At 40.3% G+C, this 117,311-nt stretch overlaps 1 protein-coding gene across 1 annotated transcript; it reads right to left on the bottom strand.

Annotated features, from left to right (window-relative positions):
- Window positions 1-7,618: 7,618 nt before the first annotated feature.
- On the bottom strand, window positions 7,619-81,643 carry hcn1 (hyperpolarization activated cyclic nucleotide-gated potassium channel 1). Its single transcript, XM_085358355.1, has 8 exons — window positions 81,288-81,643; window positions 70,100-70,523; window positions 44,280-44,441; window positions 32,914-33,132; window positions 27,736-27,882; window positions 23,384-23,624; window positions 17,039-17,203; window positions 7,619-8,697 (listed from the first exon to the last, which is right to left on the bottom strand). The coding sequence occupies exons 1-8, from the start codon at window positions 81,641-81,643 to the stop codon at window positions 7,619-7,621; spliced, it is 2,793 nt and encodes a 930-aa protein (XP_085214481.1).
- Window positions 81,644-117,311: the final 35,668 nt, after the last annotated feature.

Consider the following 117,311-nt stretch of genomic DNA (forward strand, 5'->3'; position numbering starts at 1 on the left):
ACGAGTAGCCCGATCGCGGCGGCGAGGGTGGGTGGTCGATCTGTGGTGGGACAGCTGACGATAGCTCCTCCTCGGTGATAAGCCAGGGCTTCCAACGGAGCTCGTCCTCCCGATATGCCCGTAACACCTGCTGCCGCTCCTCTTCACCGAAGTCGCTGGCCTCTGGCATCTCCGTGCGCCACGTAGTGTAGACAGGCGGTGGCGAAGATGTAGAAGCCGATGAGAAGCGAACAGGCGGCGTAACGGTGGTGAGCCCCATGGTCCCAATCCTGACCGTTTCCGGTTCTTTCTGGGACAGCTGCCCCGGGCGGATGCCCACGGCGGACACAAGAAAGTCCTGGATGTGGGGGCGCAGCGCGCCGAATAGCCACGGGAGCCCGGACACCATCCGCTGAAGACGGACGGCTACGGTCTCCCGGTATTCGCCTCTAGGCAGCGTCGCCCATTCCTCACAGTGGTATTCCACCGTGTAGACCAAGTCTTCCTGGAGGTCCGCGGAGGGGTTGTGAGCTGCTGGGTCCAGTTCGTGGTCGCGTTCTTCTGTCATGGTCGCTGTGTGGCAGGCAGGATGAGGACCCAAAATGCAAACTCACGGACTCAGGGGATAAACTCAAAATGCAGCTTTATTGCTGACAGGTGACAAACGAAAGCAGTGATACCAAAGCAATACAAAACTAAACTACACTGGGAAAAGCTAATTGTAACATATACCAGAAGACACGGGGAGAACCACACACAGCATGAGGGCGAACGCGACGCCGAACAGAGGGAGACGCAGACAGAAATACACAGAGGGTTAACGAGGAAAGTGGGAACACACGGGGAACACAGCTGACACAGATAACCATAACGAGACAGGGCGGGGTGAACATAACACTGACGGGAGACGGGCAGAGTCAAACAGGAAGTACAGAGGTTCAGACAGGAGGAGAGAGAGCACGGGGAAAACACAGACATAACGGGCTGGGGAAACATGGAATAAAACATAAGGAGAGACGAGGGCTCACAGATACACAGAGGGGCACACAGGGGGTAAAAGCCACGAAGGGAAAACACTTAGGGAACAACACAACAGGGCAACTCAGGAAACATGGCCTAAATAGGGAACAAAATACAAACATACAAGAAAACTAAGAATACTGGGCCAACATGGCCCAGGACCATGACACATACCTGGTAGTCTTTGTGTAATAACCTTGAATCAGGGCTGAAAAATGCAAAATAGAATAAAATAATAAAATAGCTGTTTCTATCTAGGTCCATGTAAACAAGCTACTAAAACAATCTTTAAGAAGAGTGATAATTAGCTGGAAATGTATGATTGTTTCTGTGTAATAACCTAGAATCAGAATTTGAGGTCAAACCTGGACACCGGGACAGCAGAGTGGTGAGTCCAGTTCCTCAGTTTTGCTGGAGAATATGGCACCAAATTGGTCCCGTAATATTATGCAGGTCATGTAGTTTTGCTGCACAACTACTTTAAATTCATGGTTATAAATAATAAGAAGAAAAAAAATAAAAGCAATTACAATTAAAATAAAGCGACCATCTGGTGTGTGTGTGTGTGTAATCTGTAGCTAAATAGCAGATGCAAACAGAGACAAAACAGCAGCAGGGCAGCACTTGCATTCCAATCGTGTCCACTGTTTTGGCTCCCAGGAAGCTTTCATCCAGCAGTCCAGAACACTGTGCATCTAATCAGTGCTTGCACAAATACTGAGTAAACACAAACATACACACAGACATACACGGGCTGACTGAGCGAAATGAGCCCCGCTCAGAACACAGGAGAAATATCAGATGTGAAAGAAAGGGTAGACCACAGGACAGCGATGACCGTTCTGCGGTGACTTTGAACCGCTCTTCACCGGCGCTGTCCCCTCTTTTTTGTTTGTTTATTCTGACTTCTGTGAAGGCATGCTCAGCATTCGCCTGGATGGCAAAAACACATATTTGACCTTTGCATGGCGGCATGCGCAAACATAGCAATCAGAATGTCAACATAAGAAGACACAGCATGGCCATACTTAAACAAACATGTACTGAGATGCTGACTAGCTCCACAGTTTGTACTTGACAGGTACGTAAGTTGAGACTAGCGACATCATACAGAGTCAAAGCTGACATTTCTTAACTTCGTTCCCATAAATATTGGGTCACTTTGTTTTTTTTTAGTCATGTGTACTTCGGGAATCAGAGGGTCATTTTGCAGTGAATTGTGGAAAATGATGGGGTCATTGTCATTGTTTTTAAAATTTCCAGCAGCGTACTCCAAACTGCTCCAAACTCCAAACCATCATCATTGTAGCTGTTATGAGCGTCTACTCCGATAGATGTGATGCAGACAGCATACAAAGTAATCTAAAAAGCATCTCTAAATGACCCCAAGCATTATGCAGCTCCTTTGCATTATATTCTGTATGAAAACAGGACAGCACTGGTTGAGCTTAATATCTGTCGGGGACTCAGTCAGGCTGTTCGCTACAGCACTCTGTGCTTCATGCTGTTGTGCCCTTGGTAGAGTTTAATAATGTAGTTTAACTGACATGGCCGTGGACTCGCTTGCTATTGGTTAAACCAAAGACTTTGATATTTAATTCCCCTGTAAATAAATTCAATCAAGTCACGGTCATACCAAGGTTAAGGCACATGTTCTCCCCGTGTAATGCTGAAACTACGGGCATCTGTCATTTATATGGATGTCACTCGCCCTGTTGTGTTTCCTTCTCTTCCCCCTTCTCCTCCTCAGGGGTGGGATTAAGCAGCTCGTGTCATTCATGAATCCTTCTGAGCAACTCCTCAAATCCCATGCCGCTTTCAAAACACAACAATGCTGAGACCAGTGTTTGCAGATAGGAGATTCAGAGCATGACCTGTGAGTAAGTGATGAGGGGCACGCCATACCATCAACTAGTCAGTCCCTGGTTTGATGCCTGACTTATTTGCACCCTTCATGTTAATCTTCCTGCTTTGTGCTGCAGCTAACCTATAAGGCAAATAAATAAATAAGAAAATTGTTATGGAATTTGGTCCTCATATTGAGTCTGATGTAAATAGGACACGTGTTGTTGTCATGGGTGTAGTCTTCTTATTTCTTAATTGAAAAGTCATGTCATGTTATTTGGCCCACGGTGTGGTTCGGAGAGTGCGCACTTGTTTGTCTCTTTGTGTTTGACAGTGACAACAACTCGGCTCCCATAATCATAAGTTTATACCACCTGTTCTTGGATAGTGCCCCAGGTATTGTTCTGTTTACACATTTGTCCACAGTGACAGCACGAGCTATTTAAACATGCATACTGACAATGACTGACTTCAGCAGCAGTGGTGGTCTGGGAGATTACATGAGAAGCGCCTTCAGGGAGCTGTCGTGATTTGGAACTAAACAAATCAGCTCAATTAAACTTGTGTGTGGGACTGTTGTAGACGGCGGCCAAACAAGCTAAACTCAATTCTGCTCAATTAGAATTGTATCTTTTGTAAGTTTATTGATGTGATCCTCCATAGAAGACCCAGTTTTTCATGCAACCCCTTGGTAAAAACTCACTGCACATCCCCTGTTACCGTGACCCTGAACTGGATAAGTGGAAGTAAGTCGACGAATGGATAGGTTATTGCTCTAAAACAGAGAAAAATAATTCATTAAATACCAGGATCACTGCAGATTAGCTTTTGTTTGTTCTACTAGATATACTACAGTTTTAATAAAATGTTATTTAGCCTGCATTAAACACTTTACAGACACATGCTGCATCTCCTTATTCCTGCTCTGTCCAGTCTGCTGCTGTAATAATGTGGAACTAATAAATCCCATCTTACATGAGCATGTATTTAGTAACTCTTCCCCTATGAATAGATACTGAGAAATCTACCTTTGTATTATGATTAGATGACCAGTAGTTTTATTTGTTGGTAATGACACAAAATGTGTTGACAGAAATGTATTCCCTGATGCTCTCAGAGCCTCTCCATCACTGCTTCATCCCTTCTGAATATTTCTCCATTTTCCACATTATCTAACACTTGTTAAAACCTGCGAATGGGCAAAAGCTCAATCGCTGTGAAAACACAACGACACGCACTCAGTTTAAATGACAATATGTTGTTTATTTTCTATATTTTCAAGGTTTATTATTTACAAACAAAATAAACAAAAAAAAAATCAAAAAGATTTTTTGACAAACACTGTTTGTCTGCATATTCTTGTAAGAAAGTTTACATTTATCTTTCTTTCGTCCGTATTAAGTAACCGACTGACAGTTCTTTTTACTCGAAGCCTTGGATTACATGAATGAGCTGAACAGTGATCATGTGAGTGGGGTTTAAGAGGACCGAGCAGCTCACCGTCGCTCCCGCCCCTCCTTCCACTACGCATATCATCAGTAAACATATGAAACCTGTGGTCGTCAAAACCAAATCAAAGATTTGGCTCGTCCTCTCTGGGCATTGTCAGTTCTTTTTGCATCTCTTGTTTTTTTTCTTCTCCAAACCAACAAAACAAGAAACAAAAATATACAAATATATGTGCTGGTTTGTTGAGAGTCTCTATACTGCTAATATGTAAGCTCATTAGTTTGTGTTATACATCACCATTAATGCCCATTCCAGTATGTTAGTTGCGATTGGTATAGTGAAAAAAAAGCACATAGTTGGGAAGCTCTCCCTCCAAAGGCAAGTATCAAAAACAGCACAAACCAACAGTGCCGCTGTCCATCTCGACTGTGAACTAGTTCCTATACACTATGGCGTATTCACGATTAAGCGCTCTTCGTTGTAAATAGAACATCTCCACCCAAATACCCGGAGATATTGCTCCCTCACTGCGACATCTAACCTAGCTGAAAGAATCTACATGTTGTTATTAGTAAGTCAGAAAGTGCAATTCAAAACAAAGACAATGACTTAAAATGTTTTGCTTTGGCCAGTTTCCTTCCACGCGTCGATATTCAACCCAAACGTCAGTGGTTAGCTACAAAGAAAGGTATAAAGGTGCTCAAATTTGTACAATGTCTCACTGGTGTCACTGCAAGTCTAAAGATTGCACTTCTTCTCTATTTATTTTTTTTTTAAACTGTACATAAACCTCACTGAATATCTATATAGCTTGACTTAGAATGTTAGAAACACCTGCCTCTAAAAGTTCGTACCGGAAGTAAAGATACCAATTGGATAAACGGAGACATTTGGCCATCTTCATTGCTTACTCCTTTCTCGTCTAAAAACACTGAGACATAGAACACAGAGTATAGTAAGGATGATTGCGTAGTAGTGTGCAGAAGTGCCCCGGACCACACCCCACCCCGTCCCACCCACCCCAATATGCACCAAGCTCACACTCATAACAAAGGATGGAACATGGCTATAGTTTAGGCACAAATACTTTAGAATGTCCATGTGAAAAGTCAATGCTTCTGTTCACACACAGATAACATCTAGGCAGACAGACAATGAACAAAAACATAATCTAACATTACATTTAACGTCAACATTTTTGAGATAGTATCTTTTTAAGTATTTGTGACAGCGCATGCTTTCGTGATGGGGTTGACTGTATTGGTACACTATCGGCACAACCTGTAGTGAAGAGCCATCTTTTAACATGGTTGCTGTGAGGGCTTAGTCACTTTAACCTGATGGGACACGGGTGCCATGGTGACTCTGACTCTGAGTAGAAATTCTGCATGGCCGAGACGTTTGATCAAGAAGACCGCATAAGCACGGCCGTCTTCTATAAGCAGGAAAACGACTGGTCGTCCTGAGATTTCGTGTAGATTTAAATATTCAAAATATTCCCTTTGACAGATATTAAAATATTGCTTGCTCGACCTTGCGTCCATGCCTCAAAGTCCTGGTCAGTTTAGAGTAGCTAAGCCCACATAATGGATTTACATGAGACAGAAACCTTAATGCAAACCAGCATTTCGTTTTTTCTGTCACTAACAGCGGTTTATAAACAGCTTTCAGTGTAAATGTCCTCCTGCACAACTGAGTGACTGAATACTTGATGTCTTGAAACTAAAACATAGGTACTAGAAATGTTGTGCTTCAACTGATATGACAGCAGTACAGTACAAATGTACACCAGGAGCTGGTTAGCTCAAAATCTAAATTGTGGTTTATATATAAAAGAAAAGGAAATATAATGGGTAAAAAAGGAAAAAGAAAGTCTAATTTTCACACCTAAGCCATACATGTTCATACCAGCTGTGTGGTAAATAATCCCTGGCAGTACTTTGGAGTTACGTTATAGAAAAGAAGCATTTGCTTTTAATAGGATGACACTGAAACGAAGTTGTGTATTGTAGGTAAATACTGTATACTGTATGTCCACTCGATGTTAAATCAGAAACTACGCTAGGACTAAGGGTAGTATACAGAGAGACAGAAAGAGAGAAGATAAGATTTATAAATGTCCTTCAATCAAGTAGTGCTAGCTATTGCATTAAGGTTTGTTTATCTCTCATAAATGATATCCAGGTTCCTGATAGAAGTAAGACATTGTTATGATAGAGAATGCACCACACAGTATCTGTAAATACTAGATCTACAAAACTATTTACAGGACACATATAGTTAATTTTTATGTCACAGTCTATTGCATAATGGTGATAATCTTTAGTTTATAAATACTATAAATATACACAGAAGTTTTAAGCAACATTAAGTAACATCTCAGCCATCAGAAATCAGAAATAGAAAACAATAACATCCATCCATATCTGTGCACACACTTCATTTTCCTCCAAAATAAACAAAGAAAGCAGCATTTCTAATATCTATTCCCTTTGGACCCATAACACTGCCATGGTTTGTGTGTGTGTGCGCCTCTGTGGGGATGTAGTGGTTTATCAGACTGTATTTTTCATCGCAGACAGCAACGGAATAGTTACAGTATTGTTATTTTGTTCTTAGGTGAGTTTCCAGGAAAATGGTTTGAGACCGATTGTGTGCTTGTTAAGATTATTGGTCGGCATTATTTGCATTTATTCTTCCACAGTGGTGCTAAAGCTGCTTAATAGGAGAAGATAAGTTTGCTCTTCTTTTAGTAGAAAATGAAAAAGTCATTGTGAGAGTCCACAATGCAAACAAGTTTTTAAAAAAAATCAAGAGCAAAAACAAACAAAAAAATTCAATGAAAAATAAAAAAACTTAATTTATATATATCTATATATATCTATAGATATAGATATATAATTTTTTACATTTCTCAGAAAGGAAGACTCATGTTTATACTACAGATTGAAATTGCCATTGCCAATGTTGTTGGTGTTTTTTTTGACATGGTCCCATGCACACAAACACACACATCCCCGTGCACACACGTGCACACACGCTTTCACATCTATATATACATATCTATATATGTATATATAGATATGATCAAAGAAAGGGCGTGTATCTGTATAATATACATTCTTAAGTTTAGGGAGACAAAATTGTCTAAAATATAATACATGGGTTATATATACAGCATTTCTATGAGGTTACTTTAGAAGAAAATTGGAGAGAAAGAAAACAATGCCAAAGTTCCTCATTTTGACCTCTTTTGTTCTAGCTCCATTAAAAATGATTTGAAACATATTTCTGTTTAAAAAAAGAGAGGGAGGGTAAAATGGGATCATAAATTTGATGCAAAACGCATTTTGTCTTGCTCAGTTTCTGTACTGCTGAGCACTGAATCTCTTCTAGATCCGGGAGAATCCCTGTGCTGGGTTGAGGATGAGGACGCTGCTGCCACTGCTGCTGCAGCTGCCGCTGCTGCAGCTGAGCGCACGGGAGGCAAGGCTCCTGACGACATCTGGCGGAATAAATTGACCCGCTGGGGCACAGTGGTGCGGATGCCACTCTGTAGATTCATTCCCTGGATCACCGCTGCTGTGGGTGGCACGATGGAGGCCAGGGAGTCTCCTGAGGTGGGATGCACTCTGGGCCCCAGAGATGTGTCATGTGGTAGTGATGGTTGGGAGGCTGATAAGTGTCGGATGTCTCGACTCAAGCTGCCTGATTGTAGAGCCTGCGTGCTCTTGTGGATGTCCCCCCGCTGAGGTGAAGGGACCTGCTGCTGCTGAGGTGACGCCTGCTGCTGCTGTTGCTGCGCTGCAGAGGATGTGGCTGCAGTTGGCGCAGCAGGCTGCTGAGCAAGCTGTTGCGTAGACAGAGATGGCTGGGGAATGGGTTGCTGGATAAGGGACAGCTGGGAGGCTGTGGGGGAGCCATACTGGAAGCTCCGGTTAGCCAAAGGGGTCTGCACAGGCGGGCTACACATGGCAGCTGTGAAGGAGCAGGGAGACATGATTGTGCCTTGCTGTAGTGGGGTCTGTGACAAATTTAGGGTGCCACTTTGAGTTTGGTAAAGCCCCTGTGCTGCAGCAGCAGCAACGGCAGCGGCTGGCATCATGCGGGCAGCGGAGGCATTAGCAATAGCTGAAGCGCTGTAGGTCAGGGGTACAGAGGACTGCTGCAGCTGAGTGGTGCCAAAAGCAGTGGAGAAGGGCGGCTGGGCTGGTGAGTTAATAATGGAATTTCCTGACATTGGTGTTGAGTTCATCCCGGTTACCGACTGCTTGCGGTCCACCATCATTACCATCTCCCTGTCCTGACGGATAATCTGCTTCAGCAGCTCGTTCTCCTGTGTGTTGAAAACCCCGGCGTTCAGATCCTTCTGGAACTTCTGCAGCAGCAACGAGTTCTTCTTCCCTGTTGGGGTGCAGTCAGGACACGTGAATACACACAGCCACGGTAAACTTTGGATAAACTATACTGCACCACAGGAATAAACAGGATACGGGTCAGTAAAGACGCAGCTTGTGGGTTTTAATCACACATTAGCTTCTTCCTTTGATCAAGGCCAATTCTTTAACAGAGGCATTTCACTGTATTCATTCCACATTCATTCATAAATGGGCTACTTTTAACCACACAAACTGCATCTTTACACATTCACTAAAGGCTGTTACAGTGAATAAACCTTTGAAAGACATTAAATGGAAATGACTGTGGGAAATATACAGTTTGAAGGGGTGAAGGACACGTAAGGAGACAAAGATTACTGAAAGTGTGACTTGATAGCACAGACTGTGAAGTGGCAGTGAAACACAGAAGAATACTGATGAGTTGTACCCACACATGACATGACTGATTTTAGATATTTTAGAAGAAAAGGGTCTAAGGCTTAATTTAAAGCCACGGTCTAGCTACATGGTCACATTGACATCAAAGCCATAACACATCACAAGGGCATTCTGCGTAACATCTATAGTGTGGAAACAAAGTCAAATAAGAAGAGAATATATCTTATTTTATACATTATGTATCATATACATAATGTATAAAATCTAACTTAATATTAATCATCTAACCACACAATGAATGGGATTCTCTTCAAGTTATATTTTATATTGACTAGTGCAAAGCAGTTTGTCTGCATATTTAAACAAAACACAGTATTCCTTTAATACTGTAAACAAACTGCTTTTAAAAAGTACTCCACTCATATGCACTATAAAGGGCATTTTGAGCCCACATGAAAGTCTTTCCTAGCATGTCACAGGTCTTGAACCGTAATAATAAAAGGCTTGGCAGATGGCTTTTTAAACACCAGCCACTTTTGTGGCTTTGGGAGTTTGAGTAAAAAGAAGAAGCTGTTGTAAATGGGCATATAAAGACATCTTCAAACGAGCCTGTCTTAGAAGGAATTGCCAAATCTAAAGACCTAATAAACATATTTACTTTGAGTGATAGTGTCCAAACGTCTTCATGGGAAGTGTTTCCTGTCATTACTACTGATCGTGTATTGACAAGCAGCAACGCATTGCCGGTAAAGAAGACAAAGTGGACTTTTAGTGTGCTCAGGGCTTTAGCCACAGTCAATCAATCATTCAGCCCTGTCCTTGACTGGCAGAAGATTTTTCCACTGAGTTCACCATTTGGCAGCATATGCTGGATGGCTTTCACCTCTCAAGGCTGCTGGTAAGTCATGCATTCAACTATAAGACAGGACTTTTGCTGCTGTAGCAGCTGAAAATAGATTGCTGTAATATTTTAATGCATTTTTCTCAGGATAAAGCCCTCAGTTTGATGTTTTTCTCCTCGACTGCAGCAATCTCTACAGGGTCGGGTAGCTAAAACAAGCACCACACACTAATTATAAGACTATCGTTAACTTACACGTCTGTTTTCATTGCATATTTAAAGGTGACAGGATTAAACTCTGTAGATTGGAAGGACAACACATGTTCATTGTTTGGTGTGCTTGTCACTCTGACAGAAACATCTGAACACACCAACAAGTTAGAGACAGGGGCAATAACTGGGTTTCAGGGAAACAGGGATTCTTCTGTATACCTCTGAAAAGAAAAGTATCTCATTATCAGTGTTTTGTGCACAGTTAAATAGAGTTAAAGTCAGGCAAACTTAGTTTACTGTACAGTATGTTTACTGCATATTGATACTATACAAGCTAAAAGCACTTACTTTCATTTTATTATATCTGTCATACAGACAGTTTCAAAAAATGCCAATATAGCATTTTGAGCTACACATATGCAGCAACATTTAGGTTATTTTGTTAGAAACAAATGATTTCCGTTCATTACGTGGGGAGCTGTTATTTTCCATGGTGCATCATGGCTACAGCACGTGAAATTCCCATACATTCATATATTTGCTTTACAGTTGATCCTATTGAATAATACAATTTGTAGGTATGCAGAATGATGAAAATTTTAACAATAAACATTTGTTGTGAGCTAACTTGGTTCAGCTGCCCAGACCAGGCTGAATCTACATTGCATCAATAGTTCGTTCAGCTTATATATTATTTACACTCTTTATTTGTACCTAAATAACTTTATTTACTTCATGTTGCACATTTACAGAATTACTGTCTCGCTTTGATCACAGAATTAAACTTACCCCAAAAAACAAATACATTGAGAGGATTGAGAGGCAGACATATTGTATAAGCTCGGCAAAACCTGACATATTGTGTATATTTTCCACTAATACTTTCCGGGCTAATAAATACAACTTGGTAGGAATCCATTTCTCCCTTTCTGTTTCAGCAAGGCACTTTGGGCATATTACTACTAGAACAGTAGCCCATTTCTAAACTTGAATAGAAAGGCTTTGGAAACAATATGCTTTAAAAAAAAATAAAAAGTAAAAGTAAAAACCACTCAGCTTTGACAAAATTAAAATAAATAATAGTAAAAATATCAGATAAGTCCCCAATTCCCACTATTTACATTCAATACACTAAACATAAAACAGCTTGATAGCCAACAAACATCAACCAATAAAAAACAAAACACAGAACACAATATAATGTTTACAGACATCATATATAATAGACAATGAAGACTGTATTAAAAAATGCATATCTTTGAAAGATAACTCCAGATGCATTCATGTTTTTACAGATAGATATCTATGTGTGAAAAAATTACTGTGTTGAGTCAATCTACAGGGAACTCATTCACTTGATGTACTTCCTGTAATGCCATTACACTGAAACCAAGAGGGCACACATGAGATAGTCCTCAATGAACAGCTAAACAGTTAGCTTCAGCTAACAGTTACAAAAATGACTTACATATGCTAGAAAAGCCTTTATTTTAGTTTTGGAAATATGGAATTTATTATATGTCACAATTGAAATAAGAAAAAATACAGATTTTGCTGTACCAGTTCACTTTTTTTTCTCTTTACTAATTATAATTTGTTTTGTTATATCTATAAGAAACCAAATTTTGCCTATAAAATGTTAAATAATAAAATGTGCATACTACAAACTATATATTCTAGCAGACTTTGGTGGTCAGCAGGAGCTCAAATATCAAATGACAAAAGCTAAGAAAGGGTCTACAGCTAACATTCTATGAATTTTATGTTAGTGGGATTTGGCCTTTTACAGCGACTGAAAACTAGTATAAAATTTATTGTCTTATACCCGGTCTTTTAGCCTGACGTCATTAGCCGTTTCCAGGTCCAAACTCCGCTTTAGGTCCCAAAGTCAAAGGAACACCGTGGCATCACTGAGAGTTAAAAACTGTCTAAATTCTTTTATCTGAAATAAAATGATCAGTGTGGCTGCTCTACCAGGTGTAACAATTAAGTTTAACATCCAGACATCCATGAAAACAGAATTTATGACATTTAATGGAGTTAGAAGTTAGCGGGAAGTTAGCTCGCTAGTTTCCACGTAAACATAATATACTATGTTTTGACTGAGGGATTTCTGAAAAATTCAAATGTACAGCTCTGCTATCACTTCCGAAATAAATGAAGACATGAAACTAAATATTACTGATGTTTGTGGGGTTACTGAAGTTGGGCTAGCTGGTATATAATGATGTGCTATGTGATGGCTAGCTGCACAGCTGTGGTTAGCATAATATAAACATATTAGCACAATGAAGCTGGAGAATGGAGAACAACTGAGATAACTGACCCACAATACAAGGTTAGTGATTAATTTACTGCTGCATGGGCAGGTTTTAAAAAGCGAGCTTTAAAATGAACAGTGATAATAAAAACCAAGAGGCCGGCAGTGATCACTGCCTTTTTTAGGGGCTTGTTCAGATTAAAGAGAACAAGATACAAAGCATCAAAACATGTTAAAAACACAACAGCCTTAATAAACGCAGAGTAGTCTGGACCCGGAAACAGGGTTCACACGTCATCACTTAAAGACCGGATAGACATTTCAAGTGTTTACAAAAGTTGATGACATGTTTTGTGGGCGGAGCCCAAGTGGTGGCAAGAAGTGGCAGCTGTTGTTAGCATTGTCACTAGTTAAGCTAATTTTTTACGCTAGGATATAAATCTTTCTCCAGTTATTTTAATCATTTGCCAAGCCAGAGGCAGGGGAATGCAGAATTCCTGCAGAAAATGTGGACCAACAAATCCAATACCAACATACAGACAGAAACTGCAGTTGCAAGATTAGTATTCATTATTTTTCGGTACAAGTGCAAGGCTCATTGTAAATTTTGGTTGGTGTTACTAGCTACCACCCGGATGTATTTAAAAATGTCATGCATAACTTTAAGGTTATACACAAATGGATTGCATTACTATGTTATATTACATACTTATATTTACAGGCCTGAATATTGGTCAAAGAAGACTGTAAAGTGGCTTAATGGATTTACAACAGGACCATTGTGGACTATTTCGCAGCTGCCCTCTGTGAAAAAGAAACGTCTTTGATTTTAGAAAGTAACATGTTTTAAAGTTTAAGCCAAAAGATAACACTGACTTTCTTATGATCAGTGTCAGTTTTGAAAATTATTAAAAACCCACATACTTCAAGCCAGACAATCAGAAACAAATCTTTTCTGTCGATGATATATGAATAAATAATGAAATGGGATCTCGGCATGTAACAAAGATTGTATGTGCCATTGCATTAGTAAAGGTTTTACTAATCGGCAGACATGATTTCATTTGTGAATACACTTTGAACGAAGCATTCAAAGATTTATTAAAAATGTCTGAGCTGAGTTAATAATCCAGTTGATTATTCTGCGAAAAATCTGTTGCAAATCAAAGATGACATGTAACGCTGAATATGATATCTTTTGTTTCCTTGATTGTCTTATTTACTGACATTGACATGATGCGTTTCATCAAAAGGTTTTCAGCTTTAGTGTGGGTGAATTGAGTTATGTGTCACTGATGCTGGAGTTAAACAGTCAATGTGACTTTGAGTAAAAGTTCTTGGAGGATGAATTTGAGACTGGATCCATTTAGCAAGCTTTAATAGGTCAGTTTGCTCCTGTTCGAATACTGGAATTGGAATAAAGTGTTTACCTGTTGCCTACTCGTCGGCCAGGACACTCTTGAAAACGAGATGAGCTCGTCTCAAGACGGACTCCTGGTCAAATAATTTTTAGATAGATAAAAGATAATGTCAAATGTACAACACGTTATTGGTTTCAAAGCATGGTTACTTCTTTTTCTTTCCTTTTTAGAGCAAGACAGGCATGTAACCAAATGCAGTTCAGATATAGAAACGATACAACCAGCACAGATCATGACAAAGTGTCTTCCCTCGTATGAGACAAAACCCCCTTCATGGCTAGTCTGAAAGGATGGATCGAATCTATATCACTCTGAGAGGTGTCAGTCAGAGTGGTTAACTTTGAGTTTCCAACATTTAGTTATTGGTAGTTATTATAAAAAGGGCAAATGTAAATTAGGCCTTATTGAGGTCAAAGGGCACTCAGTATGTCGTGAAAGCCTCAGCAATGCAAAATTAACACATTTTATCAAAGAAGACTGTAAGACTTTTGAAAAAATATGGTAGTCAAAATAACACAACTTTGTCTCCTGCAAATTATGCTCATATACAACTGAATCACAATTGGTTATTAGTGCTTTATTGCAGGGAGCAGGGTAATGTAAAGTCTTTCTGTTGAGGGCTGACTGGATAGAAATACAGCCCCTTGTCTGATGCAAAATCCATAAACATAACATTACCTAAAGTGCTCAAGATAACACACAACCCCCTAACTAACACCATACCTCAAAGGCTGCTCAGCAACCATCCTCACATTTCAGTCTCTGTTCTGTTCTCCACTGTTGCTTTTATTTACAGAGCTAACATTCTTGTCGTATTAATTTTTTTTCATAAAGCAGCTTGTGTTTATGTACACTGGGTAATTTCTCTTTTTCTTAATCAAACTGAATACCTAGAATCGCGTAATTCTATTGGTATTGGTGCCAGCTACTAAATTTCTGGTACTGTGATATCCATAGTATGGGGGTGCAGTGCTTTCAAGTTCACAGTCACATCTACGTCTTGCTTGTGATCTCTAAGTTTAACTAACTACAAATGGAAAAAAACAAAATGCTAAACTCAAAACTTCAAAACGATAGTCGATCTTCTTTTTGACACACGTGTGTTGTGTGTTTTGTCAGGAATTTTAGAATAATCCAGTCATCAGTCAACATTACCCCCTCTGCCCACCCACCAGCTTATAGTTGAATATGAACATAATTCTGAGGAGCACGTGCCATGACGATGAGATACATCACTTGTTGGAGTTTGATTGATTTCAACACTACGGGATTCCAATTTTGAGTCAACATTTGGGTTACAAAGCAATTTGCAATTATTAATGTGCCTGTCTCAGGCAAAACTAAACCACAGATAGAAAGACATGACAAGGAAAAAACAGCAATATCTGACAGAAATGTAGTTACTGCAAAACTAACATGAGACAGCACAGGAAAACTGTGAAGTTGCAAATTCAAGAATTTTTATTTAGTTACTTTTCCCCCCTGTTTTTAGGTGAAACTGTTTCCACGTTAAACAAATCACTAACAACATTACGGCCTCTTTTAGTAATCAATCCACAGACATAAAAAAATTGGACAAGACAAGAAGGTGGCTTTATTAGTAGAGCCAGTAGAGATACAGAGTGAGAGGATTTGGCTTTTTTTTGTTTTTTTTGCATATGTGGTACAATAAAAGCAAAGAAGCAGTGTTGCTTCAAAAAGGTAAAACATTTAACCGTCTTCATATGGGGAACATCGCCCAGGTTTTTTTTGACAAATAGGCTGCACCTGATTAATTAACTTAATAAACCACCTTCTTTTCAGAGCAGTCATTTAGACACACCATAGTATTCAAATACAGGTGTTTCTAGTGACATTAATTAGGGTTCTGTGGTATTTATGTGCAAGCCTTAATTATAGTGATGAGAAACACCTGTGTTTACCTACTGCGTAACGTCAAAATGGCTGCGTTGAAAAAAGGTGTATGGTGCCCTGATTAAATCTGTGGGCAAACCTAGCACATGCTGGAAAAGCTCTAAATGCATTGTGTTTTTAAAGAAAATAGAATTGTACTCTTCAGAGATATTACTGTCTAGATATCATGTCGTTTCTAGCTTGATAATCCTAGAGCATTATATAAGGAGTAAGAACATTCCTGCTAGGCTTTAGAGACTTTACAGTGCAGTAAAATTGAAATTCTTCTACCTAGATAGACATTGGATAACAAGATCACTACATTAATTCAGATATTCTTAGAGTAACTAATGAGATTACCCAGCCCAGCGGTTGGATCAGACTACATAGATACCACATCGTATAAAAAGTATAGTAAAATAATCTGCAGTATATTCGTTAAATATCTTTCCTGCTCCACTGTGACACAAGTGGAAAGTAATGTAACAGTGTGCCTAACTTATACATGAAGCATGCTGAGTTATTACTTTCAAGTCATTCATAATGGAATCTTATAGAAAATGTTAGAGCAGACGTAAGAACTTAACGAAGTTGGAGAATGTGCGACATTAGGATCAGTGCAACCAATTACTGCCCTGTTTGCGTTACATACATGTGCCCCTTTTTTTAACAAGACTCTGTGTCTGAATTGTGATCACGTATTGAACTATCATCTGTCATGATTGAATTTCTCTTGAAACATTTCTCTACTAGACAGTAAAAATAATGTGATGACTGAATTAAGCTACACAAGGTCCTCGACTGGACCCGGTGAATGTGGGGGCTCTCTTGTTACCTGACCCAGCTCTTTGTTTCTTTTTATGGGGATTTTGAGAACTCTAACATGGGGCGGGGTGCTGCTCATACCCAGGAGTGCAGATGAGTGGAAAGAGGGCCAGACACACATGCATGTGAGGTTAGCTTCGATCCACTCGCTGACATCCAGTGGGGGGGTCAACACCAAACCAACGAGGGGGCGACCTGACTCCCTCCCGGACAGCGACATGCACTGCCTTCCAGTTAATCCAACCACAAAACGCTACTTTGTTTCTTTAGAAGGATTAATGCTGGTAACATCAAAATTTTCTTTAATATGTAATATTTTTTTTAAGGTAAAGAAAGAGACACGAGAAAAAAAGAAATCAATAGAGAGCATACAGGTCATGCAGCACAAGATGGCAGACACAATGCTTTTATGAGGAAAGAAGGCAAACAAATACTGATAAAGACAAGACAACAAGGCACTATGACAGGCAAGAGATCCAAACAATCAGAGAGAAATGAGGCTCGTAGGTCTTACCAATGCGGTCCAATCGGTCAATGGCGACCGTTTCAAAAGCGCGTCGCATCATTGGGTACTCTTCTAGCACCTCATTGAAATGGTCAACAGAGAGGGAGAAGAGTCGACAATAGGTGTCTGCACGCACACTCGCCGTTCGTCTGCCCTTGGTGAGCAGACAGATCTCTATAGGGCAGGTAAAGGAAAACAAAGAGGACACATGATGAAACTGTAACAGGAGTGAAATGTACAGGAAGGAATCATCCTAGTAATTACAGTACATACAGTATTCTCATATAAATGAGCCTTGAGTACAAAAGGTACAGGAGAAGAAGCTAATGTGAATGCAAATAGAATGTGAAGCCCATCAGCAGTGCTGTCACTTGCATTACGCTAAGATAATTCATCATGCTGCGGAGATATAATAGTGCAATAATATGATGCAGTACCAAGCTTTATTAAGAAAAAACAGGGCGGGCTCAATGCACCGCGTTAAGAGGACGAGACCGAAATATTTCTTACTGACATGACAAGATGTGACTAGAACAGAAGAATTCATCAGCATTGGATCATAATTAACTTTGCAGTCTTCTTCACATTAGATAACACAGCATGCTTGTCTTTATGTGTGAAATTAAACACAAGAGTACCATATACACTAAAATTACTCAGATCATCATTATTAATAGTAATTACATTTTATTATTAGCAGTAGTATACTGTAGCTATAGCATTTTTCTTGTTTTGTGTTCTTGTCATCAGTGTGGAAAGAGTACTTATACACCCATATTTTATTTACAGTTAACACGGACAACAAATGCACTACATTTTTAGTCTTTTGTGAAAAAATATGAGCTCATTTCATCTCGGGAGAAGAAACAGATCCAGACACACTGTTGTCTTTCCTGGGCCAAAACTGAGGCGAAGTGTAAAACTGTTCTGTGATCAGATGAAGTGAAATTTGAAATACTTTTTTTGAAAAGATGGATGCCACATCCTCTGAACTTAAGAGGAGAGGGAGCTTGTTATTAGCACACATCTTTGTTGATACAGAGGTCCATTAGTGCCTATGAAATTGGGTATATGGACATCTGAGAAGGCACTGTGAATGCTCAAAGGTGCAGCTGAGGTCAGAGTGTACAGGTTCGTATCATGGGCATGAATGTCGTGCTGGGGCTTCTATTTATTTCTTTTTCCCAGGTAGCTTGATTGTACTGCATACGTCTTTAATGCTTTGAAATACAAGAACAGATTTTCTCTAATTATTAGTGGGTCAAAAGTACACAGTACAGGGTATTTGGTTAAATTTCCATTTGGAAGTAGGAAGTCAACCCGATGCTTTTGGTACCCACCAGGAAGCTTACAGTGCTTAACAGTGTATATGACTGTAAAATCTGACATATACAGTGTCTGAGCTCATCCAGAAGTTGAATGTGAACAATCCTTCCCTTAATTTTCTTTCCCTGAATCTTTAACACCGCTGAACCCACACCCACATTTGTCCAGTCCACTGCACGACTTCCATCTTCATTAAATCGTTAAATGTTAACTTGTTATGGTGTGATCTTTCTGGGCTCTGCCAGGAGCTGTCATGAAAATAGAGCACAGAGAGTGCAAGATGTGTGAGCAACACTCTCAAGCTAAGGTGTTAGTGCTGTTTTAATGGAAAAAGATTCACTTTCACTGGTACATCCACTAATGCAAGCAGACGCACACAGAGAGAAAAACCTGCGTCATGTTCAAGGGGATAAACAAACACAAGTAGAGTGAAGTACAAAGAGTGGTTGGTTTATCTTTAAGAAAACGCTCTGGTATACCAGTAAACTGGAGACATCTAGAGACTAATGTGCATGCTTGACACGTAGCAGCCAGTGACTCAGTTAAAAACAAAGGTGAGTTAATCAGCTGAGTGGGCGAACTGAAAATAACTTATACTCTCCAAAGTTTGACCTGCTATGGCACTGAATGAGAACGATATCATAGAGTCTTCACTAAATTCAAAAGCTTGTAAAAATGTTGGGACTCCAAGGTTTGGAGGTCTATCTCCCCCCACCACCACTTCCCCTGCCAGTGGCAGACGCCCTCAGACATCGGTGCGTTGGTGGTTCTTTGTGTCCGGGGGTGGGCGTCCAGGTACACACCGGCTCACTCCTGGTAGCTGCTTGTTGGGGCCTGGAGCCTGGGGCTCGCTCGGGCCACTTCAGGGGTGGGGTGCCCTCGGCCTCTCGGCCTGGGGCTCGGTCTCTCTGGCACAGCTGGCTGCCGGCGGAGCTCACGGGCACGTCACTGCAACCCCTCCTGGCTTCTGCTCCGCGGCTGCTGAGTGACCCCTCATCTGGGGCTCTCCTCAGCTCTTACTGGGACAGTGGCGCGGCTGCCCCTCTGTTGGTCTTCCTTGGTCTCTTGTGTTCTGGGGGCGTCTGGATGTCTGGACTTTTGATCTCCTCCATACCTGCTTCATGCCCTGGAGGACGGGGCTGTGGCTCCCCACACCCTCTAGCAGATCATTACATGAAGGAACCTTTTTATACAAGCGCGTCCATGCTCACAGGTGTACACACGGGTGCTCACACACACAAACTACACCCTTTTTGGCTCCTACCTCAAAGCACACTGTGCGCTGTCGATCTTACGTGCTGCACAATAATGTTTAATATTTAGTATTTACTGTTATATTCCCATATATCATCGTGATGTTGTTTATTTTTCTTCTGCTTGTTTTCTCTTTTTTCTTTCTCAACAGGTGATCCAGGTGATTGATTTATGTATTTTATGTCTGCTTATTTTGTTGGTTTTTGTTTTTTGCCCTTTATTCCCGTCCCTCTTCCCCGCTGTTTTTCTTTCCCTCTTTCTTTCTCCCCTTTCTTTTCCCCAGTCAAGTCTGTCCCGTATTTAGCAAGTGAAAATAAAATAAAATAAAGAATAAAAGGTGAATCAAATGGACCATTACGGCAAGGCTGGGTTGGTCCATTTGGTAAAGTAAATCCGTTGGGCATCTTTCTTCACCTTTAGACAATAATTCTGATGGCAAAAGAGCCAAACGGGACAAAAAAAAAAGTTGGTTCTGAGCTTTTTTCCCCTCTTTTTTTTAATTGACCTGAGTCTAGTTACCTGTAGCTTCTCCTCCAGTATAAAGGTAACGCTCTTTTTTTGGCCTAGCATCATATGTCTAACATATGTCTAAGTACAGTTAGGAACATCTGTAAGAGGACTTAGGAGTTTCTGATTATATGTGCATATGCATATGTACAGTGCTCTGGGTTTCTGTGACTTATCTATGCTAAGATGCAGGCCAGAAACACAGTTACTCAGATAAGACACTGCTTAGCTGTCTGCATTTTCTATTTCTACACTGCAGCAGGTGGGTGGAGTCAGCTGGAGACACCTGGACCCAGAGTGTGCTATGTGAAACCATAACCTGCTTCAGACCTCTTCTTCTTCTTGGGCGATCGTGGCTCAAGAGTTGGGAGTTCGCCTTGTAATTGGAAGGTTGCCGGTTCGAGCACCGGCTCAGACAGTCTCGGTCGTTGTGTCCTTGGGCAAGACACTTCACCCGTTGCCTACTGGTGGTGCCAGTGTCCGGCAGCTTCGCCTCTGTCAGTGCACCCCAGGGAGGCTGTGGCTACAATGTAGCTTGCCATCACCAGTGTGTGAATGGATGGATGACTGGATATGTAAAGCGCTTTGGGGTCCTTAGGGACTAGTAAAGCGCTATATAAATATTTACCATTTCTTCATTTTCTGCCTCTCAGCTTTTCCATCACAATGTAAATCAGTTATGATTGGCTTTCATCTGCCATCTCTCTTTCTCTTTTCTCATGGCTTCATACTAAACTTCCATACTAGTATGTTGACAGTATTGTGTAAGCTGCTATAGTTTTTTAAATGTTGTTTGACATTAGGCACACATGAGCCTGTCTTTTCTGAACAAACTTTGTCTCCATTAACATCCTCAGCCCCCCACAGCACAGTTGTAAGTTTAATACCATTTTCTGGAGCCTCAGCGTGCACACGTGGCATTCCTAGGTATGTTTTTTGTGTGTGTGTAAGTTAGAGCCCTGTTAACACTTCCAGTGATGCGGTTTGACACGTGTCTGTTGCCTTGTCACAAAGCATCACTGTTGAACCCTGGGGCATTGCGGATAATTTGTCAACACTTTTTGTGTCACACACTCGAGGCAACGAGCTCTTCTTCCCTCGTCTCTACTTACGGCGGGTGCTGTGGAAATGTCTCATATGACATTAAAGACATTAAAGCCGAATCTGGATTTAAATCTCCTGTCGGTCATTGTCCCTGCACTGTGGTCTCTTTAGTACCTCGGCCTCACAGAGCTGTGTGACGCCAATGTGTACGCTCATTCACCACGCTCACCTGTGATTACTATGCTATCTCTTTAGCATGCAGGTGAGTCACTGACCATTGTCAGAGGTGCTTTGTGACCTACTGTTCTCAAAGATGTCCTACTCATTACTATGGTAATAGTTTCCTGTGTCTGGGCTCAGTTTTGTAACTCGCTCTCTCCATCTCTGAAGCTGTCTCAGTCCCCCTCGCTGATTTTTCATTCTGGCCACGATCTGGCCTGGTTGTAAGGGGAGTGTAAATCATCTGAGAAAAGGGGGTAGAGTGAGATGCCGGGCATAGCCAGCTGCTCCCAACGCAAGGCTAATGCCAAACAAATACGAAATAAAAATACCAACAGGGCAGAAGGCAGCAGCTCTGGTGGGGCTGTTCACCCCTTTTTATTGGGTGAACAATTTACAGTGCATCCCTAATTTAATTTATTACATGACTCATTAAATGTTAGTGTATTTTCTTAATTAATATTTTCATTTTTATAATTAGGCTTATATTAGATGCTGATCGTTCACTGTGAACCCTCCATCTTTTTGAAATACTAACTAAACTTGGGGGTGGGCAATCTGATGATCGTACGAGGTCAGTCTTCATAAGAACTGCTTCATCTTAATACTGACTGAACAGTTTGCTATTTGCTACTTATTTCTATTGTACTTTAGGCGAAAGCTCAAATGGTTACTCACACAACTATGTAGCATTATCATTAATTAAAAATGCTAATCACAATCTGTTTCCAGCTTCCTAATTTGTTTTCTTAATTTTCAATTAATGTTTTTTCTTTTTTGAAAATTAATATTTTCTTAGGTGTTTGTGCTGACTGTAGCACAACGCTAGGCTCTAGGGTGTAGAAAAAAAAATACATCCTATTAACATCCTTTTATTAGAGCCTAGTTGGCCAAAGGCGTTATCCTGACATTTCACCTTAGTTTCATAAACATGATCTGCTTGCTCTGTGTCACTGAGCAAAATGTCTCTGAGTTACAGCCTCAGAGGATACAAAGCCTGAATATGACACATATGCACTTCCAGCAAATCACCACATTACTTAATGCAGAGTTTAAAGCCACCCATATGTGAAACTACATATCTGAAGCAGGTATCTTTTCTAACTGATGTATGTCAGTACTCCTGTGTTTTGAACAAGCAAGGGGAGGAAAAAAAAGTCGATGCATTTCTTTCTTTTCTTTTTTTCTTTTTTTTGATTCGCTTCATTCCATGGCTCGCCTCTGAGACGTGAACTGCATGGAACAGACACACCAAAGTGAAGGTATTCTTAGACTCGTCAGCCTCCTTCCATAGTGGGGATGAACTCAGGAGATAAAATATGCAAGAACCTCTAAAATAGGAAACTTTGCTTTGCTTTCTCAGAGATACGACAATGTCTGCCTGCGGATTTTGTCGGAGTAAACAAAGTGCAATGAAATTACATTTGACATTTAAAAAATTATATCTGGAACGCTTTGGATGGGGAGTGGGAACCGTGCCGAGAGAAAGAGAGAGGAAGAAGCAGAGCACAGCAGAGGACAGAACTGGGAAACTGCTCCTTGTTTTACACCGTGGCAAGTGAATGCAGCGGGAACATATAGATAGGGTGAGAGGAGTTCATGCTCATGTATGTGCGCCTAAGTGTGTGTGTGTGTGTGTGTATGTGTGTGTGTGTGTGTGTGTGTGTGTGTGTGAGGATGAGGGAGGGACCTCTGTGTGTCCTAAGGGATGCCTGATCCACGCCTTGGCCCACTCCAGCAACCAGATGAGAGGTTACGTAACAGCGAAAGCTGACTAACATCCAACAGTGGTTAATGAGAATCTACATTTACAATAACTTAACTTCAAAAAGCATTAAAGGCCTCAGGCTAGTCTCGTATATATGGTATAACTATAAGAACACAGTGTGCATTGATGTAAGAAGCACAGTGGAATATGTAGCTAACATTTGGATTTTAATGTGAAAACAAATCAAAATAAGCAACTGAAGTTCAATTTCCAGTGTTTATAGTTACATTTCTTACCTCCAAAATAGGATCCATCAGTCAGCTTCATCTCCTTGTTGAACTTGGTGATGACACTTGCAACGCCATGTTGAATAAAGTACATCTTTTTCCCCACTGTGCCTTCCCTGATAATGTAATCGTTGGGCTGGAAAACTTCAAACTTCAACTTGCTCAGCATCCCCGTCACAAAGTTGGGGTCCGCATTGGCAAACAGAGGCATGGTGGCCACAAGCTTGCGGCAGTTGAAGTTGACAATTTCCTGGTGGAGGGGGGAAAAAAAGAAAAGAGAAAAGTGTTGATTTAACAGATGAGATCATGCCATCAATAATTCAGTTATTTCAACCCAAAAGTGAAAAATGGGCTTCAGTTCGGCAGCCTGACACAGAACACCACCTCAAATCTTTCATCTCTGCCGCCTTCACAGTATCTGCAAACATAAATGAATTGGAATGCATATTGCTGCTTTATCCCTAATGCTCCTAAAGCACTTTCCATTTCTCCTGCGAAGAAACTTTTTGGCACGCAATTCATATCCTGATGAGTTTGCCCTCTGGTGCCGGCTGCAGGCCATCTCTCTGGCCCATCCTGTCCCCTCAGACCCAGCAGCAGATTAGGAGCTTGTTGTCTGTTTACCCACACATCTCTGTTGCTGTGCAGATGGAAAGCTGGGGCACTTGGCATCTGCAGCGATGTGTTGTTGACCCCACATGAGGGATAACTCCCCTCCACTGACAACAGGACATTAACAGAAAGATAACCAATCTCTGAAATGCTTGCTGGCTCCACGAGGGCAAAAAATATGTTAACTAAGCTTCAGAAGCCGGTGTCAGGTAAAGCCACGGCTCCGACCTCAATCAAGCACCAGAACTAATGAATACGATAGTAAGCACTTTTCATGCACAGTCAGGATTCCTCATGGGAAAACAATGTTTGGCTATGCCTATTTAAAGATTTGTCATATGGCAGAGAATAAAAGGCAGTGAGACAGAGGCGAGGAAGGGAGCAGGGGGGAGAGACAGAGCAGCAAAACAGTCTGGCTATTAGGCTGTGTGGACTCTGGTTTAGCATATTTTAGCCGATTAGCTTCAAACTTCATCTAGTTCAACTGTATTGAATCCCTATACATGCTTCAGATGTTCTTGTTTTACGACAGTCTGAAAGTCACCTTAGAAAAACGTTGATCACAACGTGTTTTTTCTTCTTCTTTTAATATTATTTTTGTCAAGGTTACTTTGTCCTTGTTTTCCTTCGTGTTCATCTTTGCTCGTCTACATTGTACATCAGGTTGTCAGCTACCAGAGATAATCAATGTAATACTGTTTTTAGGAGCTCACAATCAATTATTGGATGTTGCAGTGTCCTTGAATGCAACACATTTTTTTTTCTTTAAAGCGAAGTCTGCCCGTGCTCAATATGTTGATGGATCGCCTGTCTTAGGATGATCTTTACAGTTCACCAAATGAATAAGTTAAAACCAGCAGGGAAATTTGGAAAAGCTCTGCAGATGTAGAAATATTCTGACATAAATGTAAAAATGTATATAGTGGTGGAATCATCTTACATAGGATATACATCTTTTGTTTTTGTAACCCAAGTGAAGTCCGTACAAAATCTGGAGTTCGTTTAAGCCTACAGCAGCAGTAGCAGCATAATTGTTTTGCAGACTTGTGATAACTGGCTTGCCACAATCAGTTATAAGTATGCTTTAACTGATTCGGCATTCTTACCATAGCCTGAGTGGTGCGAAGTGGAGCTAATTCAGTTCCCAAATTGACCTCTAAGTCAGGACCCCACAGATTGTCCATACAATCAGAACCACTTAGGTTTCAGTCTGTCTGAAAGTGTCCTGGCTTTACTGATGATGGTCAGGTTTACAGCCACATTAATTGATTTTCGTTAAATGAGCTGTGGAAAAGCTCTACATTGTTGCTCTTTATCTCCCCAAATTTAACCTCAGCAATTTACCCAATCTCCTACCGAGCTGTTCACTCTGGGTAAAATATACTATACCGTATTTTAAACAGAAGAAGGCAGTGGTCATACCACAATGACAAACAGGACAATAGTTGATATGACTAGACCTTTCTATTTTTAGACTGGAAATTTATTCAAAATATGCTGAGAAAAAAGAAACAAACAAAAAACCCCAAACTTAGTAAGCGCTATAATCTGCTGGTCAGAAGATCCTGAGTGAAAGGGACATTCAGGTACTTTCGGCTAAAAAAAACAGCTCACAGAAAGAGATTAATCAAACTAAGTCATTCCGATTATTTCACCAGTTTTTACGTCATCCAAGCATGCCAATGTAGTGGCCTTCAGCAGTTCATCAGAGCACTCAGTGGAATGGAAATCTATGGGAGAAGTTTGCTCCCTCCCACAAAATACTTAATCATCTGGTTTATTACAGCTGAACAGCAAAACATAATTGTACTGTTGCTCTGACAAATGCACACAGATGAGGTGCACAACAGCTTAAACTGTGCGGTGCCCAGCAGACCTAGTGATTATTGTGATAAAGATGTAGGTAAGCTTAATTATTGTTTTTCTTATAGCGTGGTATTTGTTTAAGTGTCTATTAAAGTAATAAAGGGTTATATTACTCTACCAGCAGTAAAGTGACCTACTTTGGTGATGGGAGATCAAATAAAGCGCATACTTTTAGAAACAGAGAGGAAACAGGCTGCACACCTGACATGGGGGAAACCACGGCGCCTCAGTTGTTGGATAGACTGATTAGAACAGAAGTGCAGTCAGCTGACACTAAGTCAAAGCTGCCAAATTACAGATGACGAATCAGACGAACACTGTCTTGTAATGTAATAAAGCTTAGTCAAGTTTTGGTGTCTAATTAGGTTTTCATATTAAAAAATCTCCAGTAATTATCAAATTTATTAGACCGACACTCAGATTGAGGCATATGCCATGAGTGCCTTAAATGAACAGTACTAGTAATCACACATATCATTTTGTTAGCTTCTGTAATGGTTCATCAACCAGTAGATGCAGCTATTTATTTGAAATTGTAATATATAATGTTTCACAAAAAAAGATAAAAAAAAAAAAGTAGTAAAGCCCTTTATTATTTTTGAGATGCCAAATTACAATCATTTACTTACATCCCTGAACAGGAAAATGAGTTTTGGTGATTCAGTGTTATAACTGATTAATTACAAAAAGAAGTTTAAATATGTACAAAAAATTTTTCCACGTAGTTTGTTATATAGTACAACACTAAATGTTACATTTTGTCAAACGAAGCTAAAAATAATTTATTCAATCTGGTTAAATTAAATTTACTCGACTGGTACTCATTCAGTTTATACCAATTAATAATTCATTAATTAAAGAAATAAACCTTGTTCAAAATAATTGCTTCATGGTTTTTGATGATGAAGAATCTGTACTCAATCTAGGCATAAAAATGTGAATTTTGGCAGATTTCTCAAATATTTTAATATTTTTCTAAGATATATGTGTATTATTTCTTGATTGTATAACAGGTGGTCTAACTATTTTTTTTAACACTGTACATAAAATTACAACAAAATGTAAGACTTACTGAAATTGCTCTGATGTGACCATGTTTGCTATTATCGATCTCTCTCAGTTTAAGCTGGATTTAACCTTTGCTTAGTGCACATATTGAACTAAGCCCATGTTTTACTGTCCCTTTAAATCCCTGCACCTTTCTTGTAAGTGCTTGGGACTATGCAGCAACTCTGCACACCGTAGCATTCATCTCTTGAGCATATAACTTTGCAAGGTGACTTAATGGGGCTTTATGAGAGCTGGTCAGGATTCCTACACTACATTTATCCTACATTCACTTCTTACTCCGCTGCTCCCTAATATCCCTTTGCATAATTACACATGTAATGTGCTTATGGGGGAGGTCGTCCAAGGACCAAAACTGGTGCTTGACGTCACAGTAACCTTTATTGCTCTATCTCATTACCTCTGTGGCAGTTGTTTAACAGCTCTGTAAATCACAAGCTCTTGGAGTTTATCACAAGTGAAAGAGAGGCACAGGAGGTGCTTCTGTAGGAAATGTTTTCCTATTTTGACTTTCAGCCAGTCAAGTTTCACCTGGGGAGACTCCGTTTTGCTCTTTTTCTTCCTGACCTTGTAAGATGAGATGACAGGTGTTTCAGTTTAATGTGCTGCACCCAAATAAAGATTCACTGCTTATGTTCAGAAAAAAAGAAAAATAGATCTAACTTATGTTCCAAAACTAAGACATTGTGACACCTACCTTTCAGTGTCTATTTTTTTTATTAAGGTTCCAAAAATAAAATCAGAGCGTTCGAAAGGAAAAATCTACAGATTTCTAAATGTTACTCAAGAAGAGAGCTTCTAAAATGTTGTGTCACCTCTTTGAGGGGGTCGTTGAGTTCACTCAGGATGTTTTCCTCATCAAAGATTTTCCCTTGGTAGCGGTGCTCATAGTAGTCATGGATTTTCTGTCTCATGTCTGCTGGAAGCTTGTGGAAGGACATGTATTGCTCCACTTGCTTATACTAGAAGAGACAAAGAAAAACAGTCATCACTTAACAGCTTAACATGTAAAAAAAAAAAAAATCAGATATCTTAAAGCAGCCCCAGTAAAGTCTTGAGTTTTATATTTATTTGGAAATCGCACCTTTAATAAACAGCAAAGCAACAAAAATGTGGTCTACACAGAGTGCATATTTGTGTCTCTGTATTGAGGACAAGGCGTGCTCTCACACAGTCACAGTGCCATGTCCTGGTTCTGCGTGTGGGGAGGGAGAGGCAGAACAAGAGAGGCAGGTGGTGAAGAAAGTAGGAACGAGTACAGGCCCGGGGCTATGTCAGACCAAGGTAGCAGCAGATTATCTCACCGATGCAGGAAGCCCAGTGCTAATAGGCAACCGAGCTATGCTGCAATGTGAACAAGCGAGGCATACCTAGTATCCAGGAGCATAAGAGGATATTGGGTAATTTTCAAAGAAGAATTCTCCTTTTGACCGCGTTATATATCATCATAGGGTCTTTACCTTATAATATAGAGCATCGTGAGGTGACAGGTGTTGTGATTTATTGCTATCCTCTTTCCTTTCCTGTCTTTGTTTTTTCTTGTTTACATTAAAATGTCATTTTTGAGCACCTTAAACTGCTCAAGTTTCATCATTACAATCAACTTAATTTTCACCTACTATCACATTAATATGCAAATAATGTTAAAATAATAATTTTCAAATAATTTGCATTGGTTTTTGGGTTGTTTAATAACTGAGAAGAGAACTGTCTGCACTTTAAATACAGTTCTGACAAATAAGAATATATTTCAAGTCCTTAGATTTAGCTGGACATACAGTGAATAAATCATTTTGAGATGCTACGAATTATAAAAAGTAGAATTTCTTTTTTAAAAAAGTATAATGGTGTGACATTAAAAAGGAGCGAGGAGGGAGTCTGTACACTTGCCATCTCTGTTTTTCTGGCTAACTAAGATAAAAGATCCCGTTTCTACATCCTGTTTCCAGTAATTAACTAAAAATTAGCAGGAGTGTAACGTCCAGCTGCATTATCCTGCAGGCAAGTACTGACCCACAAGAACACAGAAAAAACTTTGGCTCATTTATTTAGAGTAGTCGGCGAGCACGGCCAAAGCCCCAACACCTGAAAATGAACCTCAACAAAGAGAATAGAGGTGAGAGCCAGCAGCAGCTGCGAGGCTGGTAGGACAGTTCAGTTTGAGAGGCTTTGACCAATGTGACGCAGGCAGCCCCATAAAACGATATTTGTTAGCGAGAGGAGCCACTCGAGTCCCAGTGCCTCCCTCATTGATTTCTCACCCGGCTGCAGAAAGGTGATAAGGGACCAGAGCTTTGTTTGCGGGAAATTGATTTATTTTGAGTTCACACAGCCGAAGTCAGAAGGTGTCTGCAGGGGCTCAACCGGTCCATTTCGACTCGGGTGGTCAGGGTGGGGCACAGAGTAAGGCAATGGGGGCACATTTTAGGCTCGATATGGGGCCTTCAGCTTTAACGTCACATTATCTTTTCATTATGACTAATTTCCATTCTCATATTAATTCAGATGTGTAATTTTATTGGTTAATTACTTTCTAAAGGAGCAATTTAGATAAATGCTGACTACATTCCTCATTATCCCACCTCATCCATTTCTCTCTTTATCCCCCCTCTCTCTCTCACTCTCGTTCTCTCTCTAGAAATAGTCAGGGCCCAGTCAGACTAACACCCACACTGGGATGTGCCACTTGGCAGAACCCACTTCTTTCCTGGCTGATGGCACTCCTGGGGCATTCCTGTGGATCTAATTTAACCCAGGCGCACTGCAATTTGCAAAGTTAAACATCACCCATAAATATATGTTTAGCAGCATTATGTAAAATGATGAAACCTCCTCTGTTGCAGAATGTGTCCTAAGACGTGAAGGACAGTTTAAAGAGGGCAGGCAATTAGTGCAAAGACTTGAAATGCTTCATCCACTTTGTATGTGCTCAACGCTTCTTTTATTGAGCAGGAATTGATCTGATACCCATCTGTGTCACGCAGAGGACGATGCATTTAATTGCAACCCCATTTGTAGTGCTTGCATGACATAAATGTAATTGCAAGATGCTGTGTTTGACATCTGATGGGTGCACGGTCACAGTATTCCTTTACAGAATCATTTATGTTTCAGAAACTTGTTTTGAAACTATTTAATTATCTTTGCAATATTTCAGAGGAGGGAGGTAGTTACATTAGCTTTGCAATGAACCTCAGACCGAAATATGAAATGTGGGACATCTTGGACATATCTTAAAGAGCAACTCAGCTGCACTGTGGCAGCACCAGGGCTTGACAGCAGACATGTCTCTATATCATACATACTTTAAACCCTCATTTCCTTCCCTCTCCTCCCACTATCTCTGTTTCCTCTCTTCTCTATAGCTTTTGCTTGGTCTGTTTTTTCTTTTCTCCTAGTCTGGATAAAATTAGTTTTTGAGTTTTTGGAAATTAAGTAGAACCTATCAACAACAATCACTTTACTTTCTTACTGCTCATCATGTTCTTGTCATAAACATCCTCCGGCCTCAGATAACTTATAACCTCGCATCCCCATCCATCTCTCCATCCATGTTTCCAACCCTCCAGCTGTGGCAGTGATAGATGTAATGGCTAGAGGCTCAGCACCCTGAACCCATCCCTGCTGCTCTGCAGCCTGCTCCACTGATATGCACAGCCATGCAGCAAATCAGCCCCTGCTGAACCTGGCTCCACACTGGAGCTCCGTTACCATGAACATGGCATTCGCGGCCCCGAAGCTGTCAGTTCGATTCCTGGGGTGACGTTAGAGGGACAGAAAGGGATGTAGATTAAAAATAGTGTGTGATGTACATCTGCTTTGGAGCAACTGAGCTGGAGATGTGCCACTAATTCAAACAGTGACTTGGCACGGCTCGCTTGTTTGCTGAGGGCAACCTGCCGTCATGATTTTTAAAAATTTTTTTGCTATGCTGTGAATATAACTCATAATTATATCTGCATATTAATGATCAGTCAGCATACCATTAATTTTTTTTATTATAGCCCTTTTATTTGCTGTCTTGTTCTTCGAATCTGTTTCATCTGATCTGATTTATGTGTCAAACAACACTTTGTATTGATAATGATAAATGTGCATTTTACTAATTTGTGCGGATTTGTGATAACACTTTTGCAAAGACAATAGAAACTGCAGTTTTAATTTCAAGTTTTAGGTGACATGTAAGATTGCAATGTGGTGCCAAAACGCACCGAGGGGGATGTTCCTCTAGATTGGACTGACCATGAGGACAGCTGGCAAGGTCGGGCCATCACACTTGAATAAACCGACAATGGCTAAATGATTTTATAAGCAAGGTGTAAATTAACGAAGAGGTATTTTAGCACGTCCTGTAATAGCCAAGGTGACTTTACCAATGCTCTGATAAGAATTATGACTACATCTCTGGAAGGATAAATAATGTGTGCTTTGTACCTCTGTCCAGTCGTGCCTCTGTGTGTGCGTTTGTGTGGATATGTTCTGATAAACTCAATAGGGATGTAAGCTGCTGGAGGGCTCGCTTAGTGGATGGATATGATCAACATTCATTGAATTCAGGAAGTCAAAAAGTGTGCTGTTAAACCACATGAAATTTTTTATAGATTATTAAAAGATGAATAATTACATGGCGGGAAAAATCAAAGTAATTGGTAATAATATTTTTAACTTCCTGACCCATTATAACCCATTTTCATAATATAATTTTAAAAAATGATGAAAACTTAAAGGGAAAACATCAGTTTTATTTCTTATATTCTAAATTAATCTGTTTAATTGCTTTCTATTTAAATAATATCTAAATAATTTTTCTGAAATCATAGACAAATACTGAAAAATTGTCTTAAATAACAAACTGAACAACTTGTATATGAAGATTTATTGTCTTTAGTTATTTAATTATTGCCACTTCTGATATCTCTTGACACGGAAAAGTAGCAAATGCTTAAAATAAAAAATATACTGAAATGCAGGAATTAGACTCCATTACTGGGTGAAAAATGGCTTGAAGAATAAACCCTGCATTAAACACTGTTAAAGACTTAATTTCTGAGTAATTGTTTCAGCTCTCACACACACAGCATGTCATAGTAAATAAGAATGTACTAAGACAAGATAATTAGCGCTTTCTGTTAATCGCATTTCAGCTGACTCACTGTCTTTATATCATATTTGGAAAAAAAAACTATTTCCTTTGGGAAGAAAAGGAGTGTCTTACAAAATCAGTGTGACCTGATGTAACTGTTCTTACATCATCCTGTAAGTTAAAGATTAAGTTATCTTAATCCTAAACTTGTTTGTGGATGAAGACATACCATAGAGGACTAATCCCCACGCCCAATAGTGTGGTATGTACAATGCGTTCTGCAGCATAAGCACAGGCAAAGTTTGGGAGTTAAACTCTGCTTCTTGCGTGCAAACACAAAGCGCATCAGTCATGGCTGGGTGTTCTGGGAATTGCCCAGGCCCCACAGCGGGATCACAGATGGTGGCTCAGTTGAAATGCTGGATAATCATCCTCTACGTGAAAAAAAAGAAAGAAGATATAATGATGTAATAGGAACTGAAGGAAAAGGGAAAAATAAAATGTGTCCACTGGCAGCATACAGACAGTGAGGTGGCTGCTTATGTCATAGACCTCATCACCCTGTTGACCTTAAGAGATCTGCTTGGGGGTAGGTAGGAAATCCTCTTTCCTAGTCATCGCTGCGGATATATTTATATTTATATTGTGGGAGCTCAACCTATTGGTCCACAGTGTAATTGAGGGCTAATTTATTTAAATCCAGCTCCAATGAGCAGGACTTTACAGAGTCACAAAAAAAGAAAAAAATCACATTAATACTTTGAGACCATCTCAGTAGTACTTAGCTTAACTTACCTTTAAACAACAAACCATTAAAGATGTGTACGCATACATCATACCATGTATCATACCCAGTGTTCTTTTAAATCTCAGGAATTTAATATTGTGTGTGCCACTGCAGGACTCTTACCTTCTCTTGGTACTGCCTCCGTGAGGAATCCAGTGATTGGATTAGAGCTGTAGCATGGCCAACAAACATGGCGTAGCACGTGGCTCCTACAATCATACTCAGCATGGTGACCCAAAGGTCAGACATGCTGACGGGTGCCCGGGCACCATAACCGATGCACAGCATGTGGCTCATGGCTTTGAAGAGGGCATAGGAGTACTGCTTACCCCAAGAAACGTTCTGAAAGAACCAGAGGGGAAGAAAAAGGGAAGGAGAGACAGAGGAGGTTTGGGGGGAGTTACTGCCAAGCAAGACAAGGAAGAAAGGCTCCGCGGCAGATAAAAATGGAACAACAGACTTTCCTTTGATGGATCACTAACACTCAGCCAACATAATCTTCATGCTTCTGAACCTTATGGGTTTACTGAATGAATGAACTTTCTACCTTTTTACCTTCTCTCTCTGTTTGCATCTACTTTATTCATTTTACAGATTATCAAAGGGTGAGAAGCGGTTCAGCTTTGCAAAGGTTAAAAAAAACAGCTTCTAAACTATGTATCCAGTATCCAGACTATACGGACAAAAGTACTGGGTCACTTACACATTACACCCAAAGGAGCTGCCCTGCCATAGAAATGCTTCTCATGAAGCTCCTGGTGCACTTTTGTGCTGATGTTAATGCCAGAAGATTAACCCTGCTGTGGTTTCTAAACACTTCCACTTTGCAAAAATACCACGTGCAGTTGGCTGTGGAATTTCTACAAGGGAAGAAATTTCACAAACTGACTTGTTGCGATGGTGGCATCCTGTTTGTATTACCTCACCCAAATTCAGTGACCTCTTTAAATGACTCATTCCTTCACAAATGTGACGGCAGACCGCACTGAATCTACTTGATTTTATACCCCCATGGCAATAGGAGTAAAAACACCTGAAGTCAAAGATTAAGAGATTTGGCCCAGTATTTTTGTCCATATAGTGCAACTTGGGTTCATGGGTCCACTGTTATCCGATAATGTGTCCAGAAGGGTTTTTGAGGAGCCACATAATTCAGACTAAGTAGTTTGGAAAGAACTTGCTTGGTGGATGAAGACTGGTGATAAAAGTTTAAATGCATGGAAGCAGAACTTTAAATGGTCATCGTTAGTTTTAGAAAATATGCTTTAATATCATGCAGGTAACCAGTCTATATGCAGAGCAAAAGATGGACATCAGCTATTGATTGACTGATTAATTGAGTGCTTTCTTTCTTTCTTTAAAACTTGTAAATAAAGAGCCAACCTAACTGGCAGTGTTAGGATAGTCACTGACTATTTCTTTTAAAAGTCTTTTTTTTAGTATGAAATCTTATCAGGAGTCGCTTTCAACAGAGATTTATGCAGAACCTCTTAAATTTTAGTAATCCACATTATCAGGTAGTAGCACAATGCAAGGACATGGCTTGAAAGGCCTTTCATTTGCATTTCAGATTTCCCTCATTTCTGTTTTTCCTGCTTTTTTTTTTTAGTCTCAGCATGTCTAATGTGAAAGTATGCCTTTTCCCTCTGGAGATGTGCAAAATCTCTAGTGGGCAACTAAGCGAGCCCATTGCAGTTACTGCATGTCTGTGAAACTCAGTAATCCACTATCTAGAGACAAATGTGACAGACTCCCTGGTACAAAGCTTGTGCTCACAGACATTTTGCTGACACCCCGAAAAGCTTCACCTCCTGCAAAGATGAAGTGCTGAGGAAGCACTCCATGCAGAATACCTATCACACACAGCAGAACAGCTAGTGATAGAAATAGGAAACTTAGATAGTCTCTTTTTTCCCCCATTTGCCTCAGATCCATGTGTCACATGCCATCATGCCCATTTTGTCCCCTTTGCCATGCCATTGCCTGATCTGCTTGAGTCCACTCAGTTATTCAAGTGGGAATTAGTGAATCCCACTTGAATTTGATGACAGATGCACATTTATAGCAAATCATTAGCCCTGGATGACTCATCAGTTCTTATGTCAGCACAGATTAGTTGTTTCCTCCAGAACTGATTACAGGATTTGTTATCAATTACAGCGTGTTCAATTTTTATAACATGATACTCAACAGGATAATCAATAAAATATGGTGTGTGTGTGTGTGTGTGTGTGTGTGTGTGTGTGTGTGTGTGTGTGTGTGTGTGTGTGTGTTAAACCATTGAAATATTACCTTTAGGTTCAAATATTCTATCCATCCATTCATCCATCCATCCACCTAACTCCTTATCCCACTTAGGGATGTAGGAAGCTGGTGCCATCCCAGCTGCGAAAGCTGTGGCAGGTCAGCAGTCCATGACAGGGATCGTGGCTTTCATTGTACTGGAAATATCTGCAGCTAGCATTTCAGCACAAGCACCCGTCCACTGTAGCACACAACACATACACACAATAATGTATTTCCACACAGAGAACAAAGTCACCCAACCATATACCTGGAACTAATGCAGTTTGGGTCCTAGATGTTCTTTCACACGTGTATATTTCACATGGTGGGTGAGTGTTTATTCAGCAACGACGGGCTGTGTTTGTGTTGACATATTTGTATGCATGGAAAAACAGAGGCATGGTTTTGCCAGATGATATCACAAAGTCCGAAATGACTCACTGCACCTTTTGCTGTTTTTCTCTGCATGTAAACTGCTCCAACAAAGAAATCTCTGCAGAGCTTTGGGCATTAAGGGCCTGGGGACTAACCTCACAGTTTCTGTCTGTTCAACTTCGCTGTCCATCCTTATTTCCCATCAATGTTTGTACATAAACCTCTCCAAAATAGCAGAATTAGCTTTATCATCCTCTTGCTTACATTAATCCGCCTACCTAATCAGATTGAAACAGTGGTCTATCACTTGTAACGCACAATTAATTAGGAGTCAAACAATCATGAATGACCTGTAGACAATTTGTAAAATGAATAAAAATGTTTCTTCATATGAGGCAAACTGACCAGCTGAGCTCACATTTATTATATCACGAGGTATAATAACTGCGAATATTTCCTTCTCCCATGTCCAAAGACATATAATAATGAGCAAATAACTCAGGCAGTCAAACGTGGCATTAAATTTATTCCACAGCTGCTTTGTGGAATATACTGATAACATTGGTAAGTTGGCTCTGACAGTGCAGTGTCAGTGAATCTTTAATAAAAAAAAAAGAAGCATGGATCACATGACCAACTTTAGTGATTCCTTAAGCCAAATTTTCACTCTTTCTTTATCTTAAACAGACTGATAGAGACTGAATTGTTCAGAAGTAGCTCAGTTCTGAGTTGACATTTCACTGTAACATTAAAGCAGTGGGGATAATAGCTGCGTGCTTGGGGCACTGCAGGTTATGGAGCTTGTTATGAAGGATTATTGTGAGTCCTCCAAATGTGGAACTGATCATCACGATCGTTTCCAGCTGCCCATTGTTACGATTTGACATCTGGGAGACACAGAAGCAAAATATCCAAAGGCGGCTTTACCAGGCAGAGGCAGAGAGAAAATTCTCTCCTAACAAATGGAGCAAAGCCCACAAGTTAGTTCAGGCAGTCAGGCTTTAGCCGAACTGCGTCATACACACTCCTCGTTCTCCTCGTGTCGTACACCAAACACAACCTGCCAATTTGCTGGTCTATCTAAGCTGCAAAATTTCCCATCTTTCCCTCTGACACGTCAGTGCTGCTGCAGCCCTGCATCGCTGTCTGCTGTCTCAACCCCTCCATTACCCCAGCATCCCAGCAACCACCTTGTAAGCTGCCCCCCGTTTCTATACGTGACATATTTACGGGAAGTGATGAGCTCGGATCCCAGACGCCAAACTCTATTATGTTCTGCTGCTGTGATAAATAATATCAAACATGAGCTGTCTCACTGAAGTGATACTGTGGTAATGATGTCTGCAAAGTGGACTTTACAGGAGCTTTTTATCGAACATAACAAAACCAACAGCATCACCGCTTTTCACTTCGCTGTTCTTCACTCACTGCTGTTCCTCAGTGTGATTGCTTAAATTTGCATTTTGACTGCCATCACGGCATGTGAGTCACAGCTCTGGGGCAGTGCGCTATGATTACAGCAGGCACTCATGCTCAGCACCCATTTTTTTGTCTGATTAGGTTGGTCACAAAAGGACAGATACATGCACACTTTTATCTAATGCATAAAGAGTGATGAGAACTAGAAATCTCCAGGGCTGGTTCTGTACAGCCTTCCTTTGGGAAGAGTGAGTCATTTCACTATCAGTGCAGAAAAAGCAGTTTCTAGTTGCTTTCCTATAGTTCACAATGTACAGCCCCCTTGATATAGATTTTGCCAACACAACAAATGTATTCATTTCCTCTAACATTATTCTAAATATAATTAAGCTCTGTTTTTTAGCAGGAAAACACATCAGACACTACATATTCATCTTTCAGCAGCCCCGTAAGAACAGCAGCGCAGGTTCAGACTTCATTACCACACACATTAAAGCGATCCCAATTCCGCACTATTGTTTAAGCACCAGCAACTTCAAAGTATCTATAATTTAACTGTGCTCGTTGTTTTGACAGCACGCTTGCAACCACTTGCTTGCATTTTAATTAATTAGTCACAGAATCAGCAGTCCTCTCTCTCAAGATGAAACCGGCTACGTGACCAGGAAGGCGGCTGATGATTCACCATTATCCTCGTGTTCAGTGCGACCCAGAGGCTTTGGTTGTTGTTGATACTGACAAACTATGAGACTAACAGGATGTAATGCCTTGCTGCAAAGAACACAATTTTGCAAAAAAAGAGAACAGTCCGAGGACAAATGACAGCAATTAAACTTATTTTTCATCTGGACTCCCAAAGATTTGCACTGATACTTAGTTTCACTGCAGCACAAATTATACTCAATAGAGTGTGTAGCAAGATCTGGTTGCCCTGTAAATATGTTTTAGTTTTATTTAACATTTTATTTTTTTTGTTTGCGCCTGTGCGTGTCTGCAGAGAAAATAAGTGAATGAGCAAATTTGCCTCAACTGATTAATTTAATCACTGATTAACTCCCTAAACCCAACAAACAGTCCTTGAATGGCAAAAAAAAAAGAAGCAATGCGCAATATTCATTTTTCAATTGCATAATCAAACTGCAAGCTGTTCTCCCTGGGAGCGCACAGAAGGCACGGCGGCCTTTAAACACAGATGACAGAGTAAAGGGATGTGCAGGCCTGCATCGACACCAAAAAAAGCGCGCCCAGTGATGTATCTCACTGTGTGCGTTGTCATTGTCTCGTGAGCTTTTATGTTCATCACCTGTAGCAGTACTAATGGACTTCATCTCTCTACAGAAGTTTTTTTATGCACTGGCACCAGTAATGTGGCCCGAGACATATCTTCAGATTCATCTGTGTGTAACTCTGTTTGCTCCTTTCTTGTAAACGCACAATCACTTCAAAGGTTTGAGGGAATTTCCTCATATTTTGGCATTTTGGCAAACTTTAACTTCAGCTCAACCAATCAGATATGTGGTAGTCAAGGGTCAAGGTCACTGTGGCAAGAAAAAAAACATGTTTTTAACCGTGAAGCCACAATTCAAATGCTAATCATGGCCATATTGTATATAACAGTCAAATAGTATGAAATTATGAAGTGATAAGCTGAGAGGGTCTGCTGTGGCGACCCCTAGAGGCAGCAGCTGAAAGAAGAGGCAGCAGATTATTATATCTAATAGGTCAAAGATCAATTCTGGACAATCATGGATCTAAAGTGCAACTTTACTGACTGGCAGTGGTACACGTGCCATTTCTTTTCTTCTTTCTTTTTTAACATTTTCGTGGCAGAAGTCTTCTCAGAGGTTACAGACAAAAAAGCCTTTGGATATCTGAAACTTGGCAATATTTGGCATTCTTGCTTAAACTGGGAACTATTAACCAATTATCAAGATAGTTCCAATTTATAAATGTTTGCTTTTGCGATTTTCCACCCAATCTTTACGATGAATGAGGTACGGTGATTTTTCTTTGTCTTCTCACAAGGCTCTCCTCACAACAGAACTTTATTTTTTAAGATCCCACAACAGCCTCTGAAAGCTCAGCAGCTGTGGTCCAAATACCCTCACACAAGCTTGATTAAACCATCCTACTGTATCAGTTGACAAATAGCACACAATTCTTTCAGCTAACAAAAAATGATTACCAACGAGAGCCAAAAAAAGAATCCAAAAACAAGCTGTTCGCATAGGGACTGAAGCAGTCTTGCATTTTCCTTCCATAAGCCCAATGTGTATGTTGAGGGGAAGTGTGATGTGAAAGAAGGGAAGAGGGTGACACATCTGATTAATTCATAAATTCAGGACTGAGCCCGCCTTTTGAAAGTGACTCATTCAGGGAGATTGAGAAGAAATGGAAGGAAATGAAGTGGGTGGTCCATGGATAAAAGGAGCCAGGAAGGGTGACTGATACTGAAGGGCAGTTGTGCATGGTTAGCCAGGCGTTTCTGTCCTTTTTTCCCTTTTCCCCCTTGTGTCTACCTACAGTATATCCACCTGTCTTTTGGCCTCTAGCTCTCTCTGAGACAGGAGCCCTCAGCAGGGCTACTGCTGTCTCTCTCTTGATATGAGCTTGGCCAGGAACAGTAGGCACACACATACACTCACAAATGCTCCACCACATGCATCTTTAAGCTGTACAACAGCCTATCCAATACCACAGCCCACCACCTTCCAACATGAGCCAACATAGTGACAGCAGCATTATCTTGTTTGGTGATTAAGTAAATGCGGCCTCTAAAGAGTAAGAAGCTACTCTCAGACCATTAGTCAGGAAGATAACAGGCCTAGACTGTGCACAGCACCACTCAGCAGTATCTGCAGCCCTTGCTGCCCTCACTCTTCTACTCACAGCTGGAGACTGAAAGCACGGAGCCAACAACAGAAAAAAATATGATGCAATATATGGCTTTAAAGCTCTCCTTTTTTGGACAGAGACAAAGGCAAACCTCTTGATGACAACGTTTAACTGTATTGTTTATTTATACCTGCAGCAAACACAGCAAACGGAGGAAAAGATACCTTATCCTGATTTTCAACTTGTGAATGCTAATGCATTGCGATGGTGTGAGAAGAGGAATCCCATATGCGAGCTGGCCTTATCACTTTGGATTTGCCAGACAGCAGTCAGTGCACAGGCTTGCACTTCTGCACAGATCCACAGGGAAGAGATTCTGCAAATTGCCCATTCTGCCACATCACCATCAGTAACACTATGCTCATGTGCAGATATCTACAGTACCACTGGCTTAAACAGATTTTACCTCTAAAATGCCTCGTGGTTTTCTTTGTGAGTTATTTTGGTTAAATGTAAAAGCAAACATAATACTGGCACTCACTGATGAACTCATATGCTCCTTAATGTTTTTTTAAAGGGCAAGATGAATTTGGTTCAGCTGTAAGCGGCTCAGCGGGATAAAAATTGCCCTCATTACTTACAGACAAATACATATTTGATGACCCAAACTAGATTTGCAAATTTGTATGAATATTTGTAAATAATATACAGCACTGTGCAGAATTCAGACGACCCCTTTATTTCTTTATAATTTGTTTCTTTAAAAGTGCTCTTCGACAATAGGTCTCCACGCTTTGGAGACCTATTGTCTCCAAAACTGCTTTTTCCCTGAGTATTTGTGCATGGCCATTTTAAAGCGATTTTTCCATTTGTTCTGTTTGTTAAGCCATCTGAGACTGACTGCAAGAGGAGGTCAGGAGAGAGGTACAACAGTGGTGTTGGAGATCTGATGGAAGCGATGGAATTAATGCAGAAAAGTACCATCAGATTTTGAGCTTGTTTGCAATATCATGCATAAAGCATCTGATTGACAGTGGCTTCATTTATAGAAAGACAATGATCCCAAACACGGTGCTGATACAGTATAAAAGCATATCAGGATGGGAAAACACAAGATGGATTGGTCTCCCTAGAGCTCAGACATTACTGAAGCAGTGTGGGATCATCATAACAGAGAACAGAACAAAAAGGTAGTTAATATCCAAAGAAGAGCTTCAAGAAGCCTGGATATCTATTCCTGAAGAAATATCAAGAAAGCTGCCTGAGAGAGTTTAGGATGTGTCAATTCACCAGCAAGTAGCTAACCCATCAGAGAAAGTGTAAAACAAACATACAAAGCCATCTTTGCAATGTTTTAGCTACATACAAGTGAATACAGCTTGGAGAAAGGGTTTCGTGTCATAACAGCTCACCCACAGGCTTCTAGCACTGATTTATGCCTTATTTGTTTTAGAGGCAATTTTTGCAGGCTGCAGCTATAGCCACACGGGGGGCACCAAATTAGGCTTGTACACCATCTCCCTTTGATATTGATTTGCATAGAAGGAGGATGTACCAGCTTTATTCTCAGTAAGATCAGCAACACGCAGCGTGCATGCAAGGAGATGTTTATCATTAAGTTTTACAGCGACAAGTAATTATGAACCCAGAGTGTTGCTGTTTAAAAGGAAGTTTAAGAATCTGGGTTACTGAGGAGATGTTCGCCCGTAGTTACCATTAACAAGGATGAATTGTGACAGTTCTGTGGGAAATTACATCAGTGCAAATTCCTTTGGTGCGAACAGAGATGGATAATGTCTGTTTGGATGAATAACACATGCTAGCTGGTATCAAACGCACTTGGGCAACTCGTTGCCTCCAAGTAAAGATGAGAGCTGTGACGTTTATAAAAGCTGACATTTGCACCTCCGGTATGATGCCTCTAAACAGTTCGTGCGCTCGTGCAGCACAGAAATGTTTGTCACAGAAAGAGGGAGAGGAGACGGCAAAAGAGCTCCGCGGGGGAGTATTTACAATCAGCATTACCCAGGAGGTCTGCACGCGCTCACATCAGTCCAAAACGGGCAAGCACAGTCCGCTTGACCTCAACTCAAGAGGAGAAGAGGGAAGATGAAAGATACAGAAAAAGTCCAAACGAGGGGACAGTCCCCAAAGAAATCAAACATAAGCTGTGTTGACACTGTCCAGTTGTCCAGCTTTCTACTGTACACAGGGGACACACTGGCTTACATTTTTCATACACTGATACACGTAACTAGAAAGATTACGTCAGCGTGTATATTGTGAATTTTCACCTAGGGCCGCAAGACACTCCACAATCACCACTCACTCTACTGTTACATTTACAGTCACAATCAGTAATACAAAAAACAGTAATACACAAAGTAACGTGTAACATTATGCTACATTTTTACAGTCGTGAAAAGGAAAGCTTTCATTGCTGCGAAAATCACTTGAAGTGCAGCAATAACTTGAAGTGATTGTTTCCGTATGGTTTTGTTAGTCTCTCGCATCGCTGTGGAGGATATTTGGCCCATGCTCCTTAATGACGTTGTTTCAGTTCATTGAGGTTTGCATGTATTTGTTTATGCAACATAAACAAATACAGCAACCATGCTTGCTGTATTCCCTGTCCCTGGTTTAAACTGGTTGCAGTATGACGGCAATAACCAGACTGTGAGAAATACAGATCAGATCGTTGCAAAGAAGAAATGAAATACATGTGTCTTTTTTTATTCGTTTGTTTTTTAACAATGACAACTAATATGTTTAACACGTGTTAGTGAACACAAAGTATTTTCCACATACAGAGACAAGTATTACTGGGGATATTTAAAAAGCAAACAAAAAAAAAAAACAGCAACCTTTTTTAGTTATTTACTGTTTTGTACATCCAATTTCTATTTCATATGTGGGATGGTAATCTTAACACATAGGACTCTTACAATGACATATAGTGTCCCTGTCCTATCTCTGATATTAGTCTGACAAATACAGAAATTCTCGTCTTTTCATCTGAAGCTGAATAGCTGGGTAGGATAGGTCTTAATAAGAAAGACTTAAAAGGAAGAGGAAGCGGGTTTGAGTGACACTTAAGATGAGATATTTTGTGTTATTGTGATAGGATAATAGTTATATTAATTCTCAAAGAGAAACTTTCTATTACTAGGAGGGCTAACAATGATGTTGAGGTGACAGATGCCACTGCTGCAACTTTCACTTTGAACCTATTTTGGAACTATAACATGACCAGACATTGTGAAAAGACCACCAGCTGACGATTAATAATACTACTACTACTAATAATAATAATACATTTCATTTAAAAATAGCACCTTTCAGAGCACCCAAGGACACTGTACAACAAATACACAATATACACAATAATAAGAGTAACAGATAAAAGTTAAAAGCATGCAGAGGTTTAAACATAAGCAATTTTAAACAGGTGAGTTTTAAGGGTGGACTTAAAAAAAACACCTTATTCAAGGTATTGCAATAGCTTGAAGTCTAGACTTCAAGCTATTGCAATACCTTGAATCCTTTCTTTTTCAGCCATTCTGTTGTAGTTGGTGCTTTGCATGGACAGATGGCATCACATCTGACTCTAGAATACTTTTGGTATACAAAGGACTTCACAGTCAACTCAGTGACTGGAGGATACCCAGGTCCTGTAGCTGCAAAACAAGCCCAAACCATCACCCTTTCAGCACCGTGCCTGACAATTGGTATGAGGTGTTTGAGCTGATGTGCTGTGTTTGGCTTTACAACAAATATGGCGCTGTGCATTATCAAACATCTTTCACCTTGTCTTGATAAGATGAAGCTTTGCAAACCTAAGCCATACTGCCGTGTTCTTTTTAGAGACAAGAAGCTTCCTCCTGGCAACTTTTACCATGCTAACTGAGGCCTGTGGAGTTTACTTACCTAGTGAAGCAGTAAAGGTGTGCTGAGGTTTTCACAGGACTGTGAAAACTTTATTTTTCACATGACTGTTTATAAAGTCTATGGGTGGTAATTTAAAGAAATACCAAAGAGGCCAAATCACTGTCAAAAAAGACTAATGTTTCGCTTTGCTGCCCATTTTTTTAACAATGTTTTGCTTTATTTCTATAATCTCTCTCTGTTACAATCTAATGTAATTTTAGGACTAACTAGAGCTGTGCTACAAAAATCTGCAAAAATATATTTGTGTCTCTGTCCTCATGTTGTTTACATACATAATAAAACAGAGTGCTATCTATTTTTGTGGGCCATGTACAGGTGTGGTATTAGCATGATGTAGCAAGTGTATTTTAACGGGGGAAAACAAGGTGGACACATTTCAGTGCTACGAGAAAAGGCCCTTTCAACAAACCCCTGCACTTTTAAATTGTTAGCTGGCTACATCTGATCACATCTGTTCATTTATGGTTTTGATTAAAAAATAAGATTTAGAAAACTGCTGTATAGGAATGAGATTGTTTCCATAGGCTTGACATGTGGCAGGTGTTAAAAAGCGAGTCTGCTGTACAGCTTTTATACAGTAAAAATCCAAAAATAACAAACAAAAGAGAAGAGTGTGTAATACTTACAACCATACCGTTTAGGGACACCCAGCAGTCAGGGGGGAAGTCTTGGAGCAGAGGCACCAGATACTGCAGACAGCCATCCCAGTGACACAGAAGCAGCATCATACCTATCAAATTAAATATTCTTACCACTGCACTAGCCAGGTCATAGGTCATATGGAAAATCTGCCAAAGAGAAAGACAGAAGAAAGGAGAGATAGAGACCTCATCAGCATCTGCTTGGTTGTGCGAAAGCATTTATTCAAATTCTGACATTCGTAAGCCAAATGCAAGCACGGCATTATGAAGAAATATAAACTTCAGTAAGCAACACAGACACAGCGGCCCAGATTTAGATCTGTAAGAGTCTCAAACGTTGGATGCACTGGTATTTCAGGGACACAAAAAGATTAAAAAAAAGATTAAAAACACTTAAAACGCTCACAAAAGTACAAAGTCACCTTTGAAGCTGAGGGCACAGTGTGCCTGTCTGTCCTCCAAAGTGTTTGGGTGCCTCAGCGTCTGTGTGTGCCTGCACGTGTGTGTGCGCATGTATCTCTGCACTCACAGATGTTGAGCTGCTCATAACTGAACACAGAGCAACACAGAGCAAGTGAAGTGAATGATGAGGGGAAGTGCAAACTTCTGGAATAATTAGCCCGTAAGTGTGTTTCAATGCTGTGAGCTGGAAAAGGTGTCGGTGCTGGTGTGGCTGTTTAATCAGAGCCCGAAAGTTTCAGAATAGAAAGTCATCAGCGGGGTGAGTAAGCATGTCTGCGGCGCAAAGCGGTTTCATTTACGTCGGATCTGGCCGAAGAGAATTGACTCACGCCTGGTTGGCTGTGGCTTTAATTCAGAGTTTCTCATTAGCATCAGAAACCCATTACTTATTTCCAGGTTAGTTATTCCATAATCTTCCTCACACCGAAGCTCAATCTCTCCTCCCGCCAGCCCCCTGGTTCGTTTTGCATAATAAACCTGCCCCATTCGCCAGTTTGTTGAATTGAGACATTTCAGGTAATTACCATCTATTTTAAGTTCATGTCTTTCCATTCCCCATACATTACCTGTTCTACCTATTATACATATAGTCGCTTCGCTTGTTTTTTAAATGAGAACTGATGAACTTTTTGTTTCGGGGGTTTCCTTTTACTGACAAATGTTTACATTTGTATATAATACAAGAAATCAAGGATTTTCAGGTAAGTAAACATATATGTACAACACACACCAGTATCTTTATCTCTATATCTAAAACCTTGGTCATTTATGGTCTTTTTCTGTCCTTGTGTGCACCTAAACACTAACAAAAACACTACTACTACTGCATATAATTTAGTTCCAAATAAGCCCAAATAAGATCTGCAAGAGCATGGACTTCAGGCTGTGCTGATATGAACCAGTTTTGCCATTTGTATGCAAAATCATCTGTTAAACCCCCACCACCACCAAACCCCAGGTGTTTTAGAGGCTCTTTTAATCTTCCTCTCTCCACCCCGGTCTATTGTGACTGCCCTGTAACCTTTCTGAATAAAGGACAGTGTCCGCACATAGAACAGAGGAGAGAACAAGAGGCTGAGCTGGTGCTCAGATCCCTCTATGGTTCAACTCATCCATGGGGAGATATAGTGCACTGCCATGAAAGGCTAAAATTAGCCACTAGCTTACAGGACGGCTGTCTCAGTGCACCCAGTGTCTCTTCTGCTGCCTATATCTGTACTCTTATTTTAGCAGAATTCGCTCTCCCTCTGTTATGTGCGCATGCATATTTACATATAGCCTGATGACATAATAAGGAAAGCGACAGAGCATAAGGTAGCCGTGAAGTGATAAAGGTATCTATTTCTGGAGGTGCATGCTCCTGAAGGATTGCAACAAGACTAGAAAACAGGAAGTAGTGGGCCCTGTTTGAATTGCAAATGACTCATAGGCAGAAATAGGAAAAGGCTGATCACTCTGTCTCCACTTTCTTTTTTCAGTTAATACATAAGCAAAAGAGTGAAAAATAAGGATGAAGTTTTTTGGGTACATTTCTATGACGCGCGAGGGTTACAGGGAGGTCTCACAAATTCCCAGGGACAGTCTCACTTTGCTGGGAAGCCTCTGTGACCTTTGGGTCACGCTGAGTCAGAGAGGCTAGAGAGGAAATGATGTAGATGCTCATTAACACAATGTGGAGTTTATTTGGGTTTGCATTGCAGCGGCATCACTTTGAAAAGCCTGCAAGCAGCAGGAGGTAGCCACAAGGCAGGAGTGGGGTTTTTTTGTTTTGTTTTTTTCAAATAGGGTTTTAAAGAAGAGGCTGCAGGTGTAGATCGCTGGTCAGGTCACCAGATTACAAAGGATAACCTTCACTGTGATGTGCAGATATGTAAGGATAAATTTGAACTGTGTGAGATGGTTCACTGAAGCGCACTCTGCTAATACAAACACAATGTCTCCATATTGCCTTTACAGAGTGTTTCTCATAATTAAAAGAAAGCATTTGCACATACTCGATCATCCAACTTCTCTTTTGAGAATTAACTGTGTTGGACAGCCTCTTTCTTTCTTTTTTTTGTGGTAATCTGTTGTTTTATCTCACTGTAAGGCTTCTAAGAAAACATGAATTGTATCAAATTGGGCAAAGGAAGGAATGCGGAGAGTGTAGGTCCGAATTTACATCTATTTGACTCAAGCAGACAAAGAAAACACACAACTTGCAAAGCTTTCATGTAGCACACAGCCGGCCCCTTGCTCAGGATATGTGTCACAACTAAGAACCATGCGCTTCAATTTGCTAATATGCACCTACTCGATCACCCATCAGCAACGTTCTGTTTCGTGCAGTCAGCAGTGTGTCTGAGCATCCCGCTGATGGAGAGGAATGATTAATATATGCCTGTGTTCTGTTCAACGTTTACTGTAAGGGAAATCAATCCAGATCTAAAAATAAAAGCAACAGAGTTCTGACAACAGCTGAACAGCTGGTCAAATAAATAAAAAAGTGACTACTGCTGAGGACTTTACTGTATGGCATGAGTTATAAAATGTACTATGCAATCGTTTATCATTGTGGCAAGAAGCAAATTGATCCTTTTACTAAACTCTTTAAAAATGCTTCAACTTTTGTCAGACCAGCATTTAAAAAGTCTAAATTTCTTCTTAATTTTGATAAATCAGCCAGTGCAGAGTGGTTACAGATTGTTAGCTCAAGGCTCAGTGTCTGCCATTTAAGAGATAAGTCTGTTTTCACAAAGACTCGAAGCCTATAGTGTAGGTTTGTTTTCAGTACTGGCCATTTATTTCTATTTTGTTTGTGTCTTGCCCTGCTAGAGGTTTTTTCCTGTTAAAAGAGAGGTTTTTTTTCCCCACTTCCGCCAAGTGGCTGCTCATAAGGTGTCCTCTGATTGTTCATGTTTTCCCTCCATTATTGTAGGGTCTTTACCTTACAATCTAAAGTTCTGATTTGGCACTATATAAATAAAATTTAACTGAATGTAAAATGTTTGAAAAATGTTGCTCCAATAGCAACATTAATATAAAGTTTATTCTGTGGTTTAAGACAGTTTTTGCAGTTCGGTGGCAGTGAATCGCTCTGAGATAAACATTTGAAACCAAATTTAGACTCAAATCTGTCATATGACAGATCCGAGTTCATTTTGAGCAACTATAACGTTTTCATAAACCTCGTGCACAGGAAAGGTAGAGCTGACACAGAGCCAAAAGCATATCCAATGCTCTTGTTTGGCTTTGGCAAAATATAGGCCTGGAATTAAATGCATCAAGCTCAAATTTGACTGGGAATTAGGGCATAGGTCAGCATAATCCTGTAATACATTGGAGAAAAACAGCCAAGATTTGATATGATAGTGATAGAAAGTCACACGCTAGCTCTGTCAAGCCAGTAGGTCGCTCATGCACTTGGTCTTTCCGCATCCTTTTGATGGGTTGTTAGAACAGAGCAGAGAACATTTTGAAACTTTGCAGGTATATTTTTATGTAAAGCAGCATGCTGATACATAATACTGCAGGGATTAAAATTCAAATCAATGTTGCCCACAAGGTATGGCACGAAGAGTTTTTGCTTATACAACTGCGAGCTGTCTGGTGGATGTATGCACTGTAGGCAGACATTTTGAATCCTATGCACAGAGAAGAGAGCATGCAAGAGAATTACTCATCACCAAGCATCAAGCTGTGGGCCTGAAACACGCAATTACAAACTGTTCTTTATGCATCTTCAAATTGGACATGAGTGACCTCTGTTTGAGGTTAGCGAGGATTAGCATGGGACTAATTTGAGGAGATTAAATCCACCACTGGCTATTAGATTGAAGGATAACAAAACTGCTTCCAGGAAAATCTGGAATTCTCCTGCTTAGCATCATCTTGTAAATCTCCTGCTGGCTCTCTTTTGGTTTTGCTTAATCACGAAATTACAGTTGAACTTGGATTCTAAAAAATCATACCGGGACGTAATGAGAATTCACTGGGAATTTGCAAGTTTCCTGTTTTCTTTTACTGCCTTTCCTCCTCTGAAGGCTAAAAAGCTTTTGCCCGCTGTACTTGGTCTACTTAAAAAAAGGCAACAGCATGTAAGGCTAAATCAGCAACATTCTATATTTTCTATGGCAAAAAAACATTTCAATGCCGGTCTGTCTCTTTCTGAAAGAAAAGCAGCCTGCTGGAAGTAATCATAAATCCCATCACTGAAATGTGCAATGTGTAATCACATTGGTGTAAGTATAGTTCAGCAATAAATAAATATAAACAGAGCTGGCATTATTTCAGAGCTTCAGGCAACATACTGTATGTGCTGGGACGCTAATCAGTCAGCAGATCTGCTTATCATACAGATTGGGATACTGTGTAAGAGGAGAGGAAAAGCCTTTCTAGCAATGTTGTGCTTGTAACTTGGTTCTTGCCAAATCATGCGTGCAAGTACATAGGCTGCATAAAAAGCTCTGAATCTCAATGCAGAGGAACATTTAGGTAATGAGGCCCAGCAGTAATTAGGAGACAGAGACTTAATTAAGAGCCACATAGTGATCAATAGGATCTTAACACAGGCAGAAAACAAGCGATGATCTATTAATATAGTAAAGGACCCCCTAAACCATCATTGCTTCTTCATCGCAGGCTCTCATGCATGCATTTAAAACTAAAAAAATAGCAGCATTATCAGTAAAATTTATATAAACTGTTGAAGGTAAAAAGTAGCATTAAATAGAAATTCACCAAATAACCTGGTAGGTTGTTTAAGTAGTTGTTATTTCCAACTGATGCATGCAGTTCATCTCTAAGCTATCAGTAAAGACAATAGACAAAAGATTATTAAAAAAAAATCACAGCCTCAGTTACTCTTCCAGATATCGATTTAGTTGTTATGAAAACAAAATATTTTCACCATACGGACTCATCCCACACAGGCCCTGACACACTTAGAGAAGCCGAAGTGTTTCACATAAAAACAAGTCTCAAGAATCATATTGAACTGTATGATTTTAGAGCAGAACTGCAGTAATAACTGCACACGCAGACGTTTGCAGCTAAAACAGTGACACCGTGAATCAGAATTGTCTCCAATTTGAACAGGCCACTGATATTTTTTCCTCTTCTGGAATCACAAATGTTCTCTTTTTATTCCTGTGCACCCACTCTGATATGATTTCTGCAACATATTTCATCTACCAATGCTTGAATGTACCCTCATGACCTCAGCAGATGCAAATTTCTGAGCATCAAATACAACTGCTAACGTGCCTCAAATATCACCAGTGAATGTGTGAAAGCGAAGGGCTCAAACTGGATGTGTGATATCGCAGAAGATCCTGATGCTCTTCCTCACCTCGCAGCTTAACTACCAGCCAATCAGTGGACACATTTAACTAGACAACTCTTCCCCTCGGAACTTGTCGATCACATCTTTCAGTCCAAGGAGATCTTCCTCACGGGAACGCTGCTGATCATCTGCTCTGCTTTCCAGCGTTTCTGTGTCCGTCAGCATTATTCTCTTGTTCTTCCACTAAGCACATCACACTTCACCGCAAGCCGAGCTACTTTGCCCGCTGTCTCACCCGCTCTGCGTCTATTTTGGTCGTGTGAGCGTGATAACCTTAACACTTCTGTTCTGCCTTAATCTGCGCTCTACCATTCACAGATGCATTGGCAGAGGCAGCGTCCTCCGGGGCAGAAGCTCACAGACCCGCAGGGATCAAATTTATGATCTTCTCTGCGTGGACAGCATTGGTGATCCACTCTGTGTGCTAAGCCTTTTTTTTACTGTAATTATATAGACATCAGTCCCAGAGTCTGTAGGGATTCACGTATGCAGTTAATGCATGCGCATTCTTCTAGAAATTTCCTGCAGGGCTTATATTAGCCTGCTCTGCGCAGGACAGGTATGGTGCATTAGGACAACAAGTAAATGTATTTATGGATGAATGTTCTATTGATTTGTACCTGTAACCTGAGCAGTGGTAACAAAATAACATCAGCTCAGGTCTAATAAATCATGTACACAAACACAAGCAGTACTTATAGCTCGGACAGCAGCACCAGTGCATTTATAACTCAGTGCACTCGGTGCAATGAGAAAATTGCTGGGAAGTGAAAGAGGCATGTGTGGACATATTGTCCAAAACATGTTAGTGCCCTCAAGAATAACCGTTTTCCCACATGACCCATTTTTAACGTCATCTGTTCGGTTATGCAAGTCTGTTGACAGTTTCACTGCATCATTATAGGAATCATCATTACGAAGTAAGGCTGAGGGAGGGAAGAAGGAAAAAAGAAAAAGAAAAACGAGCTGTGAGCGGACAATGAGCTGACAGAGAAGCGTGCATCTTTCACACAACAATCCCAGGCCAGAAATAAAAGAAGAAAATACTAATGCTGACATAGTATTAATCTGTTTTGACATTGACCAGGACTTTTTCTCATTCAAATTATCCCAAGGAGCAACTCTCCAGAAATGAAAGCGCACAATGCAGCAATGAAAGAAGAAGCTCAGTAGAGGAGCATTTAAACCTCATATCCTCTGTATGTATGTGCACAGCATAAAGTAGGGTTTACTGCGATTCATTTATGGTTTTTTTAACACTGTTATACAAGAACGTGGGCGGGCTTAATTTTATTAAATTGTTTTATTGCTTCAGAAAAAATAAACTTTTTTTAAAGGAGAAACTACAAAATGATTGTGCAGTCAAATATAGTTCCTGAAAGCAGTGAAAATAGAAATATCTGAATTGACAGATCAGACTTTTAAGAAAAAATCTAATTTAGTCAAGACAATCTGAGCATCTCCGTAGATCTGCATTAATAAAGGCTAGACTGAAAAAGAAAGAAAGAAAGAGGACTGCAAGTTTTTCCTTTGAGCAAATGTCACAGCAGCGCAGTGAAAGAGAGACAGAGAGAGTGCTGTAGTCTGAGTTGTGGTTGTACTAAGAAGATAGTCAGGGAAGATTAGTGCTCATGTGAGAGCAGGAGGGATTTGACTGGATTGCACAGGGTGACCCGCTGTGCTCATGTAAATATCAGCAAGATGGACGGTATCACAGTGTGCATCGAGGTCACACCCGTCCCGATACACTTGGGGATGGAGGGGTGGAGATTGCCTGGTGATGCAATTTTAGACTGATTTTTATATATTTCTTTTTAATCATCATAATCAAAGTTGCAGCTGAAGCTTGGTTAAAAAAATATGATGGCATTAACAGTGTGTGTCTTTTCGGGATGATTGTTTTAGGAAGAGAAAAACATAAAAGAGGAAATCAGGAAATGGAAGAGTGAATGCATACACCCTTGAGGGCAGTCTGATGTTATAATTACTCATCTGACTAGCAGTGGAGCAGCATCATACTAACTAGTTCCACATATCTCTTGACTGCATGACTACAGCTGACATGCTACATATAGTCCTGTCCATACTGTAGCCATGGATTTGTTTACCGCCATAGTGGTTCCTCCATGTATGTGCTTAGATTCACATAAACAGCTGGATTTCAGCACATGAGCACGTCATCATGACAGATGGATGAAGGGTGCTTCGCTAAGTTGATCCACCGCAACATTAGCTCTTGGGAAGTGAAACCCTAATGCCTCAGTAGTTAGTAATCAATTAATTTGCACACAAAGCATCATTACAGGATGTCTGCAATGAGTGTCGGTGCTTGCCTTTAAACAATCAAGGGATCGTTACGCTCCTCATGCAGAATCAGTCAATAACAAACAGGTTTATAGTGATTGGTCAATTATTCAATAAGTTGGTTGATAAGGACGAATATTCTCAAACCATTTTGTCAATCAACCACTTATTTTTCAAGCTGAACCTTTGATGGTTCAGGTTTTGTTTTATTTTTAGTCATGAAGGCTTAGATCACAGAACAGGAATTTTTCTTTTTGTTACTTTTGTTTCTGGAGAAAATTCTCAAAAGAGCATCAAATAAAATGAACATTTTTGCAGTCGAGTGGATCGTAAAAAACCCAAACAACTGCAGCTAATGACACTCTTCCTCTTGCCGATGCAACGCTTGCAATATCAGTGTGTGTGTGTATATATATATATATATATATATATATATATTAGGGGTGCAACGATACTCGTATTGATATTGAACCGTTCGATACAGTGCTTTCGGTTCGGTACGTATATGTATCGAACAATACAAATTTTTAATTTATTTTATCAACTTTCCTTCTGACAATGCTGTCTGTGTTGAGCGCTCAGTGGATCTGCGCTCGACAGTGCAGCCTAGGCGGAGTAGTCGAACGCAGATTCACTGAGCGCAGGGCAAGCTAGCCAGACAGAAGCTAAGCTCCTTGCAACATGGCAAATTGAACCTCCCCCACCCTCATTCAGATCTGGCGTTTGGAACTATTTTGGTTTTCATGTGACGTATGACCCTGAAGGTAAGCGCGTCATGGACTAAAGTAAAACAGTATGTTGGATGTGCCACGCAATGCTCAATTACATTGGTGGGAACTAGTGTGTTAGCGCAGTTAGCTCGTTAACGTGTTGGCGGTCCAGCCCCATGCACGGGGCTATCAGGGGTAGCTCGTTAACGGAGATTTGCCGTGTTGTGGCGTTAAGGTCATTTTAACGAGATTAACCTGAAAGCACTAGTAGGAACACAATGAATATGACTGCACATTTACTCCAAAATCACCGATGGGCAAAGACAAGTGGAAGCAGACAAAAACAACAAGCAGGCATGCTACAAACTTTACCAGAGTCATTTAGACAGCTGTTAGCACATGATTCTCCTTATGGGGACCTGATATGTTTAATATGCTGCTGAGAATATAGCCCAGAAGAAGCGTATAGTATAGCTTTATTTTGGAAAGAGCCATTTCTCTGTAATAAACTCTCTTTTCCAAAGATGAGTGATTTCTCGATCAGATAGATTTTTTTTATTACTTTGTTGTTTCAGCAACATTAAATTTAAAAACTGTACTTTTGAGTTAAAATATATATTTATAATTTTAATAAATGACAAATTAAAAAGGCATGAACATTTTTTTTGTATCGAAAAAATATCGAACCGTGACACCAAAGTATCGAACCGAACCGAACCGTGAATTTTGTGTATTGTTGCACCCCTAGTATATATATATATATATATGTGTGTGTATATATGTTGCTGAAACAAAAAAGTAATAAAAAATATATATATATCTCAGGGCTCGCAAAATTTCAAAATCCCTGGTAGCCCTTCGGGCAGGGACTCTTCAGTTTTTGGTAGCCCAAAATAAATTTAAGTAGCCCGAATAAAAAAGAGAGCAATTTTTTGATTGATGTTTTGTTTCCTTTACAATATTATACATTAAAGTATAACATTGTATAATTATATAATATTAACTTCTTATCTTGTGCGCGTTTTTTATTTTGACAGCGAATGCGCACCTGCGGACCACTTATGTGCACCCCTGGTTATTTAGCTTGTCATATTGCAGCCACAGAAATTCTTTTGTCCATGAAACCATAAAGCTGCACTTTCTTTTTGCCTTATAGTCTGATTTGTCATAACTTTTCCGTTTTGTGATCACTTCTTGGTCCCCATGTTTGAAACAACCACAAGAAGCACAAGTTGATTGCACGCGGTCACACTTGGTCATAGCACCGTCTCCAACCACTGTTTTCCAGTGTGTGACTATAGCATTACGTACCAGGCATCTCGTCTTTCACTGTGACCCTGGATATGTCACCAAGATACTTTCTACATGCACAGCTACAACACTACCAACCAGTACTCAAAGTATTCTACTGTATTCCTTACACCGATCACTTGCGCCTCTGTTACAGTATTCCAGTAAAAATACAAACCTATACATTAATTGCAAACCAAGAAAATGGAGCTAACATGTGTGTTTTTCAACAGCCACCAGGATCTTTTTCTGTTCTTAAGTAGTGTTTATGTCTGAACATATGAAAAAAGCAAGTGAAAATGAAACAAAACAACGAGTGACAAGAAAAACGTAACTGTTCACATACAAACCTTGAACCCTTGTACCTGTGCCTGAAAAAATGGACTTTGTTGCCCTTATAGAAACACTGGAGACACTGTAGTATGGCTTACAGCACATGAAGTGCGTTAGGCTGCAGAGACAATCAACCAGCATAGATCATTTGGAGGATTCTTGATGTGTCATGTGACAACTTTCTGTACTGTGCGCACACTGCAGAGGGAAACTAGTCTCCATGAGGGGATATCCCATGGGAAAGGACAGAAGATCAAAGCTGCTTTCGCTGACAGCTTTTTTCTACTCAGAACTCTAGAGAGGGGTAACAGAAATCAGGACTTCTTTTTTGCTAAATACTGAAATACGATGTGTTTTCAAAAACAAAATTATGATAAAAATAAGCCACAGTTGTTGGGATAAAAAGCATCTCTATTTCACTGCTCTGGTGCTGCTGTAACTATTATAAGAAGAGTATGGTGTTTAAGGTGATTGGAAGTATTAATTACTATGAATTATAACCAGAAACAGCTGGTAGTTTGAAAATAATACACACGTGATTCTGTTTCCTGTCGCTTTCAGTCTTGCCGTCTTTACTGTGCAGACATGTCCATTCATATCTTATATCAAATAAAAGGCTGAGCTGAGAGACGGACTGGCAGCAACAGTAAGAGATGAAAAGAGTCAGAGTATGCAATAAGCAGAAGTACTCCCGACGGAGCAGTATAAAACATTTTGAACATCGTGCACAGCTTACAATGACACCACGATACAAAGCGACCTGTAAAACCAGCCAGCAGTTGTTGGTTAAGAGATGTTGACGTGCAGTATGAAATACAGATACATTTATTATGGATATTCCAGATTCAACACGTATGGTCATCCCCATTTTCAGTTTGTCTTATACCCCAGTGAGATAAGCGAGCTTGTGCACTATCAGCACCCAGACAGGCTGTCCTTGAGCCTCTGGAGGAGCAAAATGAAGGACACCAAACAGAAGACACAAAGGTCATCATGCTCCAGAAGGCTCGTCTGGGCCTGCATCTATCAGGCATTCCTTAAATTGCGACAACCAAAAAGGTCATTCAGCTACAAAATAGCCATAACAGAAAGTATATAATATTACAATTCACACAAAAGTAGATTTTATTACAACACTTGGAAAACTAACACCAACACACGTCGCTGTTAAGTATCAGTCAAATATCTGTAGGGGCTATTAACGGCCCATATTGTGCCTTTTAACTAATATTCATCTGTGGTATTGCAGTAATTGCAGCACATTATTAGTTTTACACATTACAAAATGCTACAGATCCTGAAAGCAAAACATGTGCAGTGTGTCTTTTTTTCCTGTTTCCATCCCTGCAATCCCAACTGGTCACAGCACAGCACACAGTGTCCCTCCCTGGATCTGGTTCTGCCAGAGTTCTTCCTGTTAAAAGGGAGTTTTTCCTTCCCAATGTCGCCAATTACTTGTTCAGAATGTGTTGTCGATAACTGTGGTTTTTCTCTGTCTTTCTCTTTACCTTACAATATAAAGCACCTCGAGGTGACTGTTTTGTAATTTGGTGCTCTATAAATAAAACTGAATTAAATTTTCAGTGTGATGGTTCATTATTTTGATTCAGTTTTCTGCCCTATTTGCAACTCATCTAACTTCACTGCTTCCTAGGCCCCCTCTCCCTCCTGCTGTTCTGTTTATGAGCTGCACAAATTCATTATTTGATACTGCAGGAATAGGGATGGCTATCGAAACCCGGTTCTTGTTGAGAACCGGTTCCCACAGTTTCAATTCCTTGGAATTGTTTGCCATTTTTGCAAACGATTCCCTTATCGATTCCAGTCGCCCTGAATGACGTCACCGCATTGCGGAGAGAAGATATAAAACAAAGTTCTAAGCTAATCGACCTTAGTGTTCTCTTTTTTTAAAAAGAATTGATAAGAGAATCGATAAAGAATCGAATCGTTAAACAGAATCGAAAATGGAATCGGAATCCATCCATCCCATCCATTCGCTTCCGCTTATCCTTTTCAGGGTCGCGGGGGGCGCTGGAGCCTATCCCAGCTGTCATAGGGCGAGAGGCAGGGTACACCCTGGACAGGTCGCCAGTCTGTCGCAGGATCGAAAATGGAATCGGAATCGTGAAAACCTTATCAATACCCACCCATATGCAGGAATGACACCTTGTGTATTTTTTATTTACAGAACCCATGTGTTGAAACCACATATTTGCCATAATCCCTCTGTTTTTATATGTATGCTGTTAAATATGTTATATATGTTATGTATGTTGCAGCATATTGTATTCTAACCAAACCTCTGACTGATTCAATGAATCTTAGCTCTGCCGCAGAGCACTATACATTTCTGTCTGCTTTCAAATCATTGAGCCTGACAATTAACTCTGGAAACAGTCTACTACAGTTAACAAGACCAACTAACAACAGAAGGAGTAATGAGAGACTTGGCAAAGGGGAAATTGGTTAAATCTGCAGGAAACAAGGAGGAAAACGTTCTTTCAAGCGGTGCAATCTGGGATTTTCCACCCTATGGGCCAAGAGCGAGCTTCCCTCTGTGAGCTGAGCAAGAACACAGTTCAAGGCACATTACATTCAACGTCAGAGCTTTGTCTTAAAACAGAGAGGACAAGAACACAGACAGCATGGAGGGGGAAGAAGCACTGTCCTTCATTTTTGTTTGCTTGACAAAATTGGACTGGAGGAGTCCATTAGGCTATTGTGTGGGACTTGACTTGCTTGTTTGTGTGTGTATTTGTGTGTGAGAAAATGGGAAGAAAGAGACGAAGCTAAGAAGATCCCTGTCTGTGCAAGGGAAGATCATTTAACATGTTTAATGTCTGAAGGGCTCAAGCTCTCATTTAAGCGAGTAGAAGGCCCTCTGCACACAAAATATGAAACGTGTGACAGGCACATTGTCACACATGAAAACACGTGACAGAGCTCTTTTGCAGCCTGCAGCCTACGACACCCACACACAACACAAAACAAGTCTGCTTCGCCTCCAGAAACCTAGCATGCTCTGCAGTACAAGGTGGAGTTCACTTGTGTGTTTATGCCAGTGAAAAACAAAATGTGTGGATCCTTCAATAGCAAGACACCCATCCACATGCTATGGAACACGGTTTGATTTGGATAGTCCAAATAAGCATGTGAAAACACTGTAGGCAAGAATTCATAGAAGACTGAGAAGAGTGTTCTCTGGCTAAATGGTTATCAACACTGGACCGAAAATATGCACATGGTTTAGAGTCGTATCCAATATTGTTTGTTCAAGCACTTAATTTAGCTAGCTTTATTATAACCAGACTTGGGAATTGTATGGCCCCGAGCTACATCTGGTCCATTTGGTTATCCCTGACCGGCCTGCATGAGGTCAATGGCAATTAAACAAAATAAGTGTAGTTTTCTCATTTCAGCCAGCAAACCCTCTTTGATAACTCCTCCTCACAGAATGGGTTACTATTTGGGTTATTTCAAAGGGAAATGCTCTTTTTTTAATCAATTATAAAATAATAATAATAATAATAAACTTTATTTATAAAGCACACTTAAAAACCAAGGGTATGCCAAGGTGCTTAACAAGTAAAATAGAGTATATGAGGAGGATAATAGAAATAGGACCAAAGCAAGTACTAAATATGCAAGCAGATAACTGTCACTAATACATAGGAAAGCAACAGGTACAGAGCAAACAAGAATTTAAATGAGCATAAAAGTGCGTGATATAAAATCATAAAAGAAATATTAACTAGAGGGAAAGGCAAGATTGAATAAGTGGGTTTTTAATCGTGATTTGAACAGTGCAATGGAATCAGATGCGCGGAGGTCGAGAGGAAGGGTATTCCACAGTACCGGGGCAGCCAGAGCAAACGCACGGTCACCCTGAGACTTCAGTCGAGATCTGGGTTGGGTCAGAAGTAGTTGAGTGGCAGATCTGAGTGTTCTAGCAGGAGTATGTGGTTTGAGAAGTTCACTAAGATAACTTGGCGCTAATTTATTAATAGTTTTGAAAGTAAGAAGTAATATTTTAAATAAAAGCAGGTTTGTGCAAGCGGATGCAGCTTCACTGTATTTGAATTAGCACAAACTTTAATGAGATATCTCGGTTTGCTAACCGTGAAGGTTGTTATTCATTTAATGCAGAATGCAGAAGTTTTTAATAAGATATAGACTGAAGACTGAGATAAAGCAGTGTGCTTAGTTTGTGGATGACAATTTAAATCACTCTTGGGACTAAACATGCAGAGCAGAGTTAAAACTTGGCTAATGCAGAGCAAGAACGTACAGTTAAACCTTTACTAGCAAAGCTGCAACAAGGACTTTTTACCAAGTTTCACACATCCAGGGACGCAGCAGTCAAGACCAGCTCTGTGATTTCCCATAACAACAATAAGCAGTAAGCATTTCACTGATGGGGAGTTTTCCAAAGTGTAATGCGCTAACATACCCCGCAAAAAAAGAAGCATTTGAGAACCTGCCCCTCTCCAGGCGAATCATAACAACGTGGCTCTAGGATATCAGTCTCTTTTTAAAAATGTTTTTAAAAAATTCTTGATTTTATTTGAAAAGGGACCGTGTACAATATTAACATAGATGTTGCCACTTGAAGCATTGTACCAGCGTTAGCTTAAATTTAAAATCCTTCAGCTTCAATTTTACCTTTTTCTACTTGGCTCTGGATGAGATCTGGGGTTTCCATGACAGCTCAGTGACTCCTCTTTGTACGTGGGATAACCAAAGAGTTTATTAAGGAGCTGGAAGCAATGCATGCCGTGAAAGAGACTACGAGAGGGAGTTCATGGAGTTAACAGCATGTTTGCTGGGGCTAGTGATAAAATGTTGGCGCACTTGCTCCGCTGATTTCACATTTCAGTCACTTAAATGTAGCATCTTTTCTTACCAGTGGCAGTTTATAAAGAGATAAAATTGATATTGAGCAGAACTGAATTAATCTCACTGGTACCTTACTCCACAATCTAAGTTTCCCAAATGAGTTACCCACCCCTCATAAACACAGCATTTGGATTTACAGGATGTAGCTATTTCATGTTTATGTTGCCTTTCTTCATTTGCATTAATGCTGCAAATGCTTTATGGTCTATGTTTTTAATTCAATTCATAAAAACAATAGCACTGCCATTTTTATGTAATTAGTCATCAATTTAGCCAAAGTCTGCAGAGTCCATCGGCAACATGACTTTATTCTGACCATGGAAAATGCATAACAGAAGATTGAGCTAAAAGAGCCACTGTTAAGAAAAGAGAAAGCATTAAAGCATATGTTTCAAGAGGCCGAACCCTAGATCCAAGCAGTCCCTAGACTCTCATGTAACAATATCCTAATGCAGACTAGAAATGTCCAGTCAAAATGTCATGGTGCAGTCCAATGGTGCAGTCACAATGAGCATCAGTTTTATCAAAGCTGCAATACGTGAATCTTCTGTTTTCAAATGTCTGTTAAGCTAATGCATTCATCAATATCTTCAGGGGCCTGATCAACTAGCCTCACAGCACATCTCCTCCTTTACTTCACACACAAGCTGTTTCTTAGCTGCTGGCTCAGTTTGATAAATGACATGCACAGAAAACTATGATGCACCATATAAAGTATGCTGTCAAAGTCTTCCTGTCCTGCAGTGTCCTCGACCGAACCTATAAGCAAGAGCAGAGTGTTTTTGTGCTTTGAAAATCAATGCCCCCTGTTCATCTTGGGACATTAAATATAAACAACCAGCTGTGCAGCCTTGGCAATGTTTGCTTCTTGAGTTAGCCCAACAGAAAATCTGGGCTAACTCACACCTGCGCCACAGTTGGAACATGTTCACGGTTCAACTTCCGCCGCCTCAACTTTCAGTGGTGCTGTCACTTTTAAAGCTTTAATGCTGTTAAATTCATCTCTATAAACAATACTATTGTGCACGTTTTCCTATTTTTTATTTGCAGTGATCCTATCCATGCTATTGGTTCATCAGCATTAAGTATTATAAAAATACTGTACACTGTAGCAATAGTTAGTACAGCATCCATACATCAGAATCCTTCACAGGTATGAAATACACATATAAAAATGAACACATTTGGTAGATATGACACAATCTCACAACAATTCCCAGACTCTCACATCACATCAGGACTGTACGGTGTTTCTCCAACAACAAACCTTGGATTACCCCAGAAATTAAAGCTGTCCTCAAGCAGAAGAGGAGGGCCTTCAAATCCAAAGACAAAGAGGAGTTGAAAAGGGTGCAGAGAGAGTTGAGGGGACTGATAAGGAATGGGAAGGACAGCTACAGGCAGAAGATGGAGAACCAGCTTCAGCAAAACAACGTTGGTGAAGTCTGGAGAGGCCTCAGAATCATCTCAGGCCACAAACAGCAGAACTCTCTGCCTGGGAGGGATGTGAGATGGGCAAATGAACTGAATCATTTCTTCAACAGATTTGACTCAGCCATGAGTCAAATCTGCAACATCGGCTGCAGACTCACCCACCCCCACTGCTGCTGTTCCACCTCAGACACTTCACACCTCCTCAGACACTTCACACCTCCTCTATTCACCCTGCTCACTCCTCCCCACCCCCAACAACAGCATCCAATACACACTCAACACAAGGCTCCAGCCTGTCTCTCTCAACCACCCAGGTTAGGAGGGAACTGAGGAGGATTAATGGCAAGAAGGCAGCGGGCCCAGATGGCATCAGCTCGAGGGTCGTCAGGTCCTGCGCGGACCAACTGTGTGGGGTGATGGAGCACCTCTTCAACCTGAGCCTGAGGTTGGGAAGAGTCCCACAGCTCTGGAAAACCTCCTGTGTTGTACCAGTGCCAAAGACTTCACGCCCCAAGGACCTCAACAGCTACAGGCCGGTGGCTCTGACATCCCACCTGATGAAGACCCTGGAGCGGTTGGTCCTGGCTCAGCTTCGGCGCCTAACAAGCTCATCACTGGACCCACTTCAGTTTGCCTACCAGCCTGGCATTGGAGCGGATGATGCCGTCATTCACCTCCTACATCGTTCCCTCGCTCACCTGGAGACCGCTGGAAGCACTGTGAGAATCATGTTCTTTGATTTCTCCAGTGCCTTCAACACCATTCTTCCCTCGGTTCTAAAGGACAAGCTGGTGAACTCTGGAGTGGACCATCACCTCACTACCTGGATCCTGGACTACCTCACCGACCGACCACAGTATGTGAGGACTCAGGGCTGTGTGTCGGACAGGGTCGTCTGCAGTACGGGGGCCCCACAGGGAACGGTTCTGGCTCCGTTCCTCTTCACCATCTACACTGCAGACTTCTCCCACAATTCCACCCAGTGCTTCCTGCAGAAGTTCTCTGATGACTCTGCAATAGTCGGCCTCATCACTGATGGGGACGACAAGGAGTACAGAGGTCTGACCCAAGACTTTGTGGACTGGTGCCAGCTGAACTACCTCCAGATCAACGCCAGTAAAACCAAGGAGCTGGTGGTAGACTTCCGCAGGCACAAGCATTCTCCACTGCAACCACTGAACATCCAGGGTATGGACATTGAGGCTGTGGACAGCTACAGGTACCTTGGTGTTCATCTGAACAACAGACTGGACTGGACTCATAACTCAGACGCCCTCTACAGGAAAGGGCAGAGCAGGCTGTACCTGCTGCGGAGACTCAGGTCGTTTGGAGTGGAGGGCCCACTCCTGAAGAAATTCTATGACTCTGTGGTGGCTTCTGCTATCTTTTATGGTGTGGTCTGCTGGGGCGGCAGCATCTCTGCTGGGGACAGGAAGAGACTGAACAGGGTGATCCGAAGGGCCAGCTCTGTTCTAGGATGCCCTCTGGACCCAGTGGAGGTGGTGAGTGACAGGAGAACGGCGGCTAAGCTGTCATCCCTGTTGGACAACGTCTCCCACCCCATGCAGCAGACTGTGACAGCACTGAGCAGCTCCTTCAGTGGGAGACTGCGGCACCCACGGTGTGGGACGGAGAGATTTCGCAGGTCTTTCCTCCCCACTGCTGTCAGACTCCACAACAAAGACTTTAACTGAACAAACACACACATCCACACATGTGCAATAACACTAAGTGCAATAATCTTTTCTGGCATCGTTGTATTTTTACTCAGTTGTATATAGCATTCGTATTCTATTTTTATCTTATTGTATATTTTTATTCTATTTTATTCTGCTGTATATAGTATATTATTTTATTCTATTCTGTACAGCTGTGTACTGTATTTATTCTTATTGTATTCTAATTTTTGCGTCATAACTTTTGCACTGTCCACTTCCTGCTGTGACAAAACAAATTTCCCACGTGTGGGACTAATAAAGGTTATCTTATCTTATCTTATCTTATCAAGCACTTGTACATCGTCATCAGCCAGTACCTTTGCTCTTTCACAGAGGAGAGAACCGCAGCTGTCCCTCGCCACTATTGCCTGCGTGTCCTGTAACTAAGAGGATGTAATGAGGATACGCTCCTTTTAATTTTCCTCCAGTAAACACTGTCATAAAAGGATTGTATATCTTCTTTATAGATTCATGTTGTCTTTATTTAAGATAGTTGCTGACAAACTGGCAGACGATGTATCTTATCAGAAGTACTAAAAAACACATTACTGCATCCAGTTTAATTTCTCGTTCACCTTGCATAATCGTTCATCTGTAACTACAGAAAAAAACAGGGTCAGTACAATAATTGTTGTATATAGCATTTGTATTCTATTTTTATCCTATTGTATATATTATTTTATTTTATTCTATTGTATATAGTATTTTATTTTATGCTATTCTATTGTGTACAGTTGTTTACAGTATCTTATCCTTATTGTATTCCAGTGTTCTCTCATTTTTGCTTTATAACTTTGCACTGTCCATTTTCTGCTGTGACAAAACAAATTTCCCACGTGTGGGACTAGTAAAGGTTATCTTATCTTATCTTATAAACAAGCGAACAAAGTATTAGAATGGAAAGCTATAACCCCCACCGCCCCACCCCCGGTGCTTTCCTCTATTTGTTTCCTCTCTTTTTCTCTTTATGATCTCTCTTTTAACCTCACAAATGAGTCAGCGCTTTATGATTCAGCACACTTTCAGTGTGTGTGCGTGCGATTATGCACCTGTGTCCCTGCATGACACCAGGGCAGAGACCTTAAGGCACCGAATACTTGGCATTGCCTATTCTGAGACAGGTGAATCAGGTCCACGGGACTCTGCAAACACAGTCCCACTAATCTGCTTTGGCACCAAACTATTTGTTGCTATCGTGGCAGACTACAGTACACAATGGCTCACAGAACACTACGGCCTTTTTCACCTTACTGTTTCAGTACCTCGTGTCAGTTTCTATTCATCACTAAGAAGGTTATATCTTAATTTTCAGTGCCTGTAGCACTTAGTTCAATATTCAGCTGTTTATAAAGAATCCTTTATCTAGCAAAGATGCCTTCTTTTTTTATGTTTCATATGTTTATTTGGAGATATTAAACACATTTAATCAAATAAATTGGCTAATATTTAATTTTTGAAAGTTAAGCTGTTTTCTGACTTAATACTTGGCATGGCTGTTTGTTTGTGAGCCTGTGTTTAATTTACTGTGCATTATTTGAAGTGAGCTACAGACAGAGGTCCGATGATCTGCTCTGGCTTTAATTTAGCATACCGATCAAACTGAAACATAAGCCACTGATGTAAACACAAACTGACAAACATCAGTGCGTTCACATATTTTGTCTGACGATGGCAGGGTATAAAAGGGCATGCTGTCAGGCTGTCATACAAATAGCATGGGATATTTCAGTGGAGACCAAATATAGCCAGGGAAATGTAGTTAAAGCCTCTTCTTCAGTGAACTGGATACTCGGGTCAGTTGGCTCACATTTTCTCCCATTTCAAATCAATTTACCGACAGTGAATTAAGCACCTTTGCTTAGGACGACATCTCTATCCCTACAGGCAGATTCTAATTAATCAGATCACTTGCATCACGTTCTGCAGTCATCTGTAGCAGATACTACTGTTTTTGTTTTTAAAGTATGCAACTAAAAAGCCTGAACCAGCAGTGTTTGCAGATAAAGTGCATTATTAATAATACCAGGTTAAATGTTTTTAGAAGGCAAATAAAAGGACAATTTGACTTATTCAGTAACACGGATACTCACAGAAACAGGTTGTACTATTAGTCTGTGACTACAGTGACGACAAAGTGAAGGTGCACATGGGAGCTGACGCTTCCTACAAGCAGCTGGTTAGTGTCTCAGCACTTGGACGCCATCAGCCAACAGATCAAAGTAACAGAAGAGGAGAGGGAGAGGCTTGAAGGCAGCTCAGGGCAGCAAAGTCAACGCTGGTCATGACATATGTGGATGCTCAGCACACACGTGTCAACAGCAGCAATCCAGATGCATTACTAGCAAGTACTGAAAACATAGATACTACTATATAGTCTCCACTGTACCGTACACCACGACCCATCCTTTACTTATCCAGGTAAAAAGTATCACTGAGATTAAAATCTCTTTTCCAAGAGAGACCTGGCCAAAGAGGGCAGCAAAAGGTACGACAAATACAACACATACAAGTTGGGGGGTTTGTGCTAAAACTGAAGCCTATTTAACCACAGATGTAATGGTTATTTAATATCTTAGGTCACATAACAGCAACAGGAGTAGTGGCAGTTTTGTTTTCATAATACAACCAACAACAGTTTTTTATTCTATTTTAAATGTACAATAAACAATAAATATTGTATGACAGATGTTTGGGGGGTTTTTTTGTTTTTGTTTTTGTCTGGTACCCTCAAAAAGGGTACAGTTCCCCTTGGGGGATGGTATGTTGCCACAAGCCCAACCTGAGCCCTCCTGCTTGAGCTGGGATCTGGCGGGAGGCCTGGTGACTGTGATAAGCCAAATGTGGCACTGGGAGCTCTGGGGATTTTCTACAGCAGTTTAAAAATGTTATCCTTTTAGTCTCCTTTTGCATTTTCATTAAATAAAACAAACTAAAACCAGCATTGAATAGGATAGTATATAAATCATTTCCCTGTAATACACGTCATTAAGATCTGTCTGACATTAGCACATATCCAAAGGTGCCAACATTCTGAGAGAGCAAAAAACAAAACAAAAAACCACTACTGTGACTTTAAGGTCATTGGGATAATTAGCTCTGTGTCTGTGAGGGCATGAAGTAATAAGAGAAACATAAGAGAAGCAGGGTTAGAAATGAATAGGAGCAGGGGGCAAAATGCCCTTGAAAGTTAAAACAAAAAAAAAAATCATGTGAAATTAGGTGTAAAATAACCAGATAACTCTTCTCATTTCTCAGTTGTTAAATTGTTAATAATTACACGTAATTCCCTAATGAGGCACTATAGTTGAGAGGTAAGCTAGATGACTTGTAGTTTTCCCAATCCTCTGTTTATGGGAAATAACGACCTGTAGGATTTCTTAACATCATGAATGGCACAGTGCTGAATCAACCAATCACGTGGCAGCGCCTCAGTGCATTTAGGCACGTGGACAAAAGCAGAGCAGAAAGTTACATTTTTAGCTCTGCACTTTTTAGCACTTATGTGCAGAGATGGGCAGTAACGCGTTACTGTAATCCGATTACTTTTTCCAAGTAACAAGTAAAGTAAGGGATTAATATTGCAAAAAAGTAATTCGATTACTGTTACTTTCCAGTAAGCATGCCGCGTTACTGCGTTACTAAACCGTGATTTTATGATGTACGAGTGGACAATATGGAGTGCAGGAGAGATTAATCTTCAAATCTTAGCAAGCACCGAGCACGCTGCCACAGGAATGTAACAAAGTAATAAATTAACTAATTCATTTTGAAAATAAGTAATCAGTAAAGTAATGGGATTACTTTCTTAGAAAAGTAATTAGTAACTAATTCCTATTTCAAGTAACTTGACCAACACTGCTGATGTGAATGTATGAAAGATCAGTAGTTACTTTCACATGTGTAAAAAGTGCACAAGCTTCCCTTTGGTTGGTCCCCACTCAGATTGTTTGAGCACACAGAATTTACTGCTCTACGTGACCTTCACGCTGTACACTGCAATTTCCCTAAGTACTGCACATTGTAATAATTATGTTTGCACATGCACATGATGAATGATTTAGAAAACACACAGAGGACCAGACAACTGGATACAGTACAAACAGCAGCATGCACTCTTGAACAAGTAGACGTCTTTTCAGCTACCAAGTCTTAATATCTGTTGCCATGAAACACTAGTAATGGTATTTTTTTTTTACTATTTTTTATTAATTTTCTTCCATCTTTATTACATTTCCAAACTGGCACAGGCAGAGTCATCGAAGTGGAGTTTATAATGTCTTTCTAATGACTGGCAGTTGTGCGAGTTGTTAAATAAGACACGTCAGGTCCTGACTGGGTCCTAATACTGTAGCTGTTCAACTGTTTTACTGCAACCATAATACCCGATATCCACCAAAACTGCCTGTATCAGGATCCTTCTTGCCACAAGCACTTTTAATAAAGGAAAGTGGAGTATTTACTGACAAATTACACAGCTAAATCATTCAGACATACCTGCAGGTGACTCCAAAGACTCATTTTTTATATATTAGATACAGTTTCAGTATCGATCACGCTAAATGGGAAAATTCCGCTCTGAACTAAAAATGAAGATTTTAGGAGGGTAACAACCCTAAAGAATAAGAATAGGTTTTCTCTGATAGAGACCGTGACTAGGACATTAGCAGTGATGGAAAAGTGAAAAAAGACTGAATGGCCAGCCAGCACTGGTGAAATAACAGCCTCCTTTACTCCACAGATGGAGGGAGAAGATGGTGACAGAGTGAAGAGGGCGGGAGGGAGCAAAGACCAGATGAAGGAATGACGGATGGACATACAGTTTGGAGGATGACTTATTGTAGAAACTGACTGAATAACTAGTTGGGTCCATCCCACGGCTGACGTAACGAACGTTCACAGCTTGAAAATCTTCGCAATGGCAGGAGACTACATTCGTCCCTCCATTAAAGCTCTAATCCTGCATCCCACACCTAACATGTTACGACAGCTTGGAATGTTTCCACCGAGTGCCTTTTCTTCCCCTCTCGCATCTCCAGTGGATGTGTTTGTTTCGCCGTTGTTTTATTATTCGGTGTGCTCGTTTAATATGGTTACAGCGAAATAAGTAAATTGATGCAAGCTTCATATACTAAACTATCTTCTTAAGTGCACAGGGGTTGGACATGTCTTAAAGAAAGACAACATGCCGAAGGAGGACATGCCGTGCGAGGGAGAGGGTGAGAAAAGGCATGCAACTGGGGGGAAGGGGGCGAACCAGAGGGAAAGAAGGAGCCACGGAGTTTGATAAGCAGCGAAACGATTGGAGGCAAAGACGAATGACGTGAGAGAGATGAACTGAGAGTAGCGCAGGCCTGTAAGCTGTGCTGTTGCAGCCAGGCATTATGACACATCCCTGTGTACTTTGTACTGCACTGGCTGCCTGCATCCTCACTGCAGATTCTCATTAACCTTGCAGCACTGAATATTTATGCTTCTGTCCTGGTCCAACGTTGTCTCATCCTCCCAATGTATACAAGTCTGCAAACTACGCTGAACCTCACAATCAGCTTCCCACATAGTGTACATACCAAGATAATAACACCAAGCAACCACCATCTATAGTGCGCTCACTTTCAGAGTGTGTTGTGTGACGTATGTGTGCTCGTATGTGTGTGTGAGAATCCTGAACCAGAGACCATATTCAGCAAAGCTTTAATAATGCTTTACTGAAGCATGAATAATGGTTTTGTTTTTCAAATGCCACATTACACAGTAAGGATAATAAAAATTTTTAAAGCACACACTGACAGAAAGCTATAAGCTACCATAAACACTTTAAAAGTCAGCTGCCCCGCTGGTACTTAAGCAGAAAGATGATCTTTTTCTGTATTATAAAAGTTCACTGATCCGTAATATGGGTACCAGGAATCAGGCACAGTTCTGACTGGAGCTTATGTTTACACGGGCACAACAGCAGCTTTTATATAAAAGCCAGATGTGGCCACCGTGATGTCATCGATTGGTTTATAGCAGGGGTGTAAAATATATAGCCTGCGGGCCAGAATTGGACGCGCAAAGACTCTAATCCGGCCCACTGGAAAGCTTTGGAAATGTGAAGGGCAGGATCAATTTTGGACTTCTAACTGTATTCATTCATTAGTTTTACAGCTTTCCCTCAGATAAAGACCTCCCCCATGGATATAGATACTACACCAAAGTAATTAATAACACAAAAGTTCCTTTTCACTTTCTTATATACAATATTGTGTAATAAAGATGGGCTGAAGCTAGCAAATGAGACACTAGATTAATTAAGAATGTGCTTACCGAACTGTTAAATGACACATGAACAAGCAGCGTCATCTGCTCTCTACAACCTTCCCGTATACCTTCATACAAATTTACTCCACTTTTCAAACCTGGAGGCTGCATCCATCTTTTACATACAGTCCATGCACATAGCACATTATGCCTTGTTGCACTCCTCTTGCTGCTGATATATTTTTAATACACTCCGTGCATATCAAACAATCTAAAACAGCATGGCTAACAGCACGTGTAACAATAAGGGAGGAACGTGTCCCTGACGCTTTGCTGCAAGGACATTTAAAATAAGAGGGAGTCAAGCTGATTAAAAATGACAGCGTTATGTTCACCTATTTACATTTTAACTACGAAATCGTACACACAGTAATGACTTTGGCCGTGATATCTAAACTGGATCCACTAGCTGAAATGACAGGGTCACGATGACGTGTAATTACTTAGTCCTTAGGAGAAGGATGAGAACACTGGATTCAGGTTGGAAAAAGTCTGAGACATGCAGTGACTCAATAGTGGGTAAGTAATGCATCACTCTCTGTTATGTCCTTTGGGTATAACCTTGTGATATTTACACAAAATCCACTACAGTTAAACTATTAAGAAGGTTGCTCACTACGCCTCAGATTCATCTTTTTACACTGGAGACCACTGGAATGGTAAACTGTTAAATGTGTTCCCAAAACGTTGATTCTGTTCATCTGGACGTAGTGATTTCAGTGGCGAAACGTTTCATCACTCATCCAACTTCTCCAGTCTCTGGTCAGGCTTTACCTCTGAAAACGCTACGTCTAGATGAACAGAATCAGCTGTTTGGGATTTCCTTACCTGGTTGACGTGTTGTATTTTTCTCCTAATAAAAGCATCTGCTCTGATTTCACATTTCAAATTAATTTCACACATCAGTGAACTGAAACTGATTACACTAGTTACCTACAGATAAGTAGATAACTCCCAAGCAAGGACCCCACCCAATCACAGTAAGAGACCACACAACTTTGTTAATTTATGTGACAAAGACAAATATATACGCACCTCCTCCCACTGATGTATGTATCTGATGAGTCGGGACAGTCTTAGCAGACGCAGAAGACTGAGGATCTTGGTGAAGCGGACGATTCGCAGGGCGCGAGCTGTTTTATATACCTCTGAGTCAAAGCCTTTCTCCACTATCAAAAATATATAATCCACTGGAATGGAGGAAAGGAAGTCCACGACGAACCAGCTCTTCAGGTAATTCATCTTGATGACTTTGGGATCTAGGATGATCTCTGAGCTCTCCTCATTGACGATCCCCGTTCTGAAGTTCATGACCAGGTCCACCAGGAAGATGGTGTCCGAAGCCACGTTGAAGACCAGCCAGGTGGTGGTAGTCTGCTCTGAGAAGAAGGTTATTCCCACAGGAATGATGATTAGATTCCCCATCATCATGATGAGCATTATCAAGTCCCAGTAGAACCTGTGGAAAAACCGAAACAAATGAGTAATGCAAGCGATAAAACATGCTGTAGCCACAAAACTGAAGTCCACAGGGGAAAAGAAATCATGCTTCTTTTCTGCTTATTCTGCTGATATTGTTTATATGTATAATTCTGTTTATCCCAGTGCACTGCATACGGTCAGAGGTGACTGTTCACTCTGTCACTACATGTCTTATGAAAAGGAAGAACAGTCCCAGAAAAGAGGAGCACTGCACAATGTTGATTTATAAAGCTCTGCTTAAAAAAATGCCCGATCACTCTGCTCTCTTCTGACATTTAAATACGGTATTTACCGTGTCAGGTCACATGACTTTCTAACATTAGCTGGGCCTCTTATTCAATCTGAACTTGCTCAAATACTCTGCTGCCTACAAATAAGATACGCTTCAAGAGCACGAAGCTACATCCCGTTCTTTTATTAGAACATTTAAAAGGTTACGTATCAGCGATAACTCAATTCACTCTGAGGGAAAGTGTGAAACAAGTTTCATTACGATAGCTATAACGCCAGTTTGCTCCAACTCCAACTTCATGTGGGAAGCAGAGAGGTAAGGGGATTATAAAAGTCAGTAGTAGTCACCTTCTGACATCAGTCACTGCCTATGAAACTCTTCACTGCAGCCTATCCAGTGCTTCAGCCTGCAAAGGTACACAGCCTGAAAGATCTTACGTTGCCACTTCTGCTATCAGCAGATAACATGCAACATCTAAACAGCCGACAATATTAGATAATCTTTCAGCTCAGATCTGGAAAGGCTCATACATGCAAGCTTAAGATCTCGCTCCGAGAAGTATATACTTGAGTTCGTACCAAAACTCTCGGGCTCAAAGTTAATTACGATTCAAGGACATCACTTACTATATGTATTCAGGGCCCTTTAGACTGAGACCCTCTCCATCCTTCCTGGCTGTGTTAATGTCCCTGCCCTCTGCCTTTCGATGAACAGAGCCAGAAGTAATTCATCAGCACCCTGCTCTTTTCACAAAGTGTTCTGGGCCCTGAGTAAAGGCCAGACAACCATGAATGAAAATAGATGCTTTCAGCAATCCTATCTCACTCTAAAAACTCTCCGCTGACGTTATCCCCGCTCCGTGCCTGCCTGCCTCTGCTCTGCCTTGCTGACCATCACGTTGTTGTTGAAGGTAGAAATGAACTGGCTGGCCGGATGCCTGTCTGGCAGACTTGCCACCCAGTAATGGATCTGTTTCAATAAATTAAGCCGAGGCCTTGGCTTTATAAATACCCACAGATCACATGTCTGATAACTGTCTTCACTTCAACTAAACACTGAGGTGGCTGATAAGGTCCACAATAGGTATTTTTACCCCAGCAGATATTGAACTGCTGAGCTCGTTGAGTTCATGCTAAACCATGATGCAAACTGAGTCCTCTCAGGTCAGCACAATAACAACAAAGTTACGCAACAAGTACAATGCGCACTAGAACCGAGCTATAGCATTATGAGTAATAAGAGCATTTAAAAAAAACATACGAAAGCTGTGCTTTTATACGCTTTTTAGCACGTGTGTCATTATATCAACCTTTCAATAAGCTGATGCTTATTGACCTGATACGTCATGTTGTGTGTGACTTTTTTTTCTTGTAATTGTTTATACTGTATTTTAGGGCTGAACGATATATCGCATTTGCGATAATATCGCGACATGATCAAGTGCAATTTTCTAACCGCAAAGGCTGCGATTATACTCTGGACATGTCCAAATTCATGGGCTGCATCCTCCTGAGGCCGCATTTGTAGACCGATTACGTCACAGCGACGCGCCGAAGGCTGTCCAAATTACTACCATATCCCAGAATTCATAGCGCGGCCCAGCCAAACTCCAGTTTCCAACAATGGCGGCCGCTACTAAGTTTTAAAATTACTCATACTAATCTTTCTGGGTCACAAAATAAACTTTTAACATATTTTCAGGCGAGAAAGTAGTTGTGTAAACATCAAATATCTGCTCGGTTTATCAAGATATCCCATATTTGCAAAAGTGCTTCGACGTTTTCAGAGGCGTCTGCTACCCACCAGCTCGACAGCTAGCCGGGAGCTCGAGGGTTACTGATGCGGCCGAGAACGGCACAACTCCCGGCACATCATTTTCAGATCACCGCGTAGTTTCGCTGCTCGGGTTAAACGTAATATATAAGTCACTTAGACAACCTAAAAATGTTATTGTTGGGCTTTTTTCAGTGTTTTGTTTGTTCGTGAGTAAATCGGTTTGGCTGAGATTAAAGTTATTAGATTAGATAAAATAAAACTTTATTAATCCCCCGGGTGGGTTCCTCCTTGGTTTTCACACAGCTGACTAAACGTCAAACAGAAAACTTATTAAACAGAAGTATGAGACAGTCGAGAATTTACGCCAGTGTCTGGTTATATTTTAGATAGCAAGAAGCAGACGGCCGAGTTTATTAAACTCCACCGAGACAGCGGTGACGCTAATCAGAACTAGACCGTCCAATTTCACGCCTTTAAACTTTAAAGGCGTGTTTGTGTGTGTGTTTATACAATTGCTATTATGTTTGCACTTTATGTGTAATGTTACTGACTGCAGAGATCAGTAAGATGTGTGTATTTTTTATTTATTAGTTTTATTTATTTAATATTATTTTTTAATTGAATGACTGTCTAGTAGTTCACAGATGTCGAAAAACTGAGTGTGGTAAAGCCACTGATTTTTTTTATGTATATTTCTGCAATCTGCACATTGTACTGACTTTCATTTTAATGTTTACACCAGGGTTCCTTGTCAGCACTTTATGCTCAGATGTTTGTAAGCTAAAAATAAACTATTGTGTATGTTCAAATATACTGTTGTGATTGAAGAAGTTAAATAAAAATGTCAGTCATCAATTCATGCATCACCTCATGTCATCATAACAGAGGTCTGTCTTCCAGGAAAGAACAGTTTAAAATTAATGTAATATAGTATTGGCCATACTATATGATGTATTGCTTGTCTTTGTTTAATAATACAGAAGACAAAGACCTTAAAAAATAATCGCATATCGCATCGCAATCGCAATATTGGGGCAAAAAATCGCAATTAGATTATTTTCCATAATCGTTCAGCCCTACTGTATTTCAGTGTTAAAGAAGAGGCTGCCATGACTAATCTTTTTCAACTTTAATCTAAGGCAGGGGTGCTCAATCCCAGTCCTCGAGAGCTACTGTCCTGCAGCTTTTAGATGCATCCCTACTACAACACAGCTGAATCAAATGTTTGATCACCTCTTCAGCATGCCATCAAGTTTGGAGAAGGCCTGATAACAAGCCATTCGTTTGATTCAGCTGTGTCGGAACAAGGATGCATCTAAAAGCTGCAGGACAGTAGCTCTCGAGGACCGGGATTGAGCACCCCTGATCTAAGGGGATCAAGGATTGTATAATATCAATGAACACAAACATTTATAGCTAAAAAAAAAAAAAGAGAGAACAACGGTAGAGCAAAAATAGTTAAATAATAAATAATACACAAAAATGTGAGTTCAAGATGTACAGTCTGTTAATTTGGAGATTAAAAAAAACTAGTCCCTGTGAACTAAGATGTTTTATTTTCCTGCTTTCAGCAAACAGATTTTAATATCAGAATTTAAGTTGAATCACTTTTTGAATTTGGATGTTTTCCACTCATGTTGACAGAGTTCCCACATCTCTAACATATTTATATTTCTATTGTGACTTTTGTGGGTGGTATTTATACTGTACATGACCTCTAAGACACCCACATATCTGTTGAATTAAACATTGTGCTTCACTTCTCAAATAAAAGAAGCATTAAGCAACCTTGAAATTAGAGATGGCACGATACCACTTTTTTATGTCCGATACCGATACCGATATCATAAATTTGGATATCTGCCGATACCGATATGAATCCGATATAGTGTTTTTTAATCAACAAAACTGTTTTTTAAAATATCTTGCTGCATTTTGCAAGTCTGCAAGTTCATACTCAAGTTTAAAACAACAACTACACTAAAGCTATTCTGTTATACCTGTATACAAAAAAAATATTTCATAGTTCAGCAATACTGATCAATCTAATAAACTTAGACCTACACCATCCTCCCTATTCTGGTATTTTAAAGAGTACTTAGCGTAAATATTAAGCAACCTAACTAATAGGGTTCCAACTCCCAGCAACAACAAAAATAAATAAATAAAAAATAAGGAACCACCCCTCACGCGCCACCTCATGATGCTTAATCGACGTAATCAACCTTAATTTGATGCAGTGTGAAAAAAAATGCACAGAAATCAATTATTTTTCAAGAAATATTAAATAGATTCAACATCTTTCTTCAACAAAATTGCAGACTCCACAGATGGTACCTTCCCAAAGTAAAAAGTACTATAGCTTACTAGGGTATATATTAGACTTAATGGTCACTATATACAGTAATTGACTTCTATTCATTTTACATCAAATTAAAACTTTGGGTGTCAGATAATTATTTATTAAAAGCTAGACATTTTAAATGAGAATAAGAAAGAAAAGTATGTCTTTGTGCCCCCTTTTCCCTGTTCATGCCCTATCGGCCCCCCTGGCTAAACTTTGCTAGATCCGCCCCTGCACAGTTACCAGCGTCAGCTACGTAGAAAAAGATCCTGGTGTAGAAAGTAATATTAAATACATTCTAACAACAGCTTATCAAGCTTAAACGTTCTGCTGTTGTTCAGCCGCTGGTTTCCTCTTTCTGGTGCAAAGTGGGCCAAAAACAAACAAGAGACACGGACTCGCGACAGAAAAGCCGATCAGCTGATCGTTAAGCAGTTTCATGATTGAAGTAGCAGCAAGAAGAGGCAGTCGCTTGTTAAGCTTAACGTGGGAATGCTTTACAAACATTCAGAGATGGACTTACACACTTGCTTTACTTCTCTCGGGGATAACTTTGTCGGAGATGAAATGCCAGGTTGCTAGCGAAGCTCCACATGCTATCCAGACCACCGACAGGTCCCGCATGCCACAGCTGCTCTATCACGTGATGCATACTGCTCCGACGTGCTAACGTTCTGAGGTGAGTTACGGCGTGTTGCAAGTTTTGTGAGGTGCTTTCGTGATATTTAATGGATCGGATTACATTTTTTATTTTTCTCCGATATCCGATCCAGTAATTTAGGTCAGTATCGGACCGATACCGATACGTAATATCGGATCGGTCCATCTCTACTTGAAATATTCGTCATCAGAAGAATACAAGAAATCTGTCAAAGGGAGTGAAACCCCAATGCTACTAGAGTTTACATGTAACTCATCACATACCAAAGTCAAAAACAACAGAGTATGTAACTTCAAAGGTACCATAGTCTAACTGTATTCTGCTTCTGTAATAAAGTACTCATTTTAAGTTAAGTTATCAGACTGAAATAATGAAAATACTAATTTGGAAGTTTAAATGCTAAAAACATTTTTTTATTTATGGTAACACCAACGCAGGTGTGCTCCTTTTGGTTTTACTGACCTAGTCACAGAGGCAGCTCTGATACTGCATTAAGCTTAAGCTTTTGGTCTAATGTGCCACTTCTAAGAAAGCACCGCAACTAAACCAGTAAGGGAGTGCAGTGCACTTAACTGTAACTGCGGCACCAACACTAGCAATGGATTCCAGCTAAAGTACTCTACTTCCACATTCACCCGGTGCTGTCGGAGTACAGCCTCCCCTTCCAGCCCATTTCAGCACTCAAGTCCCGTCCCAGCTATGGATTCACATCCAGATGAAATGTGTACTCTGCTAATCATCTTTTATCCCGAGTTTACAATCAATTTTAAAAAGCTTGGTCTGAATGCTATAACACGCTGCTGTTGTGACTGTTTAAAATGGGAGACATTTCCCAAACACTGTAAGATCTGCAGCAACGGAGAAACTGTGGCGCTCTGGTCACTCACGCAGCATGAACTAGCAAAAAAGCGTATGCGATTTGAGTGTATCGCTGAAAAAATACTTTGAGACAATATGTTCCACTTATAACAAGAGCTGGAAGCTACAGAACCCCAAAGGGGGAAGCAGTGAGCCTCTAATAATCCAGCTGAGGCAGATTAATCACAAGAAAGTTAAAAAAATCTTCCTCGAATCAAGCCAGCACATTTTGTCTTGTAGGTTTCCTTCTTACAACAAGTGATCCATCATGATCAATGCCAGACCCACTCCTGCCAAGCAACACAATGAAGTCCACATGATCCTACTCAGCACAACCAGTCTACAGTGTAGCAGGTACACTGTGCTACAGCATGGCACATCCTCAGACAGAGAGAAAAACAAAGACTTTGGGTTAAAAAAAAAAGGATGTCAGAGTCATCTACGAATGTCGAGATGAGTAAAACAGAACATGTGGGAAAAGATTTGTTCAAGCTTGATTAAATACTCTAAACTAGCTTTACTCGCCTCTTTCTTCTTTTTAATAAGGCTGTTAAATTAGGAATAAATAAATTAGGGGTAGTAAAGCTACACTGTAAAATTTCTGCCTCTAACCACTCAGAAGAATGCAGGTTTTAGAGTATAGACTATCTGAAAGAAACACAGTTGACTCTACAATTCATTCTGTTAATTAAAAGAACTGCAACATGAGAATTTACTTTGAAAAGGCTTAAAACCTGCACAACGTCTTTGAACAACAGCATATGGAGCATGACAAAGCCACCTTTAGCAAAACCAGAGGTGCGCGAGGCCGTGCATGGGCCCTCTCAAAAATCTATTAATAATGAATATTACTAACCTGCCATAAATCTTTAAGCAGCTACTGTGTACAAAGAATATGTTGAATATTGAGTTTCAACCCTCGACAAAGCAATATAAAGCCCGTGTGAATGCTTGGTGTCATTCATGGTCTGTACTTACGTAATGCTTTTCATTAAAGATAGTGTTTTGTGTCTTTTGTTTTTGCTCACATAACATTACGATGAGAGTATGTAACAGTATAAGATTAACGAACAAGTGACGAAGACTTCTTAGCAAAAAGAAGAAAAAAATGAGAGAGGAAGATTTGCTTCCAAGAAATAGTACATGGAGCCACGTGCAACAAAGAAGCAGCCTTGTCTCTTCCACCACAAACTGGGCACAAACTGGGATGAAAACCTCAAGGTAGCACTTTCAAGCCAGGAGGCGGTCTCAGCGGCCTAGAAGGGGGTCGTTTCATTGCACTGTCTGGAGGACAAGAGCGTCTTCTGAAAAACAGCCCTCTGGAAAATGTCATGAGGAAGTAACCTTAGGGGGCCTCTGCCAGCGTGAGTGAGACAAACATTTTCTAATAGTGCAGAAAGAAGAAGGCCCAGTCTGCTTGAGCAATCACACATATGTTCTCATTACAGAGCCTTTTTTTCCTGCTGATTTTCATTGTAATCCCCACTGTATTTTTTGAAATTCCTCAAATATAACAAATGCAGCCCATTCACTTTGGGACCACTAATTAATCTCTTGACTCACTAACAGCTGTGGAACAGGTATCCATTTCACTGAACTGCTCTGGTCATACCCTTTGGCTATCTTTTGGAGGGGGTCAATCTTCTTACATAATTGAGTCTGTTAAGCTCGTTGACTGTTGTGTTGTGCTAATCCTTGCCTACCATCATTGTCCATCTGTGTCTGCAGAGGGGCAAACGCATACCAGTGTCTTTGTGTGGCTGAGGCTATGATAGCCTAGTTATCTTTATTCTTATGCATGGAAGGGCGGGGGGGATCTTGCAAGGGGTGGGGCATGAAGATTTATAGAGTTTAGCGCTACCGTGAGTACCATGTGGTATCTCATTAATCACAACAAATGTATGTAAAAAAAAATCAGCAGCAAAAGAAAGCCTTGCAGAAAAAGGGAGCGCTGCATTTTTGCAGCCTGCTCTAAGTTCAGGACCATGGACAGCTCTAAGCTCAAGGCACTGGGAGCCGAGGGGGGGACGACAACGTGCCCCGACACGTTACTAGTGATGTGCGGATCGATCCTGAAATATCGATTCCTCCGATACCAGTCATTTATGTTCTAGAATCGATTCTCACATTAAAATATCGATATTTTAGTAATTTAGGGTAAATTTGTAGTTTATCATTAACAGCAACACAGTGGAAAGAAACTATAACATTCGGATTGTCTACATTCAAAGGAACTACTTTCTCTTCCGCCTTTCATAGTCATGTGCGAAATACGGCTGTATAAATGTCTCGCAGCCCCTTGGCGTGCGCACTCACAACAATGGCTGAGCATAATTGAAGTCATGTGGGGACGTATTTTACCTCCACACACAGCTGAGACGTGGTTTGCAATACATGTGGCAAAAAAAGTGCTCCAAGAGTGAGGTGTTGTGTCCATACTAGGGAGACATTCAAAGGGGCTGTTGGGGTGATAAATACATTTTACAGGGTTTATTTATCGGATAAAATACGTTAATTGTCACCGTTATTATTGGCCGGCCCGGAAACAGCGGGAGTGTCCAAATTCAGAGGAGGACCCGGCCTTCGCGGTCTAAAGAAAGCCAGGTAGTACGTCACGAGCTCCCTCGGTGGAGTGAAACTCTGTCTGCTCCTTGCTATCTAAAATATAACCGGGCGCTGACGTAAACTCTCGACCGTCTCACACTTATGTTTAACCATTTTCTGTTTGACGTTTATTCAGCTGTGTGAAAACCACGGAGGAACCCTTCCGAAGGATTAATAAAGTCAAATTTAATTTAATCTAATCTAATAACTTTAATCTCAGCCAAACCGATTTACTCACGAACAAATAAAACACTGAAAAAGCCAAACAATAACATTTTTAAGTTATCAAAGTGACTTATATATCATGTTTAACCCGAGTAGGGAAAGAGGGGGGGGGTTGAAGACGATGTGTCGGTCGGCTCAGATATTTGAAGTTTACACAGCTACATTCTCACCTGAAAATATGTTAAAAGTTTTTTTGCGACCCAGAAAGAGAAATAAGGGTGATATTAAAACTAAGTTGCTGCTGCCATTGTTGGAAACTGGAATTGGCTGGGCCGCGCTATGAATTCTGCGATATGATTTTTCAATTTTGTTGTCCTAGAAAATCGGTCGAAATTTGGGAGAATGGTGGCTCCGGGAGATTTTCGGGAGGGGCACTGAAATTCGGTATTCTCTCGGGAAAATCGGGAGGGTTGGCATGTATGGTTGTGGCAACATCACTAACCTTGTCAAACAACTCAGAGTAAATCATATCACAGAATATGACGAGCGTATGTTGAGGTGAACTGAAGAGGAGGACAGGGACAGGTGCTGCTAGGGCGAGACACATGTCTCTCACAGAGTCCTTTAGTGCTGCAGGCAGGCAACGTGTTCAAATAGCACAACTTCATTTTTTTTTTATTCCTGTATGATGAACTCTGCATTATTAAGTGATAAGAACAAATAATCTGATGTCCTGTAATCATTATGACGCTATAATTTGAGATACAATAAATAAAATAAGTTTTTGTACAAAGTATCGGTATCGGATCAGTATCGCCGATACCACCCTGAATATTACTTGGTATCGGATCGGAAAGAAAATCAGTGGTATCGCACATCACTACACGTTACGTGTTGCGACAACGGAAAACGGGGATGATATTCACCACCAAGCTGTGCCAGGTGACACTGGTGCAGAGGGTGGACCAAATGAGATGCTTAATTGGTGAAGAGGTAAACTGTAAACACGCAGCTGGTGTGTGTGTGTGTGTGTGTGTGTGTGTGTGTGTGTGTGTGTGTGTGTGTGTGTGTGTGTGTGTGTGTGAGAGAGAGAGAGAGAGAGAGAGAGAGAGAGGGGGGGTGAGCACGTACTGCCTTTACCTGGATTCATTTGTTTACTGTGTATGGAAATGTAAGCAAATTGGAGGCAGCTGGTCTGAAACTCAAACTCTCTGCTGCAATAAAGCCAGAGAGCTGGTGCAGCTGAGAGGAAAAATAAATAAATTACACAAACCAAAGACCAAATCCAAATTATCAACCACTATGACATTTAGTGGGTGCCGAGGAAGGAAGTGTGGCATGATCCTTCTGCGGTTCCTTTGAAACAAACACATTCCATCACATTTCCTCATTCAAGTCAGTTTTTAAAAAATGCATGTAAAAACTCTCTGATAAGACTCGAAGATCAGATTTTTTTGTTACTAATTAATTCAAAACACGGCCATCTTCTCCTTAATCGTCTCCCTGCACGATTTTACCGCATTCTGTGCATTTTTTCCCTTTATGCACGCAGGCCCATCGGCTCACATCCGCCTACAAAGAAATGTTTACAACCGCCGATGGTGCAATGGCACTGTCACGTTGTGTCCAGGTACGGTCGCCCCTATACGAGCAGGGAATGTGTCGCAATGAGAAGCTGCCACTGCGCCGCTGGTGTGAAGCAGTCAGGAGGGCTGAGCTCTGTGTGTGTTCTCCAATCATGACATTCACCATCCTTTATCCAAGGACGTTTCACTGATACACCTTTAGCCTTAATGCGTCCCTCCCTTTTCTCTTATAATAATAATAACACTAAAAATGCCGCAATGAAACACACAGACACACACACACACAATCACTGAGCACATTTTGACAGAAGCCCTCCTCCCCTCCCCTACAGCGGAAGCCTGATTGCCTAAATACAGAGGTAGATTAGCGTATGCGCTTTGGGCCAGGTTGTGTGTGAGAGAGTGGCGATAACAAGTGGAGGCTATAGCTTGCAGACCTTAGGGTGACAGTGAGGGTGGATAAAATAAAGGGGAGGGGGAGGGGGGTTTGAGCAGGTGTCTATTCCAGCCCTTACCTAAAATCGCTATATGGATGAATGATCCAGTATCCGGCCGTCTGAACCCTTTCTTGCTCTTTCTCCACAGCTTTCTGGCTGCCGAACATACGCAAGGAGAACTTATTGACTCCGGGCTGCATCATGGCCCCAAATTGCCTCTGCATAAAACCATGTTGCCTGGACGCCCCCTCCAGATCATCGAAACCAACCATGGTCTCTTCCCGCTCCCCCTTGAAGCCCACTGAGTTGCCATGGTCCTTCATGTTCTGGCTCCCCGTGTTATTTTTCTGTATCGAGTCTTGCCTCTGAAAAACATTATTCCCATCCGCCTTCTCCTCCTTGTTGCTGGAGAACGAATTCGATTTGTCTTCCATGGCGCTCTTAGTTTTCCCGTTTTCTGGGGGGTTTTCTTCTGTTTTCTCCCTGAGACTACGCGTTCCCTCTCCGGCTCGAGAGAGAGAGAGGGAGGGGGGCGGGGGGGGGAGCGAGAGGACGCGCCGCGAGCTCTCCTGTTTCTTTTGATGTCCTTCAAACTGTTCGGCTCCTCTGCCTTCAACGCGAGTGCTGCAAACTGAGACAGAGTGGCCGAGAACCCGGTGGATCAGGTTTCTTGGGTTACCGCCATCTACCGACGGCCCCCGGCTTCTGCCGTCCAAAGCCTGTGCCTCATCTCACTTCGCACGACACTGCGGTTTAACTGGCACATGCTCTTGCACCTTATTTACATAATGTGGCTGACGATACCCCCCACCTCCGTCTCCAGTCCCCTCCTTTGCCAACAGTTTCACACACGGCAGGGGGAAGCCGCTGCTGTAGAAGAAAAAACACACGTATGACAAGTTAATGAGGGCTGGTTTTATTATTTTATTTCGTAATAAACCGATATAGATTAGGTGCTTCCTGTGGTTCGCCTGGCACCTGGTTTGCTTCCTGCTGAGAAGTTACAGTAGAAGCCAACTGGATGAAACAGATTGTAAAGTAGGTGCCACCGGCCACATTAAGTTAAACATCTTGTGGATATCGCAGTTTTTAAGGTGTTGCAGAACTTGATCCAACATTTCCTGTAACTACCTGCTGCAGTTTGCTTTATTTAAAAACTTGACGTACAGGCTGCGTAGAAACCAGAGCTTTTATATGCTCCACAAAGAGATGATCTGCTCTATGTAGGAGAATTCTGTAGTGAATTAGGTAACGTCTGAATTAATGAGCGCATTCTGACATATTGTGCAAATTAAGGGATGACCAACTGTTCCACTCATGCTGTTTCCAAAAGGTGTTTTCTCTAATTATGCGAACCGTGGTTCGCTCTCCTAGAATTAGGTCTCTATCCAGAATAAATCTCAAGGATTGCAGGTAAAGATGGGATGAGGAATAGACAAGAAAGAAGATGGACCAAAGAAAGGATGTGAGTCTGAGTTCTGGAATTACATTGCAGTGGGAAAATAATAGAATAAAGTGCAGAAATAATTTTTGTGAAGGATTGTAAAGACTGGAGGCTGTAGCCAGTAGATGGAGCAATACAGAAACTACAGAAGCAGCCAACCAATTAAAAGGAATTCTGATCAGCTAATCGTACTCTAATCGGAATTAGGTTTTGTTTGTTTGTTTGTTTGTTTGTTTGTTTGTTTTTACATCCAAATTTATGATACATTTCTTTATTATTTGCAAAGCAAGCTATCAAGTTTGGAAAATGTTCATGTTTTGTCACTTTTTCTGACATTGTTAAGACCGAATCATTAAATAATTGATCAAAAGAATATTTGGGTTATTCATTAATAAAAGGAAATAGTGAGTAGTTGTGGTTTTATAGGTTGCTCGCTTGGGAGTGTGGATGAAGAGAAGCAGAAAGAGTGAGAGAGCACAGGGAGTGGCTTCCCCCTTAATGGCATAATTGCAGGTCAGCCTGTCACACAAACCATCTGCCATGGAAACGCTATTTAGACATTACTGCTAAGAGTCAGGATATTTTGTGAAGGATGAAATTTTGCCTTATGCGTGGGAAAATCTAGTGCTGTGATTTTCATGTCAGACTCACAGCATGAAATGAGATTTTCTTAATTCCCACACTATCAATAGGTCTAAGAATGAGAGATATTTCAGAATAAACACACACATACAGATGGGCAAACAAATACATCCATTTATTTTCATATTTATACTCAGGTACTGTGTACATATGTGTACGTGTGTGTGTGTCCATTTATGTACATTTTTGACCGGGTGCAGAACTGTTAGGAAAAAAAGGTACTCCTGTAAGTATAAGAATGACTGGTTATGAGACACTGGCCATTATACACTGGTCATGCTATAAATGCATTAAAGCTATTTTCACATGGCTCCAGTCACCAATTGCATTGTTCACTATACCAGGATCATTAATTACCATGAACATAATATAAAACAGGCTTCTGATGGTATTAACTGGTAATACAGTTTTATTAGATTCATGAGAAATCATGGTTTAGGTTAAAGTTACTAAACTGCTACTGTTACTGTTCAGAAATGGTCACATTAGAAGGTTATCAAGGCAGCGTGCCTCTGTGTTGCATTCAGTGTACGTTCTCTTGTCTTTCTATTTTTGGGGGGATGTTTTTTGTTGGTATTTTCTGTTTTACTTTGAAATTTGTCTCCAGTATCTAACTTAAATATTGTTTGTTTGTTTTTTGGGGGGGGTTTTTGGCCTGTACCTGTGTCTCATATCCCCAAGTTGTCTCCACTTCCGTGATTACCCTGTGTGTACGAATAGTCCTTTCCATCTGTTTTAACCCTCCTGCCATCCTTTAAAAAACTCACACCCATCACCCTAGGGACCATTCTCAGCCACGCCATAAAAAGACCATATATCCATATCTTATTCCACTTTAAATTAGCCAACCTTGTAAAACTACTTCTCCCTGAAATATTCATGTAAAGTTTTAATTATATTTTCGTTGTTTTAACCCTTCAAATCCCAGTGTTATTACATGAGCGCTCTGTGTTATAAGCCCCAAAAACCAAAAAACGAAACTAAATATTTCCACAAAAAACCAGTTGAAGTAATATGTGATTGTCATTATAAGTAGGCCTTTAGATGGACCAAAGATTGGCACCAACATACATTTTGACCTGCCATTATTTTTTTGCATTTTTTTTGCAATTTAAAAATTAAAACTTCAAGGCCCTGAGTCTTCATTGACATCCAAGAAAAGAAGAAAAAATAAAATCATATGATGATAATTTGGGGTTGAAAAATAGCATTTATAATGGAAGTCAATGGGCAGAAAATGGTCCCCAGGGTGATGGGTGTGGGGATTTCTGCTGCTCAGCCATTTTAGGCTGATTTAAGGAATTCACACTGGAATATTAACATTGACAGGTAAAAACTATCCTGTGGCAAGTTTGGTTATATTCCACTGAACACAGTAGAAATGGCAGCCATTTAACACATAGCAGTGGCACAAAAAGGTCCCAAGAAGGCAGGAAGGTTAATCTCCTTGTGTTCTTTACTTTCTCTGATTCGCTTTTCGGCTTTTGATTTGTTCTTCCTACTCGGGATTCTCTCTTGGACTTGGCTTTAGATATAGTTTTCAACCTGCTGCTGCTCAGTCCTGCACTTGAGCATGTTAACCCAGTAGCCTAAACAAAGCCCCTGTTGACTACCCAAAAGAATATAAATCAATTAAAGTACCTCTAACTTTAAAAAACAAACTAGAAAAACTGGACTTATACATGAAGGTGCTTATATTAATAACCCAAAATACACACAGTGAGCACCTGTTCTCTGGGCAAACATGTCTTGTTGGAGCCAGAGGTCAGAGGAGAATGGTTGATTCAAGTCAATAAACAGGAAGAGCAGCTCTCTAAGAACAACACATCAAATCTTGAAGCAGGTGGGCTACAGCAGCAGAACACCACTAAAGGGTCACCAATTCATACAAAAGAAGTTTGGAAAAATGTTACTTGATTTAAGCAGTCTAAATTTCTAATGACATTCAGATGGTAGAGTCAGAATTTGGTGTAAACAACATGAATCCGTGGATCCATCCAGGTTCAGGGTGCTCAAATTATGGTGCAGGCTATATTTTCTTGGCACTTTTTGGGTACCTTACCAAATGAGCATTCTTAAAACTCCTTTAGCCTACCTGAGTATTGTTGCTGACCATGTCCATCTCTTTATGAACACTGTGTACCCATCCTCTGTTACTTTTGATTTGATTGGGTGTAATTAAGATTTTGAATGCAAACATTTTCTGAACAGAATATACTCTAATGAAAAAATGTTTGTTTTGCTGAAGGAAAAATACATTTTTAACCTTTTTTTTAATTCTAAATAAACTTGCTTGATATTTTTAAAGAATTTATTGGACAGTTACTTAGATAGCACTCTAACTACGCTTTCTACAGGCACACAATACTTTGTGCTATGAGCCATTTTGGCACATAGACTAGAGGAGCCAGGGCTTGAACCAACAACCCTCCAAGTAACAGACCTCTTGCTCTACTGCCTGAGCCACTGCTGTCCAATTAAGTGTGGTTGTCAGAAGCATTTCGTATCACCTGAAACTGTACTTTTTTACACAACGTGGCATTGTATACCCAAGCTGAACCCACGCAGCCAGTCCTTTCCTGTCAATACAAAAAAACAAAACACTAAATCTCACAGCTGGCTGTGTATATCATTAGAGGACAATAGCTCAGATATTTTGCATGTTTGGTAGTGGATTATTATGCAATGATCCAAATGTTATCATAATTGAAACAGACATCCCTTAATTTTTTGTTCATTTTCTCTCTCAGCTGGGTTAGTGTTGGATTGGATTAGCTGGCATGCCAACTGTTTCTACTACACAACGCTTGTGTAACTACACAGTTAATGGGACAGGGAGGGGTACTGCTAGAGAAAAATGTTGCATAAGATTTATGGCTTAAAGTAATACTGATATTGAACAAGCGGAAATCACAGATGGCACATTCACATGTCAGAGAATAAATACAACACAAATAACTTTAGCGGGTGGAGACTGTGGATCATGGAGGAACACATTCATCTGGGAGTAAACCTTTGTTTGGGTTTGTCCAAACCTCATGATTAATTCACGGCATCATCCTGCCTCCAAATCTGTCCGATAATTCAGCCAGAGGAGAATTGGTGAGCGGGGTAAAAACGAATTATTCTGAGATTTTATTTGACTCTTCTTTACACATCTAATCATGTTTAGGTAAAAAAAAAAAAGTCACACATATTGAATATGAACAGATCAATAGTAAGATTTCCATCCTCGTATGGAAATTTGTTTTAAACACTTTAACATACAGTATGTTGCAGTTTAAGCTGCGAGTTTAATCTGATCCTAGTGGGATCTAATCCAGCTTTATAATATTATGATGAATACCCAGAGAATTGTGTACTTAATATCCCGCTTCCTACATTGTAAAATGTGTTTGTGATTCTTCTGATTGTCTCAGTGGCCTTTTTGAAATTGCATTGTGTGTCTAAGATTACATCCAGTTTTACACTGATAGATATGAAACCTTACATACCCCTGCACTGTCAGTCATTGCTTTTGCCAACAACAGCATCACCCCTCTGCAGGATAGTGAAACTGTGTTCCTCCTTGGACCTGTATTATATGTAAAACCAGATTTCCTACAAACAGGAATTGTTTCTGCTCAAATCATTTTGTTTTAAGGTTTAGCAGACACCTGTCACATAGGAATACATGAACTCTAGTCTTACCATTTCCATTGTATTCAAATTCTTGTCCACTGAATAATAACCTGTGGATGTAAATGCTGTAAATCACCTATTGTAGTCTCACTGAAACATCTGAGAGACCAAGCTTAATAACTAACACAAATTAAAAAAACACAAATCTTCCACCTCTTGGGCCAGACGTGAGTACTAATTCACTTGTCCTCGTTGGACGCTTGTCCCATGGCTGACTACTTTAATTAAACCGTGATTGGGGCTGGGAAGATGGTAGTGTTGTAATAAGATTGAAAGTTTTGGTCTGTCTCCAGCTGAGACTATCAGGGTATCATGGACCTCCGGGATGAGACTGAGGCATTGGAAAGGGACCAGCCGAGGCCAAGGTTGACTTAATCAGCGAACTGACTTGTACAAACAAATGAGAGCATTAGGAAGCTCAATCAGCAAGATGAATGTGATAAAAAAAATGATCGGTTATTGGTTTACAATCATCAGAATGAGCTGGCCAATTTGTGGAATGTCAAAAAGCAATGGACAATTCTAATGTCCAAAAGAAGCTACACTTACTTACTTTTTAATTGTGAGCTATAAACCAACATGTCAACCACCATTTTTAAAATATTCTTACTATGAAAAAAATCTATAAATAATAAAATTGTAGAAAAGAATTAAAATTGAAATAATTGCAGGATCATTATTATCATTATGCATTAGCTTGATGTAGTGCAGCAGTATGCCATAGGTGGGGTGTGACTTCATCTTTCATAGTGGGATAAATGCTGTAATGCTGAAATGTCTGTTACTGCAGCTTAGTTACATTTACATCACTGAGCTCTTGACAATATGCAACCTTTAAACATACAACATGAATTAATAATCATTTAGTGCATATAAATGCAACAAAATTAGTTAATTATCAGCATTTTTACCTATTAATATTATTTTGTTATGTTTGCACCTTCTGCCACAATCACCTGTTGCAGTGAATATAATTTGTAAGTATGCAGGATTTCATTCAGAAACTGAATGCACAGTTATGTCTTTATAAGACATTCTTATTTCTATATATTTACTACTCTGGTCATTTCAGTTAATTACCTGAACTACTCTACCTTGGTTACTTGTTCCTACTCTCCTCATAAGGCCTACAGGTATGTGTACCAGCCATCCAGATCCACTCTGTGTCAGACTGCTGTAGTGCGCTCAGCTCTAGCAATCCAGCATACTCAGATGGCTTCGATTTTATTTTTCCCTTTCTCTGTTATCTCTGCCTATACTTACAGTTTTAATTGCTTTGTGCATTTGGTCCAGTATGTTTTTACTTGTGATGCCTCTGTAGCATGAATATAATATATATTTATAATTGAAACTATATTGCATATCATATCAAATAAATATCTGTATTAGTCTGATGTCGAATATCCAGCAGAATATGGAAATGACATGCTTTATGCAACACACACTACTGTTTATCTGGCATAACTTAAACATCAAGAAAGCAGCTCCACATGTTCTGAACTAAAAACTTTATATGTTATAAGAATATAAATCGATCATGCAAAATCACTATGATAATTTAAAAAAAAATAAAATAATAATAATTTATTTCTTAATTTCTTCAAGAAATTTCTGTTTTATTTGGCATTTCATTTGGTGAGTGTAGTTACACCGACACTCTCACTTAAAATGTACCTCGTAAAAACAAAAGAATAAAACAAGCTGAAGCTTTTCAAAGGAGCTTGCAAAGAAAAGCGTCTGGACTTCTTTAAGTTACTTGAAGACGTTTCACCTCTCATCCGAGAAGCTTCTTCAGTTCTAAGGTCAAATGGTGGAGAGTCCCAGATATAAACCTAGTGGGAGTGACCCCCCACAGAGGGACAAAAGGACCCCCTGATGATCCTCTAATCCCCTGAGCCAAGGTGTGAAACTGGGTGTGGGTCCCAATCAGCCAGAGTTTCGGGTGAGTTCATTGTGAAACCTGGCCCCACCTTATCATGCGAATTCCTGAGGTCAGATGGCCCAGGATGTGAGTGGGCGTTAAGGCGTCTGGGGAGGGATCTCAAAACTGGATTATAGATGGCAGAGAGTTGGTGTCGTAAACCATCGCCTCTGTTCTTAGATGGTCGCTCACAGTGGACATAGATGGCTTCTTTCACTCCTCTTTCAAACCATCTGTCCTCTCTGTCCAAAATGTGAACATTGGCATCCTCGAAAGAGTGTCCTTTATCCTTTATCCTTGGAGGGTTGTGTCCAAAGCAACTGTTCTTTTCTTGCCTTCTTCCCAGCTTCCCAACACTACCAAAAGGAAGCCAAACACTGTCACCCTTTACAACAAAACAAAGTGTGGCGTGGATGTGATGGACCAGATGGTTCGGGAGTACACTGTCTGCAGAGGAACACGGCGCTGGCCAGTTGCCGTGTTTTACAACATGATTGACATGGCAGCACTGAATGCACATGTGCTGTATCAAGCATGCACCGGGACGAAGGAAAGACGGGTGGACTTCCTGGTGGAGCTTGCAAGAGAGTTGGCTCACTCTCATGTAGCTGGGAAGAAGGCAAGAAAAGAACAGTTGCTTTGGACACAACCCTCCACACCTAGCCCTGGAAAAAGAGCCATGTGTCAGGTCAAACACAAATGCAAGAACAATCATGCCACTGTGCGATGTGTTCACTGCTACAGATACACATGTGGTAAATGCAGACTACAGATACCATGGCAGTGCCAGGATTGTGAGTGATTGCTGAAAATGTTGAAATGTACTCACTCACTTTTTATTATTATTTGTAAATATGTGTACAAATGGTTGGTTTTTTGTACTGTTTTTATCAATAAATCTCAGCAACAAAGGAAATACACCCATGTGTGTTGATTTCTCCCTAAGATGGCAAACTGAAACACTCCAAGTTGGTGACTTTTGGAGATTTATTTCCCTGGATGATTGAAAATGCATCAAGACGAACACAAAAGGAAGTTCACAGCTTTTAGCAGCTCCCCCACCCCCTCATTCACACACCCCCACTCCCCTCCAAAATTCCCAGATAACAACCTAATTTACATATGAATGACTAGACAATTTAGCTTCCACTTGGCTGAAGCTAAAGCCTAGCTAAAAGCCTACCAGCCATTTGGCTGGAAGGCGGGTTTTAAAGGTAGAAAGGTAGAAGGCTGGGCACTGCTGCTCTCGGGGGACTCTAAGTGTTAAAGAAGTCCAGACACTTTTCTTTGCAAGCTCCTTTGACTACGATGACCTGGATGACTGAGAACCTTCACAGACAAGCTGAAGCTTTAGCCTGCAACTCTTTTGTCAATAATTTATTCTTTCTGCTTAATTCAAATGATTAATTATCATTATCACATGACCACATTATTAAGCACTAGAAATTTCTGCCTGCCATGGATTGATTGTAGGTTCAAGTGGTTTTATTGTTTTTTCGTTCTTTACAACATTCAACTTCTAAGCAGGTTGTGCGTTTTCAGTAAAATAGAAAATAGAATGAATTCACTTTGTCAAGTTTAAATGGCGTAATACTGCAGTCGATTGGTGGTCATAGTCAAATGTCCTTTTTCTCCACATTTATTTCTTATTCCAAAATAGCATGAACATTTACAGCACGTGCTATTAAATAAGCAAGCACAGAATTAAGACACAGCAGACAACAGGCCACCCTGAGCTCGCTGCCTAACGTGCTTATCCAAGCTCTTATAGAAACCCAAGCTGATCCTCATTTTTTATCTACCTTATTTCAGTGGGAAACAACGCTCCCAAGAACAACTCAAACAGTAGTGACAGTATTCTTTCTGTTGTATTTCTGTTGCATGCATTCCATTTTTATAAAGCTTTATTTTCATACATGCCTATTTTGTTCAGTCATACTGTATTTGTAGCACATAACTGCAAAAGTCTTTTTAAAGCACACTTTTTTTTTTTAAATCACAGCTTTTAAGTGGCATTCCCACTAGTTTAATTCTTGCCAACCTTTTTCAAGAAAGTGGACAAAGTCCAGCGTACCATATGGTGCAGGTCAGTTGAAGTGACGCACTTAACGACACCTTTGCCCCGGGCACGCATATGCCTAGACAGTGGATCAGGTGTTGATGCACCATTGACAGCCTTTCTCTGCCTAATTCCAGATTTGTGGCATGCACAGTGTCCACTTGCTAAGCGTAGTAATCCCAAGGATTGGCAAGTATTTTTAGTAATGGATTTACTGACGTCCGTTGATCCCTTGATGGGTGGCGTCTTTCACAACAGTTATGAAGTGAGCCACCAAGCCTTGCTGAGTAAAGTGTTTAACATTAACCACATCTGTGTGTGCTGTGTGAGTGTGTGTGTGTTTGGACTTTTTGTACAGCCAGCCAAAGTGCTTGAACAAGTGAGAAATTGAATCATTTTTTCCCTGTGAATTACAGAAAGTGACAATTTTTTTCTCTCTGCTAGCTTAATGTGATCTGATAGATATCTCATCACACTAACCAGTTTATTCCTTCACAACAGAAGTTGGTAATTACTACACTATTACAACAGGTTTGTTACATTTAAAAAATAATCCTCGAAAAATGTATACATTGACCTTCACGTATACATTTCAAGACAAAAGTGTCTGCAAAGTGCTTCTGCTAAACACACGTTTCTGTTCCAAGAAATAAAACAGAACAACTCAGGGTCTTCATCCCTCTGAATCTTTGGAGACAACTTTTTCTTAGAGAACAAAAAAATAAAACAAAAACTTTTATGTTGGCAGCATTTCGGATTGAAAGTGTCTTTACTGCTGTTTTATATGTTAATATAAGAAGCATCTTATCACTGTCTCTCTGCCTGTCTGCCTCAGAGCTTTTATTATCTGCTCCATTAGTGAGGGTGAATATGTGTTCTATATGTGCCTCTCGTTTCTCTCTGCAGCACCTGTCGGATGCATTGAGTTTACCACGCAGAGCAAATTCTGGAAATATTCAACAGAATTTAAAGTGTCTATTCGATTTATTTTTTTTCCTAACTGTCTCTGTCATTAGCTTTGATTTCATGCATTTTTCTTGTGCACCATGTGTAGACACTTGAAGACAAACATCCTTAACAGTAACAGATGGACTGTATATTAATAGAATGTTCTTTTCAGATGAATAAATAATCTTCTCCAGTTTTAGAACCTCGTATCATCAGAAATGTGTGTACACGTGTCAGTTGTGCAGAAACCACAGAGTAAAACAATGGATGAGTGCTAGCTGCCTGAGTATGAGAGGAATCTAAATGTTAATTATGGCTCCAAAAAGTCAAATCGCCTAAATGTTGAAAGCCAGAGATTTTAGAGGCTGTTGGGAAAAGCTCATAGTAATCCATGATGATCTGAAGTGCTCCAGCTACCAGACAGCGCAGACCATAGCCAGCTGCAGACAGACAAATGTGCGTCTGTGTGTGTGCACGCTTGTGTGTCTGTCTGCATTTAGGGCAGGAACAAGAGGAGGGAATTACTTTAGATGAATTCAGAACGTTTTAGGGTAAGAGGATACGATGTATTCCTGGTCCCGGGCTCGGGAAATGAAGTGAAGGGTTACCCTGCAGAGCATAGCAATACGTAACCTGTGACGTCATTACTTCCCTCATCCATCCTTCACCTTATCCCTCATTTTTCCTGTTTAAACACTGCGCCTCCCCACCTCCCTACAAGTGACGATAGCCCTCACTTATTTCTGCATTTTTGATCCTCCTATTTCCTCTTTATCAGACCGCCCCAAACCCCTATATATCTCACTCAGTTCTCTCAGTTTTCCCATTCTGAAATGGTTATGAGGCTTCCTGGTGTTTTGGCGTGCTGCTTCAGCAGAACAGCAAGGTTAAATCTCCCAGAAGAAAGAGGGTCCCCGCGGCTCTGCTCGTTACCACATACAGTGCGCTCACCTTGAGAGTTGCTGGGTTCAGGGTTGATTAAATGGTTCACATACAAAAAGGGTAAACAAAAAGCAATATAGCAAATGTCTTTGTGTGGTCAGAATTTCAGTGTAAAATCAACACACGAATGTGTCAGGAGTGCAAAAGCCCCTCACACTTGCTAACATGAAAGTATCATTTTTAGCGTGGAGAATCTTGCTGCAGATGGACAAAAAGAGTTGAACTCGTGTCACAGAGGCAAAAATCTCTTAATCTCTGAAATTTGATAATCTCAACGTGTCCCCAGCAAACTGTAAAAATCAAATGATCACATATCCAAATAACATTTATGTTTATCTAAGGTGTACCACCACTGTGACAGTTCCTGATCACAGTTTTGAGATATGTCACCAGCCCTATCGTCAGAGATTCTAAGTCGTCCACTCTATCTTGTACCTCCAAGATCATCAGTGCCTTTTTTCAGCTATTTTTCTGACTGTGGCACATTACAAAACAGTGACGTCAAACTCTTGATGCTGTAGCTTTTCCACACATGAGTCAAGCCTTTTTCTTCTACTCTGCTTCTGTTCAGACTCAGAGATAACAAAACAGTTACAATGCTAACCTAAGAAGGCCAACTTTTCTAAAGACATATAAATGGTAAATGGTAAATGGCCTGTATTTATATAGCGCCTTACTAGTCCCTAAGGACCCCAAAGCGCTTTACATATCCAGTCATCCACCCATTCACACACACATTCACACACTGGTGATGGCAAGCTACATTGTAGCCACAGCCACCCTGGGGCGCACTGACAGAGGTGAGGCTGCCGGACACTGGCGCCACCGGGCCCTCTGACCACCACCAGTATAAGCCCAATAGATAATAGGATTCTTATCAATTTCTATCCTGCTGTATTATTTTTAAAATGAAAACGTACACAGCGCTTATTTAAAAAATCTGCTGATAAATTGCTAAGGAGTCTGAACATTACTGGGCTTTGGAGCCGGCGTTCCTGTCCTGGACTTCATTTTTGTCATTTTTCCTGGCTTTAGTAATAAACCACATGCTTGGAGGTTTCCACATCTTGCACTCCCTGTTAGTATTGATGTCGGCGCTAGTCTTAAATGGTTATTTCCTGTTTTGCTTGTTTGTTTGTTGTCTTCTTTACTTTTATATCTTGTGTTAGTTTTTTTTCCTGCTTCCAGCTGATTGTCCTGACTGTCTTCTCCTGTGTGTGGTTGCTGTCTGTTATGTTCCTCATGTGCTACCTTTGTGGTTTTTGAGATTATTGTTTGTTTTACTTTACAACAAAGAGAGTTCAGAATACCCAGGGTATCTTTCCATTATCTGGATTCATTTATCCTAATATTGGCAACTGGAATAAATGGTCACACAGAACTGGTTATCAACCATCACCAATGGGCACATGAGTATCAAAACTAGACCATGGAGCAATGGAAGAAGGTGGTATGGTCTGAGGAATCAAGTTTTCTTTAACATCACATGGACGACCCGGTGCGTCACTTACCTGTGCAACACCTGGCATCACAACAGACTGTAGCAAGAAGGCAAGCCAGCGGAAGCAGTGTGATGCTTTGGACAATGTTATGCTGGGAAACTTTGGGTGCTGCCATCCATGTGAATGTTCTATTAAAAAAGGCTACCAAGCATTGTTGCACCCTTTCATTAAAAAAGTATTACTTGATTGCTGTGGTATCTTTCAGCAGGATAACTCACCATGTGACAAAGCAAAACTGGTTCAGAAATGGCATAATGACAAGTTCAAGGTCTTGATTTGACCTCCAGATTCTCCAGATCTTATTCCAATTGAGTATCTGTGCGATGTGCTAGACAAAGAAATCGGATCCCAGGAGGCCCAAACTTGCAACTTCCGGGACTTAAAGGATCTGTTGCTAACATTTTGGCACCTGGTACCACGTGGACTCTAGTGTAGTCCATGCTTCAGTGGTTCAAGGCTGTTTTGGCTGTAAGAGGCAGAACAACACAATATTTAGCAGGTGGCTGTAATGTTAAGCCTAATCAGTGTATATTTATTACTGGTGCTCCTCAGGGAAACACAAAGGAGGGTCCATAACTCTTTAGACCTTCTTCCCTCTGCAGAAGTTCAAGGGATCTTCCAGGAGTGGTGACACTATTATCCAGAGAATTGATTGGTCAGTGCCCACGGTCATTGATTGGTTAGCAGGCGGTGATTTCATACCTGCAAATCTCTAATCTGCAACTTAATCTACTCTGGAGCAGGGTAAGTTCACAGCACAAGTTACCATGGTGATATGTCCCGGTAAGACATGAATCACCTTCTTAGTAAAAAAAAAAAAAGATGTATGGGGAGCTGTTATTTACAGAGGACGAAAAAAAATACAGAAAAATATCAAGTGTGTAAACGCAGCCTGAAAGCAGAACACAGTCGCTCCAAATAAATCCGTTACGTGGGATGAAAATCGCTGTGTGATAGTTGAATATCAACGGCAATGAATAAATGTATACGCACTTCAAGCACTTGGATATTCATCAAATTTAGCCTACTTCTTATTAAACATCAGGCATACACAAAGACTTCAGATTCTGTTAGAAAAATTTAGACCTTCCTTTTTGGAGACTTGATTACTCCTGGGTGATGATTTCATAGCTGATGATCTCATGCATGACCACATGCAAATTGGATGTATGCTAAGCTTGTAAAGCAAATAGGCAATCATTTTGACTGGTGTTATCATTTTCTAGTACTTTGTTAAATCAAGACTAAATAGCTGGAGGTATTCTTAAAGTGCAATGTTTCCAAGTTTTAACATGCTTCTCTAATCTTGTGGAAATCCTACAGTTTACGTGTTTGTTTCAGTTTGCTTTTAAAATGCTTATCAGATTTGGTTAAAACCCGAGTAAACATTAATAACATCAGTTACTGTGGCTGAGCCAGTTCCAAGGCAGTGCTGCCGTGTGTGCAGGGCGCATCAGTTTGGTCATTACTGTTACCTGTGCTTCTTCCTGCTCTGACACGTCAAAAGGGCCATTGTAAGAAAGGTCTATTAAACATGAGAACACGTGCAGTATTAAGAGGTACTGACAGAAACAGAGACGGGAAATCCTCAAAGATCATTAAAAGTCACTTCAGAATTTTCGTGCTGAATTATGAGAGGGAAAAATTGATTTGAGTGTCTCATGTGGCTAGCTGACTGTGTACAGCATAATTGATTTCCAATGCCTTTCCTGTATCAGCACGCTGGAGCAGGCTCACTGATATGTTGTATTAGCAACAAATCAATAGCGCATACACCAAAAAGAGGTCTAGGTCAAGGCTTTAAATCCAGATTTAAGCACAGTTTGAATAAATAATCAGTTTCAATAGTGATTCATCAGCATTCGTGTAGCAACAGAGAAATGTGTTTGGGGGCTTTTTGTTTTTTTTAACAAATATGCATCAGTACTACTCAATACAAATCAATGAAAACATTCTCACCTTTACAGATTGGGCTATTTTACTTCCATGAAACCAGATGATACTAAAAAATACTGTAAAAATATCATTTTTGATGTTTGTGTTTTGCTACATTTTGTTGAGTTATCATTCACTTTACTTCATACTTATTCAAATTCTACAAGCATGTTAAATATAGTTTCACAGACCTTGTAATTCAAAACAAAAAATGTTCTCTGTCAGTTTAATGGTGGTGTCTGTTTTTTAACACAAAAATTCTCCAATCATAAGGAATTTTACAATTAAACAACTGTTTTTTTAATTTTGTTTTTTCCACTTTAGTGGCATTTATACCCATCACTTTCCAGTTTATTTTTATGCAAGTATTTTTTTACAGTGTTCTGTTAATATATTAAACATCATTCTTCTTTTTCTGGATCTGTATGTTCTGATTTATTATTTAAGCATATATTCCTAAAATGAGCTCTAATAGTTCAAGAAGATAAAATATTTAATTCATCTAGTGTTTATATTTCAGGTCTGACCAAGAATGCAGACTGATATATACTTAAAAAACACCACATTTGCATATTTGAATATAAAATTTTAGAAAGTTCTCATACAAATCAGAATGTTAGTAATTTACCACAAATCACAGGTTATTATAATGTACAGGATAAAAGTTATGTTTTATTGTCACTGATTGGCCATCCTGCACAAAATCGTCAGAGACTTCAATGAGGCGTGCAAACAGTTACTCTATCTCCAAGACAAATCAGTGTTAGGATGCCTGGGTCGTTGACCCAGGGTATTTGAGTTTATTATATTATTTATACTTTTTAGTCTTTGGTTTCTTTGAGTTCTGTCTTATGGTTTATGTCTCTGTCTTCTTTAGTTGCTCTGTCTCCCCTATCACCTGTATCCCCTTGTCTAGTTCGCGTCTCTGTGTATCCTTAGTTCCTATATCCCCGTGTTCAGTCAGTGTTTGTGTCTGCCCTGGTCCCACGTCTCTGTTCCCTCTGTAGTGCCTGCATGTGAGTATGTGTTATGTGTTTCCTGTTTTACTTTGAAGGTCTCTGTCTTATCTCAGTGTGTTCAGTTTACGCTGTGTTTCCCTCCTGTTACCCATTCCCTGATTGCTCCTTCTGTGTATTTAAGCCCTGTGTTTCTCTGTGTCCGTGTCGCGATCTACCGGTTTCCTAGCTGTGTGTTCTGTCATTCCTCCAGTTTAAGTTTGTTTTGAGTTTTTTCAGTTATATTTTGAGTACCAAATTAAAGCCTTTTTGAGTTCACGACTGTCCCCGGAGTCTGCACCTTGGGTCCTATTCCTATCTGCACACAGCCACACCTAACAATCAGTGTCTTTAATCTCAATTTGTAAATTGATCACTGTGTGCACTTTCCACTAAAATATGGCCAATATTGTAGGTTCAGTGATTTGTGTGGACATGGATGATTGACACTTCACCATCACATAAATTTATCAGTACCACACTAAAAACTGTCTTAATGTAAGTAATCGACAGGGAATGTTTCACTGTAAGAACAGTTTGTGACATGTTTGTGTTATTCACCTTCAGTGTCCCATCCCATTAATACAGAGACCATACTTTGCAGTAATTGACCTATATTTAAAACTTTAATGGAAAGTAAATTACAGATTTGATCGAGTCCACTTCAACAATTTGCCAAAATGTCTTTCCTCACCTTCTATTTCTGAGGAACTCCACCAGTAACCAAACAAGCAACATCTGGAGCCCTGTGTTCAGTTTCTTCTTGACCCAGCCGTATAAAAACAATAATACTGAAGGCAAAATTTCCCTGCCGCTCATTTTATTTGTGGATTTTGTTTGCTGGGGAAAATAGTAATATTTAGGTCTGCAGAAGCACAAATTGATCCAGTGTGATGTGTAGTTTTTAAAGTATGCTTATGTTTTACCTACCATGGTATAACGTGTAATGCTGGTGCATTTAAATGCCTTGAATTACCACAGCTATCGAAACCAGTTAATTATTTACTCTGTTGTCTGTCTACCAGAAAGTGAGATAAGAGCCTCCTGGCCACAGCCTAGTGTATTAAAGCCCTGATGTTTAATTGACCATCAGGAATCAGGTTTTTAAACTGCGTGTAGTCCCTGTTCAAACAGCCACCCTGATTAAACCTTTGTTTTCTTTGAGACTCTTTTATCTGAGTTTTTTTGTGATGATCAATTTTCTGTAGCGTGCTGATGAATGACCACAGGGCTGTGATTCTGATTTGTAGGAGCAGCAAGACAAAGATTTTCCTGCTTGAGTACCCACTGTCATCATGGAAGACACTCATACACTTAAGGTACGTCCACGTTACGGAAGAAGAGATAAAAACATTTATATGCAGTAAAAACAAGGAAGGAGAATAACACGCATATTAAATATGTTCTTTTTTGTAAAGGTGCATAACAGCTGTGTTCTGTTTTTTCATTTATCATTAGGATCATTGGGACGAAAAAAGAGGCCCAGGTCAGAGCTTTAAATCTATGTTTAAGTCCTTTGAGCTCATCCTTATGAATAATTAAAAAGCCCACAATGGCAAGGTGCCCCAATTCGATCCCAAGCTAATGAATCTATCACTAATGACTCACTTAGCTCCCCAGACTTGACATGAGCAGACCTGACATCTACCCAGCAACACTTTAGCACAACTCTGTTGGATTGAAGTGTTAGTTTTAGGTGTCAAAACTCCTTTTTTCCTTGTCTCGTCTACTGCGACTCGCATTTCTCCAGAGCATGTGACAGGCAAAGCACAGTTATTAGTCTGTTGTTGTAACTGCTTGTGTTATTCAAGGAACTGACTAATAGCAGACCTAGGGTTAGATTGATATGTTTTTACTGCATTTTAATCCCCGCTCTCTTTGGGTGGATTTAACTGATTGTTGTATTTCTCACTCTTAGAGGAGTGTAATTTGACTGGTGGTAATTGCCGGTCTTATTTTAGTGGCTTTTTGTCTGTGTTTTTAAAGTATTTCTTATCAGTGTCTTTGTTTTACCCAGCACGTAATTCATGTGAGTATTGTGAGTCACTGAAATTACTGAAGCAGCAAGTAAGTCTTTTACTTTAAAAATCCCAATAATTTCCAAATTTAAGTGCAGTGTTAGGACATATGGTTATCTTAGGAACAATAGGTAGTTATGGGAAATATGTCTATTTTTAATGAACAAAGACTAATTTGCTTTAAAATGTCAAAGGTGAGGGTGGCACTATAGGGGACCTCATGTCAGACATGGTGGTATTGGAGCTTCGGTAATTGGTCACGCCAGAAGACACTTCCTGTAGTGAAATACAGAGTGAGGTTTCGAGATGGTGTAAAGATGAGTCACACACATGGTTTTTACTTATGTCCAGAAGTGTTTGAGTTTATTCATGCTTGGGGGTTAAAGTGGATACTCCAGAACCTTCATCAAATATGCCTTTAAATCTGATCTGTGGACGATTACATGAAACTGTTGGATGAGTTCATTTTTCATGTGCTGTCACCTAGCGTTGCTTCCAGCTGACAGCATGGAGTAAAAAGGAAATAATGACATCCCACGGTTCTGCTTACACCCTCACCACATATTTCCTTCTTATCCCTGTGATGCACTCATGGTGTAAATAAAACTGTGGTCGTGGAAATTCAGCATCCCGCCAGCGCTTCACAAGAGTAATGAGCAGTTACTCACAAACATCTGCTCAGATCTTGTCAAATTGAGTTGGTGAAATCCACAAAGAGCAGTGAATCTCACAGCAGAAGAAGCACAGATCAACTGATCGCATCCTCACATGAAGAAACATCAAAAACTGGACCTCACAACACAAATTATTCTGACTTATTTCTATGTTTTTTCCCAAGCTGCATTGCAACACTTTATCTCAGGGTTCCCTGACCTGCTAAATCCCAATTTAACCCTAGCTGAAGAAAGACACATTGGCTTCCAAAGTTAGATAGGTTTCAAAGTTCAATCTGTAAACTTATTTTAAGAGTCTACAGAAATTAAAAAAACAAAAACAAAGTTAAAAATCTCAAAAAACCAAGGAAAAATGCAAGTTCAGTAAAACCAATGTGTTCACTCCACTCCACATTGAATCGACCACTCTTACTGAAAATGCCAAGTGTCAGAGGTGTAAGTACCACTAGAGTAAGCTTAAACCATGCACAGAAAAGGGGGCATTAATATAAAATCCATTACTATAACATCCTCCTGTCAGATCTGGGATACAATGTTTAAATCTAAATAAAAACTAGGGGTGCAACGATACACAAAATTCACGGTTCGGTTCGGTTCGATACTTTGGTGTCACGGTTCGATATTTTTTCGATACAAAAAAATGTTCATGCCTTTTTAATTTGTCATTTATTAAAATTATAAATATATATTTTAACTCAAAAGTACAGTTTTTAAATTTAACCCTAACCCTTGTGCGTGTTTTTTATTTTGACAGCGAATGCGCACCTGCGGACCACTTATGTGCATCCCTGGTTATTTAGCTCATCATATCGCAGCCACAGAAATTCTTTTGTCCATGAAACCATAAAGCTGCACTTTCTTTTTGCCTTATAGTCTGATTTGTCATAACTTTTCCGTTTTGTGGTAAGCTTTTCTTTGGCTGTCACTTCTTCACCCTGACCTGTCTTATTTGGCTCAGCAGAACTGAAATGCTTTTACACACGCACTCACATAAGCTCAGCGATTCTCTGCGCGATCAACCTCTCACATGTTTAAGCTTGCTGCGGGAGATTTCACTTGTCATGTTTGCATAGTAAGCTAACGATTAATAACACAATGTCAGAGGAATTGGTGCGCAAATTATCATTACTCACCAATCAGTGCTGTAGCTCTCTATACACAGTTCGCGCGATTGCAAAGTGAAAGCAAAAAACAAGTGCAAATTCAAACGCGATTTCAATATGTCACATATTGACAGTGGCTCACCGATGCCAATGACATAATTACCCAGCTACATTTCCGAAAGAATGCAAAAGCATTGACATATATTTTTCCTTCCTACAATAGCCCGACGGGCAGGGAAGAGATAGATTTTGGTAGCCCGACTGGAAAAATCTCTAGCCCCAGGACGTCGGGCTAGCGATTTTGCGAGCCCTGTATCTATTTGAGGAATCACTCATCTTTGGAAAAGAGAGTTTATTACAGAGAAATGTCTCTTTCCAAAATAAAAGCTATACTATCCGCTTCTTCTGGGGTATATTCTCAGCAGCATATTAAACATATCAGGTCCCCATAAGGCGAATCCTGTGCTAACAGCTGTCTAAATGACTCGGCTAAAGTTAGTAGCATGCTTGTTGTTTTTGTCTTTGCACTAGGATGATGTCGGCGTAAATGTGCAGTCATATTCGTTGTGTTCCTACTAGTGCTTTCAGGTTAATCTCGTTAAAATGACCTTAACGCCACAACACGGCAAATCTCCGTTAACGAGCTACCCCTGATAGCCCCGTGCATGGGGCTAGACAGCCAACACATTAACGAGCTAACTGCGCTAACACGCTAGCTCCCACCCATGTAATTGAGCATTGCGTGGTACATCCAACATACTGTTTTACTTTAGTCCATGAGCGCTTACCTTCAGGGTCATACGTCACATGAAAACCAAAATACCGTATTTCCCGGACTACAAAGCGCACCTGAATATTAGCCGCACAAGCTAAAATCAGGGGAAAATCCTGTTTTGTACATACATTAGCCGCACCTGACCAAAAGCCGCAGGTGTTTCAATGTTGACTTATCATATGTAAGAGAATATGCACAAAGCGAATTGTCAGGAAAGAGATGGCTGTTTGGAGACATCCCTTTTATTAATATTTTGAAAAACAAGTTATGGGTACATATTTGCACATGTGCTGTGCTTCATAAATGAGTAACAAATGTAGTACATAACAATAACCTACAGCACACCAGAAAAATAGATTCGGACTACCTTTTAGGCTCAGGTGCAGTGACACGGCTTTAACAAGAAGAAAAGTCAGTCATTCATCACCATCTTCCTGCGCACTAAAACCACCAAAGTCCTCTTCTCCAGTGTCGGAAACGAACAGGCTCAGGATGGCTTCGTCATCCACTCTCAGCTTCTTTCCTTCGTTGTCACTTTCAAAACCAAAGAAATCCTCATTGTCATTGTCAGTGTCGGAGTCGAACACCCTCTGAAGGGCCGTGGCGGTGTCCTCCTCTCCATCATGCAGCAGTCCAGCCCTTCGAAATCCGTTGGTGATCGTGGATGTTTTCACACTTTTCCACGCTGTCAGAATCCACCGGTGGAGTTGAGCACAACTTGCTTTTCGCAAGTTTATCGCCGCTCGTCATCCACGACTCCCGCTGAACGCGTAGCGCTACTTTGAAGTTTGTTTTTCGCGCTACTTGTACGGCACTATGTTGCCTGGCGGATGGACATGTGACCAACATACCACTCTTGAACCCCGATCCTTCCGCCAGGCAACGTAGTGTCGTACAACAGCGGAACAAACAAAACAAATCGTCTTACGATATGACAAAAATCATGGACAATCTATAGAAAAGCCGCACCTGACTAAAAGCCGCAGGGTTCAAAGTTGGTGCAAAAAGTAGCGGCTTATAGCCCGACAATTACGGTAATTCCAAACGCCAGATCTGAATGAGGGTGGGGGAGGTTTAATTTGCCATGTTGCAAGGAGAGCTTAACTTCTGTCTCGCTAGCTTGCCCTGCGCTCTTCCTTCTGACTATGCTGTCTGTGTGGAGCGCTCAGTGGATCTGCGCTCGACAGTGCAGCCTAGGCGGAGTAGTCGAACGCAGATTCACTGAGCGCTCCACACAGACAGCATCGTCAGAAGGAAAGTTGATAAAATAAATTACAAATGTTGTATTGTTTGATACATATGCGTACCGAACCGAAAGCACTGTATCGAACGGTTCAATATCGATACGAATATCGTTGCACCCCTAATAAAAACTAGAGATGGACCGATCCGATATTACGTATCGGTATCGGTCCGATACTGACCTAAATTACTGGATCGGATATCGGAGAAAAATAAAAAATGTAATCCGATCCATTAAATATCACGAAAGCACCTCACAAAACTTGCAACAAGCCGTAACTCACCTCAGAACGTTAGCACGTCGAGCAGTATGCATCACGTGATAGAGAGGCTGTGGCATGCGGGACCTGTCCTGGATAGCATGTGGAGTTTTGCTAGCAACCCGGCATTTCATCTCCGACAAAGTTATCCCCGAGAGAAGTAAAGCAAGTGTGTAAGTCCATCTCTGAATGTTTGTAAAGCATTCCTGCGTTAAGCTTAACGAGCGACTGCCTCTCGCTCTCCGGCTGCTACTTCAATCATGAAACTGCTTAATGATCAGCTGATCGGCTTTTCTGTCCCGAGTCCGTGTCTCTTGTTTGCTTTTGGCCCACTTTGCACCAGAAAGAGGAAACCAGCAGCTGAACAACAGCAGCACGTTTAAGCTTGATCAGCTGTTGTTAGAATGTATTTAATATTAGTTTCTACTCGAGGATCTTTTTCTACGTAGCTGACGCTGGTAACTGTGCAGGGGCGCATCTAGCAAAGTTTAGCCAGGGGGGCCGATAGGGCATTAACAGGGAAAAGGGGGCACAAAGACATACTTTTCTTTCTTATTCTCATTTAAAATGTCTCGCTTTTAATTATTTAATATTTATCTGAATCTTACACCCAAAGTTTTAATCTGATGTAAAATGTATAGAAGTCCATTATTGTATATAGTAACTGTTAAGTCTAATATACCCTAGTAAGCTATAGTACTTTTTCCTTTGGGAAGGTACCATCTGTGCAGTCTGCAATTTTGTTGAAGAAAGATGTTGAATCTATTTAATATTTCTTGAAAAATAATTGATTTCTGTGCATTTTTTTTCACACTGCATCAAATTAAGGTTGATTACGTCGATTAAGCATCATGAGGTGGAGCGTGAGGGGTGGTTCCCTATTTTTTATTTATTTATTTTTGTTGTTGCTGGGAGTTGGAACCCTATTAGTTAGGTTGCTTAATATTTATGCTAAGTACTCTTTAAAATACCAGAATAGGGAGGATGGTGTAGGTTTAAGTTTATTAGATTGATCAGTATTGCTGAACTATGAAATTTTTTTTTTTTTGCATACAGGTATAACAGAATAGCTTTAGTGTAGTTGTTGTTTTAAACTTGAGTATGAACTTATACAAAATGCAGCAAGATATTTAAAAAACAGTTTTGTTGATTAAAAAACACTATATCGGATTCATATCGGTATCGGCAGATATCCAAATTTATGATATCGGTATCGGACATAAAAAAGTGGTATCGTGCCATCTCTAATAAAAACATAAAACAACACAGAAATCCAGGCTAGATAATCGGTGCTGATAATTTACTATCAGCACCGATTGTCCTCATTAGATGTGCATGCGATTGTGCTTGTTTGCTCAGATTTAGTATAAATTTCCATGACAAAAAAATAACAGGTGAATCTTAAGGACTTTTATGTTAGAGTATTCTGCTGCCATTGGTTGTGGTCCTCTTGTCCCGTCAGAGGCAGGATTATGCAAATTGCATGGATCACATTTATTACTTGATAAAAAAGGCGTCATTATCTCTTCCAACTTTAGAATGACCTGAGCCTCTGCGCAAGATGACGTGGAGCAAAATGACCAAGGCGACCATATCCTAATGCCTTCAGTCAGTAGCTTTTAACCCAATGGAACATCTATGGAGATAGTGCTCTCCACCATCAGCACCAAAACACCAAACTGGGAGGTGGTGGGCCAGTACCTTGGTACCTCGGTTACTTGGAGTTTCTCGTTCTGCTCTTCAATCAGACTGGTTATTATTTCATTTTCCTTTCTGTTGCACTAATAACCACTAAAATACTACTTTTAACAGAAGAACTTCAAGAATGATAATTTTATACATTTTCAGTAGTTGAACTTGAACTAATATCATTTTATGTGATTATGAAAATTGCATTTCATAGGACGTCGCCAGTAATAATGAAATCAGCTGTAAGTATACCGCAGTAATCCAGAAAACCACATTACTTCCTGCTTCAGGCCTACAGAGATTGATTACTATGTGTGACAATATTATCAATAATTAACAAAGGCAGAAACCAAATGATACTATTCTAGATCTAGAGACACTCCACCCAGCAAATAACAGTTCTTGTATAAATGTTGGTTTTTAACTGTGGCCTCGAACTCTAGGCCCTCAAGTACATTCAAGATGATTTTCCACTACCTGAGCATAAAGTCGGCATAAATAAATGCTGGGTACAGACATCAGAGTGCCGGATCAGGCAAAACACTCGGATGCTGTTTTTCAGGAGTTGCTCACAAAACCGGAACTACTTGGTCCACAAATACTGACATTGCATTTGAAAGAAGAGCTCCATCTCCACTCCTCATTTGAGGCTGCGCAGTTTAAGTTGTTTTGCTCCACCCGCATTTTCTAAGATAATCTGCCATGTAAACATTTCGACGAAGACAATTATATCAGTAATTTGCTTCTAAAGTCTGAAACAGCCCATGTAAGTACAGTTTACACACTTCACCATGTAGATAATTTTATATTCATGGCAATAAGACTCAGGATTTCAGTGTGTGTAACTGTAATTTATGTTACTACATTTATTTGGCATCTTTAGTCACTACTTATTCCTCCATATTATGACTTTGACATGCAAAATGCATTTGGGATATGATGCAATCCTTCTATATATAAAACACATTTTTTTAGAGGAGTGAAACTGTAATGCTTGCAAAAATACCAACGTTATGTAATTTCATTTTGTTTCTTTTAGTATTTTTAATAATTTGTATGTTTGGCCTGTTTGAAAGTTTGTGAAACCATTTGTGCTTTTAATCAAGTCTTGTAAAATCCCATTTCCTGGACTATCTGTGAGCTGCAAAACAGTTACACAAAATGTTAAACAAGCTACTTAGCCAAGGACAGAACTGACCCATTAAGCTGAAGCATGATCTTCCTGAAAGCCCAGAAGGTCACCAGTTGCTTGACAGAGAAATAACCAATCACAGCAGAATAGGGCATCCCTGCAGCTGATCCAATCTAGCACCAACCCTGTAATAAGCTGCTTGGACAAATGACCTATGGGGTCATTCTTTAGCATGGCAACAAAGCTGTCAGTCTACGTTTGCAACACTGGGTGGGTTATGAAAATTGCTTTAATCTTTTCACTGGTATAAAACTATTGCCATTTTGATAATTAATCTCCCTGGCTTTAGAGGGAAAGTCTACGCCTAAACTCACTAATGAATATCTGTCTCTGTTGCCCTCGTTAGGGCTGATCATACACAAGCCTGCAGGGTTTGGACCAAACCTTTAGTAAATATAATTACCTACTCTACAAATATGCAGACACTTGCATCACTGGGAAACTATTGTGGCTTCTATTCTAAAGAATCTGACCATTTAGTTCTTGCACTATCAAAACAGAGCTTAGTTGTCACCCTTTTGTGGCTGGTGGATCGTACGTAGGGTAGCAGATGTTCTTTTTTTTTAGCTTATTATCCATTGCTTTCATTTACAAGCTTGTAATAAATCTGCTTTGCAGGGTCAGACTTCTAAGCCAGTCCACCCACTATACCACATAGCCATGCATCACATGTGAAAGAGCTTTGACAAAAAGCTATCAGTTACTACATAAAGGCTCCAGCTGAGAGGACACAAACTGTCACTGTATATTACAGTAAGCAGTTACAGGAAGCTGGCAGCACCCAGGCCATAAGGGAGCTTTCAAGAAAATGAGGCTTTACAGCTAGAGCATACAGTCACTGAGCTGATCTCAGTGTTTTCCCTTTTATGGACATCAAACCATAAGGTGAAATGCTGAAAATCTCCTTTTTTCGCCCTTGGTACTCTCAACGGTTTCTTAGAAGGTAATTCTAAAGTGTCACTAATCGACAAAGGTACAAGAGACACGTGCCTCAGACTGTTTTCTGTGTGCTTTTCCAGCCATACGAAAGGACCCCAAGCAGAAACGCTGCGATGATCAAATCCGCCGAGTGCAGCAGCAACAGCAGTGCGGAACATGTGACTAAGAGTCCACCACACAGAGAGCGAGCTATATGGTGATTGATCTGCCCAAACATCGCCTTAATTGAAAACGCTATTCCAGCTAGGCACATTGGCTTGACACAAACATACGCACATGCACAGACTCATATGAATAAAAATAAACACTATACGCGACAAGTCTTACATGCACACAATTTCTTTTGTAATTTCTTTGTTTGTTTCACTGTTGGTCTGCTGTTTTGTTCTTTGGTTGGTTTTTTACATGTTGCCTTTTGAAAAAATCCTTTCTACAGCAACACTAAAAGCCTATCTACAGCATAATCTGACTATCATATTAACAACATAGGCAGCATAACACGTGGCAAACAGCTGGTACTGCTCCCGGTCCACCCCCGTTCTCCTGGCACCATCCTTCCTCCAGGAGGTCATCCCTGTGCATTTCCCTCGATTCATCTCATTACGCAATTCTGTCTTTTTTATTATTTTTTTTCATTGCTATAAATATACTTTACAGTGATTCTGGGTTTTTACCCAACACAGATGTCACATCTGACGCTTCCGTTTTTTAATGTCTGCCATCAATGCAGCGGGTGCCAAAGAACAAATCTTCTTCAAAAGCCTCTCCATGGATTTTATATGAAGCTGGAATTATATATTAAAATACAAAGGGTTACATTTATTAGTTAAAGATAAAAATATAAACTGATAAACAGACATATATGATGGTTCATGTATGGTCAGAATTATGAATCAGAACATGCACTGCATTCGCAAAGAATCAGAAATCATGTAGGCATTTCATCTTTTTTGGAACTTATTGCCTCAGATGTGCAGAACTGTAAATCACTTTAATGATGAATGAGAGATCCTTTGCTGCTACCTATGGGCTCAGCTGTGTCCTCCTTATATGTTAAGGATGTTAATACATGAGGAAACCACATCACTCTTTAAATCCGCATTTTTGCTTTGTTATAACAGTGCTAACCCATGTCCCGTCAAACCAGCAGAGTGCAGTCTGGGTGTGAAGCGGAGTTGTTCGTGATTCTTCTGGAAAGGTAGTCAGAAGCGCTCGAGTTTACCAGCAACACCTCTTTCTGTCTGCAAACCGGGATGTGTTTACAAGTGCACGCACCGGGCATCTGACACTTTGTGTGTAACACAAGAGCAGTGTGTACAACACTCGCACCAGCACTGTAGGATAAGATTTGATCACAGACACCTCAAGTGCAAAGAGAGGACAATCCACCTGAGCTGAGACTAAATCTCTGGGATTATTTCCACTAACAAACCAGTGCTTTATGCATCATACTTGCATGACTCCCTTCTTCACACGTGATTGGTAATGTGCCTTGAAAAATTTGATTCTCGCACACAGCAAACTAATAAAATCAGTATTTGTTTGTTCTTTATCTCTCTTTATAAAGAAGAATATCTCTGGCACAGAGAGACTTAGTTGTATTTGCAGACTTTAGACTATAGATCAGGCTCAGTTTGTTGCATGATTAATATTGCAGTTTAACCAAGTAGCTGGAGATAAATCACAGGCCCTGCTTAAAATATAATCTTCATGCCTTTGATGTCAGCACAAATGTATACAAAGACTTTTATGTAGGTCAGGTACATAAACTGTAGCTTCATGAATATGTAACGTACAGTATAAGATCAGAGGAAGGTGGATGATACCTGGAGTGACAACACTGAATTATTTAGCAGCGACTTTTTAAAAAAAAAAAGCTGTCAGCAATCGATCGGAAGGCCACACATGGATGTCATCGGGTCCGTCTAGCAACATCTAGCAATATTCACTGGAGAGCAACAAGTCTCAGCAACCTTCCTCAGCTTGTCATCACGATTAGACTAATAGAGCTTACGCTGGACATTAAGTCACATACGGGACAGTTTTAAAGTTTTATTTAGCTGTTTTCTGGTTAAAGATAGCAGAGATTCATATTTTGGGTGAAATTGGACCTTGTACATCATTGCTTTAGTTACACTTGCATATAAAGGGACAGGACCAACATGTCAAATCAGTGTTTCGTGTGTGTTTTTTGGAGCAGGCAGCATGTTTACAGTGACTGAAGAAGGAAAGCATCTCTGGTGGTGCAGATTTTAAAGGACTATGAATCACAAGAAAGGCTGTCACACAGCTATTTTTGTCTGCGTGATTACCCTGCAGACACTGTCTGGTGGCTGGTGTAGGCTGCCACACAGCCCAGTATATACGCGCACGAATGCATGCCTGTTAGTGTGTGGCATGCTGGCTGTGGGTCTGTGATATATGTGCATTATAGCAGGTGCCACGTTTACACTGTATGATACAGACCTACTTTCTTTGGTATTTTGAGCTCACGGGGAACGTAACTTGGTCCTTTTTGTCCTGTGTCATCATTTTTCTGTCCCAATTCTACAGCATGCAAACATTGTATATACTCCTGTGTGGTTGTGGTGGAGATTTAATGAGGTTATGTTGTCCCAGAAACACATATATATGTGTAATGCCTGGTTTAAAAAATTACAATTGATTTGCAATTAAAACTTCAATTTTGTTAAAGTATCCAGATAACTAAACAAAAGCACAAAAATGGATTACTTGTATTTCATCCCACCGCTTGTACATGTGGAAGTATGTTTACATAAACTTTACAAAAATAGCCCAGCTTAAAGCAGCCTGTACATTTGTATATCTCTTTTTTTTTGTCTAATAATCATGGTCAAGCCCTTCCGATAGCAACTTAGCCAGATGGCAAACACCAGATGTTCATGATTACTGAGAATACAAAATGATTCCCGATTTCAACATCATTAGCAAATAAAAGGGAGGGCGAGGGGTTGAAAGAAATTTCTGTTCCTGCAAAGGTCTCTTGCCCAGATGTTGTTGCGTAATAACTCATTGAAAATGAAAGCTCTGTTGTTTAGTATTGGCTTCCAACCTCTGGAAGCAGCCAGCCAGCTTTGGCTGTATGAAGCCAGGCTGATGCCCACAGGAGGTAAAGCCCCAGCCATCATTGATGAACTGTCTGTGAGCCAAAGGATGGATGGACTCTCCGCTGCGCAATGTTTGTAAGCCAGAGATATTAGACAACTAGCTGCAGCTACACAGACATTTAGCAGAGCTGACGTATCATAACATGGATTATTTTGTGTCAGTTACATGCAGGATCTCCCTTTTGTGATAGGGATGAGGATGTCAAACTGCAGTCACAATGAAATGAGTAAGTTGTGTGGGGGGAGTTTTTTAGGCACCTTTGTGAAAATAAAAAGGTAAATAACTTGATTATTTACACTGCTTAATTCATATAATTCATAGCACTTTATTCAGAAAGACACAACAGGAGGCACTATTCGCAGTTTTATATCCTCTATCCTTTAGTTCTACATCCATAATTGCTCATGTCCTGGTGGTGTTTGGCTTCAGGCAACGCTGTCCTCTAAAATGTTATTTCTATATGAGAAAACTTCATTTTCAATAGGAGGTAAAATTATATTTTAAAAAAGATCAAGTCACTTTTAAAAGCCTGGAGGTAATACTTAATGTATTTGAAATGAGATCTGCTGTCACTGCAGCTGTTGGCCAAAGTGGTGGGGCAGTCTCATTTTCAGATGAGATTATTTGTCTGATGACGCTCATGGGGAAATTAGATTGAAGCCAGCGTAGTGGTACTGAGAAATGTTGAGAGGTTCGCAGTGTAAGAGCAGACGCACTCAAGGTTATTAGGGGAAAAAAATCAAAGGACCGATGGTGGTGAAGATGTGGCGTGCCAGAATCATCGTCTTAGTCGACTATTTCCTCTGTGTCACTAAAGGACGAGATGCAGAAAAGGCTGAAAAAGCCTGAGAACATAAAGTTTCATTGAATTTGCTTTTCAGCATCTGTTAGGCAAGACCAAAGTGCTGGACTGATAGAATGATACTGCTATTCACACCAAACCAGCACTTTAAAAATAGCCATTTAAAATCTACTTAACCCAATGAATTAAACAGCTACACTTGATACCTGTTTTAGAGTCGTATTTTGGTTCATTCCAGAAAGGTTCAGTAGTACGAGGAGGATTGTGTTGCCCCTTCAGACACTGTTGAATTATTAATCGGAGCAGTCTCACCAGGTTCCCACCTTGTGTCACTTAAATCCTCCTTAAGTTCCCTGACACACCTTGGCTTGTCACTCCGCAGGCCATTCGAGGGAAACTGCCATAAAAAGGGCGTTTTCATGAGAGCACCAACTCCTCAGTCGACAGCAGTAAATATTAGCTAGTTGATTAGCTGAATTAAGCTAGCAGCCTAGTTGATTCCTACCTGTTAGCCAAAGTGGCTACACCCTAAATAATGTTTCACTCTACTCCTCTATTCCTTAAATTTAAAAGGGTTTTCTATAAAACAAACCCACCACCCTGGATAAATTATCTCTCGAGACCACATATATTTTGCTATCAGACTGTAAAGACTCTAAACCTTTGGTCCACAGTAAATTTGGCAGTTTAGCATGGATGCTGCCTCAATTGGCTAAATAACTGCAGTTTTTGGGACACAACAAGTTTGGGAAACATTGTTGAGCATGTTATCGCATTTAATGCAAACTTCATAATGTGTCCAATATGTTTACAGACAAATGTTAAAGATGACAAGCTGCAAATTAACCCATGCCGATTCAACGAATGCTACAATTTATCAGGATAAGTGGGTGGGCCCTTAGATCTGGTCTTGTGTCTCCTGCAGGTTCTCAACGGCACTGGGCTTTTGATAAAAGGTCAGCACTTTGGACTGTGTCATGTTGTTGAGTTGTTCTGTTTCTATAAATCAGAGTGTGTATTTGACTGACTTTACATCCCCTAAACTATTTACACACAAGCGCATATCTTTCCATGCTTTTGGTGAAGTTTGTTTCCCATCTTTAGGCTAAACTACACCAGCTCATGCTGGCTGTAACTTTATGACAAAGGTCAGGAGCAGCATTATTTGTCTAACTAAGAATGGTCCAGGTAATGGGTGTATTTGCAAAATACACAGCTACTGCACAGATGCAGTATTTATCAAATCATGGGTCTGAAATGACAGATAACACCTTTGTGCATGTGTTCAGTTCCTTCCTGTCACCTATTTGGCACATATCACAACATCCCGACTGTAATTTGGCAACCAGACAAGTACACACACATGACATCACTGATTGAAACCGTACCAGAGTCTTAAGTATCTCAGAGGGACACGGGTCACACCTTGTCTGTCCTGTCCTGTAATGAGAGAAGAGAGGGTGTCAGCCTGTACACTCAAACAAGCCCAGGCACACGTCACATCAGCACATTAACTCAGCGATTCATTGACCCGCACCCAAGTGCCCTTGTTTTCAAAGCAGCCCTCCATTCATTCACTACCGAGATGAAATGGGCTTCTCTGATTTTGGAGGGGAACAGGAGGGGGTGTTAGTGGGTGGAGGATCAGATGACCAGTCACTCCTGTTTTGCTTCAGTGAGACTATATAGGTCACACCAGCCTTTGACTAATTAAAAATTCAGGATGGGTACCTGCTCTGTTCTCCAGAGGCATGATTTTTTTTATTATAAATGAAAATAAAATCTATTAAACATCCTTTGCCACCTCAGTCTAACAGAGCAGAAAATATGATGTGTACACATAACTTGGTTAAGCTTCAAAATTACTGTTAACGTGTCTCACACACTTGCACTAAAAACACTGTGAAAAGACACATAAAAAGGTAATGATAAAGTTACCTCCCAGTTTTGGTGGTCCTCTGATGTCTTTTGTACATCAACTATTTTGTAAAAAAGAAAACAAAGAAAAATAATGATTTTAGTATATTAATTTTGTCTTAAGCCACCCACCATGAACGCTGCTAGGCAAGCTTCCTTGTAATTCCTTTGAGTAGACTTCAATAATACTTCTCCAGGCTTCCTGGAGGACATTCAAAGCTCTTCTTTTGATGTTGGCTGCCTCTTGTTCATTCCCTGTAAATATGAACTGCTTCAGTAATGTTGAGGTGCAGACTCTGTCTATCCAAGGTGTGCACACTGGTGAAGTGTTTGGGATCGTGCTGAAAAATGTAGTTGCCAGTTGCCAATCGGGTGCTTTCCAGGTGTTTCACAATGTAATGGTGCTTTTTTGCATTCATAAAATCCACCATATCCCAAACACCACTAGCTAAAATGCAGTCCCAAACCGTGACACAGTCTCTACCGGGTTTTACAGTTGGTTGTAAACACTCACTGTTGTACCTCTCTCTAGATTAGACTGAGAGTGAGTGAAAAAGCAGCCAAAGTCCAAAGAAAAATTCAAAAAGATCTTCAGAAACCCAGGAGAACTATTACTCAAGAACACTTTAAAAATTACAAGGTCTGGTTCCTGGGAAGCAAACAGATAGAAAAACCTCAGCACAGTCTGTAAAATTGCTGAACTGTTTGTTTAAAGTAGTTTAAAGGGTCAAATATCCACACAACAGCTAATCTGTGGTGGTGCACTGGTTTAAGCAAATGGCTTCTATTTTTAAGGCATATGAAGTGCATGGTTGGCGGCAGTGACAGTAAAGGGAGAAATGCAAGACAAATCTCTCTGTTTCCAAATTGCTATTTTCATAATGCAGTTTTTTAAACTGTAGTTTTGCCTCTGTGCACCACCAGTGTGGATTTGAAATCAAACAATCGATTTGTGGATGACAGAGTTGGCAGAGTAAAAGAAAAAAAAAAACAGTCTTGGCTTCCCTTTTGTGATTTGCGATGGATGAAAAATGTGGCTAAATTGGGAGATATCCAAGGGTTCCTTTTGAAACTCGGCGTACATGTTTTGTTTGCACCTGGGCAGAAACAAATGTAGGTGACCTAATTAGAGCGGTGACATGCAAGCGGTTCTTTCTTTTTAAATAATTTCATGATGCAGACTAAATCCATCTGCACTTATGGCTAGTAGGGGAAAAAAGGTTTGACCATAACTAGAAGTGCATGAATCCACAGAGCTCTGTGTGCTACTGTTGCTCAGGTTTGAAAAGGTCTGTCACTGGAGTCATTTTAGCTCATCCAGGTTGTCATCTATTTGTACTGATCAAATTAGCAGAAACACAGTGACAGATATTAGCTAACAGTGATAATGCATCATCAGCTATGCAGGATCTGTGTTAGTGTGTGTGTGTTAATGATCTCCCCTGATTCGAATTGATTTCTTGAACTTGGTAGATGCAGTGGGAAGTGCAACAATCAGACTGCCCTCCAGTGGTGATAGGCAGTACTGCATGTCTACAATGTTTGATTAAGGACATTTAGAAAAAACACGACAACCACTAAAACCACCTTTCCAATCTTGTGTTGCTCCACCTTATCATACCTAAAAGATATCAGAAGCAATTTATATGAAGTGAATGGGGGAACACTGTCCTGCATTTGCAAAGTTTAGCCGGGTTATCTAAGCAAGGAACCAGTTTCCAATTATGTCACATCACCTGCCAGTAGTTCTCATGTTTTAGCTTTTTGGTTTATAACATATAGTAAGATAAATTGTTTCTTTCGGCACAGAGTTCAGAGTACCTTTCATATCCAGATAATCCCCTTTTGGCTAAGATTACATTGTTCCAGCTTGTAATTCCAGACAGGATATGTTCATTTGTGATTACTTGTCTAATGTCCTTTTGGGTTTCCCTAAATGACCCCGGCCTCTACAACCATCTGCAAAGAGAATTAAATACAAAATACCTGAAATGACATCTACCTCCACACAGGAATATCCATTAGAGTACTACAACTGCAGCAAATCTGTGAAACAAGTCCTTGGTGCTTTTTTGGTTTTTGTTTTTTTCCTGCCCTGCCTTCTCAAATTTGCGGACCTGTTATGTTGATAGATGGCGCTTTTATTTATATCTGGCGAGGCTTCTCATGAGAAACGCTCCCCCTCTCAGCTGCAGGGCTGCTGACTTGAATTGTGCCTTATTGGCCACACAGCACACAGGGAAAACAGATGGGTAATAAGGTCAGAGCAGACGTACCTCACACCAGCACAGACAGATTGCAGACGCACCAGCTGTGCTGACTCAGGACAACATTAGACCCAAGGGAACCGGATTAAGATCTCTTTTTTTTGTACAATCGGGAAGCTGTTGCTTTCTCTGTTATTTTTTTTCTCAAGTAGAGGTTAATGCAAATGAAAATGAAAGAAATGACCATATTTTTTCAATCTGTTTTTTATTCTCGTATGCAGTCCCACATTAACGCATTATTTTCTGCAAAGGTGGAAGAATTCAGATCACGCACATCTGTCAGCTATTTTCTGCTTTTTTACTTTTGAATTCTGAGAGTCATGAAGTCTGCTTCCCCTTGAGTTATTCATCCATCTCCAATCTGACCTATAGTGACTTGTCTCTGTTATGTCTTGCAGTCTAATATCTATCCTGTCTACATCAATCTAATACCTACCTGTCCAAATTTTGGACTTGTTTCAGGGCACTGTGGCCAGTTTGCTTGAAGAAGCAGACTGACTCAGCCTAGTAAACATGCAACAAACAATACCTGGACCTACCATACCTGGGCTGTGGTGTGCTTTGTCCATAAACCTTGCCAACACTTTTAAAAGGAACCATTACACTTTCATTCCCAGCTGTTTGTTTGTTTTTAATTCTTGGACTTTTTAATGAAGCAGCTTTGGTGATGCTGCTCAATCAACCAACTGTCTGTGTTCACAGCCAAGGCTGTGTGCCTGTGATGACCAGATTAGGGATATCTACTCTCACTGACATCATACGGACCAAACATTTAAAAATTGAAAAATAAAGAGGTTCGGGCATGTTGAGCTCAATTGTTTGAAACTGTGGGCGGGTTTAATATGACCATCCGCTAGCGCACCAGTAAATGTGAGAGCAATCAGTAATTTTGTGTTTCTTTTGAGTTACTTGTGTTTTAGCTTGCAATAGAAATGACTGCAGGAAATAGCACACATTTTAGTATTCTAGCTCCCCCATTGGCATTTATTGTTTACTTCACATCATCTTTATCCCAGAGATTATTCTGTCCTAAGAAAAACTGGTTCATCACGCAGACACAGATGCACCATCCTCTATAGTGGCACTGTTTTTCTCACTATTTATTACAAATGGCCAGAGATCAGCGTGCTTACAGTTAGTATTGTGAGAATCTAGCTGAAAACACAGTTTAAGTCACTAACTTGTCTGGACTCTTGTCTTGTTGTAATGACCGAACCAGTTTGATGCCATTGATATTTGGGCCTTACACAGAAAATTTTTTTTCTGTGTGATAAACAGTTAAAGAAGATTTTTATAAAAATATTTTTAGGTGCATCATTTTCAGCAGAAACCCTCACTGGAACTACTTTTTGTTTCTTATTGTACTTTTTTAATGCCCCATAATTCTTCACAGGATTTGTTTGTTTTAGAGAAAGTTGACTGACTACACTTGAAACTGTGTTTTCAGCTAGATTCTGTTACAAATGTGTAGCTTTATTCAGAGCTTTGGAGTTCTTCTTGTAACGGGCGGTGGAAATTGTTTCTCAATTCTGTTTAAAAAATGAAGTTTGTTATCCTAATCTAATAATCTAATCTGATTAAACACATCGGTCTCAGTGCAGTTTAGCAGAGCTGTCAGTCAGTTACCTTGGAATAGGTTACATAACTCACAATCACAATCATGCATGTATGTATTTGTATCCATTTATTTATTTGTACTTGATTTATATTGCATTGGCATATGTAGATATTTACTGCTACCAAAGAGGTTTGGTTTTTGGTGGCATTCGCGTGCATGCGTAACACTCTGCCTGTAAACAGCTCCAAAGGTTTTGGATGAATTGTGATAAAACGTAAACCTGTAGGGATTTAAAGCTATTAAAATTCGACTTGCATCCACAAACGTTCAATGTCAGTTAAATTATTTATTGATTAAAAATTTACCCAAAAAAGCCTTATAACTTAAAGTTTGGTGGGTATTGTCAACATATAGAAAGTACTGTTTAAAGATTTAAAATATCATCTCACATTTGACCTCTGACCTTTT

The sequence above is a fragment of the Diplotaxodon limnothrissa genome, linkage group LG7 (genome assembly GCF_057381915.1).
Source record: "Diplotaxodon limnothrissa isolate DT_005_m linkage group LG7, D_limnothrissa_male_GT1.1, whole genome shotgun sequence".
Lineage (NCBI taxonomy): Eukaryota > Metazoa > Chordata > Actinopteri > Cichliformes > Cichlidae > Diplotaxodon > Diplotaxodon limnothrissa.

Bases quoted from the DNA above. Each gene is read 5' to 3' on its own strand.
- hcn1 (XM_085358355.1), bottom strand. From the start codon at position 81,643: ATGGAAGACAAATCGAATTCGTTCTCCAGCAACAAGGAGGAGAAGGCG. The intron at 27,883-32,913 runs GTAAGAGTCCTG...TGTCTCTTCTAG, and splicing joins GGAGGCAGTACCAAGAGAAG to TATAAGCAAGTGGAGCAATA. The intron at 17,204-23,383 runs GTAAGAAATGTA...CCTGCCCTATAG, and splicing joins TGATGGATCCTATTTTGGAG to AGATCTGTCTGCTCACCAAG.